General features: G+C 53.5%; 1 protein-coding gene across 1 annotated transcript; it reads right to left on the bottom strand.

Moving 5' to 3' along the window:
• Positions 1-12,557: 12,557 nt before the first annotated feature.
• On the bottom strand, positions 12,558-64,440 carry EPHA8 (EPH receptor A8; the record flags this gene model as incomplete). Its single annotated transcript, XM_080358692.1, has 17 exons — positions 12,558-12,672; positions 14,090-14,245; positions 14,647-14,837; positions 16,006-16,155; positions 18,409-18,618; positions 19,007-19,068; positions 19,689-19,874; positions 20,778-20,903; positions 21,434-21,501; positions 22,132-22,228; positions 22,688-22,850; positions 23,014-23,138; positions 26,026-26,361; positions 27,357-27,512; positions 41,555-42,218; positions 51,602-51,666; positions 64,356-64,440. The coding sequence occupies 17 exons, from the start codon at positions 64,438-64,440 to the stop codon at positions 12,558-12,560; spliced, it is 2,955 nt and encodes a 984-aa protein (XP_080214818.1).
• Positions 64,441-104,802: the final 40,362 nt, after the last annotated feature.

Raw genomic sequence — 104,802 nt, 5'->3', positions numbered from 1 at the left:
TGAGCATGAGCCGTGTGCTCATGTGTGGGGATGAAGCCAGGGAGGAATGGCTGTTCTTGCACAAAGAAAGCTGAGGCAATTTTGGATGCACAGAGTTTTAAAGCTGATGGTACATGTCAGCTTCAAGGTTAACTTACAAGAACTCAGGGACAGAGAGGCAGATGCAATACAATCTTTCCTGTGTCCCCTTCTCCCTGCCCCACAGAGCAGCTCTGGGGAAGCCCGTTAGCGCTCATGTTGTCCCAGATAACTGAAAAATTTGAACAGTAGGAATGTCCTTGCTAGGTACAATTAGCTGCCTGAAATAGCCCAGCTGAATTCTCAGGAGCCAGGCTCATTCTGCAGGCCTGGTCATTAGGAAAATCATCAAGATCTTGCTGAAGAGAGAGCATTTATCAGGCTGTTCAGGAGCGTCTGAACCCGCGTCTCCAGAGCAGAAGCAGAAGCTGTCTCATCCACACAGGAGGTACCCGCTCACACACCTTGACCCGTGGCCTCTGCACCGGGCAGAGTCCGACCACCATTTCCCTCAGCAGAGCTGTTCTGTGTCTGGCTGTACCCAGCCCCATCGCATTGTGACAACCGCTCTGCCTTTGGCGTAGGCAGGGCCAGTGGCAAATGCCAGCCTGGAATGGGGGAGACAGCCAGATGCAGCAGCAGCAGCAGCGAGAGCAGGCTGCGGGCAGCGGGGCCGCTGCGGAGCGCAGGAGGTGGCGGGGGACAGCGGTGGGCAGGGACAGGGACAGGATGGGGGGAGTGGACGGCCAGCCCGCAGGAGGTGCAGGCAGGAGCAGCAGCAGGCAGCGGGAGGTTAATCAGCCGTCTGCTTCCGTGACTGAGCTCAGAGTTTGCAGCAAAGAGCTCCGGAGAGGAGAAAGCCTCTCGCTCATGAAAGAAACATCAGTGCTAATCGAATCAGGGTCCGGCCCAGCAGCACGCGACAGGCCGCGGCGGCTCATTCATATTTCATGCTTTGCTCCACTTCAGTGAGATAAAACCCAGCGCTAAAGGTGCAGGAGTCCTGCTTGGCATGGGTGGGACCCAGGGCTGTGGCAGGTGGCCAGGGGAGAGGAGAACCAAGCGCTGAGCTGGGCATGGGGTCGGGCTGTGGGACGGTGGCTGGGACTTGCCGGCGAGTCAGTGGTGTCTCAGGTAAGCTCAAGTCAGCGCTCGCCGGCTTTCAGATTCTGGCATCTGAAAGTCAGCAAAGCAAGTGGGTTGTGTGGGGCTTTGCTCCCTCTCTTCTGTGACTGCTGGAGGTTTTTCTTGGCCCCTGGTTGAGAGGGAGTTACTGCTCAGTGCTGCCAGTGGTGGAAGAAGCCCAAGCTGCTCATGGCCATCAAGATGAGGAGAAGACAGCACCCGTGGCAGACAGTGATTAGGGTATGGGTGTCCCCAGAAAGAATCTCTTTAGGGGTTTTGCCTCCAAAGCCCCTGTTGCTGCGGGATGGGGTGCGGGGTGCAGATCCCACCAGCAGGATGCACGGGTGGGATGCCGGTGTAGGAGAGGCAGGCTGCACACAGGCTCCTCAACCCACGTCAGATCAACCAAGGTCTCTGCTGCAAGAGCGAGGGAGTGTGAGCAGATGTGTGGGGTCCTTCGCTGCAGAGCTCCGTGCAGGGACGGTGAGGGAGGCATGAGGGGAGGTGAGGCAGATGGAGCCAGTGATTAGAGCTGATAAGCAGGAAGAGATAAAAACAGGATTAAAGGACAGGCAAGCTGGGAATTAGACAAATGGGTGGGCAGTCAACCACTCCTCTTGGAGATCTGGCAAGAGGGACAAAGGACCAAGACAGGAAACTCCCATTTTAGATCCAGAGACTTGGCCCTTACTGATGCCCATCCCCAGCATGACCAGACCAGTACAGCAGCTGGCAGCAGCTGGTGATCCTGTCACTGGGGAGAGTCTACTGCCTTTCCCTTCCTTATGCCAGTGTTCCACCGCCCAGTAGCACTCTCTGCTTTGGCCTTTCACAGGGCTCAGGGACCTTGCATGGAGAAGTAACTGGTTTTGGTGGGGATACCATTGGTGCTGGCTCAGAGCAACCTATGGGTGTCTGCAGGACACTATGCCTCTCATCACCCCTCACTCCCTGCCTTACTTCCACCCCTTCTCTGAGCCCATCGGTTTTGTCAAGAGCACACAAAATAGCAGCAATTCAGAGATTCATGCAGGTTCAGTAGCAGTTGCTGGATCTTGCCCTCCATGAAGAACCACTTGGCTGCAAATCAGTTGTCCTGACCACCCAGGCTGCACTCCAGGAGGGCACAGGCTGCCTGCTGTTGCCAGACCGGTGGTGCAGACTCCAGCACCGGAGTGTAGGCAGATGCCAGTGAAAATATGGGGACCCCTGCACCCCGCTGCAGGCAGTAGACACTGCTGGCTCCCTGGGACTGCTCACACTGCATCCTGCTCTCAGCCAGAAGTAATCTCCTGGAGAGCAGTGTAGGTGAGAGGGATCTGAGGGTCCTGGGGACAGCAGGGTGACCATGAGCCAGCACTGGGCCCTTGTGGCCAGGAAGCCAATGGGACCTGGGGTGGGTTAGAAGGGGGTGGTCAGTAGGTCAGAGAGGTTCTCCTGCCCCTCTGCTCTGCCCTGGGGAGACCACACCTGGAATCTTGTGTCCAGCTGTGGCCCCTCAGTTCCAGCAGGACAGGGAACTGCTGCAGAGAGTCCAGCGCAGCCACCAAGATGCTGCAGGGAGTGGAGCATCTCCTGTGTGAGGAAAGGCTGAGGGAGCTGGGGCTCTGGAGCTGGACAAGAGGACACTGAGGGGGGACTCATTCCTGGGGATCAAGATGGAAAGGGGCAGTGTCAGGAGGATGGAGCCAGGCTCTGCTGGTGACAACCAGTGACAGGACAAGGGGCAATGGGTGCAAACTGGAACACAAGAGGTTCCACTGAAAGAGGAGAAGAAACTTGTTGGGGGTGAGGGTGTCAGAGCCTGGCCCAGGCTGCCCAGGGGGGTTGTGGAGTCTCCTTCTGTGCAGACATTCCAACCCGCCTGGACACCTTCCTGTGTAACCTCATCTGGGTGTTCCTGCTCCATGGGGGGATTGCACTGGATGAGCTTTCCAGGGCCCTTCCAACCCCTGACATTCTGGGATTCTGTGATCTCCTGGACCCCCAAGACTTTTCACCTAAACCTGGTGAGGCACTTCAGCATCAAATAAAGAGGTCTGGAGGCATTGTCAAGCAGCTCCCCCCAGCCCTGTGGTGCCAGCAGGGTCACTCACAGAGAAGATGCCTCGTCCCCAAGCAGACCTGTTCTGTACCAGGAAGATGTGGAGGCAGGGACATGGCTAACCCAGGCTCAGGGGCAGAAGCAGAGCAATGCACCATGGAAGAGTAAAGGAAAGACTGGCAGCTGAAGTTGCTGGGTCTGGGTCTGGTCAAGGTTGTTACAAGGCTGTGACATCCTTCACCTCCTCCCAGGGCCACAGAGGATCCTAAAACGTCCTGGTCTAATGACTGACAGGGTGAGACACAGACTGAACCCATCAGTCTCCAGGTATCCTGCAGGGCTGGTGTGTGCGGTGGCATCGCTCAGCCTGCACGGCCGTGCACAGCCAGCAGGTCCCACGGTGGAACCTATGCCTGAAAGTGGGTCTGGACCCAGGGCCCACATGTAGCCTATGGCAGCAAGGGGCTCACTTGAGGGCAAACCCAACCTCCTGGATATGGCCTCGGTAAGGATGTACCTGTCTTGGCCACCGCATCCCTGCCTCTGCACACAAGGGAAGATGTTGAAACTGCAACAGGGAAAAGAAAGGTTTGGGGCAAATAAGCACAAATATTGGCAATTTCCTGCGCAGACCTTCCAGATGGAGATTTGCCTGTCTCTTCTCACTGTCAAGTCTGTAAACTCACGACACGTCTACTTGGATCTGGTCTCTTGTCCTGCATTCTAACTCCTAGCACCTGTACAAAAACAGAGGCTCAGTGAGAGACAGCCACTTGGTAGAAGTGAGAGCTGTGGGCAGCATCACAAATGCCTCCCATGGACACCGGACATCCTTAAAAAGCTGGGGAATCTCACCCCAGATGTAATGCTGGCCCTTGAAAACCAGTCCCAAGTGACAACTCTGTGTACCTCAAGTGACATGTGCTGGTGAGTCCCTTTCATGAACTACTCTTAAATTGCCCACTTTGCAAGTGCACTGGGATTTGAAAAGTAAATGTGAATATAGGTATGGTACTAGGCTTGGAAAATTGAGTGAGAACAAGAGGATGCAGGACACCGGAGAGATACAGCTGGCACAGACCCACTCGTCTTCTCAAGGGAGTTTCACCAGGATGGTGGAGAACTGGGGGTGGCTCAGGCACATCTCATCCTTGAGCCACTTCATTTTGCCACTAACAGCTTGCTCACCACCCTCAGCCCTTCTCTCACAATTATAGGATGAGAGAATAACGTTTTTGCCAGGCTGCATGGGAGCAGGACCAGCAGCCTGGGGATGCCCAACAAGAACTGGGTGGCAGGGACACCTCTGCCCCGAGGGCAGGACTGAGTCCCCATGCCCAAGGAGCCGCACTGGGGGCTTGGATGATAAAAAGAGGATGTGCAAAAGCTGAGGATTTTGTCAGTGGTGGGAGAAGTCCTGGGAGAGGATCGAATTGAAGGCACTGCTTTGTGAGGGCAGAGTTGGCAGCCACGGCTGTCAGCACTGGCCCCGGGGGAATTATCAAAGCACAGGGAGCTCCCCACAGCCCACTACAAGCATTGCTCAGCCCAGCCACGTCCATCTGTCCATCCTGTCCTCCTGGAGGTGGGTGTCTCTGACAGGCACTCTGCAGAGACAAAACAAAACCCAGGCTCCCCCAGCTCAGCGTCCCTCCCCGCTCCCCAGGATGTGTGTGCCGGGAATTTCAACGAGGCTGCGACTCTGCTCTTCCCAGGAAGGAGCTCTGTGTTGCCACCCTCTTGCAGACAACACATGGTCCCCATCACAGCTGTCCTCCTTACACAAAGGACATAGACAGGGAAGTGAAACTCAGTGTAACCTGCAGCTATGAGCACCACAAGATCCTCTGGCCACCGAGGATGCTTCACCACCCTGCCCATTGTCCTCACAGGCTGTGGGACCAGCCCCGGCGGGCCCGGAGGAAGGTGAAGAAGCGGTGATGGAATGATTTCAGGGAGCAGCTGAAGATGGTGTCAGGAGAGCAGGGGACAAGGCTTGTTTGGAAAACAAGATCACGTGAGCTACAAGGAGCCTCGGAGACACTTCCCTTCCTCAAGGCTCATTGCAAGCTGGAAGCAAAGCTTTGCCTGCAGTGGTCTGTCACAGGTCCCTCTTTCATGCCATCTCCCGGACATGTGTAGGCACAAGCTGAGGCTGCCACCGTCTTGTCTGCGGGGGCACTGCCACATCACATGCTCCTTCTCCAGCTGTCATCTATTTACACAAAGCCAGTGGAAACACAAGCTCTTCTGTGCTTATTGTCCTCTGTCACATCTGACTGAAACCCAACTCTGCTCGGGGGGGGGAAGAGGTGCAGGCTGTAGGGGGGATGCTGCCCATGACTGCATCACCACATCCTTGTTGGTAAGAGGTTCAAGGCCTGGAAATGTTTTGTGAAGCTGTATCGTAACATTTCAGTGCTTTATGTACAGCATTTACTGATGAGATCCGCTGCTTAGATATTTCATTATCTGGAAATTCCACAGGATCCACGAGGGCTGGTGGAAGGGACCTCTGGGTTGTCCTCTCCAGTGTCTTGTTCACAGCAGGGCTGTTAGCTGTCACAGATCAGCTTGTCCCACAGCATCACCTTCCCCTCAGACTCCTCTGGGGATGTGGTGTCTTTGCTGTGTGTGACTGCGGTCCTGACAGCCTCTCCTGCTCGCAGGACCTTCTGCTCCCTCCCTGCACCAGCACCAGCCACCGGGGCTCTCTGAACAGCTAATCCAGGCCACTGTAAGCGCAGACATCTGGTGGCACCTGCACAGACACAGTGTGGGCAAAGGACCCGCAGGCTGGAGATCTGAGCTCCTGGATCAGGCATGGGAGCAGGACTCTGAAAGGACAAGGGAAACTGAGGCAGGCAACAGCACTGAGGAGACACTTCACTTCAGGCTGGATGTCTCTTATCTCAGCAAAACCTGGGAGAGGCCGTGCTGGGAACCACAAGCCATGTATGTGCCTATTCCCTGAAGTATCATACGGTTGATGAAGAAGTGAACTGAAGTCAAACTGCCTGCAAAAGTGAGGACATAGGGAAGAAGGTATCGATAGGAGCAAGGGATGAGAACGTGCACAGAGCTGTGCCCATGGCCAGAGAAGGGGCCACACACCAGCAAATCCAATTCTGGTTTCAGGTTTCTGAGCAAAGAAGCCAAAGCTGCAAATATTTGGTTCAAGATTTTTATTTTCCTTGCAAGGTTTAAGAAGTCATTGCCTCTAGTTTCAAAAAAAACATTTTCCACACCAGGCAGGACTTGTCCTGGCCTCCTATGTCAGCTCCTTACTCAGACATACCTTGGCTCCCCTGTGCTCTCAGCTCATCCCAGTTACTCCTCCTGCTTCAGCTCTTCCCAAGTGTCTCAGTTCACCCAAATCTGCCGTAGTCACACTCCTTTTCTCACCACCTGTCCCTCCGTATTCTCTAGAAGATCTCCACCCCCTGCACAAGATGCTCCGGTAGGATGCTAGCGCATCACGGCAAGGCTGAGCCATGGAAGAGCATTGATGGAGCTGGAAGGACCCATCTCTCCTCTGGAGCATCTGGAGTCAAGGAGGCTGTTGCTCTTCTCCCCAAGACCCTGAAGAACCCAGAGATTTCCAGCTCCCCAGGTTCATTCCTCCCTGTACCCCAGCAGAGTCACATCAAAGAGCACACCCTTTTGTTCAGGCCCTGTTTGAAGTTTGCTGCTAATTTTTGGTATGCATGCAATGGTGTTTTGGCTCATGCTCATTCCCAGAATAAATGCTCATTGCATTGCTCTTAAATGATTGGAGACCTCCAATTTTAATCTTTTATTCATAATCTTTTTCCAGCTCAGACACAGAAAAAAACATGTAAATTCAAAACCTGTGAGAATTGAAAATTTCATAAGTGCTGCTGACCCTTTGCTGGCAACTCTGAATGTGAGAGAAATGAAGGAATTGTAATGAGGAGCTTCAACTTTTGACAACAGGTTTAGAGGAGCCCAGCACTAAACAGGCTTCACCGCTCTCTGCTGTGTGTCTGTGCGGGATGGGGTCAGTCCTGCCGGGCACAGCAGTGCAAGCTGCTGCTCCGGCGTCTCCGTCCCCTCTGCTCACCGTGTCCTCTGCATGAGGTGTGGGCTCACACGCTGCCGCTGGAGCACACCGAGCCCGCGCTGCCGCACACGCCATCCCCGAGCTCCTGCCCCATCAGCACACCGAAGCACGAGCACCCGCACTGTCTCCATCAGCCGTGCTCCCGCGGCTCCTGTCCACACATGAACAACACCGCTCACCATCCTCTGCAGCGTGTGCCCTCACCTCTCCTGCTCGATACACCCGGTTAATTTACACCCGCCTCTGTGTTTGGGAAGGACACAGGTTGCTCCTTGTTGTCTGCCATACCCACACTCTCTGTCCCACTGCCCACTCCTGACAAGGGTCACTTTTCAGGACAACTTTGTGGTGGGAAGATGGGAAGGTAGGGAGAAAATGAAATGTAATAAGAAATCTATATGAATGAAGGACTATGGGGTTGGGAAGACATCAGTGAGTGCCTGGGAAAAATCTCACCTTCTTTTCAGCATCAGCAGAATGAAAATCTCTAACATGCCACAGATGTGATTCTAGATCAATTGTTTTCAATGAGTTTGCCCTTTTCACAAGTTTCCTATGTGTTGTGCAACTCCTTAGTCTTTAACTCAGTAAAAAAAGTCTTACGTTTCTTTACTTCCAAGAACAAGCAGCATGGTGTGTGAGGGAAGAGTTGCCAGCTTTGCATGCAGAAATCCTTCTGGTACCTGCAGGTGATCTGCAATTCCCTTTCAGAAGGACCAGCATAAGCAGGAGATGCAACAACTGTGCACTGGGATTTCCCAAGACGCAACTGCCAGGAGTTTTCATCCAAGATACTTGAAAAGCTCTGTTGTTTGCCTGAATATTGTGGGTATTTGACAGCCCGCTTACAAACACAGGTGTAATTGTGCCTTGGTTGCTGGATGAGGGACCCGTAAACTGACCAGAGTGCAGAGAGCCGAGAATCTTGCTGATGGGCTGCACAGCAAAACCAACACCCCGGGTGGTGTGGGAGGGGTGGTGGGTCCCTGGGGAGCTGGGCTGTGTGTGTCTGGGGATCCCCTGGTGCTCCCCTTGAGTGAGAAGGTTTAGGTTACACCCCACGGCTGGGTGGCACCACCCTGGGTGCAGGGTGGGACACCTGTTGTGTCACCTGAGGTTAAGTCAAACTGCTCAGTCCAGGTTCTCCTTTACAGCCAGTGGAGAGAAGGAGGCACCTGCACAAAGCAGGTGGTGAAGTGCCATTCTTTTCCTCCCTTTCCCACTCACCACATCAGACAACTGCTCAGGAGGAAACCTCGCAATCCGAGACTGTTTCTGCTCCAGAGCCTCTCCTGTGCTCCCAGCCCTGCGGCAGACGTCAGGGTTGCTGTAATCCTGACTCATCCCTCCCTGAGCCCGGCTTACTCGAGGCACGGACACCCTGCCCTGACCGCAGAGCAGGACTTCTGTCAGCCTCTCTTCATCCTGGGACAAACTGTGCTGCTGTCTCGCTCCTGGATGGTGTTTTCCAGGATGTGACCTATGAGATGCCCATGCAGATCTTAACTCATAACCCTTACAAGGGTTAAAACCGCAGCTGTGGATGATATTTCTATCTTACATCAGATTATCCTGAGTAATTTGCTTGGACATGATGCACTTAGCATGACTGTGCTAAAAGGAGAGAGAGAAGGTGGTTTGGGAATACAGCCTTCCTTGGCAGACTGAGCTGGTATGTGATCAGACAGGAATCATATCAGTAAACACGAGGCAGAGTTCACCATCTGTTAACACCATCCACGGGGCGCGTCTGACCCCCGCAATCCTGCGCAAAGTTGGCACGACTTGCGCGTAGGTGCAGAGCTGAGACGGGGGCTCCATGCAGGGCCCTGCAGGTGCTCTGCAAGTCCAGACTGCCACCTCCAGGCACACGAAGCTCGCAGAACCTCATTCACTAACGACACAGTCAAATCTGGCCTGGACAGCTGTAAATGAAATGCTTTGGAGATGACTTATTGGTATCTTGGGATAATATTGAGTGTGACTAGAAAAAGAAAGCTGTTTTACTGAGGAAAGACCAGCTCCCAAAGGTGCAAGCTGGAATAAAAGTCTCTTGAGGGGCATTTAAGAAGGTGTGAAAATCCTGATAGCTATTTTGTTACATGAAGGGGTACATAAAGGGGGGTGCAGCGTGCAGGGCTTGTGAGATCAGCCCTCAGGGCTGGGGAAGCTGCAGCTTGTCCAGCCTGGGGGCTGGTGCTGAGCACCATGGAGAACAGTGAAAGGGATGGGGAGAAAGGATGCTCTGGGCAGGGCTGGCAGGATAACTCGGTAGCACACAAGCAGCTGGTGCAAGTAGGGCTGGGGTGCCTGGGAGAACGGGGCTGCACAGCACCGGGACAGCCAGGATGGCCTTTCCCCACGGCCGGGATGCAGAGCAGGGCTGCACTATCTGGGGACCAGCATCTCCATCCCTGATGGGCTCCAAAGGCTGCAGGCATGTGAGCAGGCTGTGATCCCACCCTGTGGGGTTTATATGGCAAGAAAAATATGCTTTGTTCCTATAAATGCTTGTGTTGTCTTTGTCCCTGCAACTCATATGCTGGCAAATTCTTCACTGGAGGGCAGCTGAAACCACAGCTAAAAGCCTACAAGAAGGGTGTTGCAAGCTCACCTACAAGAATCTTCAGCTCAGACTTCAGGTGATGAGAGTCGAGGTTTTACTGGAGGGTTTTTTTGCCTTTTTGGGTTTTTTAAACTGAATTTCCAAGATAGGACAAATGTGGATCTGGGAAAACCTGCAGTAGACCACCGAGGTTCAGAGGAGCTTCTGCACACATGATCTCCTGTGCTTGCATGATCTGTTACCCTGCATAGACCCAAACAGACTTGGTGGTTTTGGGGTGGCTTTTCCTTGCCCACAGCACCCCCACACTGGGACTCTATGAACTATCAGCATCTTGGCCAGCCCCTGCACACAAAGGTCCATCCTTCACCTGCGGGAGGCTTTCTGGAGCAGAGGTGGCTAGCTGGCTATCCCTTGCTGCCCCCCATGCCTGTGGAGCAGCCATGGAGGCCCCTGCACTCTCTGCAAGTGAACAGTTTGCAGCTCAGGGACAAGAACAGGCAAGGAGGCGGCTCACGGGAAGAATGAGTTTTATTGTGAGGTGCACACTCTGAACATAAAAGGGAAACCCTGCCCCTCCATCTTCACATCTGGGAGCAGCCCAGTGACCTCATGCTGCAGGATCTGACCCATGAACCACCTGGAAAGGGGCCATCTGGCAGCTCCCAACCTCAGATCCTGCAGACCACGTTACCAGGGTTGCCCAGCAAACCCCAAGGTCTGTGGCACCAGCCTGACCTTTACTGTCCCTAGTTTGTCCATAATGGATTCACTCTCTTGGGAGACGCAAGTGTTGGGAAGAGAGGACACGGCCAGAACTCACCATCCTGTGCTGCAGGGCTTGGACTGACCTCCATCCTGACAGTGGCTGCAGGGCGGGTGCGTGACAGGGGTGAGTGCAGAGCACAGGGTGCAATACAAATTTAACAACACATTGCATCTGTCCCCCATTACAAAGAGCTTCCATAGGAAGAAGTAAAGTGCCCGCCACAGTCAGAGAATGCATCAGGACATAAATGCCCCGGATGGAAAGCTAAGCCAGCCCCAGAAAGGCAAGTTTAGCCAAGATTATTGCAGCTGAGAAATGGCTTTAACCCTCCCCCCACCCGCGTTGTGCCCAAACGGCACTGACAGGAACAGACCTCAGGCCAGATCCCACCAGTACCTTCATTTGAGTGATGCTGGATTTACCGTGCCAGTGCTCAGGAGAGGATGCGTGGGCCAGGCTGGTCCCTCCAGCAGCCCGCCTCCCAGCCGTGTGCCCAGCAGAGTTTTTTGCAGTGAGTTCAACCTCATGACTGAGGTTTCTGTGCGTGAGACCACTTTTGTGTACTTAACATCACATTTCAGTGAAACACTTCCCAACCCCATAGAAAATTGTATTTACACTCAAAAGAAACCTTCCCACCCCACAGCCTGCCCCTCCCTGCCACATCTGCATCTCTGCGTCCGGCTCAGCCTCTCAGACCAGCTCCCACAAGGCTTTGGAGGCCAGTGCTCTGCACCAGGCAATGTTGCCAGAAGAGATGCTTCTGTGGAGGAGAGGAGAGCTGTGGAGGAAGGCCAGCCTCCCAGTCACTGGGCTCATCATCTGGATAGTGCGGAAAATCCTCTTTGCCCAGAGCCCCTGTCCCCAGCTATACACTGTGTGACTGCAGCTGAAGGTGTTGCTCAGGACCCCTCTTCTGCAGATGACATGGCAGCCCTGGCCTGGGCAGGTAACGTGGTGATGAGAAAGCTCTCGGGTTTCTCTCAGGCAACTTCAGAACAAAGTACATTTTGGCAGAAGCCCCTCTGTCCCACCATTATGTGAGGTGGGAATAAACTCTCCCACCACTCTCTGCTCTGGTACAGCTTTGGTGGAGGCCAGGATGGTTGTTCTGCTGGGGGAGAAACCTGAGCTTGTGGTCCTAGAAAATGTGCCTGTACTGCCCTGGGATGTCTGTTCTGGGTCTGGAGAGGAGCAGTGCTGGTGGGTTCAAGAGGTGGAGAGCCTCCTGCAGCACCCTGAGACTTCTTGAGGCTCCAGACAGCAGATCCTGGCCACCCTTCTCCATGCTGAGGAAGTCTCTGCACACAGAGCCAGATGTTCCTGGCACTGCTGGCTTGTACTCTGTCCCCTGGTCTCCTGGGTTTAGTAGAGGTGACCATGAAGTCACCTGCAGGCTGGTGCAGTTCAGGAGGTCCAGGCTGGAGTACACTGGAGCTGGGAGGTACTGGGAGCACGGTTGTCTCTGCTGCGTGTCAGCCTGTGGGGGCCGCCTCAGTGCAGAGGTGCAACAAACGCCCCAGCTGTCAGGTCCAAAGGAGCCGTGTGCCATGGCAAGGCCAGTCCCACTGCTCCTGGTATTGCTGTTGTGTCTGATACCCCTCCACCTGCAGGTGCAGCTGGGGCCATCCCGCTGTGTGAAGGGGTTACCACCTGTCCTGCATAGTTGTGTGGGGACCCCCAGTCCCACAGGGACACAGTAGAGGATGGAAAGAGGCAAGATGTGTCCCCAGCCTGCTTGGAAAGCTGCTCCCCCCTTCAGATGGGGGAAGGAGGTAGCAGGACCATCAAGGTGTCTGGAAGGCAACGTTTCCACCGACACTGAAATCAAAGAGATGCTGGTGGAGCTCCAGGTCCTGGTCTGGTGCCCCTTTTCCTGCTCACCACCCTGCTGCCCCTTTGCCAGGGTAAGTGTTAAGGAATGCCTGATGCTGGTCTGCAAAGCTGGTGATCAGAGATGCCTCTTAGGGCCATTTGTGTTCAGTAGCTGGGATCTCATGGCCTGGATGCTGCTCAAGATCTTCTTCTGGTGGCCCATCATGGTGATGCCCAGACTCCGAACATCCCTGGAGAACAAGGACACGGTCAGACACCCCATAGGCTGGACCTGTGCTGAGCCCCAGAGAGACACTGGTCCTTTGTGTGTGTGCACCCCATGGACCAGCCCAGGAGCCACACCGGACTCCTCTCTGCCTGCCCATCGCCACAAGGCTGCTGCTGCTGAAGGTCCCTGCGCATCCTGCCATTCTCTTGGGCACATCCTCCTGACAGGGCTGCTGTGACAGCCCCAGGGGGAGCAGGAGGGGGATCGCTCCTGACAGATGAGTAGGTGACAAGATCGATGCTCTGAAATTGGATTCAGTTTTAGCGAGATGCTCTCAGATAACCCAGTCAGAAAGACAGATGGATGATGAGCCTTCCCCACTCAAAAGCTTCCCCAATATACATGAGAAACAAGGATCAGTATCAGCTCAGTCCCAAGCACGGCCCCCAATCAATGCACATGACAATGCTCTGCCTGCGTCTCTCCATCTCCCCTTTCACTGGCTACTCCTCTACCTGCCCCACCTCCACCAGGGTGTGCAGCGCCACATCCTTCCCGAGCCATCAGAACTAATGTCTGGCAGTCTCATGGCTTTGAAAGAAAATGAGTCTTCTCAGAGGCAGGAGAGTTTGTTGCCAGCCCCGGCACTAATGCTAGTACAAAGGGAGGGGGATGTAAGCCCAGGGTAGGAGTGGGTATATAGTTGCTGTCCTTTCTGGTTACACTTGGAGCATCAGCCACCTCAGAGAACCCTGGGGCAGGGGACAGAGCAAGCTCCCTACAGCAAGAGGATGAGGATGGGTGGTGGGACACATCTTCTCAAGCCCTTCTTAATCCAGCCTTGGTCACTTCACTATGACCTGTTATTCTCACCAAGGCCCTGGATGGTGCCTCCCTGCCCAGCTACACTGAACAGGGAGTCAGTCCCCTGCACGAGGTCTGAAGAAGCTCTGAGATGCCTCCTAGTTCCTTTTGTTTCAAGGTGATCCCAGAGCAGATGAGCAGTATGGCCCAGCTGCACTCTGGTCCAGACATGCCTTTTGCAGGGGACACAAAACTAAGAGGAGACAGCAACATCATATCTGATCTAGCGCTTTGAGCAGGAGTTTGGATTAGGTGACCTTACAAGGACCTTACAACTCTAAATTGTCTGTGACCCTGTGATAATGTTGGAGAGACACCACAGAGCACCAGAGGTGACTCGGTACTCACACCCTCTCACTATGACTCCCACACCTCATTTCAAAGGTTAGCGCACCCTTGGGCATCACCCCAGGTCTCAGCATGAACCTGTTACGGGCCAAACACTGTTTCCTTAGGGGTCTGTCTCTGCCATGGGGGCCAGCTAGGTTGAGTGAGCCAAGGCAGGATGACCACTGCCTGGGGCTTGTGGGATGGTGCAGGCAACCCCATCAGTGCTGTTTGTTCTCTGTACTCACTCGATGTTCATGCGCATCACCATGCCCAAGGAGGAGTACCCTGCCATGGCAAAGTTGTCCCGGTAGTGCCCCAGCCGGATGGACTCCAGCCAGTCCTCCACTGTCAGACAGCCGGACAGGTCAAGGAGACTCCTGTCGAAGCGCGTTTGGGTGAACCTGGGAGCAGGACAGAACGGGTTAGCCCGGGAGGTGCTGGTCCTAGGTGGCCAGGCTGTGAGGTCCATCTCAAAGAGCCTGTGACCCCGCAGGTGAGGCCAGGACAGAAAGACACCTCACGGGCTGGTGAAGGCAGACATGTTGCTGCCTGGGCACCGCTGCACGTGTTTCACCAGACACTGGCGTGCGGATACTGTAGTGGGAGCAAGGCAGTGAAGTGCAGGATGGCCCCCACTGCCCACCACAACGTGTGCCCATGGGCCTTGTGCATGTCCATGGTTGCAGGGAAGTCACTGCTGCTGGAGCTGGACAGAAATATCCCTCATTCACTGCAGACCACATGCTCTGCCTAGCATCACCTGTCAGCTCCTGCTCATTGCAGCAGCTTTGGAAGCCCTTACCGGTTCACGGTGGCTGTGCACTTCAGGTTGTCAGGGTTGCGGATGAGCTTGTCCAGGATGCCCACAATCTGGGAGAAACGTGGTCTCTCACTGCGGTCCTTCTGCCAGCAATCCAGCATGAGCTGGTGCAGGGCGGTGGGGCAGCCCATGGGGGCGGGCAGCCGGTAGCCTTCCTCCACCGAGTTGATGACCTGCAAGGAAGCCACAGGCCACACTGAGCGGCATTCCCACCCAGCCCCCAGCACCCCGGGCGGCAGCACATGGGGAAGATCCCTGGTGTGTGAGCTGCTGGGGCCATCAGATGGGGAAGCAGGGGTTGTGCACAAGATCCATGCTAAACGACACGTGAATTGCCGGTAAGCTGTGCACAGTCTCTGTGGGGAGCTGGAAGCAGGCTGGACACCATACACATACAAGAAATCACTGCTATGTCAGCAGGTTTATTAAGTGGTCCAGCAGGCCTAAAATATTGCAGCTTTCCTCCAACAGACAAGCTACGAGAGCTGCACTCGTGCTCAGGTGTTCTACAACCAGGGCTTGCAAGGCTGGAGGAAACCCTGCTCAAAGCAACTGTGTGAAGGAGGCAGTGTAACCCCTTCATCCATGCGCTGCTGTCAGCAAAGACACCTTCTAAAATAATAAAAATGACAGAGAGAGATGGGATTCTTAGGACTCAGAGCAGGGAGAAAGCAGATAGATTTGTAGTGCCTGTAGGTAAAAAAAATGAGTCCTGTGGTTCTGCAAAGTCAAAATATTCATTTTTTTGCCTCCTTTTGGAAATTTTGTTCTCAGGTTATAGTCAGGAACATAACCTACGTTTTCCTACAGTTTTTATGTTATTCTTGAGGTAAGAGTGGCTCCACATAACTCTAACAAGCCCAAAGCTTCCTGCGAAGTGGTGCAAGCCTGGGGCTCTCAGCAGCCTCAGGAGGGCAGTGGAAGGGATGAACACCTAGCACAGGGTGCAGGGGGGGGTGGACAGGTGAATGCAGGGGGTGCAGTGATCCCGGGGAAGCCCTGACCCCTTCCAGGGAATGGGAAAAGTGACATAACACATGCTGAAGCTCTCCGGCCAGCAGAAAGGCTCGTGCAGGGCAGCAGAAAGGGATGGGGAGACACACAGTGCCCATAGCCAGGCACAGCCACGAGTCACCGTGCCGCAAAAGGACAGGCTGCCTGGTGCAGTGACGGGCAACACACTGATGTCTCCTCTGAGGGGACAAACATGCTGTGCACAGCCCTGCAGGGATGTGAGGAGAGACAAGGGCTGCTCTTTGGGTCCCTATTCCCCAGATCCCCTGGCTAGGCTGGCTCGGGTGAGGCCAGAAGAGGCCACCACACTGCTCCATGTCCACTCACGTCCCGGTTGGTCATGTTCCAGTACGGGCGCTCGCCGTAGGCCAGCACCTCCCACATGACAATGCCGTAGCTCCACACATCGCTGGCCGAGGAGAACTTGCGATATGCGATGGCCTCCGGAGCCGTCCAGCGAATGGGGATCTTCCCCCCCTGAAAAAGTGAACAACAGCGGAGGCTCAGAGCATGCAGGGCTCAAGCACCCCTAACCCTCTGCATCTGGCACAGCAGATCACCCCTAACCCTCTGCATCTGGGACAGCAGATCAGACAAGCGATATGCTGGGATGGCATCTTCTGGTGGAAAGGACTGAAGAGGCACAAGGTAAGCCTAGAGGTGTACCTGAAGGATGACTTTAAAGTATTTCCAGTAGAGAAAGAATAAAGCTGTGCTGTTTTACAAGGTCTCCTTCATGCACAATTCTGGCCCTCAGCGTTCAAGAGAGAGGAATTCAAAGTCATGAAGCAGAGCCAAGGGCCACCAGAGCAAAAAGCAGAGAGCTGACCCTGGGTGCAGGCAGAGATCAGGACTTGAGCAGACAAGAAAAACAATGGCACGTGCTCCTTCTCCATTAGTGCTTTGGAAGACAAGCATTGAAGAGGAGAACTTGGTGAGTTAAAGGACCATTCTGACAAAAATCTGCAATATACATGCTAAGAATACACTTAAGGTAAAATCGTGATGGCCAGCCATGGGAAGAGGAAAGTCATGACACACGAAATGTGGGATGAGTTCCCCAGAGCAGCTGAGCAGGTATGATGTTGGGAGAGTTGCTTCCACCCAACTGAGTCCTGCCTGTTCTGCCCTACTCCTTGATGGGAACCGAAGATGAATGATGTGTCCTTTGGGAGAGCCCATTTGGGGAAGTAATGCCCTGAGCAGGTCAAGATCAACAGTGGAGGAACACAGGATACCACCTTGTCACAGGTTTCTGAACAAGAAAGCATCATCATTTTCAGGATAACCTGACCAAGGTCTCACCAGAGACCTCGTGCTCCTGATCCTGTCACTGGATCCTCACAGTTCAGCTCTATCCAGACTCTGCACCTCGTCCTCCTCCAGAGCAAACATCTCTGGTGGGTTTCACTGTGCCAAGATGCCTCAAGGCCTCTGCTTGTGACATTCGTGGTGGCTGCTCCATCCTCTGGTGACCTCCCTGCTTGCATTCATACTGTGTGGTCACTGACACACTACTTCTGGAAATCTGTTCACAAAGATTAAAAGCACTGGGGAAAATCTCAGAGACTGGCTTGGTGGGAGGAAGGCCAGGTTGTATGTGTGTCTGTAGACCTGGCTTATGTTGGGCCCCTTCTTACTGTTCCTCTGAGAGCCCAAAAGCCAAGATGCAGAAGAAGCTGTACCTGAACCAAGCAGCAAGAACCTTACCCAAAATTCAGGGATCTGAAATATCAACTTATTCTTTGAAAAATCAAAGGAGCGTCTGAACACAAAGACACGCATGGGATACATTCTGGCTCACTTTTACACTTGACTGAACCCAATCCAAGAGCACGAAGGCCATGTGGCTGGGCCACTGTGCACTCATGCCTCGGAACTGCAACTACTTGGGACCCTGCTCTTCAGTGCCATGAGCTATCCCAGACTAGCCTGAAGCTCTTTCTGCTTCTTTAGTCCTGGTCCTTCTGAAAAGTGGTGCTCAGACTCCTCAGCTGCAGCTCCAAACTGGCCACCATAGAGAACTGCCTGTCAACCATGTTTGCCCTGCCAGAGGTGTGCCTGGGGAACACACTAATTCCCTTCGTGGCCAGAGAAGTGCAAGAAGAGCATGTTCCCTCAATGCATTTCAGTTGCCCTCTGATGACCTCCCGTGGAGGAGCACATCAAGCTCCAGACCTGTCAGGTTGGCCAGAAAACCCTGAAATGACTTCATAGACAGAAGTGTCCCAGCTTAAAACACAATCATCTAGGTTGCAAAGCCAATTCCCACCCTGAATGAGGCACCGTCACATGGAAAAGTGAGTGTGTGGCCACTGAAGAGCGTACTGTAACACTAACTGATGGCTCTAGGACAACCAAAAGACTGGAAGGAGCTACGCAGTCTAGGGAAGGACTCTAACAGGGACATGGGAGTGTCCCTGTGTGGTGGGCCACACGTGCCCACGGGAACTGTTGGCTGTGGAGGTTTGATCACCTCCCTGCCCTCCTACCCTGCTTCTCTTTGTTCAATGCACACTTCCATTCTGGGATGGCTCTGTATGAAGGACAATGCATTAAGGCTCAGAAGCATTTTGGATTCATGCTCTTGGTCCAGATATCAGTGGTGAGGTGATTATCTCCACCCCTGCCCTGCCTACCTTGACTTGCAAGTGTCTAACATCTGTCAATGGCCTGAGGCAATCACCGTCAGGAAGGATCAACAAGACTGTGACGTTAGGAGCCACGCACCGTGGTGGTGTACGCAGCATCGGGGTCATCCTCCAGGATGCGGGAGAGGCCGAAGTCGGACACTTTGCAGACCAGGTTGCTGTTCACCAGGATGTTGCGGGCAGCCAGGTCCCGGTGCACGTAGCCCAGGTCAGACAGATACCTCATGCCTGCTCCAATGCCACGCAACATGCCCACCAGTTGGATGATGGTGAACTGCCCGTCGTGTTTCTGGAGAGGAAACAACCCAGAGTTCATTCATGATTTTCACCAGCAGTCTGTTGATGCTGCACTTGTCAAATTAACCCCGTAGTACCTCTCATCTTTGGCTTAGTGCCTCCTCTAAGCCCAGTGGCTCTCTCTTGTCTGCCCAGCCCACCTCCTGCTCTCCCAGTGCCTCTGATGTCACTCACACAGGTGTCCCCACCTTTGCAGTGCCACTGTGGGACCGCAATTCCCTGGAGCAGGTGTGTGCTGCAGAGGTGAGAGCCTGGAGTGCACACACCACTGTCGTGCAGTGGTCGCAGTAGCCATGAGGCTGAGGAGCAGAAACCAGCCTCTCCTCCAGTTGCAGCCCAGGGGGATGTGCAGTGAATAAAAATACAAAAGAACTCCTTACCCTGAGGAAGGTGTCTAGCGAGCCGTTCTCCATATATTCAGTAACAATCATTACCAATTTGCCTGCAGAAGACAAGGGAGGTCAAGTTAGCAGAGAAGTCACCTTCCTCCGAGAAGCCCAGTGCCACACTTTTACTGGGAGAGACATGAATCCAGGCCCATGGATCTCCTGCAGCCCTGCGGAGCCGTCTCACCCCTGCACCGCGCGGGATGGGCACGACAGTGGGGATGTAGCAAGAACCCTGACACTCACCCCTCCCTCCAGGTGCCATTGATGTGGCTAGGTCAGCTTCCTTATCCTGCTGAAATTTGCATGCCATTAGCATAACGCTTTGCATCAGAATGTGCATTTTGAAGGAAGACTTCAAATTATGATTCAATACAGGCAGCCTTTAAAATAAACACTAATGGACAGGGCACCTCCTTAACCAATAACCTTGACTTGGAGTGCACTGTGGAGCAGGGTCGGGAACTGCAGCATGGAAAGTTTGTTCTGCAAGAGAAGGCAAGGGTTGGGATGGAGGGGACCCAGGTAAACGGACAAGTGACAAGCGAGCAATTGAGGCAGCCAAAGGATGGAGTGCACCCAAAGTGATTCCTGGCCCCCATCTCCCAGGGTGCCCACAGGGAGATACATCCCAGCTCTGCCTCAAAATAGGGTCCTGTCCCCACCGGCCACATACTCCTGGTCACCACTCCTTCCAGGTGGATGACGTTGGGGTGATCGAACTGTGCCATGATGCTGGCTTCGCTTAGGAAGTCCCGTCTCTGCTTCTCCGTGTAGCCTGCTTTCAGAGCCTTGATGGCCACAGGAATCTCCCTCTTCCCTGGCAGCTTCAGGCGGCCGTAGCACACCTCTCCAGACTCCCCTGCAAGGCAAGGGAAGGTGAGGGCACAAGGAGATCCTCAGCTTCTTCCACTGACCCACCAGCACCATGGATCCCCCAGCCTGCTGGCACACACAGCATGCTCCAGCTCTCAGGAGCTTGCTCATTGCAGGAGAGTTGGACTAGATGACTTTTGAAGGTGCGTTCCAACCCAAACTGCTCTATGATTCTATGATACTAACTCTGAGCTCCTTGTGCATCGCTGCCTGTGAGTACAGAAAGGATTGCCCATCTCTGGCTTCCAGTGCCACCTCTGGGAACTGGGCAGAAACATCAGAAACCAACTCTCTCTGATGCCTTTTACTAAAGGCAGTGGGCCAAGAGTAGTGATTAGTGGCACTCACTTTACAGTTTTTAATGAACAAATTTGGGAGTCTCTTACAGCAGCAGGGGTGTGTCTCAGTCAGGTTTCCTAATGCTGCTCTGGGGGTAAACCCTTGGGGGGGTGCTGCTGGTGAAGTTCTAGCTCCATCTCTGCCCCTGCTCTCCTGCAAGCCCCTGTTCCTATGCAAAAATCCTTTTTGTTCTGAAAATTTACAATTTTATTTGCAATTTCATTTGCATCCTGACACCTCAGACACTTGCACCAAGGTTTGAAAGCAGGGTGGCCACCCACAGGGGACAGGCTGAGCCATCTGCTGTACCAGCCTGAGCCATCAGTGCCACAGAAACACTGTGCACCAGGCTGCCTCAAAGAGTTTATTTCATGCACTAAAAATACCCCACTCTAGCCATTATTTTGATCTTGAAAGGATAAGGAGTAGAAGAAGCCCTGTCTGAGCACAGTGTCGGTGCTGTTGTGGTCACACAGGGATGGCACAATCTCAGACCATGAATTTGCCTGAGCAGACGCGATGCAAAGAGACAGCTGGCCTGAGGACTCACCAGATCCAATGACCTTCTCAATCTTGATCCGGGAGGCCTCGATTTCGCGGGTGAACTCATGCACAGCTTGGCAAGGGTCCTCATATGTGTGGGGGTCCACGTAGAACTTGGACTCAGGGAACTTCACTGTCAGGTTTCAAAGGGGAGAGAGGAGATAAGCTCTTTCAGGCAGCCCTGCTGAGAAGTAGGGGGACCCAGCAGACAGGCATAGTATGGGCAGGGACAGCGCTTCTTGGGCTGACACGCTGAGGAGCCACAGAGATTGCAGCTCCAAGAAAACTGAAGGCACTCTGGCGTAGCAGTGTCCTCAGAGCAGTCCAGGACCTGGCTGCCCAGGTCTCCTCCATGTGATTATCCCCCTTCATCATCCCCCCAACTCCCACCCGTCCCCTGTGATGCATTTTCCACTCTCCTGGTTTGCTGCTGTCAGGGATGAACCTGCCGCAGTCCCATCTCACACTGTGCAACCCTGCAACCCCATTACGGATCAGAGTCCCCGCTCAGCAATCCTAGAAGACTTCTCCCCAGAGCAGGCAGTGGTCAAAACCCTTCACCCCAGAAACAACAGCAGTGCTGGAGGCCACGGTCCAGCTCCCTGCCCATCCACAGGGTTTAAGTCCTTCACACCCCAGGGGCAGCAGTGGGGAAGGTCCTACCTTGACCATTCTGATAATGCATCTTCTCCTCGTCAGAGTCCTGGAAAGCCTTGCTGTACCCGCAGTGCCTGCCACAGGGACACAAGTGTCAGTGGAGGTGCTCCTGTCCCACAAGCAGTCCAAAGAGAGGGTGGAAGGCAGCGTGTGCCAGGGCTGCAGGCAGCCCAGGAGGAGCTGGAGATGGCACTTGTTCCTCCACCCGCTGCATCCCTGCATCTTACTGGACTGACACTGTGGCCTGGAGCAAGGCACTTTCCAGGTGCTCTCCAAGGCTTGGCAGTGCTAAAAGCTGCAGTTCTCCTGTCTCCTATGGGCAGTGGCATTTGTGCTCCGTGCGCCTGGCTCAGTCATGCTGAGATGTGGCAGACACAGCCTCCCTCAGACCCTTCCGTTAGAGAAGAGTTCTCTCCACTCCAAACCTATACCCCAGCCTACCCAGTCAGCCCTCGTACTGGTATTGCTATGGCTATTGCTATTGCTACTGCTGTTCAACCTGATGGCATGAGAGGAAGGTCTGGAAACTGGTTCTGCCTCAGGGAAATTGGAGGTGAGGTGACCCCTAAATCTCTTGGTTGCTTATTAACCCCTGACCTATGAATACTCTGGACAAACTGAGAGCAGAAAAGTTGCATCCAAGTTCTCCCATCCCTTTTGCCCCACCTGGTGACAAGCCACACTGACCTCCAGAAAACACTCACCTCTTCTTGCAGATTAGGACCACTAGCAACGCGACGAGGCCAGTGATGAGTGTCAGGCAGATCCAGACAATTGTCATTGTGTCATACCGGAGAGAGACTGGAAGAAGCAGGGTAGGGAGGAGGCGAGCTGGAGCAGAGAGCGCTCTGCAGAGATCAGGAACTTCCCTACCCCAATGGGCTTATAGCACCACCTCCCACCCAGTCCCAACTTTGTGGCTCTCCTAGTGTACAAGGATCATTTACACATGGGGAAACCAAGGACAGGTCTGGGAAAGCCGTGGTGATACAGCAAACCAGCACAGAGAGGGGTCTGGAGCCTCAGGACTTCGCCAGATCTTCCCTGCCCTATCTGCTATGCCCTTCCTCCCTCTTTCTAATGTATAAGCACATCTCGGGAGGGCAACATCAAACAAGGCGTGCAGGCTGAAACCTCAGGAGATGTTCCTCCAGCCTCCCTCCCTGTGTGGCAGAGGAACAATGGCCATGAAGAAGGGCATCACCATCCCCCATGCTCCCTGCCCTGCACTTCCCACATCCCACGGCTGCACACACTCACCTGGCTTCCCCGTTTCCACCTCCACGGTCTGACTGAACCTCCCACAGCCAGCGGAGGTGCGAGCCCGAACCTGGAAAATGTAGCGGGTTGCAGGCTTGAGCCCAGAGATGGTGGCAGTGGTGGCCTTGGATTTCAGAGTCGAATAGCTCTGCATTTCCTTGTCCTGGGGAAAAACAGCACCAAAAACCTTGCTGCATCAGTGCAGTGACCACAAAGTCTTCCAAAATACTCCTTTATGCAAGGCTGGGTGATATCAGCAATGGATTTAAGCTGAGCCATGCCCCTGGCACCCTGGGACGGGTTTGCAGCAGCAAGCTCAGCGTTACCTTCTCGTAGTACTTGATCTCATACTCCAGGATGATGCCGTTGGGCTGGTCTGGCTCCTGCCACAGCAGGGTGACGCTGTTCTGGCCTGTGCTCTCCTGACGGATGACCACCACTTGGGACGGGGCTGGGGACGCAGAGCACAGGGTGTTACGTACCTGCTGGTGGGGGTCCTGCACGGGTGGGGGCAGCAGGACACAGCAGCATGGATGGGTGGAACTGGAGCCCCATGCAGGACCCCAGTTTAAACTGTGTTTTTGTTTTAATTAAAGCCATTTGGAGTAGACTGCTGTGTAGGGGCTGGCAAACAGGCTTTTGTTCACTTCAGTTGCCTCAATCTCTTTGCCATGGAGTGAGCAGGCTCTGAGGAGATGAAAGAGGAGGACATAGTCCCAGCATGGGACATCGGTGCTTTGCTGTGATCTGGAGCCAGAAAGGAGAAGGGGCTGCAGGGCTGGAGGTTGTGGAGACCCCTACCAGGACCCTGACTCCTCCTGCCCCACCTCAGGAAGGGGGACAGAGAGAGGCGAAGAGGGAAAGGGGGGATAATAAATGCCCAGAGGGGTGATCAGGGGCTGAGCATCAGTCTAAAGGTGCCCTGGGGGTGTTCTCCTGCCCTGTGGTACTTGTGATCTGCCTGGTCCTGAGTAGGGAGCCTGTGAATCAGTCCTTGTACCGGCCATGCCCAAACTGGAGCTGTCACAGCCGGAGGAGCCAACTCAGCAACCACTTTCCCCACTAAGAAAATCCCCCCTGGAAGGACCCCAGAGTGCGGTGGGTGCTGCAATGGCCAGCGGCAGCCATTGGATTCATCTCATGGGAAGGTTCAGGCACTGCTTGTGACCTCAATTGCCAGATGAAAAGTGGGATGTGGCATCTCTGAGGCAGATGGAGCTTCTGTCTGCTGTGGCTGCAGCACAGGGGTGTCCTTTGGAGCAGCACAGAGACCAAAAGAGGCTGCAGGGGCTGTGACAGAAGTGGGGCTCCCAGGGACTGAAAGGCACCAGTTTTAGCTCAGTTCATCTTCAGGCTGGCTCCTCTGAGAAGCAGAAATAACTGTTGGGACACAGGAACCCAGGGAGCTGGGACAGGGTGGGATGGTGCGAATCTGCTAAACCCCACAGGCACGTGTAACGCCATCTCTCCAAACAGCCCCAGGCACCTCTGCCGCACCAGTGCCTGCCCTGCTCGGCTGACCGGGGCCGGGGGGACAGGGGTGACCAGCACCCAGTGTGAACAAGCCACCCAGCAGAGCAGCAGGGGTCCCTCGGCCCCTTCTGGCACACAAGGATGCTCCGTGATGTGCAGCAGCTAGAGCACCATGCAGGCATGGCAGCTAAACTTCAATCACTACCACATTCCCAGCCCTGCTGATTTTGCAGCACCTGCTCCATATCCACTTTCCAGCAGAGAGGCTGAAATGGGAACACATAGCACATCCCAAGAACATCCCCCAATGCATCAGGACAACGCTGCTCGTTGGCACTTGGAGGGATCACGCAGTAGCGAGCCGGCCGGACTGAGCCATCTCCACGTGGGCTCAGCAGAGTGCTGAAGAAGTGCTATGGGCAGGTGTTATAACAAAACCCCTTGTTCTTGTGTCAGTCATGAGCTAACCCCATGAGGGCCCCCAGGTTTCCCCTGCTGGCACCACCACCATTAGAGCAGAAGGGGCTCAGCACCACAGGAAAGTTCTGCAGGTTTGTTTCCAACAGGGGGGATTAACAAGAAGGGTCGGTTCCTGCCTGTCCTCTCTGCCTGCAGCGTGGTCCATGGAAAGGGGCTCAGCTGGGCTCTGCTTTGCTCTGGGTAAATGCCCAGGTGAGCCTGGAGCAAGATCCTGGCCCACCTGGGCTAGGTCATTGCTCGGAAGGGTTTCCTGGGGAAAGAGTATTTCACAGTAAGGGATTTGCAAAGATGAGACATGCATGACAGAGACTTTTCCCAGCAAAAGTTGCTGTTACCTGCCAGGGCCTGGCCTCGGTGTGAACTAAAGCACAACATGAACTGCTGCTTGGCCCTTTGGGAAGAGAGAGGAGGCTGGAGGAACAGCCTGAAAGATTCATGCTCTACTTAGTGTTCCTGTCAACAAACAACTGTTCTCCGTGCCCTCTGTCTGCTGCAGAAAAGGAGCCTCCACCAGCAGCTGCAGGCTGAAGTGAGGGGAGAGGAAGGTCAACAGGGACACCCTGAACTAGAGAAGGATAAGAGCAGCCTTGAGCAGCAGCTTGTCTCCAGCCCACTCCGGGCCCCTGTACCCAGCTCCAGCAGCAGAGAGGACAGGGGTCACACCTCCTGGGGGTCCCATGCCCATCACCAAGCCAGTCACAGAATCCCAGCCTGGCTGGGGTTGGAAGGGACCTCTGGAGGTCGTCTAGTCCAACCCACCTGCTAAACCAGGTTCACCTAGAGCAGATGGCACAGCAATGCGTTCAGGCGGGTTTTGAGTGTCTCCAGAAAAGGAGACTCCACAACCTCTCTGGGCAGCCTGTTCCAGGGCTCTGGCACCCTCACCGGGAAGAAGTTTCTCCTCATAATCATTACGTATGAAACAAGTTTGTATTATATAAGAAAAGCCACACTTAATGGGTCCAAGCCCCCTTATGCACACTCACCCCACAAATAGTTACCCTGAATACAAGAAATTAATTTAGGATAGAAATATTTTGTGCAGATACACCGGCATGTCAATATTCAAACTCAAGTTATCTACTCGTGGCATTGAAGGTGAAATCACAGAATCACGCCTATTTACTTCTCACGTCTTGGCCTATAGAGGGACTTCTTGTTTTGAAGCTTCAAAACCACATGGGAAGCAGAGAAGTTGACTGTTTTTCACTTGACCCAGGCATCCTGTCACCTGGGACCCTGCCTCCCTTCCTCGTCCCTGACCGCAGGGATTTCCTGCCAACACTCGGGGTTTGCACCCAGAGGCTCACACCTGTGGTACACGGCCTGACGCCTCTCGCTGCAGCCCACACAGGCAGAGCCTGGGGCACGTCTGCTCCTCCTACCTGCCTGGTTTGTCGTGATGTTGGCGACTGCAGCTCTCCTGGACTCCAGGCTGAGGTCGGAGACACCATTGACGGCCTCCACCCAAAAGGAGTAGTTGGTGTGGGCCAGGAGGTTGGTCACTGTCAGCGCTCCCTGCACCAGGCTCATCTGCTGGGGCACGAAGCGGATCCCACTGCCGCACGCCTCGCACGGGCCAGCGTCCCCCGCGCAGCGCCTGCAGACCACGTTGTACACGATGTCAGCGCGTCCCCCCTTGTCCAGGGGCGGCCCCCACTCCAGTGTCACCGAGGTGCCATTTACACTGGAGATCAGGTTCACAGGAGCAGAGGGGGGACCTGGAGAAGAAGCAGAGGTTCAGGTAGAGCCAGGACTGCTGATGTGTGTTGGAACTGTCAGATCATGGGACCAACGGAGAGATGCACCTCGGGCAGCAAGTACCTGCATGTACAAATGATGCTACCGGGACGAAGGAGCTGCCCAGTAGGGTAAACGCTCCAAAAAGAAGACAGCTAAGACACAGACAGGTGAAATGCCATGAAATGCTCTGGATGTGGATGCCAAGTGTCAGGCAGGCGCTGACGTTTGCTCTGGGGAAAGCAGGAAGCAATGGGGATGCATGAAGCTTTTGCAGAAAGAGCCAAGGTGTCAGTGGGCTGGAGGGTGGAGAGCAGGACCTACTCGTCTAAAGGGAAGGGCGAACTCCCATTTCCTGGGGAGGCTAACAGTCCTGGGTGGATGGATAGGCAAACACAAGCCAGATATTGCTGACCTGCCTTTCACCCTGGCTGCAGCAAGCAGCCACACATCTCTGCCCTCCTGGACCAACTGCAGAGAGGAGAGTCCTCCTGGGGTGATTTTGTCCCGTTTTAATAGCACCAGACCCCTCAAAGGAGCCTGCTGTAGAGAGCTGAGCAGTAACCATGTAACAAACCTGGTGCCACCACCCACCCCAGCAAGGGAGAGTGCAGCAAACCGTGCTGATGCACAGCGTCCCAGGGGTGACCACCCCACACGTCTGCACAGGAGAGCACCGGGCAAGTGCCGGGCACACCGGTGTGAGAGTGGGAGATCTCGCCGGCAGAGCCGTGGTCTGAGCCTGCCCCGTGGCGGGAGGAGCCCTGGGACGGGAGCAGACTGGGCAGGGATGTTTGGAGAGCAGCAGGATGAGACAGCGGGCAGTGAGGGAGCACAGCTCATGGGGTCTGAACTCATGTGCCAAAGGGAGACGTAGGGTTGAAACGCTGCTACAGCACCGTGGGCAGCATGCACAGACACGGGTGCATGATGAGCTCAGCCTGGAGCATCTGCTGTGTACAGCCGGGGTACTCACGTGTGCAGGCAGCCGAGGGGGGGTCCTGCACCGCCCTGTAGAAGCTGCTGTCGCAGCGGCACACGCGGGCCGCCCGACTCTCCGAGTGGCTGTGCAAGGGGCACTTCGCACACAGCTGGTCCCCAGGGGCTGACTTGTAGAACCCCAGCTGGCAGGCTGCAGAGGCGGAAAGGCAGAGGTCAGAGGGATGCACCTGGACGAGGAGCACCCCACGGCTTGGTGCATCCCACCAGCGCAGAGCTGGACCCCACTCTCACCCCCATCCCAGTGCACGGGAAACCCACCCTTCTCCCCAGCGCCCTGGTGAGTCCCCCTCCAGCTGCCCAGCTGGAAACTGGGCTCTGTGAAAACTGCTTTTGTCTCTTCCCCCAGTCAGTACTTACTACCATCCTGGTGCCTGTTCCCCACTGTTTCACAAGCAGACGTGGGTGCCTCTGCTTTTCGTGAGCTGCCTGCAAAGCTTGAGGTGCTCTCCTTGCCCCTGTGCCCGCTGCCCAGAGCTCCCCCCGATGCAGACACCCCCTGAGCCCCCGCCTGGCCCCAGGGCAGGGTGTGCTGCAAAGATCAAACAAACCAGGCAGATCTGGAAACCACCTCATCAACTATTCTAAGAACTATCATTTATGGGACAAATTTACAGCACAGTCCTCACTTCACAGTGGTCGCCACACCACTCATGCTGCACGTGCCCAGGTGACCAAGAGCATCCATGTGCGTGGTTTCAAGAATTACAAGCTTGAGACATGGCGCACGTCCCTCTGCAAGCCCCTGTTGTGCTGCTATACAAAGCAACAAGTTTTCTTGCACAAAACAAAGGGAAAACACCCTCTCTGGTTTCATGCTGCAGCAAACCAGCAGATCACACAGGCTGCCTGCTCTCCACAGAGGGACAGCAAGGCCAAGTGGGCCAGCCTGAGTTTATCCTCACAACACAACTGCCTTCAGCTGTTGTGCCTCCTCCCGGTGCCGGGGCTGTGCGGCGGGAGCACACGCTCATCCCACGCAGGGGCTGCCGTCGGTCCGTTCCGTCCTGCCCCCACCTCTCCCGGCGGCCCCTCGGGTGAATCCTTTGTCACACAAACAAACAACTCATCTCTCGTTAGAAAAATCGATTAGCTCAAGAGTGACATGTGGCACGTCAGGTATCTGTCTCGGGTGGAAGGATTTGTCCTCTCTTGCAGATTTCGATTCCAAGTAAGGAAAAACAGGGTCTATCTGCATCCCCGTATTCTTCTAGAACCACTTCCAGGGATTCAAGCATTATTCCTGGCTCTGACTCATTCCTTTTTATCCCTACTGAGGTAGTAATACCTTAATTTTCCCATCTTTACCCCCAGTGGTCAGCTCTGCATACAGCCTCAATTTTTGTTTCCAAGCATGTAGAAGGGTTTTGTTTGTGATCCAGCATCCCCGGTGGTCTTGGTCCCTCCCTGCTGTCTGTTTGTTCAGCTTCTAGGTGCTGATTTGTTTTCTTATTAACAACACTCCTTTCCTTTCCACAGATCTCCCTGGGCTGATACATACCACGTATCACACACCGCATGGTGATAAAACGGCCTCTTTGTAACTGAGCTACTTCCAGCAATGGCAGCTGAAGGCAGCGCCCCAGCCGCACACTGCATCCCTCGCGGCTTTCTGGTCCTTCTTCAGACTCCATCACCAGCTTCTGTGGCAGTTTTGCACTGAATGCTGCTTTAAAGACAGAGGAGCAATACCACCAGCAGGATGTACACATGCCACAGATGTTGGTATTGCAGGCTGGTACCACAGCTTGGTGCAGCAGGCTGGAAAAAACAAAGCTCCAGAGTTTGTTCCTAAATTCCTGCTCTTCCACTCCCCAAAGGGCATCAGAACAAGGAGCAGAAATGCCCAAATTCAGGGATGCAAGGGGAGGCAGATGTGACTCACGAGCAAATCGCAGCAGCTCACAGCTGGCTTCGTTCCTCAGCACTCTCGACACCTGTCACCTCTTCAAGGGCATCAGAAGAGAAAGAAGGGGAGGCAGAAATGGGAGCACAGGTTTGCTGCCCCCAGGCATCCACACTAAGGACAGCCCGGGACATTTACCAACCTCTGGTGCTGACTGGTGCTCGTGGTGCTGCACACCCAGAGAGCCAGGGACTCTGCGTGATGCTGCAACACCCTCCAGTCTGCAACACCGTGGTTTTGGGTGTAAGACAGACAACTGCTGTTACACCCTGTTCCCAGGTGGGGACAAATTTGTGAGACAGCCAGCTGCAGGGGAGGGAGAATCTCTAAGAAAGAAAAGTTCCCAGTTTTTCCGTGTGGGAAAGGATGAAGACAGGGCACGAGCATGGCCTACCAGATGGGAGCTGAGCAACGGGTCCCTGCTGGCCAGTGTGCGTTCCAGGATTTGCTACCTTCACCTTGTTGTGTGAACCCTCCCTTAAACCTGCAAACCACCCTCATCTCTACTGATGCAGGAACCAGGTACCAGGGACACTTGATTCAAGAGGCACTGGAGTGATTCCCCTCACCAATATTTAATTAAGGACAGAGAAATCGGTGCTATATCAGGTGTGGAGAGACATGCCGGTGGGAAGGATGAGAACACGAAGCACAGCAGATTTGCACCAAGCAATTGCAATTACTTAGCATTTAATGCTGTAAAAAAAAACCCCGTTAATTACCTATAGCAATGATTCACAATCATTTTAGATGCACTCAGGGGGAAAATTATCCTAAATGACAAATTACAGGTGAATTTGTGCACGGTGCCAAGCCTTTGGGAGCCACATCCCAGCTCCTGGACAGCACAAGTATGTGAGGAGACCTGGAGAGTGACTGAGGCTGGGGCAGGCACTGCTCTGGGTGGCATCACACTCCTCCGTGTGCTTCAGTACTTGCTTGGATGCAAGCAGGACCCCCACACAAAGCCTTTCACAGGTACGGGAGGCAGGGCACCAGGTTGGAACCTGCACAAGATCTGAAATCCCTACAGTACAGAGTGACAGGCATGTCCTGCTCTGGATTCAGCTCCCTCATTCCACACCAATGATGTGTGTAAGAGCAAACCAGCGGAGAAGTGGCCAATGAGAAAAATTGTCAGGCACACAGGGTATAAAATCTACAGGGCTCCACAGCCATGGTTGTATCACACATTGAAGCCACAGAAAATCCGAAGGCACCCACCAGGAAGGTGCAGAAGTGTCCTGTTGTCTTCACTGCAACCAGCTACTGCCACCTGCCCCAAGTTCCCTGCCAGGAGCCCTGCAAAAAGTGAGGATTTCCTTTTTCCTTATTATTTTATGTAGCTGGTACGTCCGTGTCTGAGGATCTTGGATCCTGCCCCTTTGTGGACTTGCTCCCAGAAGTGCCATTCCCCTTGCGAAGCCCATCCAAGGCTGCCTGTCCTCGCAGTGTGGTGTTGCCGTGCACGTGGGACAGCAGAAGACCTACACCCTCAGCCCCACTCAGGCCTTGCACATCCACACTGAACTTGCAGCCCTGACACTTGGCTGGTCCCAGTGTCACAGGCAGAGCCTACACAAACCAGCACTAAACCTGTGCTTGGCAGAGCAGATCTCCAGACCTCTATTTCATAAGTGATTCCCTAATTATCACCCCAGCCTGTTGGGGTCAATTCCATGTGGCTGCAACTGATCCCACCCCTGCACAGCACATCTTGTGGGTTTTTCCCAGCCCACTGCCCCACTCTCGTATGCATCACCTGCCCACAGGGCCCCGGAGCATCAGGCTTGTCTCAGAAACTGCGAGTATAGGGAGGGCTCTGTCAGCCATCTGTAGCTCAGTCCATTTGTTTCCCTCCCTCTCCATCCTCTGGGAACAGGACAACATCTGCTAATAAGCTGGCAGAGCTCAGGAGATGATAGATGAACCTGTCGAGGATATGTTAGCCAGGAATGAGCCATTCTTCTGAGTCCGAAGTCACCATCTGGGACTAGTGTTCTGCAGGTGGCCCCAGAGGGACCACCAAGGGCTGCTCTGGTGGGGCTGCAAATGTGAGCGTTGACCCTGTGTTGCACCCTCTCAGCTTCATCCTCGGCCCATGAGGTTTGGGCAGGGTGAGAGTGCAGTTGGGAGGGTGCATGGGGCAGCTCCATGGTACCAGTGCCACCAATTGCCCCCACCCCTGACCTTGCAACAAAGCTGGGCATCAGCAAGAACCAGAACAGCAGCTGTTTGTCTTCATTTTAGTGGTGCTGGGAAGAGATAGAGCTGGAAATAAGGGTGCCAAGCCACTGTGACAGACAGGGACAGGGACCAGTCCCAGAGCCCTGCAGGCTGTGGGAGAAGCTAAAGCACAAAATCCCAGCTTCTTTCAATCTTGTTTCAGCATGATGCCTCCAATCTCAGCTCCCACGTGACAGACATGGAAACAGAAGCATCTTTTTCAGTTATGTCTCAAAAAAAATGCATCTGCCTCATTGCCCCAAGCCCTGTGTTTTTGCAAGGCTGTGCTCCCCTTTTCCTGCAGTCCCGGGTCAGCGCAGGCTCTGTCCCTGGGTTGTCTGGTGATCTGGAGGGGGTTTTGGGGGCTGGCTGGGCTGGATCTCTCAGATAAACCCTTATTCCCCAAATCATGCATTGCCTCACAGCTGATGCTCTGCCCATCCTTTGCGTGCTGTTGGCCCCTGCACTGTCTTGCACCCCGGATTCCTGCCTTACCTCCTGCACCAGAGCACCACCTTACATCCCTTCACACAGCCCAGTTCCCACCTTGCACCCCCTTCTCACAGCTCACAACCCTTCCCATGCCCAGTACTACCTATAAACCATCCCACTGCTCTACCCACTTGAACTTGTCTCATATCACCCCAGACTCCCCCTCACCTCACTGCTTGGCCCTTCTTCCCTCAATTCACATCATCTCACACTCCTTCACACCCCTGGGTATTACAGAGAGGGGAACATGGGGAATTTTCACCCATGAAGATTGTGCGAATCTAGCAAAACCCTGCACATCAGTCTGTGAGCAAATGGCACATCCAACAAAAGGTGACATGCACAGCTTCTTGCTCCACACACCGATTTCACAGCCACCAGGACAGTTACGTAAGGAGGACTTTGCTCTTCCAAGTGGAGTAATCCCACTTGTAGTGCTGGGCAAACTGAAACCATGGTGGTCCAGACTGGCTGCATCCCAAACTGGGCTTCTGCTTGGTGCTGCCATAGAAAAATCGGCAGGACTTGCCTCTTGGCTTGAAATCAGTTCTGCTGAAAGCATCCCTGACTCTGCCCTGCTCTTCCTCCCTACATCCTTAAAGAAAGGTGCAGATGTCCTTCTGTGGGAGGGATATCGAGGTGACACTGTGCAGCCTTATGTATGTGAGACAGCCTGGCACGTTCTCGGAGTGAAGAGTTTTTTATAAAGCTTATCTGGAGAAAGGCTACAGCTTTCAGGAGTCAGATGGAAACAGGTGGCCCAATGCTAGAATTAGAAAAAAAGCTGTTTCCAAAACTCAGATTTGTCAGAGGGTTTTAGATAGAACTATCCAAGGCTTGTGAAAAAAACCTGCAGCTTTCACCAGAGCAAAAACAAGCCCAGAAAACAACGTGTTCAGGAAGGAGCAGGGCTGAGCGGGAGCCACCCTTGCAGGTATCCTTGCTGCAAGGCTTCAGGGATCAAAGATACATAAATGAAGAAAGGACAAAAAAAACACCAAGGATTTTATTCCAGTCCCTGTGGGAACCAGCATGCAGTTCTGGGGGGTTTGTGAGCTGTCTCACCATGTGCATATAGCTATGGATATATACAGGGGCTGAGCTTTAGCATAAGGGTGCCCAGTACTCCAGCAGAAGCAAGAGAAGAGCATCGCAGGGGCCAGCACAACCCTCGCCCCCACACAGCTGAGCACCACCAGCTTTTGGATCCCTTCCTCCTACACAGACAAGTGTCAGCAGCAGCATCTTGTTTCCAGAAAGGGAAAGAAGTCATCACACAAGAAGCAGTGACATGGATGGGATGTTTATCTCATGCCAAGTGCAGAAAAATTTTGGGCACAGACCTACTGCTCTGTGGGAATGAGGAGCATCTTCCCCATGCAAAGCGATCACACCAAGCCTCTGAATGTGCTGGTAGAGAATTTAAGGTCCCCAGCCTGCCATTGCATGGCACCATCTCCTTTGTGAGTACAGGTGCAGAATGCCAGGTCTTTCTAGCAGACTTCTTCTAAATTCCCCAGCAACAGCGTCCCGAGCACCTGCACACTGGTCATCTGGTGTTCGTGATGTGAACGTGGCCAAATTCTGCAGAAGAGTTCAAACAAAATAACCCAACAAAACAACTTTCCAAAACTGGTGGAGGTGTTTGAGTGCTGCCAGATCCACCCATCACATTCCAGCTGCTCTTTGGTAGTTCTTACAGGGACTATAGCGACCTACCAAGAAAAAACAGAACTTGTTTCATCCCCATCAATACCCTGAACTCCAGCCTGGCGTTGTTCTCACCCTTCTTCTGTGTCAGTGGCTAAACACAGCAAACTCAGGGGAAAAGTGCCAAACAATAAAATATTATGGCAGGCACAAAAATGTTCTGTTACTGGAGAAGGGGCAGCTCTGCAGTCATCTCTGTCCTTTTTCTTTGCGTCTAACCAGGAAAAAAAATATGGGTTTAGGTCTTGGGAAAAGCTGCCTTCCCCTCTGTCCTGGGTTTGTTAAAAAACAAGTTTCTCTCTTAGTGAATTTGCCTGTCAGCTAAAGCTTCATATTAACTGCATTTTCCTGGAGAACCAGATACACGTTTTGGTAAACATAGCAATGGAATGCAAACTTATTGATAAGCATGGATGGACATCTCGCGAGAAGGGCAACGAGAAACAGGTGACCAAGAAGCCGACCAACTGTGTATAACATTCCATTCACATGAATACTTCATATAAAAGTGGAAGATCACGAGGATCTCATCCCTGTTCCTTTTCCCTTTCCCCATGGCCAACATTAGGAGAGGATCTTGTGAGTCGTCCCTGTGAACTGAGGCCAGTGACAGACTGAATCCAGCTCCGGTTGGCTGCAGAGTCCAGTCCAGGACTTCGGGTGCCAGCTCTGCAGTTGCTGAGACTTTCAAGATTGGTTTTGTATATTTTGTATTATTTTCTCTATTTTATCAGTAGCATTAGTAAAATATTTTTAATTCTTCCAACTCTCTTCTCTCTGTCCTTCTTTCCCTCCCGAAGGCTTGTCCTAAGTGGGAAGAGGGGAGAGGGAGGAGCTGAAGGGGGGAAGCAGGGAGAGGAGGTTAACAATACATCTGCCAGGGTTTTATTGTCACCCCTCAATCTAAACCCTCGACTCCCTTTTCCCACCCCCCACCCCCTTTTCTTTTCTTTCTTTTCTTTTTTTCCCTAGGAAATTCAATTGGGCCACTTTCTTAGAGGCAGTGGAGGTGCTGGCAGTACCGAGATCACCTTGTCCTACACACTGCCGTCTCCAGCGTGCTCGCTGAGCTGCGTTAGTCCTGCACAGACAGCCCAGTGGACCTGGGATACAAACAGATTAATTAGCAGCTTAGTCTGGGACTATCAAATGGAAGCGCTGGCATGAGGCAAGTGTGAATCCAAGGATTCCTTCCCAGGGCTGGATGTTCCTCCAGGGGAACAAGTTTTTCCTAAAGTCCAGCCCAAACCTTGCAAACAATTAGTGGCTCTGACACATCTTCTTTGCAGTTTGTTCCCATCTGAAGTCTGGTATCTGGATCCTGAACAGTCCTAGCTTATGCATTTTGGAAAACAAACTGTTTCCTTTCTTATTTTTTAAGGTGTGGGGCTTCGCATGGGATAAACTGAAGGCGATATAATCTTGCCAGCGGTGTTGCCTGTATTTTACAAAGCAGCTGACTGGCTTGCAGAGCAATAATGAAAATCTCGTGAGTCACTACGTTTCTTTGATTTTCTTGCCTGGCATCACTGAAACCACATTTGCACAACTCCTATAGAGTATCTTCAAAACTATCGCTGCTCCTGCCCTTCGGAGGTTTGTTTTGGTATCTCCTGGCAGAAGCCCTGAGTGGTGGGCACCCAGGGCACTGGTGCGTGTGGCGGGTGTGACAGCCTGGTGTCCTGCCAGCGACACGGGACACTGAGCAGGTGTCACCGAGGTGCAACACGGCCACCAAGCCTGCGGCTCAGAGCTGGCACGTGTACGCTGGGACTTGCATAGAAAGTCTCCTTGAAATCCGCACCAGTCTGCAAAGAAATGTGAAATGTATTCCAACGCGTTCATCTGGAGTTGCAGTGGCAGAGTGTTTTAACATATATTTATCTGTCACCTTGATGTATAGGACAAATGCTTCCAGGCAGCAACTGGAGGAGGTGGAGCCCAGCCTGATAATGGGTGCACTGAAATCGCAGGTTTGCTGACAGAGACAAGTGTGACACTCAGGCACATTTTTAGGGGTCTCATGTAACTCAGAGCCCGGAAAAAGGGGGTTTTCTTACAGTCAGCAAGACCAGTGTCCTGTTTCCAACTGAGCGGTATGTAATGGCTGTTTCATGTGAAGACACAACATAAGGAGCTCATGGTTGCTCTGTGGTATTATTACATGTGCTGGAAAATACCTGTTAGCTGAAAAAAGGAGAGAGAAGCCTGAGGCTTCTCAGATCATCTCTGACCTAGAAAGGGATAAGGAGTTTGGGGAGAGAAGGGAATGGAGCAAGGCTCTGGTGGGCTCCCTTAACCCTGCAGCACACCTCTCCTCCACCCCTCCAGCACCAGAGGAAGGGAGCACAGGCTGGGGTCTTCTTGGGAAGAGACCCAGGGGCAAGTAGCATCCCCACCTGCAGTGCGGGTCTGTCCCCTCGCACCCCAGCCCAAGGAGAGCAGATCTCATGCCTCCACCTTTCCTCCCCTTCACAGAGTCACAGAATCACAAACTGCTTGGGGTTGAAGGGACCTCTGGAGACCATCCAGTCCAACCCACCTGCCAGCGCAGGTCACAGAGCAGATCACACAGGATCCCAGGGGGTTTGAATGTCTCAGAGCAGGAGACTCCACACCCGCTCTGGGCAGCCTGGGCCAGGCTCTGGCACCTCCCAGCAAACAAGTTTCTGCTCATGTCCAGATGGAGCCTCCTGTGCTTCAGTCTGTGCCTGTTGCCCCTCACCCTGGCGTTGGGCACCATGAACAGAGTCTGGTCCATCCTCTGACACCCGCCCTGAGCTATTGATCCATTGATCAGACCCCTCTCAGCTTCTCTTCTCCAGCTCCACAGCCCCAGCTCTCTCAGTGTCTCCTCATGACAAAGATGCTCCAGAGCCCTCAGCATCTCTGTAGCTCTCGCTGGACTCTCTCCAGTAATTCCTTGTCCTTCTGAAACTGGGGAGCCCAGACGTGGCCCCAGTTGTGCAGATGGGGCCTCTCCAGGGCAGAGCAGAGGGGGAGGAACAACCTCCCTCGACCTCCCTCTGACACGAGCATCTGGACCACATCTGTTCACACAGCTGAAAAGGTTTGCTGCTGAGGCTGCAGGTCATTGCCCAGCGCCGCTGGTGTCTGTGCCTCTGACCTGTCCTGCCCTGCTAACGGCTTCTCCTGCGTCATTTTGTCCCCTGGTGATGTTAGGACTCACCCTGACCCTGTGTGGCCAGAGTTGTGCCCACCAGATGATACATGGTGATGGGGCACAGCTGGATGGAGTTTTCCTCTCTCTCACATCTGTAGCTCTGCTCCCCCTTGCCCTGCCAGCTAGGACGCCAGTCTCCACTGACTTTCTTCATAAAGGTCCATGCATGCAAAACTGTATTCACAAGCATATAATTACCAAGCTGGGTGTTTTCTCCTCTTAATTAACAATGCTGTGGTGCTTTAATTGCTCAATTAAAGTTGCCCACGAGGAAGGTTTAAGGTACATTAAATTTGCTTATTGGTTCATCAGCACGAATCCCACCAACTGGAAAAAAAATAACTGGCTTCCAGATTGCCAACCAGACTCTCCAGATCCATTTCCATCAGCTGTGTGCCACGGGAGGCACGAGAGAGCCCAGTACCAGAGGGACTCATCCATGAGCGGCCAGCAGTCCTCCTCCGCTACCCATCTTTCCTTAGTTTGGTAGCTGGATGGGAAAGGGTCCAGGCAGTGACAGGCTCCCTCTCTTCTGTTTGTCCAGAGGACACAGGCGATGTTCTTGTCTTAAGCAGAGCTGGTTAAAGTCTATGCCAGGGCCAGATCCTTGTTCAGCTACACACATCAGACCCCTGTTTGGTAGCTGTTCTCACTCAGCCCTGGCAAGCCACGAACACCTCTCCTCATGTGTAAATGGGCTGGTGGAGCAGTAATTGCTTAATTGTTGCTCCTTCATCATTGTTTTCCAGCCAAAGACAACAGCCAAGCTGAAACCCCAAAGCACGACAGAGGGAAAGCAGCCAGAGCAATCAGGACGCTCGGAGGCTAAGATGCCTGGTCCCAAACTTTTTACAAAAATGTCTAAACAGTGAGTCCTGGTCCTGAAACCCACAGATATACCACTAAGAGGCTCTTTGGGAACTGCATCTCTGCCAAAGGTTCATCACCCACTCTGACAGCAGGGAAAGGGGCCTGTCCCTTCTGTTTTACCCTTTTTCACTTGTTCACTAAAGAAAATGCTTCCTGGGAGATTCCATGCTCCTGGACGTCTCCATGGCTGGTGGCTGGATGGGTTTATGTCAGCTCCCAAAGAGCATCACCATGCTCCATAACCATGGCACTGCTACCAGCAGTCCAAACTAACTCAGTGCATGTACAACCTGCAGTCAGCTAAACAGATTTTATCCCAGGTTTCTAGTTTTTCTCACTGAGAGCTGGTGACAGGCATAGCCCAAAGAATAATTCGGATCAACTCTAATAGGCTGACCCCAATGCAAGGCCCACGTCCCAAAGCTTTGGTGGCTCAGGAGCCCAGCAGCCACCCCCAAAGAGCGGCTGTCCAGGGCTGTGGGTGAAGAGCCCCTGTCCTCCCTGCCTGAGCCTCTCTGTCCGCTCCCCATCCACCCACAGGACGCGGTACACGTGTCCCAGCTCTCAGCCTCCTGTCTGTTTGAGGAGGCGGCTTGTGGGTTTCCTCCTTTCCCACAGAAGCAGACCCAGGATTAAAGTGCTTCCCTTTCTCATTTCCCTAATTGCACTGACCTTATTGAAATTGGTCTCTATTTGTCCTGGACAGCAGCTGCATATAAATAAGGTGAATTATGCTGATTGTCTTCTTATCTGACAAATTGCTGGGACAGATCCTTTTCACTTACGCTATGGCTTATTCTGCTATTTAGGCAGGGCAGTTCCCATTTGCTGTGTGTAAGAGATACTAACATGTCTTCCTGTGGACTGATGCATTGCAAGAAGGAAGGAGCAGCACATGGGAGGCTGGCTGTGGATGACGTGGGTGAGGGAAACAAAGTCCTTCAGAGCCTTGAAAATGGAGGGGACAAGTGAGTGGGACAGCAGGGCTGTGCTGTCCTAGGAGAGACCCTGAGGGGTTTCATCCATGGGGCAGCTGTGACAGGAGATGCCACGGGACTAGAAGCTGGGAATATGAGGAGCTGGCAGACCCCAGGACCCCAGCACCAGCAGTGGTAACTCACGCTCAAGACTGGTTTCTGCGCAGTAAGGCACTGCAGCACTCGTGCCCAGCTACAGCTGGAAAACAGGTCTTGTGCCTCTGAAAATAAATGTGCTGGCACAGATACAGGGGCCAAATGTCTGTGCAATGCAGGGCTGTGACACATACGATGCCAGGCTAGCTGGCAACCTTAGCATGGTCCTGATCCGGTGCCCCTGGGTTGAGATTTATCCCCCCTGATGCCATGGAAATTGCCCCTCATTACAGCAAACACCAGGACATTGCAAGATCAAACGTGTGGGTCCCATGGGGGTAAGTGCAAGGGGTCAGACATCCCAGGTGTCCCGCTCCTGCTCAAACAAAGGGACATCTGAGATGACATCTGAGAGGAAAGGGGACAAGAGGCAGATAAGCTCCTCGGGTTCCTACACATCCTACACCACGTCCCACCTCACTCTGTCCTCCCCAGCTCTCTGGCACAGCTGTCCTTCTCCAAAGGGCTGGGAGCAGCTCTGGCCATGATCTGGTTTCCTGAACTGTCTTCCATCACTCTGGCAGGTCCTTAGAAAACTGAACGTTAAAGAGGAGGGGGAGAAACCTCCACTGTTCAAACATCTTTAGCTTTGACAAATAAGGCGTCCGGCTGTGAAAGGCGAAAGGAAATTAATTTAGAATCACATTTTAAACACTGCTATAAAGGCAAAGTATCTTCTCTCTAATTTTTTTCCCCCCAAGCAAAAAATGAATTTCCCTGATATTTATAGAAAGATTATTAGGGCCACAAGGAGTGATTTATATCATCTCATTCCTGTAATGGAGAATGAAAAATTGCTGGGGCATCAGCCACTGGAATCCTGGTTTTGTCTGTCTGACAATTAAAACGGCTAATTTCCAACTCCGACAGATCCGCTGGGGTTATAAATCATTCCAGAAAGGCACTTTTCATCATGAAAAATGAACTCTGCACCAATCAACCATGAGAAGTTTAGATCAGAGATTTGTATCTGTTTGTTTTTGTGTGTAAATACATGTACTCCAGCTCCACACCCACCAAAGGAGATGCCAGGATGGAGGTGCTGCCCCTGCTCATTGACACTGGGCTATCAAACTCCCTCTGCTATGGAAGCAGCTGCTGAGGATAAGTGGGACAGGGAAGGCAGAAGGGCAAGATGACACTGAACCTTTCTCTCCAAGGCTGGACAAAGCCCAGTGACACTTCTGCCCTGTTTCTGATGCCACAAGCACTGGAGAGCTTCACCCAAGAGCATTGCTGGTTGAGCAGTGTGGGTCTGAGCCCATCTGCCCGTGCCCACCCCATGCAGGGGCACAGGTTGGAACACATTTCCTCCTGTGCTGTGCCCATGGGTAGGGACAATCCCACCAGAAAAAGGCAGGAGGGCAGAGAATCAGCTCTCAGGAGAGAGACAGATGTGTCCAAGGAAACAGGCAAAGAGGTGAGCTGAGCACAGTACTGATGCCAGGGCGTCCTTCTGCCTCCGGGTTTTGGGCTGGTGGTCTCCTGGGCAGACCACATCTCCAGCTCACAGCTCCCTGCAGCGGTGGGGCTGCGACCCAGCCGTCCAGGTGGCCTGTGTCACTGCTCCCTCCCACAACAGCACATGACTGGTCCCACGCACATTTCACCCCCACTCTTTAACCTGGGAGAAGAAAATGACCCTTTCTGACTTATCAGATCTACCCCAAGATGACTTTCAAATCAATTGTTTGAGGGCAGAGGGAGTTTCTGATAGAAGCATTTATTCTGCTCGTCCTTCCCACTCTGCATAGCTCGGGACCCCCGGGGCTGGCGCAGTCCCCACAGCACCTGGATCCGTTCCAGCCTGGCGTCGGACGTCCTAACCTTGCGTCAAGTGTCCCTAAGACAAATGTTCCACTTGACATTTCTATGAAACTCAAACAAAAGCCCTGTACTCTTATTTGTGCTGCTCCCCTCAACACCTCCCATAAAGAAACCGAGAGCAAACAAATCTGTGCGGTGGGCTCTCACGGGGGACCCAAGCGCCGTGCTCTGTACACACACATCCCCGTGCCTGGTGCACGGCTGCTGCTGGTCACCCTGCTTCCTTATCGCAGTTTGTACAGTCGGCAGCCTGACGCCTGCCCAGCGGCACCGAAGGCCCCCGGGAAGGCTCCCGGCACCCCCAGACGGCAGGTCTCTGCAGCAGCCCCCCGGATGGGTGATGGATGGATGCGATAACCTTGTTTCATAAAAGCGCAATGTTTTCCTTTTTGATTTCCTCTCTTTCAAACCCTCTGGCAAAGGGAAGTGAGTGGTGGGGCACTTTGGAGAGGCCAAGCTGTGGTTTGCTGGAGTGTGATGGAAGAGATCTGCTGGGGGCACTGGGCTGGGGTCTCTGCGCCATGCGCTTCATAGTAGGGGAAGACGGAGCCAGGGCAGCCCCCATCCCAAAGCCATGACCTGTGCACCAAGACCTGCCACTGTCAAGCTCATAGAAGCTTCCAAGGAGCTCCCCAGTGCTACCAGCAACACATTTTGGAAGCACAGAGCAGACCAGCAAAGGCTTGACAGTGCTTGGCCTCCACAGAGGCTGGCTTTCAAAGTTTTTGTGAGCAGGTGTCTGTCCTCAGCCCTTCCCCCGAGAGGAAAGAGCCCCTTGCAGCCATCACTCCCCTTGCAGGCACCGTGAATGAGAGGCAGGGACTCACCTGTGCAGGAATCCCGCTGCTCTTCGTAGCCAGCACTGCACACGCACTTCCCAATGGGCACCAACCATTCTCCCTCAGCACTGCAGTACATTTTGGGGGTGTCCCTCTCCTCCGAGTGGCCTACGCACTCTCCCCGCACTTCCACCAGGGAGGACGAGTCTGCCCCAGTCACAGCCTCAGAGAAGGACGCCAGGTTCCTCACCATTGCTGGGCACTTCTTGTAGTACACCCTCACCGAAACGATGGCGATGCAAGCACCTATGTCCTGGAAGGCCAAGTAGAAACCCCTCTTGCTCAGCGGCCCCACGCCCCGCACCTCCGTGTTCAGCTTCAGGCGCCTCACCCCCAGGTCCACGTTGGTGAAGCTCTCGTCAGCTGCGATGGTGTCGATCTTCGTGAACTGGCTCTCCCGGGTGCTGGTGCCCAGGTCTCGGTCAGATTCCAGGTAGTACAGGTTGAAAGTCTCCTTGCAGGTGCCCAGCACGCCTGGCATGCTGTTACAGTCCCGCAGTGTGAATTTGATCTCTGCGTAGACCCGCCGCGCACCGTCCCGTTGAACCCAGTTGGTCCGTAGCCAGTTGTTCTGGTTGGGGGTCATGACGTTACAGACCTGGTAGGTGTGGATGGGGCTGAAAAATTCATCCATTTCATTGATTGAATCCCACTGCAGGACAGAGAGAGAACAGGTCATCCTGAACACCAGCTGAGCACGGGGCAAGCAGGAGTCTGTGCCATCACCCACCCCATGAAAAACTCCCTCTGCTCCTGCAGCTGCATCTGGAAGAGAGATCACTGCCACCATAGGCCAAAGGGAAATGCTGATGAGCAGAGTTTACTCAGTGCTAATCAGGGCAGCAACTCTCACACCCCACTTCGATGAAGGTGAATGAAGTGCACCCCTGTTCACAGGTGAGAATGCTTGCAAAAGGCTGATCTGATGGCAGAAACTGATGGTAGTGTGTGTTTTGAAGGGCTCCAAAACCCCCAGACCGTGTCTGCAAATCCCTTTTCCCGGTGCTCAACCTGCTGGTCACAGCAGCAGGAGGAAGGCACCTGCATGTTGTTCACCTGGATCTCTTCTGGCTCATGCCACCTCCATGCGCAAACTAAATGGACTGTTTTCCAGATGGAGAATAAATTTCGGGATGCATACCATGGAGTGAAGAGGAACCACGCAGCAAACACAGGACTTCCAGCAAGAAACGGGGGTCCATGGGGCACAGACCCCTCCTTCTGCCCAGACAATACGAGGTCAGCGCTGGTCCTCAGTGTGAGCCCACAGTTGTCAGTCCAGCATAGAAGCTGAACTGGGGGCTGGATCTGGGAACCTAAGGTTTAGAGCTTGGTAGCTCTGGATTTAAAATTCAGTGTAGCAGGAGCATCAGGGTGAGCTTGTGGAGGGTGTGCTGGGCAAAAGCAGGTGGAAGCAAGAAGGACTGTGATGGAGGGGTGGTCTGAGGAGTCACTGGGTGATTTAGGAGGGAACAGGGACATTTGTGTCACACAAGGGAGGGATACTAAGTGGTTTTGACTGATGCAAAGTGAGAAGGCATAGTGAGATTCTGGATACAAATGAGCTCAGTAGTTGAGGGACAAGTTGAACTTAGTTGTCGGGACCTACAGGACACTTCTGGGGGTTCACTCTTGCCTCACGTGTCTTCCCTTCCACCATCTTCAGCCCTGCTAGCCCCTCACTGGGACACACAGGCCTTTCCTTCTCTGGGAGCTTCAGCCCATGTCCCTGTCCAAACCAGGCATCCCCATCACTTGGAGGGGTCTGGGACACCTGAATTCTTCTTGGAGGAGGACGAAGAGAAGCAGAGGAGGACTTCAGACCTTCTGACTTTTCCCTGGTCTCAGCAACAGTCTTTGAAGATGCCCGAGTCCCACCACCTTGCCTGAGTCCAGCGGTGAGGGGCAGCCCAGCTGCAGCCCTGCAGAAGCTGGGGAAGGACCTGGCCCCCCTGCTGCACTCCGTGTCCTGCCTGCCAAACCATCACCCCCACAGCCCCACCACCCCCGTTCCTCGGGCTGCCGGCCCTGCCTGCATCACTGAAGGCAGCTAATGGGGAGCAGCCCCCACCCTGGAGGTCTGTGTGTTGGCCGGGGAGCCAAGCGAAGCTCCAGCAGTGGTGCACAGGGCAGAAAAATGGATCTTTTAAGTAGCCTTGAAAATAGTTTAAAATAAACCTCTGGGCTTGTTCTGATGGGTGAAACTGGCATTTTTGTATGAAAGTGGTGACCCATTCTCCATTGCAGATGCAAAGCCAATGGCAGCCCAGAGAGGAGTCTGATGCTCAGCTGTGAAAGACTAAGGGTGCAGATCTGCTGGGACCAGCACCCAACAGCATCTCTGTGTGGCCACCAGCGCTGCAGGGACAGGACACAGCTGGGGAAGGCATCATACCTCCAGAGAGTAAAGGATAGTGGAAAGAGATCTATCAGTGATACCTGTAAGACAGCCAGCTCCCCTCTCCCCTCTCAGATGGGAAAGTGTTTCCTCATTTAATCTCCTTGATCTGGGAAAAAGGACCCTAACCCTAAGGTTAGAAGGACCCCAACCTGTGCCTTCTGCTAGTGATCAGAGCAGCTGTTTCAGTGATGTACATCTTCAAAATTCCCCCAGAATCCCACCTTTAGGAGAAAACCCTGCTTCTCACTCCTAAAGAGCTGAAAGCGACTTGGAGAAGGCAGCAGTTTCAGGTGCAGACTTCAATGAAAGGGGAGCATGGTGGCAAAGGATGTGAAAGTCAGTCACTGCCAGGAGAGAAAAATATTTCTGGTTCTTTTAAAAAATCACCCTCTGAATTCCAGAAATGTCCAAGGTCATCCTGGGTCCTGGGACCACTGGGAGCCTGCTGTGCACCCCAGCACTCAGCTAGACAACATGGGAAGTGGTCAGGCTGCCTGTGTGCTCTGCTGGAGGGGTGAGCAGCAGCACTGTTCTTGTTATGCTTCAGCTTCCACTGAGATGAGCCTGTAGAAAGTGCTGTGACACCCAGGACACACTCCTGCCACTTGGCCAAGGGGTACGGGGGTGCCCTGAAGCTTGAGCATGGCAGGTACAGCACCAGGGCCAGCAGGACCCAGCCAGCTCCCTGCTCTCGCACCGATGTGTGCGCGCAACACAGCGCTGCAGAGGGTGTGGAAGTCGTCACAATTAATTGAGCACAAATTAACACAACATCTGTTTCCTGTCTTTTTCCTGCTGGGTTCCTGGGGGAAGCGAGGCAGGGATGCACACGGGAGGAGGCACATGGAGCACGGGCAGAGCTGAGCAGGGCGAGCTGGGATCTCCCGCAGTGCAGAGTCAGCTCCCCTCTGCAGTGCCTGGGAGGCTCAGGGCTCTCCAGTGTCCAGCAAGAGACAGGAGGCCACTGAGTGCACCAAAAGGCCTTGGTCTCCAGCTGATGTGGTTGCTTTGGGTCTCCAGCACCACCAGACATTCACTTCTCTCCCAAATCTGGCTGAGGAGATGGTGCTCATGACCATCCCCACACCCCTGTGGCACTGCCAGAGCTGGCAGTGTCCTCACTGCTGACAGAGAGCAGGGAGCTAAATATCTATAGCAGGTCAGCAACCACCGCAGGGGAGAACTTCGAGGGTTTCCATTTACAGCATTGTTCTTTCAAACCTGGTGCTTTCTCTGAAGCAGTTGGACTGTCAGGTCTTTCCTTGGGTTGTACCCAGCATCATGGGATCCCAGTTCAAGACTGGTCCAAAATTCCATGCCCATACCACTGGCCAAAAGGGGCAAATGTTCTGCCATCAGTGGAAATGTGCAGAGGGAAGCTGGGCCACCTGAATGGGTGCCACAAGGCAACACAAATCCCATGAGTTCTACCAGGTCTGAGGAGGTGCCGGGCATTTGGGATGGAAGAACCTGCTTCAGGGATCCCCAAGACCTGAAGGGTTTTTCAGTTTCATTATAATCACAAGATCCTATGGCCAGGGAGAGGAGCCTCTGGCCATCCGCAGCTTTGACACTGGGTACCATCGGTTCGCTGTGCATGCGCCCGGCCTCCCGGCATCGCCTGCTCTCAGCTGACAGTTTGAAGTAGCTTTTATTAAATGAAGCTCAGCCCGGCCCCCGCCATTGTGATAAGATCCCCTAGTGAGACGGAAATGAGGACATCATAATTAACGTGGCGAGCGCACGCACTGGGGGGGGACATGATTGCATCTGTATTCAGGGGTTTGCCTAATAGTTTAAATTAAAGTCAACACCAGTTATAAAAAAAAATTCCAGATTATGAAAGGCAAAAGATGCAAACACCAGATATCTGGGCAGCTGAGCAGGTCCTAGAAATCTCCCAGGGCCTGTGCAGTGCAGCAGAGTGGGGAGGAGGAGGAAGAACAGGGCAATGAATGCACAAGGAGAGACCACGGCCCTCTGGAGAGGCAGCTCAGGCTCCCACCACCCTTGCAGTGCCCACAGAGGGACCCAAGGGACAAGGTCTCCCCAGCCCTGGGACGGCTTCCAGGTCTGCCTGGCATCACAAAACTGCTGCTGCCACCGGGACATCCAGACTCTCCTTCCTCCTGAGAGCGAGCACTGAGCTACAGCTCCTGTCCAGGAGCTGCCGGGTCCCTCACTCCACTGGTACAGGGAGGGAAGAAACAGAGAGGAATGTTATTGCAGCTATAAATCTTTAGATGGGAGGGGTTAATGGAGATAATCTCCATGAAATCAGTCACTGCTGTGGCTAAGGAGGGATTTGTCAGGCAGTTAACTACCCTGAGCTTCACTGCAGGTGATTAACTCCTTGTAGTGACCAGCGTCTGGGGAATTAGCAATAACCCAGCATTTACTGAACAAGCACTGGGAGATGAGCTTTTATCTCAATTACTAGTCTAAATCTTTATTTTCCAGTCTTCCTTTCCTACTGATCTTCTTTTTTCAAAGAAAATGAGTTTCACCACAGTTTGCCCTGTAACTTGCTGGTATTCCTGGATCCAGGCAGAGATTCCAAACTGGAAGAGAAATCTAAGAAATGGCACAAGGACATCGAAGTGATAAAGGGCAGAAGACATGGCCCAGGCAGATGGGAGAGATCCTATATCTTTCGGTGCTCTGATTAGAAAGGCAGGACCCTGCAGGGGGGTGAAATGGTGAACACACAGCACAGCTCAGATGGGGACAAGGGCTTCAAAGGGCGACCCTGCCCTGTATGCGGGTGGGCATGTCAGATGGGGCTCATCCGAGTCCTGAACTTGTTGTTGGCTGCAGGACCAGAGCCAGGCAATAAAATAAATGAATAAATGAAGTCACCTGCTGTGTAGGGTTTGCTCTGCAAATAGTTCAGTCCTGGGGTGTTTACAGGAGCACCGTACACCAGCATGAAATACCCACCACTGATGCACAAACATGGCTGGGGGACCATCCTACAGGCAAAAATTGTCGTCTGTGGTCTCAGCTGGTTGTTCGAGCGAATCTGGTGCCTTTCTGCCAGTTTGCGCTCTGAGCTAGGTGTGGAATGAGGGAAAAGCACTTCTGGCTAATTGTGCCCAGGGGCCTCAGGAAATGTCCCTTTACCAGGAGCAGAGGGGCAGAGATGGGGAGGTGCAAACCACCTCTGAACGGTCTTTCTAGGTGCTCCCACCAGCAAAGCCAACAAGGAGTGTGCCTGGTGCTCTCTGGGCTGAGTCCAGCCCGTGCAGTGAAGGGGATGCTGTGGAGAGAGACCATGGAGGTGGAGGCAGACGGGGAGGGTGTGGGCAGCATGGGGGGCCTTTCTCCGGCACTCAAGGTGCTCCCATTATAATTAGCTTTTGCAAGGCATCATTCAAGTTCCTTAGATAGGCTGTGTCTGAACAAAATCATTTCCTGTTTGACTTTGTAAATCAAAGTAGACGATACAATAATTATTAATAATATGTTGACTTATCTCATCAGCGTTTTAATTAGTCAGTAGAAAAGCAATTTGCAAAGGGGCCGATCAGGGTCCCTCTGATCTAGCAGGTCACGTGCGGAGCAAGGAGAGGGGAGAGAAGGGCACTGGGGCACTGGGGCATTTTGCTGGGGAGAGCTGGGAAACTGGAGGCACAGAAGGGGAAGGGGCAGCCTCTTTGACGGCACTGATAAGAGTTTAATTTTCAATGCAAAGGGAATTGTTCTGGGGATGCAGCGAGCTGCAAAGCTCCTGGGAGCCCTTTGAAGTTATAATTGAGAGGAGCCACAGCCTGCGGGACAGGGATGCTCCCGGTGACCCTTCCGCTTCTTGCACGTGTCTCCGGGGTGGAGCTGAGAGAGGGACGCAATTAAACCCCTGAGCAGCAATTACAGCCAATTACCCCTCAGTTAATTGTCTGGCAAGAGGAAATGTCAAAACAGGCCACACATGCCTCCCTGATGGCTTGACACTCCCCAGACCCGATGGTGCTGCTGACCCCCCGCTGTGCCCACTGCTCCCTGCTCCACTGCTCTTGCTGGGCACAGCAAACCCAGAGAGGTAAAAATACCTTCCAGTGAGGTAAGTTCACCTTGCCCACAGGTGTGATGAAACATCAGGACTTTGCAAGTGGTACCCTGCCAGTTTTGCACTGCTGATGCTTTGGACCATTGTCCAGGCTGTGCCAGCAGCTCTGGGATCTCCCAGCCCAGAAGAGGAAACCCCTGAAACCCTTGCCCTTCCTCTTGGCATCCCCAGGAGCCCCAGAGAGGTGGGACAGGACCAGGTGCTGGAAAAGCAAGGCATAGGGACCGAGACAGTGGACACAAGTCCCCTTCTTAAGCACCTCAGGCTGTGACCTGGGGCGTTGTGCTGTTTGTGCAAAGATCCAACCAGAGTGACCCACCTCCCCATTGTCACCAGTGCAGTGGCCCTGGGATCACACAGGGCAGGGAGATCGAGAAGTGGGTAAAGCAAAAACAGTCGTGACTTCAGCTGGGGAGCCAGGGTCAGCAACGCTGCCCCTTGGCAGAAGGATGTGTGGTGGATGTTTCTGTCCTTGGAGGGAGCAGAGAGACAGGGGAAATCCTGCACCCTCCAGCACCCATTGCACACTGCAGCTGTGGCTCAGGCAGGACAGCCAGCAGGCAGCAAGGGAGAACAGCAACAAGGACCGCTGCCAGCTTTTTTCCAGCAGGAGTATCTGAATTAAGGAAATGGCAGCAAAAAAATAAGGGAGCTCAAACAAAATCCAGCTGCACAGTCAACCACCACCTCCATACTACACCAGCAGTTGGGGTCTACCCAGCCCGGGGCTGGCAGACCTGCAGCGCACTGCAGTGGGCAGGGACAGTCCCAGGGACAGCAGCAGTGCTCCTGAGGTGGTGACCAGCAAACTCAGTCCCTCTCCCGGAGCAGCGATCACATCAGGCTTGGAGCCATGTGGACCCAAGCCTGTGAGTCACTCAGCATCTCTCTCATCTGAATCTGAACCCTGCTGTAGGGGCTGCTCAGGAGGCATCTGCTCAGTGCCAAATCACTGAGAGCAAGTTTCCTACAGCAGCTTCTCTGAGATACCAGCACCCCATCTCACCTCCTTTTTGGTGATAGCAACTGGATCCAAGTGCACATATACTACTCAAAAAGCACCTGGAGCTGAAGGACCAGCAAGCGGGTAAAGGAATGCTCTTTCAGGGTGATACAATGCGATGACCCATGGGGGAAGAACCACAGTCAAGAAAAAGATTTAGAGGAGCCATAAAAATATCCAGCTGGAAAAGATATGCAAAGTTGTTTGTGAAAGAACATTGCATTGAAATGCAGACACCCTCCCAGACAATGTCCCAGCCAGTTTTCACACAGCTGTATGGTTGTACTCTCTGTAACAAGGCCACGAGTTGGGCAAAAGCACAGGGTAAGTGAAGGGTGCTGTTACCCCATAGCTAAGACTTGCAGGAGGACACAGCAGCATGTCCAAGAGCTGGGTTTTCCTTTTTTTTCTTTTTTTTGGCATCCAGTATTGACTCTTCTTAATAAAAATCACTAATCAGGTAGAGACTTCACACAAGCACTAGGGTTCTGGAGCTGCTGGGCTGCTGTGCATCTGCTGCGGTGCGAGAGAGCAGCTCAGCGGTGACCGCCCCGCCAGGTGCCCCGCACCCTGTTGTCATGTAACGCATTACACCCGACAGCCCTGATGGGTCAGGACCCAGGGTTCACCGGCCGGATTTGCAGATGTACAAGGTGCTGCATCTTAACCAGTCGTGGAAGTCCCTGATGTGGTGAGAAAGGGGCACCTGTAGGCTCTGGGTCTGCTTTGAGAGTGCAAGGTTCTGCCCAATGATGGCTGTGTGTCCCCAGGACAGTGAGCTCAGGTGGATTCATCTTCATCCAAGTCACTTAGGTGATGTGATGGATCCCATACATGTCTGACAGCTAGCGGTGGGCCTGAGAATGTGGTCACAAGAGGTGTCTGGAGAGCTGGACTCACGGTGGAAGATTCAGAAGGAGGATGGTCTTGGGCGGTCTGCGAGGAGTGGGGGGTCTGACTATGGGGAGGAATTGCTTAGGATGTAGTCAAGGACAGAGCAGTGGAAGTGGACAAAGGAAAACAGCCCTCACTCCCAGAAATATCCCAGAAACATCCTCACTCCCAGGGGAGCAGAGGAATCCCTGGTCCCTGATCTCCTGAACGTGCACCAGGCCTCTGCGGGATGCCAGGGTTTGGAGGAAGGGCTGGGATGAGATGCAGCAGCAGGGTGACAGGACAGGGGTACACACAACCAAGAGCACCCTGAGAATGACCATGAAAAGGACAACATCACCTTCACCAGGCAATGGCAGAAGAGGGTCCAGTGGCTGGAAAGTTAAGCAAGTCAAACCCACATAGTGATGGGGTTTTACCTCTTAACAACATCAGGACAGGACCCAGAGAATTTACCACCACTGACAATTTTGTAACCAAGGATGTTTTTTTTCTAAAAACTGGAATTTTCTGAGATGCAAGTGAAACGCCAGGTCTGAAGGCCTGTATTTATGCAAGAGATCACATCACATTAGCTCTGCAGTCCCCTCTGACCTTGTACCTCTGAATCTATTACATTTCCAGGATAGTCATCATTGCAACAGCTAACTGCTAAAATTAGAGCTGAGTTAATGATTTAATATATTTACACATGTGATAATGTATGATATAAATCTGATCATCGTTATTATGAATTCACAGTTCTGATCCCTCCTGCTCAAACAGTGCAGGCACTGAAAGTCTCAAGCAACAGATCAATGAAAATTATGAGAGGCCTGGGAAGATTTCTGTAGGAGGCGGAATTGAAAAGATTAGGACCATTTAGTTCAGAGAGGGGATGAAAAAGAGTGGACATGAAAAATCAACACAGCAGCAAAAGCCAGGTAGGCACCCCTAATTTTGTACATCCAGCAAGCCCCACTGTGCCTTGCAGTTGGTCCTGTGTGTATTTATGTGATTGTTTCTGTTCACTAAATGAATGAGCAAAATCCTTACAGCCAGGTCACCGCTTCCATCTGAAACTCACAATTTCCAGAAAGCTGCTGCAGCAGCAAAACCTGGACACGGAAACGCAAGTGAAGGGAGCATGTGGCAGTAGAGATGTAGTAGGGATGGCAGGCTTACATGGGGGTCACCACCCCTGCATCCCTCCTGGCCACACTGCAGGGCTGTGCATTTACATCTCCATTGCCTGTAACAACCCTCCACAGGGGATGCTCGCCTGCCCCTCCTGCCCAGTTCCCACAACAAACTCCTCAGATTACAGGCAGTTGAGAGTTTCCCAGTCCTTTTGGACTGTTGATCCTGACGCTCCCCCAGTGCAATAAGGGATGAGTTGCTTCTCAGCATGAGGACTGTCCATGGGGCCACCCCGCACTTGAGTTCCCTCAAAGCTTAGGACTTGGTGACAACCTGATCCCTACCAGGGGACACGGAGAGTTAAATGGCATTTCCAAACTGGTTACATCCCACTGCTAGTCTTTCAGTCTCATATTTCCTAACGGACATGGTGTCTTTGGACCATCAGCACTGACCAAGGCACCAGCTTGAGGCTGGGATGTCCATCCACCCTGCCCATGGGGACCTGTCCCATTGGGGTCCCCCGTGTGCCAACAGCCGCTTCATACTTACCCCATGTGAGGGATAAGTCATCCAGCCCCAGTCCCCCTGGATTGTTGACGTGTCGAGCAAGTTCACTGGAAAAAAACAGGAGCAAAATGCTGCATTAGAAAGCTTTCTCCCCATCTCCAAGGGGTGAGGAACTGAGCCACCACAAACCACCCCTCCTTGCACCCCACTCACTTGATCATACCCTGTGCCCATCGATCCATGGGGACACTGCCAGGGACCTGCCTGGCTGCAGCTGAGCCAGATGTGGGGAGAGGGGAGACAGCAACAAATGATGCTCCCCAGAGCTGTTGGTTCAGGGTAGAGTTGGGATGGGTCTGTATCAGTCCTGGTTCTCAATAGAGCAACATGTCCTTTTGGAGGAGAAGGCACTGCAAATCGTAGGTCAAAGGGGTTGCAGGGCAGGTCAGAGGGGATAGAAAGCAAGGAGGAGCTGGAGAAACAAACTCCAAGCATCAAGTTGTCCACCAGGCCCACCCTGGGCCAACACCAATACAACCAGAGCATCGTTCCTCGCTTAGACACTTCTCCTATGGAGGCTCCGACAAGCCCTTTAGGATCACATCCCTCTCAGCGTCACTGGTTTGAAGCCTGCGCTCCAGCAGCTCCTGTAATTACACACTGCAGTGCCTGGCTCCAGCACAAAGTGACCCCCCATGGTCCTGGCTGACACCCCACTGGAGAGGCCAGACCATGGGGGAAAGGCTGCGTGAAGAGGCCCATCAAAGCCAACCCTTCAAAAGCCCTGCCACCACCAGGAGCCCAGCTTAACGAGGAGGCACCGGCAAATCTGCAAGGAGAGGGGAGCAGCTCTGCGTGGGGAGAGGTGAGGATGCCTTTGAACATGCTCAGGAGATTCCCATGGAAACCTGTGCAGTGTCAGCGGGGAGGACAGTGGGGTGCCATGGCACTGCTGTGTGCACAGGGTGAGCTGCCCCTGAGTGTCATCTGCTGCCCCGCACCCGGATCCCTCAGCATCAGGCAGAGAACCTTGCCCCTGCTTGATAACCCTCTGATTTGCTCAGCACCTGGGAAAGGACCCCAAGCCCCAGCACCAGGGTACAGATCCAGAGGGATGGAGGTTGGGACAGGGGGCCAGCAAGGTGCCCTGACCTTTGGGAGTGAGTGCAGCGGGCACCGACACCAGCGTGCCCATGCCTCATCACCCTTCATCAGCACCAGGCTCCCCCAGGGACCTCCAGTGCCCCCAGCTTTCCCCAGCACTCTGACCTGCAGTCACCCAGGAAGGTCAAGCCCTCTCTGGATGCTGTGCTCACTCTGGATGCTTTTCCTCACCCTCAAGCAGCACCAATGCGGACCTCGAGGCAACTTGGTGCAACGTGCCTGCAGCAGCGCGGGGTCTCAGCCGGTCCCCGGGCTCTGGAGGGACGATGGTCTCAGTGCAAGGCACCAGCCTGTCATGACAGGGACAGGGCACATCAGGACAGCGGCTCCAGCCCCAGCAGAGGCTGGCTCAGCGTGATGCTGGTCCCAGCAGCCAGAGGAGCGGGTGCCACTTTCATTTACTATTACCAGGCAGGGAAGGAGAAGGGGGAGAGAGGAGTAGAGACGTGAGCTGGCTGTGAAACGCCCGGACATCATGCTCCTGACAGAGCAGATTAGGAGCTTTTGAGGCATTTATTAATGTTAGCAGAACAATTTGAAAGAATTTCCAGGGTTTCTTGTGTGACTCCATTGGCCCAACAGCAGGCCAAACCCCTCCACTCCCCGCACGGTGCTGCTCCCACTGCTAAAGAGGCCCCTTGCCCTCAGCACGGAGTAATTACCTCGGAGATCTCAAATCCATTTTTATTTGTTATTGTTAATCTGAAGATTTTCTGCCTATTTTCCCTGGGTAATTCACCCAGCAGGAGCCCGGGCTCGGGAGTTTCCCTGCTCGCAGTGCAGGAGCACAGTCCCGGTGACCCTCAGCGGGCAGGCTGCGGGGAGGGGAACGCTTTCGCACACCCTCTCTCCCCCCCGCTGTGGTCTCTGCACCCTCTTTCCCACGCTGAGGTGCTCAGCAATGGATGCATCTGCCTCTTGCTGCTCTCCAGGCAGCATGAGAAGCCTCCATAGACTGGGGTCCAGCTGGAGCATTGCACCGGGGAAAAGACGCTGAGATTGGAACAGGCGTGGTGGGACACATGGTGTGTCTGCACAGCAGTGCGGGGGACCTGGAGCCATCTTGCTGCACCCCGTCCCACCATGTGGACCATATGGTTGCCACCAACCTCACATAGATGAGGAAGCTGTCTCTTTTTTTGGGTTCTTTGGTTCACAAATAACTAGACAAGCATGCATTCCCCGCAGTACACTTGTGGAGCAGATTACTCGTGCCTCTTTGCAGGAAGAGGTCTAAGAGATTTATTTTATTCCTGATCAAGCGTTTCAACCAAGTGCATAGGAGTTACATGCATTAAGCCCACTGCAGTGGGCATTGCACAAATGTAAAGGCGTTGCGTGTCCAAGAGCTCATGTGTTAACTCGTTGTATAGCACACATCTCTGTGGATATGAGCATCCATTGAGCAGCACTGTTACACTCTGTGCTTGGATACGGGGAGACCAATACTCACCCAAAACCTGACCGTCCGTTTCAGGGAAAGGCTACAGACCCACACCGAAGGGAACCCACAGCATTGCATGCGACAAGTGCCCCGTCTGGCCCCATGGAGGTGACCTCCTGGCTGTGTCACTTCTCCAGCGGCGATGCTCGGGAAAAGCCCGCTCTGGATGCCGGAGGGTGAGCGAGACGGGCACAAAGGAGCCCTTTCAGCCGAAATGTTTCTCAGAAAACGTGCCGGTTTGGGAGACCTCTCTCCTACAGCTGGGCAATTCTGTTTGATGTTATGGACTGTCTGCACATATCAGTCTCAAACTGCGAGCTCCATTTTGTTTTCCCGAGCACCATTTTGTATTTTCCCTATTCTGTGCCTTGGCCTTGGCTCGGCGTATTGAGCCAAAACACCAGGAGGTGTCAGGGGAAATTCTCGCACTGGTGGAAAAGCTGTCAAGGCTGATTGCCCATTCAAATGGAAGCACCTAGGAGTGAGCAGGTCGCTTCCCCAGCATCAACTGGGTCCTAAGCCGGAGTCTCACGCAAGGGAGACCTACTCGCTCCTTCCTAAAGTTACATCATGTAACGTTGCGTGAGTAGTGCACATTGCAATCTCACACATGCAGATTATGCAGGAGTCAAAGACTGGATGTATGTATACGATGTACATGTATAATTAAAACCTTTTATTTTATTTTATTTTATTTTTTTTAATCTATATCTGTAACTGTATCTCTATATGTACCCATATCTACCAAATTCTAAACACTGCTTTGGATGACTGAGGAAACCAAGGTAGGGACTAGCATCTAACAGATGTACATTTTGCCTGGGTCCATATATCTCTTGTGCTGCAGAAAGAGTGAGTACTCAGAGACCCTTCCCAATACTTGTGCTGGTGACTGCAGCTTCTTCAGGGATATATTGCAACCCTACAAACAAAGGCACAGGCACCTTGGATCCCACATCCAAGCATCACAGGCTTGGGAATGGTGCCATGAGACCCAGGGCTGCCCAGCCCAGGGGAGCCCATGGACCCTCAGCCCGCCCGAGGTGCACGGTGGGGTGGTGGGACAAGCCGGGGGTTGTTAGCTGTGGGATGCGCTGAGCCCCAGCTTCTAGAAGAGCAGTGGGGGACCAAAGAGGGCTCTGAGCTCCCTCACTAATTGTTAACCCACTGCGGTCCTCACTCTAATTACTCTGCCATCTCCCTCCCAGGCAGGGGCTTTGTAGCGCAGGCGTGGGGAGGAAGGGTCAGTGGGAGCAGCCCTGTTCCCTTGGGCTTCAGTTCCTCTCTATCACAACTTCAAAGGCCTCCCAAGATTCACAGCAAGGCTCCCCCCCATGTAACAACGCCTTTTGCATCGATAATTAAACTCTTATCAGCCCGGTTAGGAGCTCCTGCTCCCTGCTACCCACAGACAGGCGGGTTCAGCCCCCGCAGACCCGCGTGGGTCTGCACAGCCCATGCCAGCCCCACAGCCCCAGCCCCACTCGCTGGGGGAGCGACATGGCGAGGGTTATCCGCAGCAGAAAGAGAGTGCCAAGCTCTGAGAAAGGGGAAGGGAGAGGCTCCCTGAGAGGAGGGAACAAGAGCCAGCGGCTTTTATTTCTCATAAGCCCAAGCAGGACTTTGAAGGGGCAGGTGGGGCCGGGGTGGGTCAGCTATTTGTGTCCCACCATTTAATCCAGGGACATACTGAATAGGCAGCCACGACCTTTCCAACTTGGGAAGCAAAACTGAGCACAAAGCTGTGTCTTGCTGGCCTCGGAGCATTGCAGGGGGACCGGATGGGATGCTTCGCATTCAGTTTCCCCATCGCTGGGACAATATTTATATTTAAATAAAGAAAAATAGCCATTTATTCACCACCACATGAAGCCAGCTTTTGGGGCTTCTGGATGAAAGCAGCAGAGGGAAGGTCAGCTCTGCCCGTTCGGGAGCCGTGCGCAGGGGCTGTGCCCCAGGGGTCGGGGTCGGCACTGTGGCCGTGGGGTGATGTGTCCCAGGGATCGGGGTCAGCACTGTGGCCGTGGGGTGATGTGCCCCAGGGATCGGGGTCCGCACCACGGCCGTAGGGTGATGCGCCTCAAGGATCGAGGTCAGCACCGCGGCTGTGGGGGGATGTGCCCCAGGGATCGGGGTCGGCACTGTGGCCGTGGGGTGATGCGCCCCAGCGATCGGGGTCGGCACCGCGGCCGTGGGGTGATGTGCCCCAGGGATTGGGGTCTGCACCACGGCCGTGGGGTGATGTGTCCCAGGGATCGGGGTCGGCACTGTGGCCGTGGGGTGATGTGTCCCAGGGATCGGGGTCGGCACTGCGGCTGCGAGGTGATGCTTCCTGGTGCTCTGCCGCATGAGGCCGCATCCAGGTGGGCTTTGTCCAGCAGCTGCGGGTCCGCAGAGCTGCGCGAACTCCGTGCACAGCGCCGATGATGCTCACATCGGCACCCGCTGGCCTCAGCTGCCCAGACACAAAACTTAGGAAAGCATTGCAGGTAGATACAAAGCATGTCACCAAATCCGACAGGAATGTGGGATTTCCACATTTCTGGAAATGCCAGAGTCAGGCTGAAAACAACAATATTAAAAAGAAACATTTTCAGACAATTACTGTGAAAAAGCAGTGGCTGCTTTTTGGATGTGCCCTAATTCCCATTTCAGGATTTCTTCTCAGACCTCTGGATTGTTGCTCTGAACTTTCTGTATTTAATTTTATATCATTTTGTAATGCATCAGGAGCGGTAATACCCGTAAGGACTGCCCAGAGGGTCACCCCTTTTCAGTATACCAGGAGCAGGAGATACTTTGATGTAGGAAGAAAGCTTGTTTGTTCAATCAGTGCTAACAAAAAGCTGCAGTTCAGGTTTTAAAAATAAAATGATCAACCTGATCCTTCCAGACCCTGCGTGATATCGTGTAAGATAATGTGCAGCACGAGAGCGTAACCTGTGCTAGGACTGAGGTGCCGTGCAATAATGTAAAAAATGAAACAAAACAAAAAAAAATAGCCTGAATAAAGTATTTCCAAGGCTGAAAACCTTGAAATTGCAAGGCAGCATTTTTTTCCCCTGAAAATCACCTGTATCAAAAGCCAAACAACAAAAAAATGTTCTCTCTCAGAAATATAGGTGAGAAAATACAGATGTAAAAACGCTCGTGTTTCCAGCTTGGTTTGAGTAGAGTGAATTGAGCACGCTGGTTTAGGCAACCGAAATTAAAGCGCGCACCCTACCCGCCTCCGGGAGGGTGTTACAGCACCGGTGTGCACCCCGACATTGTGGCACACGCAGGTTTCCGTGTTAACGGTGCCATGGTCACCTTGGACATGAATAGCTGACTGGAAATGTTAAAACACATGGGCTGTCTGAGGGCTTGAGGACAGGGTGTACGGAACCAGATCCGAGGCTCAAAGTGAGGGGTGAGCGCACGTTTCCACGTGCCCCGGTCCAGGAGCTTGTGCCGATGGGGAAGGAGTTATTTTGGGCTCAAGGGGCTGCTGGACTCGTTGTAATTCAGGGCAGAAGCCAGAGGAGGAGGTGGGAAGGCTCTGGGGACGGTGCGGGGTGAGAAAGGTCAGGGAGGGAAGAAATTCCATGGAAACATCCGATGCGAGCAGGGGAAGGGGCAGGACTGCGGCAAAGCTGCGGAGGGGGAGTGCTGAGGGCACCTGAAGGGTCCCTGCAGACCCAGGGGACAGCTCTGCTGGCCTGATATTCACAGGTCTGGGTTTGGCCATCTGAGAGTCATGCGAGTCCTTTCCATCACAGTGTCCCCAGCCTAGGGGATGGCAAGGCGACATGGGCTCGTCCCTCTGCAGTGCGGAGCCCTCACCCTGCACAGCCACCCCTTGGCATCTCGTTTGGCTAAAGCCCCGTGTGAGCTGATCTGTTCAACTCACACGCTGTCAAAGGACAGCTTCTAGCTTCTCTGGCCAGTGTCCCCAAACCCAGGAGCTCGAAGAACAGGTGAGCAACCTGCCCTAGACCAGGACTTCCCGCTTCACAACAAACTGCAGACCGAGGCTCAGGGGCAGGCTGAATATCTCATGCCACCAGCAATGCAATATTGTGACAGTCTTTAAAAATTATTCTGGAGTATTTTCTAACACAAAATACACCTCTTCTGCTCTCAGTAAGCAAAACCTCCGTAGTACAGACTCAGGGAAATGCGAGCCCTCTTCAGAGAGGTTTGTGCCGTTGTCCTCGCATCAGTCCTGACTCCCCTTTCTCTTTCTTCAAGGTTTTTGGGTATAAAAAAAAATAGATCCCAATTCACTTTCATCTTTAGCTGCTGAGGTTTCTGGCTTCTGCTGTGTTTTTTGGGAGCTGAAGCTCGTGCCAGCAAGCCCCTAACACTGTCCCAGGTCCTTGTCCCAGTGCACCTCAGCACTTCCACTCCTCACCTGCACACCACACGCCTGCTCGGTTGTCTCCCACCTGTTTGGAACTTCATGGGTTTCTTACCCCAAATTGTTACTCCCTGGTGTCACTTCAGCCACTTCCCAAGCCACCCAGTGACCCGGGTGGAGCTGGTGCTGGACACCCGTGCCTGTGGCAGAGCCCGAGTCCGTCAGCGGGACAAACCCTGCAGTGCCCCGAGAAAGACACCGTGCCCTTCCCCCTGAGTCCTGTGTCCGGCAGCCCTGGCAAAGATCCAAGTTTTATCCTCTCTGGAGGGTTCACTCGGGAAATGTGGATTTTTGCAAATGTGCTCACTTATCTGGATTATCTGAAGGGGCTCTGGATGGCAGTTTTTCAGGCTGTCAGATGCTTTTTCCCTAATTTCTCTGAGTACGTATTTTGCTCTCACACCAGTTGGCCACTCTAAACCATGCTTAGCCGTTTGAACCCCAGTGACATTTTTAAAGCGAGTTAATTTCTTTTAAAGGCAATTTCTTTGCTCTCTTAAAAATAGCTTTCTAAAATGAAACATTTTCACGGACAAAAATACCAATACTAAAAACATTTGGGAGGACAGGCTGAATATTTCTTGCCACCAGTAATGAAATATCATGAGAGCCCTTAAAAATTGTGTGGAAGAATTTCCTAACGCAAGAAGTATTGCATCTGAGGAAGGATCTGGTGCCTTCTGTGTGTCCTTGATACTGGGGTGGACCTGGTCTATCCGGAGATGTTGCCACTCACTGGCGTGGTTAAAGCATTTTAAATATGAGAAACTGGAGATAGAAGTGAAGATACCCCGGGCACAACCACGATACCGGAGCTGAAGGAAAAAAACACGGGAGGGGAACCTGCAGAGCTCGATCTGCTTGTTCCCAAAACGGATGCACGGCACCTGATCACACTGAGTGTACTTTGATGGGAGAAAAACAGGGTTTTATAATCTCGCAAGAAAAGCCTAACAAGAACAAATGGCGGTAAGGTGAAGACAGGAAAATTTGTATGAGGGTAAAGAGTCCATTTTTTTTAAGGCTGAGGCTGATGAGCCATTAGCACAAATTATTAAAGGCAGTGATCACTCTTCCTTTGCTAATGTCTGCAGCTAAACATTGAATGCCTTTCTGGACAGCATCCTTGGGCCAAACACAGTTTGTTAGGCTTTACTGGTGTGGTTGGACCTGATCTATAACAGAGTTACGTCCTTTATGTGGTTATTTGTGACCTTACATGTGCACAGGCAGGACGCGAGTGGCTTTTTGTTTCTTTTCGAAATAAATACGACTGCGTGATCCCACCACTCACTTTTGAACTGCCAGGGCCGAAGGGGTTAATTGTTTCTCTGTGACAGAAGAATAATTTTGAGAGTTGGTCATGCAAACACGCTGGGGTTAGGAGAATAAACTATCAAAACTGTCAGGGTATGAATAGAGTTATCATATGAATGGATTTGCCCCCGGAGATAAAGGCAGCACCGAAGGCTGCCAGCAAGGCGAGCAGGGACGTACGGAACACAGAATCTGAACAAAACAAAGAGCGGAGGTGTCAGGATGCCTGGATGAAACCGGCGATCCCCGGCGTCCTGCCCGCCGGCACCGGCGTGCAGATATCCCAGCGGGATGCGCGGGATGCGCCGCGCTCCTCCCTCCCCAGCCGAGCATCTTTTGGGGCTGCGGTTCATTTGGGGGTTTTTTTTTTGTTTTGTTTTTCTTTTGGCTGAAATATTTTCCTTAATCGTTTCTCATCATTTGGAAAAAAATAGGGACTTTTTCGTTCCTGTAGCGATTCAATGTTTTCTCAGTTGTGCTTAAATTCGGATACATCAGATCTATTTCCACTGTCACCAAAATGAGTGCCTATTTATTTTTGCTGTAAATAAACCCCTCATGAATTCAGGAAGCAAGAATTCAAGGAGAATGGAAAAAATCTCACAGAATAAGCACATTTCGTGCATCGTTGTGTTATTCTTCTGCAAATTTGGGGGTTTGATTTTTCTGGAAGTTTTATAAGCTATTAATATAAGAAGGATGGAAACGAAGATTAGACCAAAAACATAGCCCATGAGTCTGCCTAAAATCACGAAACTATTTGCTTTATGTCAGCATTTTGTGAGCGATCAAAAAATTACACACCCCAAAAACGATTTTTTTTTTTTCAAACATAGCCCAAATCGACTCCCTGTTTTAAACTAATGCTTCTCCATCCGCCTGTCACCAGAAAGTCTGTGTACAAAAAACCTCTTGTTGTTCTCACGGAGGAACACGGTATCCTCACAGCCTCTTTACAACTGAAAACGCTATTTCCTCTCCCTTCCAGAGCTTTGCTTCTCCCGCAGCCCCGACTTCGGCATTGCCGCAGAAAGGGCAGAAAAGTAGTATTGAACAAATGCGCAGATGAGTTTTTACCTCTTTTTCTGTTTGTGCTCAGGGACTATTAATGAGATTACAACTGAGAGATTAGCAGGGGAGATTGCCACAAACCCTTCCCCTGGCCCCCAATTTCGGCAGTGCGGCAACCCTGCTGCTCGCCCGTGCATCCCTGTTGCAGGGAGGAACAAAATGTCTCCATCACCGACCCCATGGTGTGGGGAAAGTGAGAGCATCCCTGTGCCATCAGCTCTGCGTCCTCCCTAGTATGGCCCCTGTACATCGCACTGTCCCCGTCACCCGTCGTTTGCCTCAGCCATTCCTACGTGCCCTGAAATGCTGGGGTGATGTCCCCGTGTCCCCCTTCCTCGCTGCACCATGTTTCCCACCGAGGTACCACTCAAGCTCACCCGTGGCCCACGGGGTCTGTGCTGTGATGGGGATGAAGGTCGCCCACCTCATGGACGGAGGGCAGAGCTGAGCCCGAGGCGTCACCTGGGAGGCTGCAGACTCCCGCAGCAGCATTTGAAGTGCCATTTTCTGGCAGAAAGCACAATTTTGTCACCCCCTGCCCAAGCCCCAAATGTGGTAATTTCTGCTTGTCTGATTTTCGCTCAATACAGAAAAGATATTTCATATTTTACTATTTAACTTTAATTCGTGGTGTCATGTAAAATACTCGTTTTAATATTTCTGCCTGTGCAACTCGGTGTGATTTTAGTCTATCACGCTGTCTTCATATTATTGAAAATAATTTTTGTTCCTCCCTGCTCTAAAGCAATTTAACGATTTCAGACAAAATTTTTTCAGTGCTCCAAATGAAAATCTTCCGCATCCCGCACATTTTCACTCATTTTGAAAAAATATGAATTTTGGCTTTCGAGGCATTTTGCAATGGCTGCCGCGCTGAAATGTGGGGATTTCCCAAGGAACGGCGATTCCCTTTTCCTTCCATTTCCAGAGCACTCACTGCACACTAGACTGAAAGGAATAAAAAATATAAGCTCAAAACTTCTTGGAACAAATCTTTCAGGAAAGAAAAAGGCATTGGGAGCTCTTAGATGGGGAAGAAAATCAGTTTGAAGCCATTTCTTCAGGTTAACGTACATCTTTATACACCAATTGCTTCCCAATACGCACACGTGGAGTGCAAAACACACCGGCCTTAAATTTGCTTTGTGGCTGTAATTTTCTACTCTGCAGCTCCTAAACGAGCATTGCGCTTGCTGGGTAGCATGGCCAGAGATGCAGGGCCAGGCACGGGCCATGCTGCGGGAGCAGCGTTGGTCCCGCTCAGCACCTGTGCACACCGCGGCTGCACCCTCGCACCCGGCCCGCACGTGCCGCGGGGAGCAAAGCCCAGCACAACCGGTGCGCAGGGGACACCAGGGCTGTGCTTGACATTGTGCATCTGTCCACATTTCTAGCCACATCCCCATGCCCGGCTGCTCAGCGACCAGCACCACAATTGCCGCGGAACGGACACTGCCATCAGCCCATCCCAGCGCCCCGAGACACCGGGCGCTGGCAGGAGCCCGCAGCCACATCCCTGTCTCCGGGATCCATGTTGTGGGGCACAGCTGGCACTGAGCTGCCCCATGCCATCGCAGAGCGGTGTCCCAATACCTGTGGAGGCACGAGCATCCTTGGGCCAGCGGACAGAGCACCACCAGCTTTCTTTAGGGTCCCACACTTTGTCCTGATGCCATCCAGCACCTTCCACCCAGTACAACTCAGACCCATCCCTCTTGGTCTTCCCCAAAGCCCAACTCATCCCAAGCCCCACACATCCCCCCAACCAAGGTTGTTATTGAGACTAGCTTTCCTTTCCAAAGTCTTGGAGGAAACCTGGGTCTTTCCCAAGTGGGGACAGACAGACAGCAGTCCAGGGCCTGACTGTCCACACAGACACCACAAAACCCACCCCAGCAGCCAGCGATCTCCTCCTCAGAGGAAAACAGAGAGGCCTCAACATGGCTTGTCAATGCCCAGGGTTGGCCCAGTTCAGACGGGGCTGCTTGGCTTTGCAGGGCTGCAGCACCAAGAGCCCGGGGCAGCGCAGGCAGCAGCCTCACCGCACTCTGCCCAGGACTCGGGGCATGGGGGAGTTACTGCACCATGGAGCAGAGGGTGAGCCAGGGCTGGGGATGTCGGGGTACTGGGGTCCCATCCTGCACCCACACAGCCTGTCCCCAGCAGTGAGAGTCCAACACAGCCCCTGCAAGGGCAGGAAACACGATGAGGAAAGGAGCAGAGAAGTGCCAGGAAGTGAATGGCTGGCAGAAAACAGGGTTAGGATCAGCAAATAGCTGGAAATAGGTAATACAGATGAGGAAGACTGTTTGGGTGGGAGAGGACGTGCGGATGGGTGTTGGAAGATGGCAGCAGCCGCAAGGACCCGGCCTGGTGGGGTGCCACAAAGTGCACCAGGCATCGCTCTGCCAGCCCATGGGCCCAGCATGCCGGAAGGGTGGCAGGGATGCAGGGACAGGAGAAGGGAGGGATGCCACTGCTGTCACTGGGTAGGGACACCAGCACCAGGGCTCGCTGCAGAGTGCTGTGCTGTGCTGGTCGTGGCTCTCAGGCGTAGCAGAAGGGAGGAAAGATGCTGCTGCCAGTGCCAAGGACATGCTCAGGAGCGGGAACGGCAGATCTCCGGGTGATGAAGATCAGCAGACCTGGGAAGCAGCCGTGCCGTCGCTGCCAGCGCGGATGGAGGCAGGCGAGCAGGTGGGTGGCAGGCAGCAGGAGCAGCTCTGCCGAAGCCGAGGGGGGCCCAAGATGCCGGAGCAGCGCTGCGCTGCTGACAAGGGCCAAGGATGACCGCAACCAGCAGCAAAGTGGAGTGTCAGGGTGGCAGGAGCAGGCCTGACGTGGCCGACACCGAGGTGTTGGGAGACAGTCCCTGGCTGAATCCCTGCTTCCCACTTTGGAAGTTTCTGGCCTTTTCCCTCATGACAAGTTCCCCACCTGAGTGCCCTTCCAGCCCCCTGCACCCGCCGCACACCCTCCTGTGCCCACCCGCTTGCTCCCTTGCAGCCACACGACGGGCCAGCCCGCACGGCCCTGCGCTGCCGCCGGCTCTGGTGACGGGGATCGCCATGGCTGAGCTGGTGCCTGCGTCCCTGTCCCCTCTGCAGCCACCCCTGCATGCTGCAGCAGAGCCCTTGCAGGGGAGTCCAAGCAGAGCTGGCAGCATTGCTGCAGAAATCAAGTCCCACAGCCCAGCTCTGAAGTTTAGCCTCCGATGCAAAAGCTCCGGGATCAGTAAACTCACGCAGGCAGGAACCCGGAGCTGCACTCCCCTGGGAGAGGGAGAAGCTGAGCCCGGCAGAGCGAGCAAACCCATGCAGGTGCATCCAAACAGCCACAGTGATCCTGTGGGTCCCCCCAACACTGGCTCATTGTGCCAGGGCCACCCCGTTTCCTACCTTCACTGGTGGTGGCAGAGAGGCAGGCAGCCAAAGCAATGACGATGGAGAGCGAGGATGTCAGATCTCTCTGTGCCCATGCCATGGTCTGGTGGGGCCACCAGTCGTGGGACAGAGCCACCTTGCTCATCCCAGCACCTCTGCGAGCAAGTGCCTGGAGCTACGGCACACGCCGGCTCATGCAAAGGCACTTTGCGCACATTGCTCGCATCCACACAGGAAAGCGGCTCGGCAGGGAGGGAGCAGCCTGCCCGTCACCGCTCGCAAGCCAATGGGGTGGGTGGGCTCTGCAGCGAGCCCCCCTTCCCACGCCACACACACACGCTGTACCCAGCCCGAGCATCGGGACAGCGGGCTCCTGCTCCCCCCACCATCCATCCTCCCTCCCTCCTGATGCTCCAGCAGCCCCCGCTGCTTCTCACTCTCCTCATCCCTCTTCGCTGCTCTCCTCCAGCTGCTGCCAGAGTCAAACTTGCAGCCTGAGCTGTGGTCCAGTGGGGAGCTCCATGCTCAGTCGGGGTCAGGTGTAAAGGGAACAGGGTTGCCCTCCAGTCCTGGGATGCACAGAGAGGAAAACCCCTTGCATGTGCTCCCCTTGCAGGTCTAGGGCCAGGGAAGACAGGCAGAATCCCTCTTCTTGATGTTTTTCATGCCACATTGTTCTGGGACAGACACCCTCTGCTCACCCTTGAACGGAGGCAGCGGGACCAAGGAACAACACAGCCAGGGCTGACAAGACCCAGCCTGTTTGAAGCTGCACTGGCCACCTGAGACAGGGCTAAGCCCTTCAAAAGCGGAGTTTAGGAGGATGCAGCTTGTCCTGGTGGGGGGGGAATGCCAGTTGCTGGGCAAGGGCTGCCCTGCGATAGGGATCCGGGCTGCCTTGGGAGCACAGAGCATCCTCCCCACTGCCCTGCTGAGGAAGCCTCTGCATCCTTCTTGCTTGGAGCCACCAGAATTGCCGAGCCGTGCGAGTACCTTGCTCAGCATTAAACAGTCGGCATCTGTCAACAGACCCCCTACAGCAGCCACGACTGTTTCCCCATCTAAATGCTGAATGATCACTAATAACTGCCCATGGTAACCACAGATGCTGACTCCCACCTGTGCCATAAGTGGTAGGGTTGTTCACTCATGGCCAGGGGACTGATGTGTGACTGCAGCCCTCTCCTGTCCCCAGCACCTCATCCCAGGAAAAGGCACATGCAGGAGGACAGGCAACCCTCTCTGTTGAGTGTCAGGCCACCCCTTGGATAAAGCTCACCCTAGACTTGCTCAGTGGGCTTGGGAAGGGAGGCAGGGTGTTGCACACCTTCCATCCTGCCCTTGATCCCAGTGTGTTCCCCACAGATGCTGGCCCCCATGCTGGGGCACCTCACAGCACTGTCAGCAGCTTCCTGTGTGCTGGGGTGAGAGGGGGTCCCTGCCTGTCTTGTAGCACATGGTGGCAACAATTCCCCATTCAGAGCAGATTAGGATTGTGCCTGCAGGGACATGTCTGCACCACTCATCACCAGGACCTGGGAACAGCCCAGGGTGTCAGGTCCCTCCAGGTTTTTTGCTCTGTCTGTCTGGGAAGCCGTCCGTCCAGACACAGTGCTGGATAGATCCTGTCATCAGTGGTATTGTGGGAAGGGCTTGCAGAGCAGCTTAAGTAGGGATACAACCATGGCTCAGGGAGGACACCAGCAGTTCCCAAGGCAGCTGGCAAAGGCTGAGTGCTGCTGTCAGGTCAGGGGTGCATCCAGGCAGTGGTCTTTGCAATGGGCCTCAGTGCAAAGGGGTCTATGCTGGTGGTTTCCTGAATAACACCAAACCACCAGGAAGCCCAGAGCAGCACCAATGCCATGGTGGCTGCATCCCTGCAGCACAACCCCAGCACTCACACAGGTTCCCAAGTTCCCTGGTGCCCTCCCAGCCCCAGGAATGTGTGTCCTACGGATCTTGCAGAGGTGTCCAGGGCTACCTGACATTGCACCTCCCCAAGGATTTTGCCTTTGCTGTGACCCAGGATCCTACAGAAGCTGCAGTTGTAGGGCAGATTGTAAAGTGGCTTTGCAGGAGCCAGGACAGAGTGACTCCAGAATAGTGTGCCCCAAATCCCTCCCAGGGAATGTGAGGCCTCTCATATACACTGTCAGCTTTGGAGAGCGGGGAGGGGGTGTGCTGGGGTGCCTGCAGGCAGTGGTGTGCGCAGGAGGGTGCTGAGCCTTGGTGGAGGATGGTGTTGGCTCAGTGTGAACTGCATGCCACAACGCAGTGCCTGCACACAGAGCATCAAAGGGCTGTGGGGGTAGGGACAGGCTTCACTGGACACTTGGTTTTGTGTTCAGGATGTGCCACGTGTGCATAATTATTGCACATGCACTAGTACGGTATGTGAGTACTTGTTCAAAGGGCCTGGGATGCTCCTGTCTGGAAACATGGATCCTTTCTGAACCAGGATCCACATGCAGCCACAGACCCAGTCATAAGGCATCCCAGGAACCCCGAACAGCCCAGGAAGTTGACACATGGAGGGCATCACGCCAGGTTCCCCAACCCTTCCCCACACCTGCATCTCGTGCTCCCCACCACCTGTCCCTGGCCTGAGCTGGATGGGGCACGCCATGCGCCCACCGCTGCCTCCCCCGTCTCACTGCGTTCTGCTGCCTCCTCTCCTCAGTGAGTCTCCTGCCGTCGCCACGTCCCTCAGACGTGGTCCTGCACCTGGCTGTCACCGAGATGGGGAGGATATTTATAGATGCTGCGGAGAGAGGAAAGCGCATCTCAGACAGGGAGTGGAGACGAATCCAGCTATACCACCTTTTACCACAACCCAGGCTATTGTGCATTTTACCAGGGAGACCGCAGCCTCCTCCCTAACTCAGCAGCTCAGACCTGAGTGGCTATTGCCCTTTCCACTCAGCTTTATGCCCAAGGATTGCCCATCACAGCCCTGCAAGGGTGAATCTGTGCCTGGGCTAGTGGGGAGGGCAGCCCCGCCTGTCCCCGCGTCCCTGCTCCCCCAGGTCAGGAAAGCGATGCCCAGGCACTTCTGCTCTCCTGCAGCGTTTGCAGGGCCAGGTGCCTCTGGGTCAGGGGTGGTGCAGGCAGCACGGGTGGCAGTCATTAAGGGAATGGCACCATCTCCAGGACCCATGTCAGTCCGTGTTGGGACACTAGCAGACCCAGAAAGCCCCTCCCACCTCGCAAAGAAGAGGATGCTCAAAGCAGGGAGCAGAGTTGTGCTGCAGGTTTCTGTAACCCTCTGGTGACTGACCATCTATCTGTCCCTTGCTATACAGCCCTTCCCCAGGGAAAGGAGTACTGAGAGCTGACAGGAAATAGGTGTCCTCTTGCAAGCCCAAGTGCATCCCTGTCCCACTCACAAGGTGTCTGCATGAGAAGGAGGAGGATGAGCTGAGCGGGTCTCCAAGCACAGGCAACACCGTGCAGAAATCTGGGATCCTCCTGGCAAAGCTGTGCCCTCCTGTGTGTGGGGGGACAGGAGTCCTGGGGGGGCTTTCCCCACACAGATGGTCATGCACAATGATCCCTCCACCTCTGGCACAGGCAACAGCCCCGAATCTGAGAACCTTTTAAAAAAGGGATTGATTAAACAAGTCGGGGTCTTACTGCCTTCCCCCTCCCATCCCAAGCCCTCTGCCCTGGCCTCCCCAGCAGAGCCCTGGGTTAGCAGGACAGGAGGTGGGTGCAGGACCCATGTGAGTGGTGCATCCTCTCTCTGCACTTTCACATGGCTGTGGCATCCACCAGCAAAACTTGCATTTGGTGCTTTGGCCTGACCTGTTAGCAGTAACTCCCAGTGAACTCCAGCATACCTCATATAACAATGCATGTGGAAAGCCCTTTAAACTGGCATCTGTTACATAAACATGCTGACAAGTTATCTACATCAATACAACAATCTATCTGGACCAATACCTGTGTTACATCAATGTGACTGCAGGTCCTCGTGCTGTGTTGGGTCTAGGACAGATCGCTCAGCAGCCAGGTCGAAAGTTGATGGACCACATCTTCCCGCTTTCCTGCCTCCTGGGGCAGCCTGAACCCAGCTCTTTCCCTCTCCAGTGCCCTGAGGTTTTCCCTTTCCTAATGTGTTTCGCCTCTTTTTTGGCAAGGTGCCTGCCTTGGGGAGCAGCCGGACTGGTGCAGTCCCTGCTTGCCCAACACTCCCTGGGGATCAACAGTACCCCCATCATGGCCTGACTGAGGAGCCAACATCCTCCATGAGATGCCACGGTCGTTCATCCCTCACCGAGGCCAGGCAGAGGGTGCTGCCTCCCTCCCCATCACTGCAGGCGGGTCCCTGGTTCCTTCCATTAACACTGGAGAGGGTCAGCCCTTGGCATCATTCATGATGAGGTATGACTGTGGGAGGCCCCTGGCCAGCTCAGCAATCAGTGCCCGATTAATTCAGGTCAAAGCTGGGGAGGCCTGGCATGCCTTTCTTCCTTGTCATTATCAGAAATGCTGTGTATTAATATCCTTTATATTAAAAAAAAAAATCTTATCATAATTTTTCCTTGTTGAAGGAGATGGTTTGGAAATGGAATTGAGACAAACACAAGCCAGGAGCACTGGCTGCAGAAGGGGAGAGTTTAAGAAAGGCCTTTTGGTAATATCCATCGTCCCCTTATCAGTGAGGATATTAAACGTATTGAAATGCTAAGCAGCTCTTTAATGGCTGTCTCTGATTTTCATTAAACAAGCAGAGGATGAGCAGGAGGGAAGTGGATGCAGCACTGTTCTCTCGCTAAGAAATTCTGATTGCTGGATATTAACGGCATTAATGTTCTTTTATCCAAGAGTGCCAGTGTTGTGCTTGCCTTCTTGCCTATTTTCTGTATTGCTGAAGTGGAACTAAGTCCCTGCTCCCTAAGGTGGGTGTACAGTTGCTATGAAGCTGTTAGGGACTAGGGTTATATAGAGATACAAAGCAGGGGCCTCTCAGGGACCATTAGTTTGGCACCAACGTCTCCAATCCCCACCACGTCCATGTTTCCCAAAAGAAGATGTATGCTCATGCTTTGGTGGGGCAGCCTGGCCCTGAGACGAAGAGGGGATGAGGGTCAGAAGAAGTTTAGCACAAGTGAAATGACCACAAAACCCCCAGGCACAGGCTGGAAACACCACCTGCACTGGCAATAGCGCAGCCCTTGTCCCAAAGGATGAGGGATGGGATGCCCGTTTGAAATGGATGTGTCAGGAAGTCCTGATGATTCTCAGGCATCTCCAAACATGGAGAAAAATGTATCTGTGGCCTGTCTCAAGGGAGGTCTGGGGAACGTCTGTGCCTCTTTCTGAAATTTCTCTCTGCATTCAGCACCGTAATGACCTCAGACACCATCCCTCGTGGTGCTATGGGGAGCACTGGAGGAAAGGCATCACAGCAGGTAATGCCACAGCAGGGCTGGGGCCATGCAGGGTGCACAGCAGAGGTTTTGGGGTGCTCTGCACAGGGTCTCAAGCCTGGCCGCAGTCTTGATGTGGCCAGTTGAACACTTGCAGGAGCTCCAGCCCACACTTGCAGCTCTGACACCCAGATAAGGCTGTGGCAGCCTCTGGATTTCTCTGAAGACAGCCCAAATAGTGATGCTTTGCTGGCTGAAGGAGCAGAGATGCAACACAGTCCAGTCCAAACACTTTGAAGCCACATCAGGAAACAAAACGCATGAATCAGGCACTAAAATGGCACAAAAACCACAAGTGTACCTCATAGCTCTTAATATCACTCCCTTGTCTTACAGTTTCTAACCTTGCCATGTATGTGGTTCCATTCTGCACAGTCACATGGGCCAAAGGCTTTACTATCATCATCATATGACTCCAGGAGCTGGGGCTTGAAAGCGTCTGAAAACAACACAAGGCTTCCCATGGTATTGTGAGAGTCAGCAACTGTGGAGGAAGGCAGTGGAGCAGCCGGCTGAACTCTCCTATCCCCATCCAGGGCACACGTGTTTAGAAAAGAAAGGGACGCAGGGACAGCCCCACTGCTCTCTCAGGAAAGCTGGTGCAAACAAACAAATATTAGCTGGAGCTAATAAAACAGGAGCTGCCACTAGTCCAGGCAGCACTGCGTGTATTCAATCCCAGTCTCCAGAGCACAGCAGCTCTGGTATTGCAGGAGGGAATGGCTTTGAGGGCTGAGCAGGTGGTTTGAAACACTCAGACTTCAGGAAAACACAGGCTCCCTGCAGGACAGCTGGGCGTGCAGCCCAGTTCAGTACCCCTCCACCACACGGGACCCGGGCACCATCCTGCTCCAGGGCATCCCTTGCATTTCTTGAATCCAAGCGTTCTACACCTTTTTCTTCACTCCCCTCTGTCCTGGCTCTTTCCTTTCATGTGCATGGCTTGGTCTCTGCTGTCTCCAGGGCTTTATCCCTCATGGACAGATGAACTGCTCCATGTCTGTCAGATGGCAGTGGCACCTCCATCCCCATGCCCCGCTACCCACCGCCACCTCCTCTTTTTGCACAGATGGTCACTGCTTTGCTCCCTGGTACCAGCTTCGTCTTTACCCTGCCCTGCACCTTCAGGCTTCCCCAGTAGCAAGTAGTCAGGTGCTGTCCAAGGCACTCAAACCCAAAACAAGTGCTAAGGAACACAAATCCTCCATAGGATTAGAGGATGCATTTCCATGGTTGTCTCTTCTCAGGACTCCCAGACCAGAAGTCAAGCCTGTCTGTGGACACTGGCAATGAGATAGAACACAAAACGGAACAACCCACACCAGTCACTTCCATGTCCTGCAGCCTTTGGAACCACATTACAGCAAGTCTTAACATCCTCAGCCTCTGCCATCCCATCAAGAGGTATCTGCTTGCTCCCAAACCCCCAGTGCTGATGGCAGAGCCACAAGATGGGCAGAAAAGACCTCCAGCCCCATTGCAGGCATCCCTTGCACTGCCAACAAAATGCACCGATAGCTGCCTAAACTGCCGGCTTTATTTCAAGAGCTTTGTTTCTGCTGGAAGTGGAAATCTCAAAGAGACTTAATTATAGAGCTGGGCAGACACAGGCATAATCCTTTTGAAAGCTGACAATGAGAGGCTCTTCAAAATTAATTTTGACACTGCAAAAATAACCAAACAAAGCTTTGTTTAAAATGGGGTGAGTGATCAGGGAACAATAGCAAAACAAATGGGAACAGCCGCAGACACTTCAGAGCTCAGGCAGGGTTGCCCCTTTGCAGAATGGGGCACCGCTCGGGCACCAGCTGCCAGCGCATCAGCTCCGGGCCAGTGAGACCCAGGTCCTGCTTGCCTGGGCTGGGCTTTCACAGAGCTGGGCTCTGCCCTTATCTTCTGTCACCTCAGGAATTTGTGAATAGGCCACCTGCATGCAAAAGTGGGGCTGGCAAGAGCAAAGACCAGTGCCAAGCCGAGATTTCTCCTTCAGTTTGGGCTGCACATCCCAGGATCCCCAGATGCAGTTTCAGGTTTAAAATTTGCTTTTTCTGATAAGTCTTGTTGTGTCAGGGACCTTGCCACCAGCTGGGACTATTTATTACCCAGTGTAGGTGTCTGTTCACGCCATGTGGAGCCTGTCTCTTGCCCAGGAGCCATGTTCCTTCATGTGGGATCATAGAAACATAGAATGTCCTGAGTTGGAAGGGACCCACAGGATCATGGGTTCCAGCTCCTGTCCCTGCACAGGACACCCCATAGGTCACACTGTGTGTCTGAGGACGTTGTCCAGTCTCTTCTTGAACACCGTCAGGTTGGGGCCGTGACACCTCCCTGGGGAGCCTGTTCAGTGTCCAGCACCTCTGGTGAAGAACCTTTTCCTCATGTCCCACTGACCCTCCCTGGCACATCTGCTGCCGTTCCCTGGGCTCTGTCACTGTCACAGAGCAGAGCTCACCCTGCCCCTCCTGCTCCTGCTGAGGAACCTGCAGCCCATGAGCTCTGCCCTCAGGCTGCTCTGCTCCAGCTGAGCAAACCCAGAGACTGCAGCCGCTCTTCACACAGTTTCCCCTCCGAACCCTGCACCAACTTGGATGTTGGATGTAGGACTATTTAGGAAGAACTGGAGCTACCCACCCAGTCCTGGCTATTGTACAAAGTTATAAATAACTTGGTTACCTTGGATAACCTTGTGGAATTGCAGCCTAATTTCTTCAACCATCCACTCTATTTCACTGAGATTTAACTCCCTGTGGGGTATGAGAGGTCAGTGAAAAGCCCTTTGTTAGTTCAAGGGTCAACAGAAGATGAACAAACAAATTGAAATTTTGTGAAGAGCGTGTATTTAATTAATACTGTCTCAGGAACTAATTAACAGATTCACTTGGAAATTGTCAGGAATATAATCTATGTTTCAAGGGTAGATGGTGAAGGGTCAGGGAGGACATGAGATGTGTTTCACCTAGAGAGAAGGGCTCAGATCTGGGAATCTGATGTAGACACAACTCAGTTGGGAGCTGGGGCATCACTGCTGGGACGACCACGCATGACCGCACCACCCATGCAGCTGGAGGCAGAGGAGAAGTCACATCTCTCTTCCAGAGCCTCTCTTGCTCAGGGTCAGCAGGAGGCTGTTTGCTGCTCCCAAAAGCCAACACAGGCAAGTCCAGGCTGCAGAGGGGAGCAAGGAGCTGTTCAACACAGTCACTGTGCTTTACAGAAGCCAAGGCTGGCAGCACACAGCATCACTGGACGGCTCTGGCTGCCAGCCCACAGCCTCTTGACAGCTAAACCAGCCACAATGCGGCTCTGTCATCTCAGCTCCGGGGTTTGATCTCAACTTTGCCCCTGAATGGTCTTCAAGAGCTTGACCAAAATGTGTCACGCTGCTGCCTGCTCATCTGAAGACAGTGGCATCAGCAGGTCAAGGAGCAAGAGGTCGTATTGCTAGCTTCTGGCATCACTTTTCCCCATGACATGTTTTCAAACATCATGAGATTTACTTAGCCCCCAGCATGGCTGACATTTATTTATCCTCTCATCTGGGGAATTTGGGCTAAGTTGAAGTCAAGCAGCTTCAGAAGGGAACTTCATCAAACCCAGATATTACAGGGCCTGAGACAGGTGACCAGGAACTGGCAGGACATTCACCCAGCAGTCATCTTCCTCTTGTTCTGACAGACAGAACACTGCCTCTAATTTTTGAATATATATAATTTTTCCCATTCTGTCTTTGGAAAGAGTCTCTCCGTAAGGCAAAATCAAAAAGAGCCTGAAGCAGAGCTGATTTAATCACTCTAGATTCCCCATGGCTTGTTGAACAGGTTGCCCAGGGGAGTGGTGGAATCACCATCCATGGAGGCATATAAAAGATGTGGAGATGAGGTTCTTAGTGAGATGGTTTTTTGATGGCATTGGGTTAATGATTGGACTTGATGATCTCAAGGGTCTTTTCCAACTGAAATAATTCTATGATTCTCTCCAGTATGTGATCCTGAGGACACTGCAGCAAAGCTCCTCACCCATTGCTGGCAGCCACTGCACAGGCCCTGCTGTGTTGTCTGAGGTCCCACGGGACACCAGCCATTGGCAAGAGACCATCCAAAGCTTTGGTCTGCCTGCAAGGACATCTCAGCCCACCAAGGCACCACCCCTAGGTCCATATCTTCTTTCTAAATTATCTTTAGAAATCCTTCTCAACAAGCTAGTCATTCACCTTCGTAACAGCATGGCCAGGGTCTCAAGGTGTCCTACGAGAGTATTTGGGCAATAGGCTGCCCTTGATGGCAGCTCTGTTGCCAGTTGCTCTTGTACTGACTGTGCCGTGCCCTGAGGGCCTCTCATCCCAACCTGGCCACTGAAACCTTTGAGGCAGACTCCATGCCCCTTGTTCCTCTCATCTGGCTGTACAGGAGGACATTCCCAAACATCTTCCATTCCTTTGGTCCTCCAGTTACAGCCCTTGGGTCTTGGGACACTTGACTGGGTGATGACGCTAGCAGAAATAGGTTCCTGTGGCCCAGTTAGATGATGTCCACATGTAGCAGAGAGAAGACTTTCACCACTGACAGAGGCAGCTCCTTTTGTAGAGATACTTTCTGGCTTGCTCTCAAATATATGTATTTAAAGTGAAGCAAGTTGCCTTGGCCTGAAGATTTAGAGACTGTTTGACTTCTCTTGCAGTGCTGCCCTTTGCTCCTTTGAAGAAATCATCTGAGCTAATAGCCTGGTCACTTTCTTCTTTATCCTTCCTGCGCATCTGCTGGTGCTTGCAGACTCCTGCATTTGCCACCCCTCTCCAAAATGCAGAGCACTCTGCTTTCCCTGCTTATCATGGTCCATGCAGCATCCAGGTGCTGTGCTGGCTTCATTCCTGCCTTCAGATCTGCTCTCATCTCTGCTGCGGGTCACTCTCATGGTGTCAAGTGTTTTCAACCGTGTCTGTGAAGGCTACATGCTACTCACCCTTCAAAGTTGTCACTCTGGACAGGGTGACTTCTGCTGCCTGGCAAATTCTAATTGCACTGCCTGGAGTCAGCTCTGCAACAAGACCTCTCTCACCGCCTCTGTCTGCCAGTTCTCCAGGCGCAGATCAGTTACTAGCTCTTCTGAGATTTATCTTTCTTTCAGTTCTGATTAAACCATGTCTTTTATATGTTCCATTTTTTTCCATGGTGCTCCCGCGTGCCTCGGATTTCTGTGCCGCACTTCTGTAATTAGTGTCCTCGGCCTCAGTCAACTGAAAGCTACCAGAGAAATCAAATGCTTCAAAACCAGACAGTGTCAAAAACAGGGCTACTGCCTTGACACCTTCCCTTTTCCTGCAAACTATTGCTTACGGCAGCAGTGAGCAAAGCTGCTTGAAGCTCCTTCACCACACTGAAGAAGTCCAGATCCAGAGGAGCTCTGGCATCTGCCCATGGACCAGTTCAGACCCAGCAGCCTGAGGAGCAGGGCGAGAGCAGAAACACCTGTTACTCTGCAGTGCAAGTGACCAGCAGACTCACCTGAGGCAGGGGACAGAAGTAACCACCTCCCTCTTCCCAAGAGGATTAAAATTGCACCTTTGCCTCTCCAGACTGTGCCCCAGCCTTTGGCAGGACATGACAGAATCACACAGAATCACAGAATGGTTGGGGTTGGAAGGTACCTCAGGAGATCCCCCAGTCCAACCCACTTGCTAAAGCAGGTACACCCAGAGCAGATCACACAGGAATGTGTCCAGGTGAGTCTTGAATGTCTCAGAGCAGGAGACTCCACACCCGCTCTGGGCAGCCTGGGCCAGGCTCTGGCACCTCACAGCAAAGAAGATTCTCCTCATATTCAGAAGGAAACTTCTGTGCTTCAGCCTGTACCCGTTGCCTCTCATTCTATCATTTGGCACCATTAAAAGGAGTCTGGTCCATCCTCTTGACATCCACCCTTGAGATATTTATAAACATTGATCAGATCCCTCTCAGCTTCTCTTCTCCAGCTCCACAGCCCCAGCTCTCTCAGTGTCTCCTCATCACAAAGATGCTCCAGAGCCCTCAGCATCTTTGTAGCTCTCGCTGGGCTCTCTCCAGTAATTCCTTGTCCTTCTGAAACTGGGGAGCCCAGGCCTGGCCCCAGTTGTGCAGATGGGGCCTCCCCAGGGCAGAGCAGAGGGGGAGGAACAACCTCCCTGACCTGCTGCTCATACTGTTCCTCACACACCCCAGGTGCCATTGGCCTCTTGGCCACACGGGCACATTGGTGACTCACGGTCACCCTGTTGTCCCCCAGAACTCCCAGGTCCTTCTCTGCAGAGCTGCTTTCAGCAGGTCAACCCCAACTTGTACTGATTGCTCCCAGAATGTGTGGCTGGACACCCCTTGGTCTGCGCTTGCAGGTACAGATGTGGACCCTGAACATAGAGCCTGTTGCAGCAGATCAGCTCCTGCAGGGCTTGGAGAGATGGATTTCATCCTGGTGAAGTGCCAGAGAGGTCAAGCACGGAGATCAAACTCAGAAGACGGCCCTGGAATTGGGATCGCACCTGCACCCCAGTCTTAGAGAGAAGGGAAATTTTGGCTCCCCAGCTTTTTCCAAGCTTCAGAAGAGTCCAGTCTGTATCAGGTGGGAAGGCAGATTACACCAACCAAGCTGGCATTGTGGAGCTAAAATCCCACTGAAAATGTTGCATACATGACTGAGGTGCTATGAAGTGAAGCCTAATAGGCTCTAACCAGCCAAGTAAAAATTATATCTCCCTGATTATTTGGGATGCTCAGTCTTTAATGGTAGAGATCCCTATAACATGACCCAGTCTGGGAATTTCCAGACCATCTTTCTCGTCTTTCAGAAGAAAATGCTGCTAGTCGAGACTATTAAATAAAGTGATTGAAGACCTAAGTGCACCAAAGAGGAGGGAACAGGACAGAAAGGACAGAGCTGCCATTGCATAGCAGATGGACACCTGGGTCCTGTTCTCTGCTTGCAGGTTTACACCCCAAGTCTTGCCTTGCCTTAAATCCAGGCAGGCAGATGTCCTGGATGCATTATCATCTCTCAAGTTCTTCTACATGCACATTAAATGAAATGCCCTTGTTCTGCCCTTTGGGCAAGGACTAACCAATGGGGTTGGAAAATCATTTTCATATGCTCCCAAAGACTTCAGAAGTACTTTACATTCAGCAGAAGAGCTGAGGACAGTCCACATCCAGACATCCTACAGCCTGAGCTCCAGCCTGACGCAGGGGGAATTTCACCAGGATCTCCCATGCAGGGGACAACCTCCTGAACAGCCATGCTTGATGAGATGATAGGTTCTAAACCTAAGCAGGAACACTTATTCTGTCTAAATAATGGAGTGAATGTGAATAAGACATACACATCATAAAGGAAAAACATCAGAAAACAATGCACTGGGCCAGGAATGATCTGCATGGCCCTGATGGATCTACTGATCACATCTCCTCCTCTCCAGCAGAGCTGATGCCAGCATCTCCCCCACATCGTCATCCTGGGTCAGCATGAAGGCATTGCAGTCAATGTTACTGTGCATGGAACAGCAACAGAAAGCAAACAGCTTTAGACTGAAGTCAGAATTGCAATTTGGGATCAGTATGAATATCCCTGTAGCTCTGAGATTATCCTCAGACTGTCCCACTTTGTCACAAATCCGTTGACCTTCCCGCAAAGGCATTCCCTGCTCCGGTGGGCGGAGGGGAGCAAGGACAGGGGCGGAGGGGGCTCTTTGGAGACACCCTGCCAGCTTTTCTGAGCCCCCAGGAAAGCAGAATAGCACCCCCACAGCTCAGAGAAAAGTGTTTCCAGAAACCTGAGGTCCCTGGTGAGTGGAGGAGAAGAAAGCAGCACACCAGGTGGGGTCCATGGAGTCGTGCCATGGGTGCTGATCTCAGCTCACAGCATCCCCACTGCCCAGCAAGCCGGCGCACCAGGGACCCAGGCAGGATGCGGACAAGCATTTCAAACACCACAGTGAGATGTTGTGGCCCCCCTGTACCCCCTCCCCTTGAAACAGACTGTCAGACCTCCACTGGAGAGACTTGTCAAAGGCAGTGGGCTCCAGCAGCGGGTTGGGGTGGAGAAGTCTCTCAGGGACAGCCTGACGGACAGATGCTGGGGTGGATGTGGGGGTCAGACCTCACGGCGTGTGTCCCAGGGCTGTGCCGGGTGGCAGCCTGCCCTTGCCAGCCCCATGGCGGGGGAGTACCTGCCCAGGACTCTCAGCAGCCCCTCAAGCCAAAGTGTGGGTTGAGGGCAATGCTATCAGCCCCTTCCAGACATGTCTGTGGTCATTGCAAGGTGAGCTCTGTTTGGTGCCACAGAGGGGATGGGATGTCCTGCACAGGGTGCCCAGGCACATGGGACGCTCCCAACCCCATCCATGGTGCAATGCCAACTGCACCCCCTTGCTCTCTCGCTGTCTTTCACCTCCTTACACACAGATGCTGAAAGTCCAGCTTAGCACCCACTCACCAACGGGTTTGCCCCAGGGCAGTGCTAGTTGCCCACCCTTGGGCAGCCTGTGGGATGCTCCCTCGAAGATGACAGGTCTGCAGCTCAGGTTAGGAGGTGATTCCTTGTACTTTTTGCTGCTCCAGCCAGTACTGAAGAAGATAATTACAAGTGATAATTCATTAATTATTGGTTAACCCATTTAGTCTGTCTAAGCCTGCTTCTAATTAGAAAGCAAGGACCAGGCTGCCTCTCCTAGGTGGTCTCTTTCCCCAAAGAGTCTTTTCCATTAGAGGTGCCCACTGCTGGGCAGAAAGGGAGTCGGCAGGATCCCTGCCCTCCTGCAGCCCCGAGATGTGGTGCTCATGAGCTGGGAAGGAGGGTCTGGCTGATTCAGGGACTGTGCCCTACATCAGAGGGGCGCACAGAAGGTACCAAATTTCATAGCAGAAGGATGTGTGGCTGCTTTGGGATTTGCAAACAGGAGAGGTGGACAGGCCCATCCCATCACCGACATGGTGACCGGCTGGCGCAAGCATGCCATGGAGATCCCAAGCTCCTGTGCCAGAGCAGCAAAGCCAGCATTGCTGCAGCTGGCTTCTGCAACCAGAGCAGCGCAATGCATCCCATCCAAAACAGCTCTGACCTCCCTCTCCAGGAACAGGGAGCCGCCCTGGAGCCGTGATGCTCAAGGGCAACAGCAAGAGTCCCTTTCCCTCCTCACCCCTCATTAGTGGGACAGCATGGCTGGATGCAGGGCATGGGGCAGGGGAGGGAGGCAAGCTGCCTGCACTCCTGCCTGCATGCAGGCAGCCCGCAGCTTCGCGTGAGGCCGCTGCAGCCTGGCCCGCAGCAAGCTGCACACAGCTGCTCTGACTGCCAGGCTTCCCGCTGGGCACCAATCTTCATCTCTTTGAAATACACATTAAAATACATGAGCCACACTCTCTGGCCAGGGCTCCCAGCACTGGATAATTGCTTCTTAAGTGCTTTCTAAATGCAAACTGCATGTCATTCTTACCACCACTGCCACCTCCCCTGCACCCAGTCTTTGATCTTCTACATGTCATGACAATATTGCAATTACCCCGTCAGTGTCCGGACTTGGCCATGCTCCTGGCTGGAAAGCACAGGGATGCCCCGCACCACGGAGTCCTGCCCTCCTGGTTGACACACATGAGGGACCGGCAAAGCCACGTGCTGGCCAAGCCCCAGCCTGTTGGTGGATGAAGAGCACCTTGGAGTCACCAGAGAGGAGCACCGGTGCAGATGTCTTCAGTTAAAGAGATGACGTGCAGCAGGATGTGGCTGGCAAGCAAATGCAGTGCATCCCCTCTCATCATCTGCTGCGTGATACTTGCTGGGTTTTTTGCTCTCCTTCTCCCTGGCAAGGCGTCTGTAAAGTCCACAGCCTCTGTAAAGTCCACATCGTTTTCAGACCTGGCAGAAAAGCTGAACTCTGATCCACTCACCTCATCCTGGGGAGATGCGGCTTTGACGGCAGCAGCAGCCGGTGACACTTCCCCGCAGCTCGCCCTGAGCTCTCCGTGAGCGTCCCTTCTTGGAGCTGATGGGATGCTGGCGGGGACCTGCCCCAGCGACCTGCTGCAGCCACCCGCAGTGTTTGCAGTGAGGTGAGGCAGCAAGGCAGTGCTGTTTAGCAGAGCATGGCTAGAGGAACGTTAGGGCATGCCACAGGGATAAAGTGAGGAGGAGCATCCCTTGAGTCTTTTCTGTCCCCACCTGCTCCGTGTGGCCCAAGCAGGGACGGCAAGGTCAGAGCACAGGCAGTTCCCAGGAGGGGACACGGATTGGGATGGAAACACCATGCAAGGCACCTCTCCATGGAGTGTCATGCCAGCAGCCCTACGGAAAGAAAAAGATCCTAATGAAGGTCTGCAGGAGCAACGTGCATCACACACGCACCACGGCACTGTCCACAGCATCACCACCCAGCGCTGCTGCTGCTGACACCGCGTGGGTTCAGGGGTGCGGGGCTGTGGACTGGCTCGTCCAGCAGCCTGACACCAGCTTCCAGTGTGCCCAGCGTGCCCAGCAGAGCAGCGCCTCCGGGAGACAGCGCAGAGACCTGGCAGCTCCCCTGGCCCAGGGACAGGACAGAGCAACTGCCCCCGCCCACGGTGAAGCCCCAGGAGCCACCCTGTGTTCTGACACTGGGGAAAGGTGACAGAAGGGACATGCAAAGGTGTGGTATTAACACTGCTTTCCCTTCCTGCTTGCTCTGGGTGGGTAACTCCCTCCTGACCACTCCTAAATCCTATGGGAATCCTCTCGATACCTCTGACCACAGCATGCCCTTCTCTGAGCCTCCCTGCAGCACAGCTCCCCGCAACTGGTTCCCCATCGCCTGCTTTTAATTTGAGTAAGAGACAGCAATTCAGGCAGTATTTTCCAGTTTCCAGAGTCCCTTGCCCAGTCACACATGCACTGAATGGCCAGGACTCAGCAGGGAACTGCCTTTGAACTCACCCTTAAACTTGCATTCACTGCCTTGAGGTGAGGTGGGAATGTGCAGCTGTGATGGGAGAACCCCATCCCTGTGGCTGTGTCCACCGTGCCTCGGGCACGCAGTCATTTCGGAAGGCGTTTAGAGCTGTTGAGAGCTCTCACTGTCTGAGAGCTGTTGCCAGAGGAAAACCAGCCATTTCATACCCAGACAACTCATCAGCAATGTGGTAGAGCCCTGTAGCTATCACTATGGCCTTTGTGTCCACAAGTAGCCACAGCCATAACCAGCTTGGTGGGACACCAGACAGAAACACCACACTAGTGAGCTGCTGGGGATCGCTGCTGTTCTGGGGAGCAAACAGCAGATCCCGTCTTGCTCGATGCTGGTGCTCGATGCAGGTGGCTCCGGCAGAAATGAGCTGGTAGTTCGTCCTCTGCTTCTGCCACTCTGGGTCCCACAGACAGATCACTTGAGCTCTGCCACAAAGCATTTTCCTGCACTCATTTGCAAGAAGGGCCCTTTCAGTTCCCCAGATGCCTCTTGCTTTGTCGAGGGTGACTGGTGGATGCATCTTCCCTGTCCCATTCATTATTATCTCCATCTCACCGTGTTCTCTCTCATTCATCCCCTCTCAAACTAAATAGCTCCTTTCTTCTCTCTTCTCATGTGGAAATTGTTCTCCACCCATTATCATTTTCATGATTTCACTTTCTGCTGTATCCCCTGTGATGAGATACCAGGACGCAGTGCATTTCTGGGCACGTGGAACATCTTCCTTCACGCTGGCATGTCTTGTCTTAATGCATGTGGAAAAACTCATTTCCTCCCTTTTAGTGGCGATACCATCCCCTGTTGAGAGCTCATTGTTGCAGTTCCCAGGCCCTATGTCAGAGCAGGGGCATTGAAAACACATTGTGAGGGTCTTGTTCTCAGCTTCAGATGATTCTCCTCTTAGCTGTTGCATTTCCCTCTTTAATTTCCTTCTCTTCATCCTCTCACACCAGTATAAGAAGATATACCACATGTCTCTCCATGGTTCCCCACCAATTTATTCCTGGATATCAAAGTTCAGAGCATCAGCTCTGAAGCATTTCCACCCGTGGGTCATGCTCAGCATGGTCCTGTCTCAGCCATCAGAAAACTTCCAGTGTCATGCTAATAGAACTTTCTTCAGGCCAGGCTGATACTGCCTGGATCAACCTTTCCATCACACTCAATGGAGCAGCCTTGGGACCCTTCACTGCAGCACAGCAGCTCCGGGCTGTGACACCATGGGCAGCCTCCCCAGCCGCGGCCGGCCCGGCTGCTCCCACAGCCAGCTGCTTGCGGGGCTGAACAAACACTCGGGCTGGCACATTCCTGTTAAGGCTCTTTTTTATTCTGCAAAACAATGTCACACTTCGTATCTGACACAAATCCAAAGTGTTGCTCCAATAGTTCTCCAAAGCGGTAATTTAACCCTGGACACATTGGTGTGAACTTGGGTATATCCAGAGCTGTGTCCACCACTGTGAGGTCCTTAGGTGTTACAGGTGCTCTGTATCAGCAAGGTTAACGGGATTATATCCATCATTCTCCCATGAGATGGTTGCTCAGTCCTGGAATATAAATCAGCCTCTTCTCTAGGCTAATATGTCACATCTTTTGCATGACCCCCAGAGCATGGTGTGATGTTTTACATCGTGTTTCTCCTGTGACTAACCAAAGAGTGAGCGATTGATTTCAGCTGGTCTTTGGGGTCAAACAACCATTGAGTGTGGTCTCCAGGTCGTGACCACAAGTCACACCAAGCCTGACCAGCACCACCAGCAGAGCCTGGAAATGGCAGGTCTCACGGTGGCTCTCCCACTGTCCCCCACTTTTCAGCAAAACTGAAGAATGAAAGCACAGGATTAACCTTTTCCACTCCATCCCTTCCCTGTAGAGTCTGGTCAGGTAACAAAAGTGCCACCGCTAGCTGGCCCAAGCAGAGAGAAAGTACCAGCCTTGAGAACAGTGCAGGGAGATGCTGCTCTGCTCAAATGCTTGCTGGGCTCTTTCTGAAGGGCAGAGCTTGTGGTGGGAACCATTATGGCACTTCACAGGTGATTAATGCCCCACTTCTCCACATGGTGGAAACAACCTAGAGAGCTGTGCTGCTGGCCCCAGTCAGTCCCCCAAGCCTAAGTCTAGAAGCATCATGGTCATGTACCTGGGCTGGGCACAGTGGAGAAGGTAAACAGACTCACACTGTGGTCCTTGGGGTGAGGGAAAGGGCCAGTGACATCTGCAGGATCGTCGCCCCACTTGGCTACCCTGCTTGGGGCCATGGGCAGGGGAGCAGTGTGGGGACACGCTGGCTCTGCCCACGGACACACGGACACTCAGGCACCAACTCCTGGCAGGGGCAGAGCGGAACACAACCAGGCTGGGGGAAAAGAAGGGATGACCATGGTTCTGTGCTCAACATTGGCAAGCAGGTCCCAGGAATGTTCTCACATCCTGACATAGCCCCTGTCTGGTGGGAGGCTGGGGAGAAAACCCGCTCATGCCCCAGGCTGTGGTAGAGAAATGTGAATTTCCCAGGGTCGGGGACAAAAGGACGGAGGAGGACCCTGAGCATCAGCATTGTGCACAGGGTTGGGGCAAATTTCAGGTCTGATCTCTGCATGTCTAATGGAAAGAGATGCCTCCCTGCACAGGCTGTTCCACTGCAGCGGGGACAAACTCAAATGCACGCTGAGGGAGGCATGCAGATGCCAGCATAATTAGCCACAAAATAGACTTTTCAGTATCACACAATGACAAAGAAAAATAAAAAAGGCCTGCATGCTGCTAATTCCTCAGCGCGCCTCTGTGACAAGGAACTGGGACAGACCTGAGCTTCCACTGAGCTAGAGGAAAATGTATTTTTAAAAAGCAGATTATCTGGTTAAACAGAGGGCAGGGGGCTGAGCTGAGAGATAATGGGGGTGTCTGTGACAGCTTTATTAGGAAGTGCCTAATGTCGGTGCGATTTCACGGCGGATCTCAGAGCGGCGGCTGACTCGGGGAGCTGCAGTCTCGGCCACGGAGCCTCGACAGCACCGTCAGACAGGCTTAGACAGCGACTGACCCCGGCGCTTTGCTGCAGGAGGCAATGGAAGTGTCAGGGAGGCTGTGCAGGGGTGGCCAGCCTGCGGGTACTCCTGGGGTACCACCCGAGGGGTGGGATGGGCGAGCTCGGGATTCGTTAGCTGTTCTTAGCAGTAGAATTAGCTTTGCTAACCTGAAAAGAGGGGCATGCTTGGAAACACGGGGCACTGCCATCGCCTCCACCATCAGTAGCAGCATCCCAGCCCTGGGAGCTTCTGTGCTCCGCAGTTGAAGGACACAGCCCTTCCTCTGCTCACCACTGCCTTCCAGGATGCTCTCACCTTCCTGCTCTCCTTGTCTTTTTGCTGCTTCTCTCTTGCTCCTTGCCGTGTCACCTTCTCATATGGTGCAAAGACCACTACAAAGCTGGCAGGGCACCCATGCACCCAAGGATGGTCCTCACATCTCCAGCACCTTCTGCATCTAGGGTCAGGAGAGAGATCTCACCTGCAGCTCTGGCAACATGCCAGGCCTCCCGCGGGCACCTCCTGGTGCTGACCCCTGCAGTGACGGGCTCCCAGAGATCTGGGGCTGCACAGCTCCAGGGTGCATGGGCAGCACTCTGCTGGGATGGGTGCATGTGCATTCGCCACATGCGTTCCTTCTCCAGGCCTTCTGCCAGGGCAGGGACCCAGCCTGGCATCAGCGTGCAGTGGAGCACTAGCAGGATTCTCACCACTAAGAAACCCATTTGCAGGGACCAGCGAGCAAAGCAGGGTACCAGAGAGCACACACGCAGCAAGGCTTTGCCAGCATGACTCCTGGCCCAGGTCTCTGGGAGCAGCTGTAATCAGGAACAGGGGCACTTGAACCAGTCTCTAATCCCAGATTTTACATGAGCTGAACAGGTCCTGATCAGCTTGCCTGGGGCTTACGGTGGGATTGACAGCCGCTCCCACCCCACCGGATGCCCCGGCCAGCCAGGGCAGCCCCGAGCGGCTCCCGTCATCCGGGCCAGGGCTTCCCTGCAAGCGGAGGGCAAGCGCGGGTGCTGGGACTGGGCGGCTTTAGCGTGCCTGGCCATGGCTCTGTCCACGGGCATCAGACAGAGGATGCAAATCCGGGTCTCCAGGAACAAAAGGCTGCGGCGCCTCTGCCCCCAAAGCTGCCAGCTCAGCGTGAGAGGACTCCCCAAGGCACAGGGCAGCCAGCAATGAAGCTGTCTCTGACAAGGGAAACTAAAGATGTAAGAGGAAGCATGAAATCACGGGTGACAACCATAACAGGAGCAGCCCCAGACATGAGAAGAGCTGTGCTGCATCCACCCAGGAGGCTCTGCTGCCTTTGTGGAGAGCGGTGCATGCAGTGGTGGGGTGGAGGAGACCCAACGTATGAAATGGAGACAGTCCCTGCATTGGCCCCACTGCCTGGTGGTGCTTTGTCTGTTGTCTTCCACTGGCACTGGGACTGGGTGACACGTTGCCCCGGCCCTGGCCATGCTGCACCTTGCAGACTGCAGCTGCTGGACTTTGCTGTCGATTGCTGCCAGCCCCAACAAAGTGCTTTGAACCATGAAGGGGATCGCAGCACCCAGGGTGCAGATTTGCAGGGAGCAGCTGCTGACGGATGAGCCCAAAATCTGCCTGCCCTTTTCCTCTCCTGCAAGAGCTCATTTTCCCTGGCCTGCCAGCCTGGCCAGCCAGCTCGGACAGAAAACACTTGCTAATTTCCCTGTGAAAGCATTTTCTGGGCCGTTATCAGTTTAACCTGGATTGCCTGAGCCATCACACCGCTTTGTCAAAACCCCTGAGCTGCCAAGCACACTGCCTGTGTGGGCAGGGATGCTGCCTGTGTGGGCAGGGACGCTGGTTGTGCAGGCAGGGATGCTGGTTGTGCAGGCAGGGATGCTGCCTGTGCAGGCAGGGATGCTGGTTGTGCAGGCAGGGATGCTGGTTGTGTGGGCAGGGATGATGGTTGTGCAGGCAGGGATGCTGCCTGTGCAGGCAGGGACGCTGGTTGTGCGGGCAGGGATGCTGCCTGTGCGGGCAGGGATGCTGGTTGTGTGGGCAGAGATGCTGGTTGTGCAGGCAGGGATGCTGCCTGTGCGGGCAGGGACGCTGGTTGTGTGGGCAGGGATGCTGCCTGTGTGGGCAGGGACGCTGGTTGTGCAGGCAGGGACGCTGGTTGTGTGGGCAGGGATGCTGCCCGACAGCCCCCATCACCTCCTCCCACCTCCAGCTCCCCGTTTCCCCATTGTGTGCCTCTGCACAAGGGCACCAGAATTTAGCCACCCTCTCTTTCAACTTTTCCCCTCTCTCCTTTCCCCCCCTCTGTAACAAATCAGTGAAAAGAGGGAAGAGAAGAGGCTCCAATGACAGATGGAGCTGGTGCTATCATCTCTCTTAACTGTCACCGAGAAAATCACACGGCAGCCACTGAAATTCAAATTAGAGTTTTGCTGAAGCTGCTAAAACTCATCAAAAGATATCTTTGAAGTCCACTGGCAGGCTGGTCATTTCTTTTAAATTAGTCCCTGTTGAAAATGAAATTGCAGGGAGTTGGTGTATTAGCATATTGGAGTGCGAGAGACAGCATAATACTGCCTTTCCAGGGAGCAGAGACAGTTTACTCCTGCACAAAGCCCGCACTCAAACCGGGCTCTTATTGCATTAGGATAAATGAAGGAGTCATTCTGAACCTCCCTATTAAGGGGGACGGGCTGGCACTCGGAGGGAAGAAGGCAAAGGCAGGTCAGTGCTGTCCCCGCGTCTGTGCCCTCGGCGCCAGCCTCTGGCCACAGCATCGCCAGCCCATGCAAATGAGGAGCTGCCTCGTTAGCAGAGCCAGCTGGGTGAGGAGGGGAGAGCGGCCAACCCGCTTCCAACCCAGGGACGGGTCGATCCCAGAGCTGATGTGATGTTCAGGACGTGCAGCTCATCACAACCCTCTGGGGGTGATGCATAGCTGGGATCAGTCCCACAAAAGCAGGTCCGGTCCCCTAACGGTGGCTTTTTCTACACTGTGCCTTCTTCCAGCACCTTCCAGACAGACAGAGTCAGCACCCCACTGCCCAGAGGTAGCTGAGCTCCAAGGAAGGGTCCTGGAGACCCCCAGACTGCCCCTGGGGAGCTGCAGCAGAGGCAGTGGGAGCCCAGGACAGACCCCTCTGATCATTCAGCACTGGTCTGAAAAAGAGGGTCCGTACTGCTAGTGGCACCCGAGGCCCATGTGCCTTGCACTTCAAAGGTGCCTATTGGAGATAAGTGCAGGCATTCATGGTCTCCAAGGTCCTCCTGGGCCAAAGAGCATGGTGGGACTAAGGGAAGCACACCAAGACACTAGGAAACAGTGACTGTCCACAGTGGGCTAGTGGCCAGTGGCCCCAAGATCAGCTGTAGCGTCTCCCATTAGTGAATGTTTATCAACATGGACAGAATTGGGTTGATATCCAGCATCAGTTCAGTCCAACCCAGACATTCGCCCAGAAATAATGGCCCTTAGGATAAGTGCCAAGGCTCTTCTCCCAGGCTTTGCACCACACCATCCTCCCCTCCCCGAGGGGCTGAGCACACCATTGCTGCCTACCCATGAGGCCAACAGACACTGTTGGCTCTTTCCCCAGCCTTACTAGCCCAGGGCATCCCGTTTCCTCTGCCTACCCTGTTTCTCTGTTGGCCCAAAACCTTGAGATGTCAGCTGCTTTTGGATAGAGCTGTTTCTTTATCGAGCTGATGTGATGGGATTTTGAGTGGCACTAGTCACACTCTTGTGTCTTTACACATCACGTCTTCGAGCCAAGAGCTATCGGCTGCAGATTTTACATGTCTGTGAGAGGCGTTTGGAGCAGGTCAGAGGCAGGAAGCGTGGCCAGATCCCCCTGAACTGGCAGAGCGGAACTTGCCCTGGAGCATGTAACATGTAACCTGTGGTATTTTCCTGGGCTAATGAAAATCACACCAGGACAGACGGAGAGATGAGCTCCCACCATCGCGAGCACATATTGCTGAGCAGAGGCTTGTGCTGCAGGTTGTGTTAGAAAGATGGACACAGATCAGGGCTGGATGTCTCTTGTGAATTTTCAGCTGGTTACTATGGATTTGCTCTGGATTTCTGACAAAGGGGCACGAGAACACATGGATCCAATCTAACAACTACACCATCGGGGTGCATCGGGGTTTTTCTCCACCATCTTAGTTTGTGGCATTTGGCTGCATTTCGCAGCCAGGTCCAAAGTGTCTGGATGGAGTGGGGACTTTCTGGGGATCATGCAGACTGTGTTGTGCGTAGCCCACCACCCCGATTTCCCAGGTGGGAGCAGCAAGCAAGGAAGCTGGTCCCAGGGTTATGAGAACGTGTTTCTGCCATGCAATTCAAAATCCACTGGGCAGGCGAGTTTGAGGTAGCAACTGTAGTTTGCAGGGTATCATCCAGCTTGGAAGGAGAAGGAGTGCCCAGGGATCACTGGGCACATCCCACCACCGTTGCTTTTGGCAAGCTGGTGGATGGCTGGTCTGCAACTGGTGGTATCACATCCTGGTCACCTTGAGCAAGGTGCTGCCTGAGACGGAGGTTCAAACCTCCAAATCTGTTTTTTCGTACCTCACCTTGTCCCCTTCTATTCCTTCCAATACCCCATCACTTTGGCTGCCAACAGCCTGGATGGAAAAGCAGTAGGACAGCCAGGAAGGCATGCCAGAAACAAATTTCTTGCAGTTCTGGGCTGTTAATTACCCTCTCTCTAAGACGATGCTAGATGCTGGGATGCTGCAGGCTTTGCTTTTCTGGCAGCAGCTCACCATCCCTCTGCAGACACCGGCAGTGCCAGCGAGTGTGAGCCTGGGGCAAGGGCAGTAGCACCCTGCCCCAACCAGGGCAGACATCTCCATCGCTCACCCTGAGTGCCAAAACCCACCAGGCATCAATAACAATACCTGCCATGCTCCTTGGTACTGCCACCGTAATGCTCGGCTCCCGAGACACTGGCTGCAATGGGACAGGAGGAAACGGTGCAGGGGCCTCTGTTCCTACATCAAACACATGGAGGATTGTTCCTCTTGTCTGGTTCGTGTGACAAGAGGAGCAACTGGTGCCTCGTCTGCCCCACTCCTGCCCCACTGCCTCCTGCCTTGGCAAACATGCCCTGGCTGGGTGGCACTGGAGAGTGGAGAGGACGGCAGGGAAGGGGGGAGCCTGGGATCTGCAAGGCACAGCCACCGTCCTTAACTTTTTGTTGCATCTGCTCCTTTCTCTTAGAGACAAAGACTTTAAATGTCACTGTCTGCTGTTTAATGACTTAAGAAGCAGCCACATGCCAAGGGGTCCTCAGGTTCCAAGCCCAAGCCTGGGGAGGTTTACAGTTCAGTCCTTGCATTTGGAGATTACAAGAATGCGCAGGGTCCCACTAGCTCCACAAATACTCTTTTTACTGAGCCCAGAGAGCCTCACACGTTGTGGAAGTCCTTTTTTTCAGGACATTTCCTCAGTGATTACACAAGCTCGTGAGAAAGAGGGGTTATTTTTCTGTGGGATCACACGGGGTCAAGAAGCGCGCTGGAGCAGGGAGTGGGGCACGCATGTCCCAGGCATGGAGACGGCATGAGTCCAGGAACCAGCAAGATGGTCAGAGCATCCCACAAGGCACTTATCAGGAACTGATCTTGAGACTTCACCATTTAAACCTGCTTGTTTTTACCAGAAAAACATGCTGTTTATAAGCTCTAAAAGCAGGAAATTTATGTGAAGCCTCAGTGGGAGATTGAGAATATTATTTAATTCCAAGATGACTGCATTCACTCACCCCCAGAACCCGCAATTGTCCAAGTGGTTTGGCCAGAATCACTTGTGTGCGATGGAGGGGACAGGGGATGTCAGTCCATAATCCCACCTCCAGCACTGGTGGTGACAAACTTGTTTTAACACCCTTTGGAGAGGCAACGGCGATTGCAGGGTGACATCTCACCTCAGGATCTTGCTTACTTCAGCCCCTGAAGACTGCGAGCCAGATTGCTGCCCATCTCCTTGTGTTTCTTTGTGACCTCATTCTACAGCCTTTCATCTCGAGGTCTTTCCTAGGACTGGACACGCCAGAAGGCTGTGCTGCCATCCAGAGACCTGGACAGGCTGGAGAGCTGGGCAGGGAGAAATGTAATGAAATAGAACAAGGGCAAGTGTAGAGTCTTGAATCTGGGCAGGAACAACCCCAGGTTCAGTGTAAGTTGGGGAATGACCCGTTAGAGAGCAGCGTAGGGGAAAGGGACCTGGGGGTCCTGGGGACAGCAGGGTGACCATGAGCCAGCACTGGGCCCTTGTGGCCAGGAAGCCAATGGGACCTGGGGTGGGTTAGAAGGGGGTGGTCAGTAGGTCAGAGAGGTTCTCCTGCCCCTCTGCTCTGCCCTGGGGAGACCACACCTGGAATCTTGTGTCCAGCTGTGGCCCCTCAGTTCCAGCAGGACAGGGAACTGCTGCAGAGAGTCCAGCGCAGCCACCAAGATGCTGCAGGGAGTGGAGCATCTCCCGTGTGAGGAAAGGCTGAGGGAGCTGGGGCTCTGGAGCTGGACAAGAGGACACTGAGGGGGGACTCATTCCTGGGGATCAAGATGGAAAGGGGAGTGTCAGGAGGATGGAGCCAGGCTCTTCTGGTGACAACCAGCGACAGGACAAGGGGCAATGGGTGCAAACTGGAACACAGGAGGTTCCACTTAAAGATGAGAAGCAACTTGTTGGGGGGTGAGGGTGGCAGAGCCTGGCCCAGGCTGCCCAGGGCGTTGTGGAGTCTCCTTCTGTGCAGACATTCCAACCCGCCTGGACACCTTCCTGTGTAACCTCATCTGGGTGTTCCTGCTCCATGGGGGGATTGCACTGGATGAGCTTTACAGGTCCCTTCAATCCCTGACATTCTGGGATTCTGGGATTCTGTGACTGGCTCAAACAGGAGCTTTTGTGCCATTGAAATCCTCCTTCCACTGCCACAAACTGTTACCCAGGGCAGAGCAGAAGGGCTGGGTTCCAGGACAGGTGTGGAGGGAGATGCCCAGGTCATGAGTCATTTGCAGGAGGAGTTTGCTCTGTGCCCTGCGGGGAAGGGAGAACTAGTACAAGTTTCTGCAGACCAGTGAGGATTTACCATCTGCTGCTTCAAACCAGGACACACAACCTGTAGAAAGCATTCCTTCAATGTTTTGCTCAAAGAAAGGATTAGTCAGAGGCAAATATAGTTTCACAGTGATCATGACAAGCTTTATCATCCATTTGGGTTTGGCATCAATCAGCCTTGGTGTCTGGTGGTGAATAACACAGGGGCAGCTTGAGAGGCAGAAATTGGGTGACTGCACCATGAATGCAGATATTAATATGTAACTAGAAAACAAAGAACTTTTTAATGCTCCCCAAGGAAGGAGCACCTTTCTCCACAAGGATTAATGGCAAGAGCAGCTCAGCCTGTGCTGGGCGGGGGGAATCATGTGCTCGCCTCTCTCTGCTGGGGGTCTGACATTTTGTCTGCATGGGGACAACTGGGTCTGGCTTGACGGATGGCCCTGCAGCAAGCTCCCAGAGCTGCACATCTCTTTGGGCTGGATCCCTCTAATGAAGCCTGACAGCACCACTCAGATATGTTCTCCTGCTCAGCCTTAATGTTAATGAGGGCGCAGATGAAAAAGGAAACTACATATATCTTATTTGCCCATTCAAGAGATAAACAAACAATTCACTAATATAAGCAAGCAGAGTTTGGAAAGCCTGTGCAAGGCCTGAGGGCATATAGATATCACAACTCTTCTCACATCTACTGGGTCACTGTTTTCCTTCCAGAACCAGAAATAACATCTGCCAACAGGCCCAGCAAACACGCTGCAGTCCACACGAGCACATGAAGGACTGTGAACAAGTTTTGCATCTCCAACCAGAAGAGGAATCACTTGTTGAAGCACAGACCAGTTCTGAATTAAGAGATCCTGAGCATCTTTGGTATGATGGCATCCAAAGGGCTTTCTTTAGAAATTCAGATACCCCTGAAACCTATATTTTTCAAAGATATGTTTTTGCCCAAGTCAGCCATTTCATACCAATGGCTTTGAGATCAGCAAATCAGGATTTTCTGTGGGGAAAAAAAAAAGAAAAATCACTGTCCAGCCCCACTTATCCCCCTGCATCCTTGATCCCACTGAAGATGTTGAAGCCTATAAAAAACATGAACTGAAAGGATCCACACCTCTACTGCTCATGGTGAGGTCACCAGATGTGCTTATCAAGCATCTAGTCATCTCCTGACTACCTGGACACAACATCATCTTGGTCTCCTCCCTCACCCTCCTGCACTGTCATAACCTTCAGCCATCCTCATGGTCTGGCTCTCCAGGGCAAGAGCCGTGAGCCCCATCCCTGTCCCTGCTGCACCTGCTGGGGATGGAGACCACGGTGGCCCTTGATGCAGCCAATATGTGAGCAGAGTGCTAATGCCAGATGCTGTTCAGAAGAACACATCCCTCAAGTGGTGACAGGGCAAATCAATACGGTGGCTGCTCTTTAGCAATCCCTGGCAGGGAGCAGCAGTCCTCCCAGCACTGTCTGCCAGGCAGGCAGCCGCTCGTCTGCAGGATGGATTACAGGACAGACTGACAACGGGTGGCTCTTCCCCTGCCACTGCCACCCACACAGACAAATCACAGCCACACTGCTGGCATACAGTGGAGCAGCCTGGAATAGATGAGGATGAGGCACAGGGACCCGGTCACACGTCCCATGCACGCAGCTTTACACCCACATGTGCTGGAGGAAACATTGGCTTTCACAGATCCTGAGACCCCATGGAGCACCATGTGCTCCCTGGACACGGCACAGGGCAGTGGGACAACCCACAGCCACAGCTGTGCTGGGCACATGGCAGAGGGCTCACAGCATGGTGCCACCAGCATCCATCCACACAAGTCATGTACAATCCCACTGTCAGCGGGAGGCAGATGGACACCAGCAAGCAGGCATTGTGGCCAAGAGCAAGGGAAGGTTTTAGCTCACCACTCTGGGTTTAAATTGGTTTAACCTGCCTCTCTGCAGAGCCCAAACCAACAAACCCCTTAGAACAAACCAAAGCCACAGAGATGCATCCAGCTGGGCCATACATTGATCCCAGAAAGTCCCACGTCCGGCCCATTGTGCAATGGCTCTGGGCAACTCCAGCACTCTGGCTGCGCCCTGGTTCCCCCAAAGGCCCTTTGGGATCATGTCATCACTCCACAGTACTCTCAGTCTGCATGGAGCACACACCTCTCCTGCCCCTGGCTGCACCAGAGATTGGTACTCAGCTTTTTCCACCCAAAACCCCTGCATGCCACTGAGCCATGCTGATCTGGGGACACGGCTCATCCCTGGGTACTGTGCCCTGGGGCCAGCAGCAGCCTCCCGAGGGAACACACATGGCCAAGGGGAGCCCAAGCAGCCCAGGAATCCTGCTGCTGCCCTCCCACTGAGGCTCCCATGGCCAAGATCCTCAAAGGGATCAGGGAAGTGGGGAGAGGGAAGATCTGCCACTGACACAAGTCCCGCTGAAGCAAAGGACCAAGGGCTTGACACAGAGTCCACAAGGCTGGCAGCGTGCTCAGACAGCCGCTCGTGGAGACGAGCCAGGGACGGCGGCCAAGCCCGTCCCAGGGGAGCCCGTCCCTGCTCAAGAGCAGCAGCACGTCGGAGCCTCTTTGTTGTCTGCCGATGGGGGGAGCATGGTGGCCCCATGGAGGTGCCACTGCCAGCGAGGAGCTTGCCAGGACACAATGCAGAGCTGCACCGCAAGGTCAGTGGGACCACATCAGCACAGTGCTGCAGGGCCAAGGTGACCGGGATGGGCAAGACAGTGGTGGGAGCTTGCAAGGATGCTGTTGTCACCATCGCAGTGCTCCCAGGACAAACACTGCCGCACTGAGGCAGAGCATTGGGAAGGTACAATCTCTGACCAAGTGAAAGCCTCTTCCTTGATGGGCGAGATGGGGACAAGGTGGGGTAGAGGGTGAACCAAAGCAACAGGACCAGCTCTGGAGACTGGGAGAAGTAGCTGCAGATGCTAAATGCTAACATGCATCGCTCAATCCAAATCAAACCCAAACCAGCCAACCATATGTAACAGAAAACACGCTCCTGCCATCGCTGCTGCTGGGTGCAGGCAGGGAGCAGCAGTGATAGCACAGAGGTGCCCAGAGCAGGTCCTGCTGAGGACCAGCCTTCCAACGGATAAGAGACTGCAAAGAATGCCTGTGAGCACGTCTGTGGCTCTTAGCAGTGATAAAATTGTTATTTAGCGAAGATCCCCAGCCTGGGAACAAAGCAGCTTTTCCATGTGCCACAGGGTGGCTAAGGACAGCCCGCTGTTCATATGAGGGCGCTGCTGCTGCAAACTTGCTTCAGTGCAGAGGCATTAGGTGAATACACTGTTAGATGGGATGGGTGAAACGCATCTACATGGAAAAAGAAAGAAACAAGCTCCCTCCAGAATCTTTGAGCAGTCAGAAGCAAAAATGTGTTGATTCTGGTTAAAATGCGGAAAATAGTTTAAATGCAAGATAGGTCCCTTACACAACCTGAGCCAGGAGAGATGGGACACCAGGTTTTCAGGCCACCTTCTGCTATGGAAGCAGAAGCATCTTCCAGATCAGAGCTCTGGGGAAAGAGCACTGGGATCCCTGTGCTGTGGTGCTGGATCTCAGCCCCGCTGGGCTGCCTGCGGAAGCCGGGAAGAGCAAGAGCAACATCTATTAAGCAGATTAACTTTGTGCCAGGGTAGAAAGGCCAATGAAGCAGCTGCTATGCCACATCTGGAGCGGGGAGCCTGCCCTGAGAAAGGCAGACCCTGCCACCATGCAGCAGGTATCATTTGACCCTCACTAGCTGGGTACCATGTCTTCCCCCATCATTTCAAAGAGACAAAGAGAGGAGACTGTCTCTTCCTCCTGAAAGATAAATGCCTCCAGATTGTAGCCACTCGACAGGTCTACTGAAATTCATCAGTTCTGACTTGAAATGAAAGCTGTAATAAATCTCCCTGTTGAATAGGAGATCAAAGGCAGATCATTAGAGCTCTAGGATTACCCAGTGAGAGTGCACTTCCATCAGCTGCCGTGCTGCTGGTTCCCTCGTGTCCAGAATGACCCTTCAGCGGTGGAGCTTTGGCTCTAAAGACAAGGACAATTTCCCCCAGAGGAGGTCGGGGCTGTGCCCCTCTCCTCTGCCACCGCCCCCTGGTTGCCCTCAGGCAGCTCTGCAAGGCTCATGGCCACTGGTACGAGCTGCTGCACAGGGGGATGGGACGTTGCTCCACCGCAGAAGACAGAGCAGAAGGTCTGGGTGTTGGCGCAGCCCTCAGAAGAAGCTCTGCTCCACACTACAAACCTCCTGTGCCTCCTTCCCAGGGAAGGAAAATCCTCCCCAAGCTCTGGAAACAATTTCAAGTCAGTCACCCTCCTTTAATTAAAGACAGACCTCAACCTGCAACACTTCAGTGGGACCGAGTGTCCATGTCACCCCTGGCTCTGGACAGACGTGTAAGGACATCGTGCTGATTTTCCCCTCCACCCTGTGGTGAGTCTCAGTGCAGAGGAGTTTGCTGACCTGTGCCCACCAGGGACAGGAGCAATCCCTTCCTCAGCCTCTCCAAACCCATTTGTTGGTGGCAGCCTACAATATGGCCATGATCTTCATGGGCTGTGCTTTCCATGAATCTGTGTGGGCTAACCCCTCCTCTTCATTCGGGCCATGAGATCCAAAACTCAGCCAGTCCCCTGGGCTTCCTACTTCCCTCATTTCGAGCTCAGTAACTGCCTTCTTGGTGCCACATCCAAGTTGGCATCTGCTTGTGGGTGCAGGGAAAGGCTGTGTAGCAGGAGCAGAAGGTAAAGGCGGCTTCAGACTGCAGGTGGTGACATCCTATCAGCCACACAGATGCTTGTTCACCCTTCCTGGCTCCTTGGTCCTGCTGGGGATGATCCTCTCCCAGCCTAATGCTGATCTGGGGAGACAGCTGCATCTGAGCCAGCTGGAGGGATGCTGGACAATAGATATAACAGCATCAGCCCTGATTCTCTACATGGTTTTATTTCTCTAACAACTTAAGGTGAGTTGGTCTTTCCCAATGCCCTGGCCTGTGCACTGATGGGTTGTACCAGAACAAGCTGGCAAACATCATTTGAGGTCTCTTTCTCCTCACTGGTGGGACCCACCGCTGTGGTCCAGGTCTGGGTGCAGCGGGGCTGTGACCAGGCTCACGGGCTGCCCAGCAGTGTCTGGAGAGCCAAGGAGCTGAGGGACCAGTCCACGAAGAAGCCACACAGAGGAGCGAGGTTTATCTCCGTGTCGCACACAACAGAGTGAATTTCATTCCTGGAGAGATTTTATATATATTTTTTTTCCCCACTGAGACCAGGTTTGCTGAGCTTAGCTCTGAAATGAGGGACCATAATAAGTCCATTAGCTTCAGAGGAGTTATCCTGAGCACAGAGTTTGACCTGTGATCCCTCATTTTACAAAGGGCTAAACGTAGAGAGGATGTAGCAGTGGAAGTAAGTAAGAGACCCTCTGCCATTTTACACACAGGAGGACGTGACTGTGATGTGAAAATCAGTACAGGGGTGAAAGCCAGGTTACATGGGACTTGTTTCACCATTTGAAATGCGCGGTCCTGCCGGTCAAGCTCCTCTCTATAAAGCTTCTGTTCTGCACTGCAGGATGGGGTATGGGGTGTCTCACACTGAGAGGTGCCTGAAGACATGGAGGTGTCCCACGACATGGGGAGGCCAGCAGTTTGGGTGCCCTGTGATACACCCAACAAGACAAGGTGCGTCAGATACAGGGTTCCCTGCAGCATGGGATGTCCTGAGGACGTCCGTGTTGACACAGGACACCCAGCTCCTTGAAAAGAGGCTCTTTGGCCTGATTTTCACGAGGTACCAGTCTGGCTGGCTGAAGGGAGAAGTCTGCAGCTGGGAAGCAAGAAACAAAAATGGTCCCAGTGCTGTGGCTCCAATAATGAAAAAACAACCCTGCAATTTGTAGCTGAGCTCACAGTTTTGGAAGCCCATCTCCTGCCTTTTGAAGTGCAAACCTGCACAACACCCCAGCACTGACCAGCTCATTGCCAAGAAAAGCCCACAGCCCTTTGTGTCACCTCCATTGCAGGATGTTTCCTGGACCCTCGAGCAAAGCTCTGAGACACCAGTGCAGACAAAACTGCTGAGCAAGATCAAACATGAACCACTCCCCAGGCTCCCCGCCCGCCTCCTCCAGCTGCCCGGATAATCCCCCAGACTGAAAGGGACCCTGAACCCTGAGTGGTTTTGTGCAATGGGAAACAGAGCTGAGCCCCCGAACCCTCTTTGTGTCGGATAATGGTCCCGGTGTCTGACATCCCCGCGCTGTCCTGCTCCCCGCCAGCCCCGGCTGGAAGGTGAGCTCTGGAGATGTCACCGCTCGGAGCTGCAATCTGGCACAAACCAAACTTTTTGTTTAAGGTAGTAGTTAAAAAAAAAAAAAAAAGAAAGAGCGCAGCATATGTCTTTGATCTTGAATAAAGCTTTTATCACAGAGCCTTCAGTCCCGGTGAGCAAAGGGGATTATCTTTCTCTCGCACAAAAGTTCACCTCCCAGTGCAGGTCACGGGAGGAAGATTTCACTGGAGTGGGAAGCATTTTCTCCGGGGCATTCACCCCAAGTCCGGCAGGCAGCCGCTCCCAGGGAAAGCTTTTTATGCGCTAACCTACTGCCTCGAATCCTTTCAGATGCAAAGGAAGATTAAAAAAAAAGCACCTCCAAAAGAAAGAAGCGGGTGCGAACTCCCTGACAATCGCTGCCGGCCTCATTTAGCAGGAGAAAGCTCAGCCCAGGAGAAACTTCAGCCCAGCCTCCCACCAGCAGTCCTGACTCCCAGCAGACACTCAGGACTGGCAGAGTTAACCCGGGGCTGTGGCACCCGACCCAGCCTGTGTGCAGGCAGAGCGCGGGCTGGACCCGATCCTGCTCAGGGAGCGGTGTGGGTGCGGACACGGGCTGGGCCGGCTGGAGCCCAGGGTCAGCGCTTCCCCATCCACAGGTTAATGCAAAAGGTGCTTGTTTCCCGCACCACGGGTAATCGCGCTGGTTACCGATACACTGGGCAGCCTCCCGCCTTCACCTGCCCTGCCCGTACATCGGGCAGGCCATGCTGTGTAACAGCATTTACCGTCAGAGCCTGCAAGCTGCCGGTGCTCCCAGCGTCCAGCAAGAGGTGGGGGCAGGAGGTGGCACCCCAGGCGCCCTGCAGCCCCAGGGGGTCAGAGCACGGCTGGGCTGTGCGGGGAGCAGCACCACCGGCGCTGCCGGCTGCCCCCACCGCGGCAGCGGGAGGAAGGGTGCAAGGGGGGCTGCCGAGTCCTCCGCTCCCGGGACATTAATCGAAGTGACAAATATGCCTTGACATCAATTATGTTGCTTTCTTGTTCAGCCAAGAAGTAATTAACTTAAGTGAAGCAATTAGGTAAACTTATCAAGTGAGGTTTAGAGTATCTTAAGCAAACAGCTAATTGGGCTGTGAAGGGAGTGAGGATAAAAGGGGATCGGGACGACACACCCAAAGGGGACCTGGGGGTCCCCAGGGCTGAGGCTGCCGCAGCCATCAGTTCAAGGGCCAGATCCTGCAATGGGAACATCTGGAGTGGAACATCCCCCTGAAACAGACTGTATCAGAGATTATAACAGACACCGCAGGTCTTTCTCTCCTAAATGCCTCTTTTCAGGTGTTAACAACCTGGCATCCCGAGCAGTTCTGCTCCCAGCTGCACTGTCCATCCTGCTTGTCTCAGGACACAGGCAAGAGGAAAAGACACAGCGCCAGGGGTCTCCTGAGAGCAGACATAAGAAATAAAGCAATCGATGGGGAACCCCACCGTGTACAGGAGATTCAGCCAAGCAGGTCTCAAAGTGTTTGCTGATAATAGCAGGTGAGGCAGAGGATGGAGATGGACGCTGAGTGGTGCTGGATTCCCCGCAGGGACAGCAAAGACACGGCTGTGTCTCATTCCCAGCCTGCACCAGAGGAGCAAGAGAAAGGGCTGGGATGGTCTGCTGGGACATGGTCCCATGGGAGCTGGGACGGCAGCGTGGAAAGGGGTGCTGGGCCAGGAGCCCCCGTGGCCTAGAAATGCTGCTGGAACCCCCCTGCTCCCAGGACCCATCACACCATAAGAAACTTAACACTCTGTGAAAGCCGTCTCAAGAAGAACGACAGAGCAGCCGAGCACATGCCAGACTCCTGTCACATGTGGAGACGGATGGGACAGCCCAGGCCAGCGCCGCCTCCCTCGGCTGCGTCCCTGTGCCAGGCTGGGTTACGGTCACTTTGCAAATCTTCTTTAAGGTTTCTCTCTCCGTGGTCCATCTAGCCCATTTTCCCATCTTTCAAGCCAATGAACTACTAAACTTTCATATTTAATTTCCAGATTTCAGCAGAACCCATGGCACGAGCCGCTTTTAAAGTTTGCTAAGGTGTCGAATCAAAATGCGATACTATAAATCATTAATGCACCCCCGTGTTGCAACAAAGCTGGAATATTTTAATCACTGAATAATGTAGTCAATACTCACAAATCTCAGCTGTCATTAAAAGATCTGCACGCCTCTGTGTGCTCAGTGGGAGAGGAAATCTTGCAAGTGGACCAGATTTGCCCACGGGAGGTGCAGCCAGAGCCCCGCAGCGGTGGTGGGACATGAGGGGATAGTTTTGCAGCCCTGTTTTGTGATCGGCGGTGAATCAGCATCCTTTGTGGTACCTGCTCTTTAAGCAGCATGATTGGTAGAAGAAATAAAGCCAAGCCAACCTGGTACATGGTTCCTGGGCAGGAATAACGGTGACCTGAGCGTGTTACAGCTTGGATGAGTGAGGGGTGTTTCAAAGCGAACACCGCCAGGCTGCTCGCCTTGGTACCACGAGAGCTTTCTCCAGCCCCACTGAGGACAGACTGAAGTCAGCCCAGATCGGGGACGTCCTGCACATGAGGCCAGAGACCACCCTAGAGCTGGAGAGGCCCTGGAGACAGCAGTGCAGAGAAAACCAGAAAGGGCAGATCTGGAAGACGGTGAACAGAAGGCAGAAGGGCAAAGTTAAAACAACTCTGCAAATGCTGGGACGTGCCTGCAGGCACCAGAGACACCATGTCCCTGGCACAGATGGAGCCGCAGCGAAGCGGGGGGAGGATGGTTGGCCCTGCCAGGGGAAAGCGGGGCAGGCGTCAAGCATTTCCAAGTAAGAGCAGCTTCCACAAAGAAAGGGAACCCCTGGAAGGGCAGCGTCAGGCTGGCAAACAGCCACGGGCAGCACGCGGGGCAGACACCAAGAGAGAGGGGCTGGCGACTCTGTCTGCCCCCGGTCTGGTGTCTGCTGTGGCGCTCAGCTGTGTGGTCCCGCTGCTTGCAGGGCGTCGTGCCCTGTGACAACAAGCCTGAGGCCACAGAACCGCAACACCAGCAGGATGGGGTTGCCGTCCAGCCAGATGTCTGGGGGCTCCTGGAAACCGCAAGGTCAGGTCAGCGTCACTGGGACAAGAGAGCAGCCCGGGCCAGGGACCCACCATGTTGGCACCTCCAGAACTGGGACACAATCCCATTCATGGTAAGATACAGCTGGTGGGACCTGTGGGAAGTGGAAGAGATCAGAAATTGCCCTTTTGTTTCTCCGTGAAAGGGGGAGCAGCTGTAACAGTGCTACCACGAGGCTGTTGCGGTGGGCACAGAGCTGCCAAATGGCCACAGGAAGCACAGGAAACCTCCCTGGATCTGGAAGAGCAGGTCAAAGTACCATGCACCAGTCTTTCTGGATCCATGGCATAACTGAGCCAGATGTTCTCCCTCCAGGACCAGGTGAGACAAATCTTCCACCCTGAGTTGTCCTGCTCCATCCCAGTTTGGCACTAGGATGGCACTAAAGCCCACACTGAAGGTCTCTTGGGTTTGGTCGTGGCATGGAAACAGCAGCAGTGCTCTCGAGTTTTGGGTTTGCTTGATACTGCTCTGTGCTACAGTGGGGAAGCCCAGGCAAAGCCTCTTGGGGGAAAATTTGGAGAAGTCTGCAAAAAACTCACAATCACAGAACTGCAAAGTAGTTGAGGTTGGACAGGACCTCTGAAGATCCTCTAGTTCAACCCCCTCCTGCTCAAATCCTTGTTGTGCCTTTTTCCTCCCAACATCACAAAGCACTTGGAGATGCAGCACTGGTCTAGAAGGTTCTCGCCACAGGGTTTAATAGCTCACAGAGGCACAGCAGGACATCCTGCCAGCGTTCTTCTATGGGTGACTGTCAGCAGCGCCCATCAGATGTGACTCCTGCCTCACTGTGCTTGTGGCCACGATTTGGGAGCAACCTGGAGTATGTGTGTCCAGAACTGGTCTCCTGGACACGAGGGGCCCGGAGCAAGTCCTGCCACCCGACCCCTAAATTAATTTCAACCTGGATGACCTGGGGAGCAGAAGGGCAAAAGCTCGCTTGATCTTGATTTTCAGCACCAATACAGACCGTGAAAGCGGGACCTCACGATCCTTCTGGCTTTTTGGGTTTTAAGCAGGAGGTGTCAGAAAAGCTACCACAGGGATAACTGGCTTGCGGCGGCCAAGCGTTCATAGCGACGTCACTTTTTGTTCCTTCGATGTTGGCTCTTCCTATCATCATGAAGCAGAATTCACCAAGTGTTGGATCACTCACCCACTAATAGGGACATGAGCTGGGTTTAGACCGTCGTGAGACAGGTTAGTTTTACCCTACTGACGATGTGTTGTTGCCAGCAGCGTCGCAGCGGTGTAATAGGGTTTGGCCCTACAACAGAATGACCAGAACATTTACCGAAAAGCTGAGAGGGCTACAGCGCTCCAAAGGGATTTCTTTCCCCTTCAGGCTGCTGCAGAAGTGTTTGTGTTGATGGCAGAGGATTTTCACCTTTGGAGCATGACACCGATCACTTCTGAAGAGAGGACCCCAAGCAGGCTGGGCCAGCGTGGCAAATCCCGTTTCCTCATCGATTTTCTTGAAGGATGCTCTGGAGGAAGCTGGGTGTACATATTCGTGTGAGCAAGGGATATTAGAGACTCGTGCAGTGAGATTATAACAGACACCGAAGGTCGTTCTCTCCTAAACCCTCTTTTCAGGTGTTAACAACTTAAAAAAAGATGAATTCTTTGTGCTGGAGATGTCTCCGGCTTCATCACAAACTACACCTTTTTTTTGGAAAACTGAGACGAAATCTCTGTGGATGTGTTCTGCATTATCTGAGCTTGGGAGAAAAAAAAGAGATGGGGAAAGCGCTCTGTGGTAACTGCGTTTGTCATAATCCTCTTCTTCCATCATCCTGCCCAGCAACAGCCCTTGGCAATGCCACTGCTGCTTCTACGAGACCGGACACCAATGCAGCCTCATGTCAGCACCCCCTGCACCCCGTCCCGCTGGAGCTACCCAGAGCACGTGGGTGTTGCAGGGCACCCATGTATCCCCGTGAGATGCCCATCCGGAGCACTCCATGGGTGGCAGCTGGAGGACTCTGCACCTCCCTGTTGCCTCCAGGGAGAGTTTCCAGGTTGGTTCTCCTGCGCTCAGCACCAGCAGAGCCGGTGATGCCAGGACAAGGCAGGAGCTGCTCAGTCTCAGCAGATGATTCTTCTGACTGCGCTTGCCAGGGTGAGCAGGGGAAGCTCGGTCCAGGTCTGCCCAGGCCACGCAGCCCCTGCACAGAGCATGGAGGGAGACCTGAGGTCCGCAAAGAGCTCACTGAAGGCAGCAAGGGACACGGCACAGCGGGCAGGGCCAGGAGAAAATGGAGCAGCCCACCGATGAGCAGAGACCTGCCCCAAACCAGCGGGAACAGAGGATGGGGATGGCTCCCGCAGCGTGGGGAGGGAGACGCCCCCAGCCCCAGCACAGGGACCCCGAGCCACACGGCTCCTGGAGGGTGAACTGCCAAGGCTGCAGCCCCCAGAGGCCTCTTTGGGGTCTCCAAAGGGTCTTTGTCTGTTTACCCCTCAAAACATCACCCATCAGCCCCACAGCACAGTGCGGTGGGCTCAGGGAGGGCGATGGGCCAGGGCAGCAGAGGGGCTCTGGGAGATGGGGGGGCACTGGAAATGTCAATATCCAGCCTTAAGGGTCCTGCCAGTGTCCCCGTGTGTGGAGCAGATCCCACAGCCCCTGTTGGAGCCCATCACCAGCTCAGGGCTGCATCCATCCCCCCGACCTGGAGCCACTGGTCCAGCTGCTTTCAGATTCTTCCTGCTTCCCATTGCGGGAGGCAGCCTGGCTTCTTTCATGTTTAAACCAGCACCAATTAGTCCCCCCGCAAATTATAGGTCTGAGTAACAGCTCCCCCAGCCCAGGGGAAGGGATTGTTCCCTTGTTCCCAACAGGAGACCTGTCCCTGTAAGCGCTTGGCGTGATCACAGCCCCAGGAGCGGGCTCATGACACAGAAAAAGGAAATTGTGTTCAATCGCGTTGGCAAAGGGAGCTCCCAGCTCCCCAGAGGGGAAAAGGGGTCTCGGGGTCCCTGGCAGGGCTGCAGAGCCTTGGCAGGGGACAGGGAGCCAGGCAGGGGCAGGCAGCAGTCACCATCACGCCAGGCTGCCCCATGGCCGCGTCCCACGTCTGCATGGGGACAGGGCTGACACACGGAGCACAGAGACCTTGATCACCCTGTCGCTTCCCAGAGCTGCTCCAAGACACTCAAAATAATCTCTCAGGTGTTTGCAATTCTCCACCAAGTGCTGAATCATCCTTCTGCAACATTTGCATTAGGCATGCAGGAGCGGTCGAGCCTTTTGCAGTGAGGAACAGGAAGGTTGGAGGCAGGTACCGACACACACACAACAAGAAGTATCAGCAGTAGCGCTCTCGGTGCCGCCTGCACTGCTGGCCCTCCTGAGACAAAGCGGAGCAGGGGACAGACCCTGACACAGCTCCGCACTTGTCTGTGCGTATCCCAGAGGGACACAGGCAAAGAGGGCTTGGGCATACAGCAGAACTGATGGTTTGGCTTCTTGAGCATGAAAGTTGGTCACTGTGAAGCCCTGAAGCAAGTCCTACCTGTCCCCATCCTCCACCACAGGAGACAGAGACCCAACCCCAACGGTGCAAAGCTCCTGAGACCCTGCATCCCATCACATACCACCAGCTGCATCGCCTCCTGGTCAGCTGTATCACCAAAAACCTGGATGACCCATCTAGTGAACAGCAAGGCCTCACCTCTGAAAAAGAAAAGCCCTCTTGAACCATTAAGAAACGGATGAGTAAAAGCGGTTTATTTATTGACTTTCAATAAAAGTTTGACAGTATCTTGCACTGGAGGATTTAAAATCTTGCAACCTACCCTGGTTACACACAAGGACACCAGAACTTTCGTGTGTTTAATAGATCTACTGAGATGTGGCAGATAGCAGAGGATTATCTGGGTTAGTCGATGAGAGAGGCTGTAGGGAGCTGCAGAGGGAATTCACTGCTAACAGAGACCAGTTTCGCTGCAAGGGAAGAGTAGTGTTGATAAATGGAAGTTCATACACACCACAGGGATCATCTGACCTACTCCTGCGTATCGCCAAACTCACTATCATCTATAAGCACACTGGAAAAAGCCCTGTGTGTCACTGGACAGCTCAATAACAACAGCTATTAAATGCTCAGAGAGAAAAGAAAAAACTTAAGGTTTGAAGTGCAATGGGCTAAACAAACATAATATCATTCTGGCTTTACGTATCAACTGGCAGGGTGGTCCTGCTCTAAATTCTGTCTCAATTGTAGCCTCTGGACTGGAACAAGCGAAAGCAGCACAAGTTGGATCAAGACAACCACCCATGTGTTTGTAATTGCCAAGGGGTCCTTGCAGCCATCCCACCCGCCTTCCCCCGGCGCAGAGCCTTTGCTGCAACTCCTGCAGAGGCCAGAACGGGAGTTACTAACTAGCAACTGGAGACTCCCCAGATGTGCATCTACTTGCAGTCTCTACAAAGCCCTGCATGGGGCTCAGCTCATGGCAAGTGTAGGTCGACATGACCATCTCTGTAGGATGAGCTTCAGGGGATGCGCTGGGC

The sequence above is a fragment of the Nesoenas mayeri genome, assembly GCF_963082525.1.
Source record: "Nesoenas mayeri genome assembly, chromosome: 24".
Taxonomy (NCBI): domain Eukaryota; kingdom Metazoa; phylum Chordata; class Aves; order Columbiformes; family Columbidae; genus Nesoenas; species Nesoenas mayeri.
This window is presented reverse-complemented; position numbering and strand designations above follow the sequence as displayed.